This window comes from Bos javanicus, chromosome 23 (assembly GCF_032452875.1).
Source record: "Bos javanicus breed banteng chromosome 23, ARS-OSU_banteng_1.0, whole genome shotgun sequence".
Taxonomy (NCBI): Eukaryota; Metazoa; Chordata; class Mammalia; order Artiodactyla; family Bovidae; genus Bos; species Bos javanicus.
The window spans coordinates 38,377,694-38,521,872 of NC_083890.1; the positions used below are offsets into that span (position 1 = coordinate 38,377,694).

Genomic DNA, 144,179 nt, shown 5'->3' on the forward strand with positions numbered 1-144,179 from the left:
GAAAGCATTTTGTTCACTTATGAAAAAATCTAAAGGATGTTAATAGATTAGGCTAGTGGCGTAGTCTATGAGGTCGCACAGAGTCGGACACGACTGAAGAGACTTAGCAGCAGCAGCAGTGGCGCTAGTGGTAAAGAAACCACCTGCCAATGCAGGAGATTCTTCTAAGAGATGCGGGTTCAATCCCCGGGTTGTGAAGAGCCTCTGGAGGAGGAAATGGCAACCCACTCCAGTATTCTTGCCTGGAGAATCCTATGGACAGAGGAGCCTGGCAGGCTACAGTCCATGGGGTCACAAACGGACACAACTGAGTGACTAACACCTTCACTTTCTTAATAAATTAATCTAGTAATTATGTCTTCTTTAGACTATTCTGCTTTTCTTTATGGGGATAAAAGTACTCATAATAAGCAAACAAAAAAGCAAACACATATAGAACACACACATGCATAGAACACACACAAGTACGAACACATGTGCAAAAGACCTCCCCTTCCCCTTTTTTTACTTTGAACACTTGTGTTATAGTGATTTTCATCAGGCAGTGCTGAGATGGTAAAATTCCAGATCATTCAAGCAACCACATTTGGATGGTTGAAACCTTCTTTCAAGGAGACGCAGGATTGAGAGTACGTGAAGCCGGATGATGGGAACAAGCATCCATTTTTTGCAGGAAGTGCCGATCCATGTAGCTCCTTGTTTGTCATGACATACACTGCATTAAACGTGTGGAACCAACTTTTACGGAAACCCCATCTCTCTCCGCAGTGCCCCTTCCCAGTATGCAGCAAATTTAAATCCTCATATTTTTAAAGTTGGGGGGAGGGGGCAGTGGTGAACAGCAGTCATTCTCATTTGATGGTTTGAAAAAAGAAAAGATGTTGGTACCACTCACTGACTGGCTAATGAATAATCAGATTTCACAGCGAGAGGGCTGGGGTGGTAATTTGGTTGCACGCCATGCCGCAAACCCATGGAATAGTGCTTCATTAATGTGAAGACCTGTATAATCAAACAATTAGCAGTCTCTCTGCAATGAAAGCAGCTTTTCATCAGCATATATACTTTGTCGGAAGATGAGTCCCAAGTCAGTGAATCTGACAGCAACTAGTCTTAACACTAACTCCACAATAGTATCGTGGAAGGTAACGTGCGTTTTTCACCCTTAACCTTTACTTAAGGATCTGACAGCAACATGGGTTTCAAATAGCACTGAATGGTAGCAAACGTGTAGGAAATGTGACATTAGGAGAACATCTTTTATCTTTATTCATATAATCTCCTATTTTATAGCTTCCATGTTTTTCCTCAGGTTACACTTTTTAGGGTTAAGAAGCTTGGGAGGGTCCTTTGAATTATCATTGGGAAAGAGAAAGCTTTTTTTTTTTTAAAAAAAAGGACTCCTGCTTCTTTCATTTTGCTTATTTACATCAATGATTTGTGTCATCTTCATTTTAATATGGCTGATTAGCCCCTTTGGAGACTTTCTCTTGGTAACCATGGAGAAAGGATGCTGTTTTGTGGTGAAATCTCTCTCTTCTGCTGTGTTGACTAATTCACATCAAATGAATGCCCACTAGGAGGGTTCACAGAACCAGGAGGCAGAGACCTTGGGTTCCTGATGCCCTATGGTTTCGAGTCTATTTCTACCTCCTAAACAAGCCCTGAATATATTGGGTCGCTTTCAACATATTGCTTAGTGGCAAGGAGATGAGAAGTGCTAACTCAATAATTTTTTTTAAAGGTAAAATAAAAATTATCAATAAATTTCAGTAAATTGGTGATAGTTTCATGATACGTTTGGCTATTCTGAATCAGGAACAGGGAATTTTTTCTGCAAAAGGCCAAATAGTAAATATTTAGACTTCACAGTTTAAGGAAAAAAAATCAGAATTATTGTATAAGAAAGAAACCCTCAGAATTATTAACTAAATAATAACTACTTAGGCTTTGTAGGCTAAGAAAAAAAATCAAATAAAAACCAGGATTATCTGAATTATTATAGTTTTCAAATAAAACAACTATGTGTGTGTTAATCACTCAGTCATGTCTGACTCTTTGTGACCCCATGGACTATGGGCTCCTCTGCCTCCAACAGCCCTCCAGGCTCCTCTGCCTATGGAATTTTCTAGGCAAGAATACTGGAGAGGATTGCCATTTCCTACTCTAGGGGATCTTCCCAACCCAGGGATAGAACCTGGGTCTCTTGGGTCTCCTGCATTGGCAGGAGGGTTCTTTATCACTGCGCCACCTGGAAAGCTCCATATAACAACTACCTGAAAGCTATTCTTAGTTTATGAAACTTACAAACATTACTGTGGGCCAAATCTGGCCAGCAATCCAAATGTTTGGTCTAAATCACAGGCTTGAAAAAATATCTGTTTCTGTCATTAGCAAATCAATAGCTTCTGCATATCTTAATTTCCTGCCATACATTATTGAGTTTTTATTGAGGATAATGAAAAGTTTACAAATATTGTGTATTTGGGTGATACAAATGTTTAGCAATAATCAGCAAAAATGGGTGGAAAGATGAGAGTCTATTGAGAGGTAAACTTGAATAAACCTGGAATACTTTCTAAGCACCTTTTCATTGACTGAGATTGGTAGTGGATCAAGACACACAGGGCCCTTGAGTCTTTTGTTTCTAGGGATGAACTCCAGTTCAAATGATGGAGGGTGGCACTGCCCAGGTCAAGGTTTGGGGTCTGATCTCTGGATAGGTGTGATAGTTTCACGCAAAGGAGAAGAACTGTTGTATGGCCACAATCTGCATCTTTACTCAAGTCAACTCTCTAAAAGCTGGATGGACTATCTATGAAAACACGGTTGAACTAACAACAGTTAGCACCAACCCTGGAAAGAGCATGCTCTTTCTGACTGAAATCTTAATCAGATTCTACACTTGATTATTAAGACAATTATTTGTGAACATAATTACTAGCAAGATGGAGCAACAGTTCTCCAAGTGGGAGTTATCTACTCGATCGAAGGTAGATTATCTAGTAGAATGTTAGATTTCAAAGAGTGCTGGCTAAAGCTTTCTTTTGTTTGTTTGTAAGTTACTGTATATTTTATTTTTTAAATTAATTTATTTTAATTGGAGGCTAATTACTTTACAATATTGTAGTGGTTTTTGCCATACACTGACATGAATCAGCCATGGGTGTACATGTGTTTCCCATCCTGAACCCCCTCCCACCTCCTTCCCTATCCCATCCCTCAGGATCATCCCAGTGCACCAGCCCTGAGTAGCCTGTCTCATGCATCAAACCTGGACTGGCAATCTGTTTCATATATGATAATAAACATATTTCAATGCTATTCTCTCAAATCATCCCACCCTTGCCTCTGTGTCTCTTTATACAGCCTTAGATAAAGATTTCTAGAGACATGCCCATTGGAGGCTGTTTTCACCCTGTTCTCATCCACGTTTTAAAATTTAAAACTTGTATGAGGACAAGAAGGTATTCTTATCAAGTCTGTAGATGATGAAAAGCCTGGTGAGCTCACAAATTCAATGGATAGTAGGGAGAATCAACTAAGCCACTACAATTTACTAACTCTACATTTACTGTGAGTTAAATCCAACACAATACAATTTAGCTGCAGTAAACGTACAATTTGTTATTTGAATTAGAATAACAACAACTGTTATTGAAAAGCAGAGACATTATTTTGCCAACAAAGGTCCATCTAGTCAAGGCTATGGTTTTTCCAGTGGTCATGTATGGATGTGAGAGTTGGACTGTGAAGAAAGCTGAGTGCCGAAGAATTGATGCTTTTGAACTGTGGTGTTGGAGACGACTCTTGAGAGTCCCTTTGACTGCAAGGAGATCCAACCAGTCCATTCTGAAGGAGATCAGCCCTGAGATTTCTTTGGAAGAAATGATGCTAAAGCTGAAACTCCAAAACTTTGGCCACCTCATGTGAAGAGTTGACTCATTGGAAAAGACTCTGATGCTGGGAGGGATTGGGGGCAGGAGGAGAAGGGGACGACAGAGGATGAGATGGCTGGATGGCATCACCGACTCGATGGACATGAGTCTGAGTGAACTCCGGGAGTTGGTGATGGACAGGGAGGCCTGGCATGCTGCGATTCATGGGGTCGCAAAGAGTCGGACACGACTGACCGACTGAACTGAACAACAACTGTAACAACAACAAAAATAACTAATTATGCAAGTCCTGGGTGAGAGAGTCCTTAGGAAAAGCAAAAATGAAAACTTGATTTCAGTTTTCAGTAGTTTCAGTGGGCTCACAGGGTAATTAACATTATCTGTGACCACATTCAAAATTCAGTTATCTAAACAAGTTTGCTTATAGTATTAAATTTTACTCTATTCCATTCAGAGCATATTAAGACCATGAATACAACAAAAAGTAAATAAAAGTATATTTGATTAAGAATTACTGCAAAGTTGAGTAGTTATGAAAAGTTAACTCATGTTATACTCTGTGAATGAAGGACTGTCAAAGAAATTGTCTCTTCTATCAGATTCCCCTTGGACATCAAGGAGATCAAACCAGTCAATCCTAAAGGAAATCAACCCTGAATATTAACTGGAAGGACTGATGCTGAAGCTGAAGCTCCCAATACTTTGCCTACCTGATGCAAAGAGCTGACTCACTAGAAAAGACCATGATGCTGGTAAAAATTGAGGGTAGGAGGAGAAGAAGGCGACAGAGGATGATATGGTTGGATGGCATCACTGACTCAATGGACATGAGTTTGAGCAAACTCCTGGAGATAATGAAGGAACCTGGCATGCTGCAGTCCATGGGGCTGCAAAGAGTCAGACACAACTGAGTGACTGAACAATATCAGATTCCTGGACTCTACCATGTGCCCGCTGAATTGGAATTCCCAAGAGTGGTGCCAGGGAATCTGTAGTTCTAAAAATCTTTCCAGATAATTCTGATGAGAAATCCAATTAGGGCAGCCAAATCATCAGGAAAAAAAAAAAAACAAAAACAAAACACTATCAAACTAAGTGAAATAATTACTTAACAACTTAGATTTGACTCAGTAAGTTTCAGTAACTTTTTCACTTTTCTTTCATTTGTTTTTGAAAACTCAACACTAGACTATAGCTTGTCTATTTGGGGACCAAGAAGTTAAGAGTTTAGAATTCTTTCTCTATGTGGCTAATTAACTCTGCTTGTTGATAGGCTCAGACTACACCCCTAATTCTAGCTATTTGAATAGATAAGTATACAGGAATTACTGGAAAAACAAGCTGGAATCAAGATTGCTGGGAGAAATATCAAGAACCTCAGATATGCAGATGACACCACCCTTATGGCAGAATGCAAAGAAGAACTAAAGAGCCTTTTGATGAAAGTGAAAGAGGAGAGTGAAAAAGTTGGCTTAAAGCTCAACATTCATAAAACTAAGATCATGACATCTGGTCCCATCACTTCATGGCAAATAGATGGGGAAACAATGGAAATAGTGAAAGACTTTATTTTGGGGGGCTCCAAAATCACTGCAAAAGGTGACTGCAGCCATGAAATTGAAAGACTCTTGCTCCTTGGAAGAAAAGTTATGACCAACCTAGACAGCATATTAAAAAGAGAGACATTACTTTGCCAGAAAAGGTCCATCTAGTCAAACTATGGTTTTTCCAATAGTCATGTATGGATGTGAGATTCTGACTATAAAGAAAGCTGAGTGCCAAAGAATTGATGCTTTTGAACTGTGGTGTTGGAGAAGACTCTTGAGAGTCCCTTGAACTGCAAGGAGATCCAACTAGTCCATCCTAAAGGAGACCAGTCCTGGGTGTTCATTGGAAGGACTGATGTTGAAGCTCAAACTCCAATACTCTGGCCACTCGATGAGAAGAACTGACTCATTTGAAAAGACCCTGATGCTGGGCAAGATTGAAGGCAGGAGGAGAAGGGGATGACAGAGGATGAGATGGTTGGATGGTATCACCGACTCAATGGACATGAGTTTGAGTATACTCTGGGAGTTGGTGATGGACAGGGAGGCCTGGCGTGCTGTGATTCATGGGATTGCAAAGAGTCGGACACGACTGAGCAACTGAACTGAACTGGATAAATCAATATAAACCTGTCGCTTTCTCTTGGCAGAACACTTCAAAGATGTTTTTTCCACAGATAGTTAATCAGAGTTAATACAGAAAGAGGAATATATAGAGAATCACAGTGCTGTAGGACTTCACCATTTTGTGTTGTTATGTATATGTACAACCATATTCCATATATAATATCTAAACTTATTAAGTTAATTCTTCAATGGACTTCCCCTTCGTAAACAGCCACCTAAACTCAAAGTCCAAGACTTCTTTCTTTTGCTTGCTGCTCACATCTAAATATTTACAATGTCTGATAATTCTATCTCCAAAATGTATTTTTAATCCATTTTTACCCTTATGTTGTTATTGTCTTGCTAAAAATCTAATAAACTATTACACTAGCCTTCAACTTCCCAATTCTCTCTCTTTCTTTCTCAAGGATGCGTAATTCATCGTCTTAAAGCATGACTCTGATCCTGCTGCTGTACCAAAAACGTACAGGGTAAAGTCTGAGCACCTAAGCATGCTATGAATTACGCCCTCAGGTCAGGTTCCAAATTTGTATTCAGTATTTCATTAAAAAATAATTTACTGAGTGCCTATTGTTTGCCAGCCATTGGGGTCACAAAGTTGAAGAAGCAATTTTACATCTCATAACACTAATTCCATGTTTTTGCTCTAATTCCTTTGCTCTCTTACCTCACTCTTTGACTATCAAATACCTTCCAACCATAATCTCTCCAGTCCCTAATGAACTCTTTCCCAGTCTCAAAGTTGAGAAATGACCTACTTTTTGAACCTTCACAGTGCATTGTTATTATTACAATTATACATTATGTCAATGTCATTATACATTGACAATTATTACTTTTTAGTAGTTTGGATATTTAAACATATTATTTTTGTTGAGTACAATCATCATTAAGTGTAGAGACTAGACCTTGTTTATCTCTGCTGCCCAATAGCTAAGACAAGCTCAGTACATATTTGTTGAAAAAGCAAAGGCAACAAAGGAAAAATAAGCAAGTGGGACTACATCAAAGTGAAAAGCTTTTGGATAGCAAAAGAGATGATCAACAAAATGAAAAGTCAACCTATGGTGTGGGAGAAAAAGCTTATATCTGAGAAGGGGTTAATATTCAAACTAAGGATGTCATATAATTCAATAGCTAAATAACAAGTAATCCAATTAAAAAATGGGTAAAGGATCTGAACAGATATTTTTTCAAAGAAGACATCCAAATGGGCAAGAGGCACATGAAAAAGTTGCTCAGTATCACTAGTCACCAGGGAAATGCAAACCAAAATCTCATTCCTTGTAGAATGGCTGTTATAAAGGAGACAAATGATAAAAAGTACTGGAGAAGATGTGGAGAAAAAGAAACCCTTGTACACTGCTGGTGAGAATGTAAATTGATTCAGCCACTATGGAAAACAGTATGAATATTCCTGAAAAAATTAAAAACAAAACTACCAGCCATCTTACTTCTGAAGGAAAATGAAATTAGTATCTTGAAGCAATATCTGCACCATCATGTTCACTGAAGCATTATTTACAGTAGCCAAGACGTGGACACAGCTTAAGTGTCCACTGACAAATAAATGCATAAAGAAGATGTGATGTATCTGTATGTGTATACAATGGAGTATTATAATACACAATTAAGTATTATCCAACCATTACAAAGGAAGGAAACCTTGCCATTTGCAATATCAAGGGTAAAACTTGAGTGTATTATGTGAAGTGAAATAAGTCAGACAGAGAATAACAAATACTGTATGATCTCACTTATATGTAAAATCTAAAACAACCGAACTCATAGAAACAGAGAAATAGAGACTAGATTGGTGGTTGCCAGGGGTAGGAGGTGGGTGGTGGAGAATGAGAGAAATGGGTAAAAGTGGTCAAAAGCTACCAACTTCCAGCTATCCGATGGATAAGTTACGGAGATATCACGTACAGTATGGTGACATTATTAACAATATTGTAGTGTATATGTAAATCTTGCTAAGAGATGAGGTCTTGAGTATTCTCACCACACACACACAAAACAATAACTATGTGAGGTAATGGATGGGTTAATTAGCCTATTGTGTAATCAGTTCACAATATATCCATGTATCAAATCATCACACTGTACACCTTAAACCTACACAATGTTATATGTCAATTAAATCTCAATGAATAAAAGAAATAAAATAAAAAATAACTTACTTGATACAAAAAGAGGCCTCTGTTGAAATAATAGATGCTTCAGCTGGATTTTGACAAGAGTTTTTGATTTATGATATGTGGTAACCACAAGAGAAAAAATAAAACAAGTAAACTCTTGTTTAAATAGATGTGTACCAGAGTTCTCTTTATGAAAATCAGCCTTCTTACCAAGAACACATCATAGACGGGGTGTCACTCTCCTGTTCTGCCCTTCCTGAGCACCACTAACTCCTTAAATTGGTCAGTTTCTGGAAGGACTTGATGTTGACCCCTTAGTAGGCTTCTGCTTCCACACCCTAGAGTCAGTAGAGGGTGGGTGTGGGAGAGTCTGAGCTCCATTTAGCAAATGGGGTCCTTTATTTTCCACCCAGCATATGGCTATTTGAATGTGTCAGACTTTACTACCATTCAAGAACATGGAAAAGATTACACTGGAATAAGGGAAACAGTGTAAAACACACTGAACGCTCCTGTTCTAAAAGGTCCTTTAGACGCCTTTCTCCTCAGGCTCTATCTAGTCTCCTGACAAGTTATTAGTCTTGTGTTTCCATTTTTCCTAACCCAATTCCTGACCATCCCTCATCCAAAATGGTGAGCTGGCTTTTTATTTCTATCTCTTTCAATGTTAGCTTTTTCCTTCCCTGTAAAAACGTAGTGAAAGAAAGACAATTTGCTCTCTCAGAGGTATCTTTGACAGTCAGTCATAGACACTTTCCTTCCCAAATACAAGGAAATCAAACATAGAAATCGGATTCTGGAAAATCCTAAAGCATTACAGGGTTTGGGGCTGGTCTTTTTGATCACACGGTTTTCAAACACGGTTATACACTGGGTGTATAACCCAGTGGACTACGCTGGTGGTTCAGTTGGTAAAGAATCAGTCTGAAATACAGGAAATTGGGTTTGATCCCTGGGTTGGGGAGATTCCGTGGAGAAGGAAATGGCAACCCACTTCAGTATTCCTGCCTGGAGAATTTCATGGACAGAGGAATCGCAAAGACTACAGTCCATGTGATTGCAAAGACTCAGACACAACTTAGCGACTAAACCACCACCATAACCATATAACCCAGAAGTGGGATGAGCAGTCATTCAGTTCTTCATCTTAGTTCTTCAAATTGGAATAGAATGAAATAGAAAATACCAGCATATTCCTGCCTATAGGAAGGGTAAGTATTGTGTTAAGGTTCACCTGTTTCTGTTGTGTGTGTCCTGAGCTGCAACATGAAAAGTGTCTCAGATTTTTAAAGACACTTCTTTGACCGCCTGAGGCTCAGCTTCCTCATCTTTTGGCTAATGAGGAGAAGGGAAGGTGGAGAGGACTATGGGAACACTCTTGCATCTCTCTGAATCTTTCTAGGTCAGTTTCTTACTGGGATTTTTACCTCTTACTGGTTTCTTACTGGGCTCACACTAGGACCCTGATTTTGGACACAGATACGTCGTTGCTGATCACTTCTAGCTTATAGTTTGAAGGCGAAAACCATGTAGCTTTAAAAGCCACTAAATAACTTTCCAGGTTCTTGCAGAACTTTAAGAAAGCACTGACCATTGTTATTTGGGTGTGGGGGTTGGGGCTGAGCTCTGGCGTAGACACACAAGCAGGACTCCTGGAAATGTGTGGGTCTTCCTAAATAGAGGCTTGTTTAAGAACTGCCTTTATTAGCAAAACAGGCCACTGACAGACACACTGATGAAACATAAAGGCCGACACGTCTCCCTTCTTTTTCTCCATTGGAACTTCTCATCTACTCTCCTCTCCCAGCCCCAACTCTAGCCTGGGGACAGGCAAGCTGATGCTAGAGATTCCAGGCCACTTACTGGATTAAATCCAGGCATGGTGAAGCCAGGGACAGACACTTTTCTGATTGATATCTTTCTCCCTCCCAGTTTCTTGCTCAAATATAGCCCTGCTCTCAGAGCCTCGTCACTGACGTGCAAGTGCTAAGTCACTTCAGTTGTATCCGACTCTTTGCGACCCCATGGACTGGAGCCCGCCAGGCTCTGCTGTCCGTGGGATTCTCCAGGCAAGAATACTGGAGTGGGTTGCCATGCCCTCCTCCAGGGGATCTTCCCAACCCAGGGATTGAACCTGCATATTTTACATCTCCTGCATTGGCAGGTGGGTTCTTTACCACTATCGCCCCCTGGGAAGCCTCGTCATTGATGGCGATGGACTTTATTCTCTAGGCAGCAGGCCTGAGAAATGCCCTCCCCCGCAGGGGCAGTGTTTCAAAGGTTCTGAGAGAGAAGCCGCCAGAATTTCCCAGTTGTTTCACCCCTAGCAGGTCCCTCTTCTCCTGTCATTTCCTCAACACCCTGGCAAGAAACAGGGTATGTTTTCTCTTCCCCGAGTGTTCCCAGACACTGGGAAAAAATCAGGAAGGGAAGAGTGAGGGCAGCTGTCCACGTCTCCTGCCCACTCAGGCCTCTTGCCCTGCCCTGCTCACTGTGCCCAGCCCTGCCTCAAGCAATAGGAAAGTGAAAATGCAGCCCAAGTTGAAAGAGACCATTTCTGTGTCACAGGGATGTGCTACTGGGCTGAAAATTAAGAGATTCTAATACCAGGACCCACTCCTTTTAGCGTACCGTGTTTCAGTAAAAAGGATATTTTAGGGCTCACAAGTAATGACTGGTTGGCCCTTTAAAGACCAATTTCAAATAGGAAGTAGAATAAAGATGGGGCAGTGAGACTCACTGTTTTTGAAGTGCCACCATAGAAGAGTCAGTCCTTCAAATTAGCAAAAGCTCTGTCATCTTGCTGGGCTTCCCTGGTGGCACAGATGGTAAAGAATCTGGCTGCAATGCGGGAAAGCTGGGTTCAATCCCTGGATCGGGAGATCCCCTGGAGGAGGGCATGGCAACCCACTCCAGTATTCTTGCCTGGAGAATCCCCATGGGCAGAGGAGCCTGGTGGGTCACAGTCCAAAGGGTCTCACAGAATCGGACACGACTCAGAGACTAAGCACACACACTTGTCATCTCACCAAACAACCACAGTGTGTGAAGACGCCTTGGCATTTCCAACAGACACACCAGCCATCCCTCACATGGAGGCTGACCCAGCATCAACACAGAGAAGCAGAGAACAGAAGTGGATCACAAGAAAAAAAGGAGAAGGTGACGCAAACTTCACTCTTGAGATTCAACAAGAAAATCAGTCTTGACTTATTTCTAGAATTAACTGTCAGGGCAATAATAATTAAACTTCTTTTTTTCATTTGTAAAAAATATAATTCCAGAAATAATTGAGAGAAAAATGTAAATATTGGGAAATCTAAGCATTTAATAGCTATCTGCCAAGCTTAGAGTATACCGAACCCCTCTAAACTGTGTGATTTGATGTCGACATGCTCATGAATATAATGCTATAATGTGTGAATATAAGAAAACAATGGGTTTTGATGGTTAAGCTTATCACCAGAGGGAAATGCATTATAATTGGTTTATAGTTAATAAATATTGAAAACTAGAATAAAGTTAAAGCCAGTCTTTTATCATAAAACCCAGCATTTTTCTTCCCCCTCCTCTAACCCTAGTAGAAATATATTCTTTTTCTTTCTTTTTTTGCATTTTATAACCCAAAGAAATACTCTTTTTTTTTTTTTTACAGAAAACTTAGGGTTACAAATCATTGCCATGAGCTAACCCACATCTGAATCTAGAAAATGCACTTGGCATTATCCTTTTCTGTTCACATATATTTGAAGTAAATTACATCAAATTGTATTTGAAATACCAAACTGGCATTAATGGGAGATTTTTTTGCTCCAGGCACCATTTTAAAATAGATGAGCATAAAAATGCAGTCTGCATCATTAAGTTTATATGAAACTAGTGAGAATAAAAATCACCATGTAAGTTCTAATAAGATGTGTTTTTCATTCCAGTTTAATAACCCAAGACTATATTCATCTTCCTGTATAATAAATACACCGAGAGGAATGTATTCTTTTGTGGGCTTAACATGTTAAGGTTCCGTTTTTTTTTCCCCCCAAGAAGATAGAGTTTTCTGGGAAGCTGGGTGAAGAAAATTCTTTAATATGGCAGTGCGGAGTATTATTATCATAAATAATTAATGTGCACAGCAGAAGAAAGCCGAGCTTCATTAATAATTCTTATTTTTAGTTGGCATAAGCTAGAGGTGCTGTGTCTTCTTTCATCCTATCTATGTCAATTTCCTTGATTTTAATTTCATAGATGTTAAAAATTTTAAAGATATGGTGCCTTATGCAGTGGGTTTTTTGTTTTTGACTAAATAACATCCTACCGCTAATTCTTACCTGCCCAGATATTTTTAGAAACAGGCAAAAGGAAGGAGGAAAAAAAAAGAGTTGTGATGAGGCAAGGTGCAGTGGGCATCAATGTCAGTGCCTTTCATCTTCCATTTCCCTCTGGGGCCAGTTAAGATGATCCTTTGATTAGAACCTCAGGAAATATTAAGAAGCCCTGCCATGAATTTCAGTTCATCAAACCTGCCTGTTTATTTTTCAGATTCAAGGCTCATCTACATTCTATAGGCCGAAAACAAAGGTTCTCCCTAACACAACCTTGCATTTGTGATCAACTAAATCACTTGTCAAAACCTCCAAATCTCTGATAACAGGCATTTGTAATTTATTAATTCAGCATCTGAGCAGGAAAGCAGCTAAGCATTTCTGATGAGCACAATGGGAGGAAATAAAGAGCCTGCAACAGAGGGCAGTGTGTTTGTACTTTACGAGGAAGAACAAGGAGCATGCACACAACATTCCAACTTAGGTGGATGGATAGCTAACCCGAACAGCCGTGAGATAACTACTGATTGTCACTTCACAGGGGCTAAAGCCAGGAAGGAGGAGTAATTGACAAACCTTGGGGGGAAAAGAATTCTGACATAAGAACCCAAATCCGGGGTTCATGCACCTATGTTGGCCTCCTTGCTCAATACCTGGGCTGAGATTCTTATTTGCACCTGAGCTCTTTACCTAGCTGACCTTCACCTCACAGGTATCAAGTAGTTTTCCATACAGTTCAGCTCAGGTGAGGACGGAAATCCAAGAAGCACTTATAATGGGATATAAGATCCTCCTGCACCGTCTCTTGTATCCGGATGATTCAAGTGCTCAGTTTAATACCATTTGCCTGAGTATGTATTGTCAGTCCTAGAATTCACTGCCATTGTCACATGCTTTCTGCAGATCCCCAAGCCACACCTGGCACCTGGGCTCATCCTTAGAGCTGCACCACAGATGCAAAAAGGACCTGGGGTTAGGCAAAGTCCTCTACTTGCTTCTGAGGTGGATTTTACCTGGATCAGTAGGAGGCAGTTTACTTGCAAGTGTGGGTCCATCTTTAATCTGGGCTCAAGGTCCGTGGAGCCTTGACTGCCCCACAGCAGGAACTGAGTCTGGGCTGATAGTACACAGCCTGACATTCTAAGACCAGCCTCTGCTGTTAGATGGCAGACTAGCTATTTTATACCTAACTGTCTTTGACCTCACAGACTCTGAGCCTTGCCAGTGGTCTTCTAGTCTTTGCAGACATTCCTGCAGACACAGGTCCTAGGCTGGACATGCTCTGCCCTCTTTCCACCCCACACTGTCCACCTTGTCCATTTTGCTGTCACTCTCTTCCTACTTCTCTGGTGGGCCTGCTGCTTGGAAGTTGATTTCTGGTCAAGCCAGGTTCCTGAGCTAGGCTACACTTTTGCTGAGGGCAAGAGACAGCTCCTGTGTTTTTCAGCACTTGGAACATAGTTGGCCTTCAATAATAACATGTTTTTATGAATAAATAAGAGATTTAAGAGTTCACTGTGGAAGATGAACAACCCCTTCAGGCTACAAGGTCTCCTGCTACTATTCCTGTCTCACCAACCTGGTGTTCCGTTCAGTTCAGTTCAGTCACTCAGTCGTGTCTGACTCTTTGCAACCCCATGAATCGCAGCACGCCAGGCCTCCCTGTCCATCACCAACTCCCGGAGTTCACTCAAATTCACATCCATCGAGTCGGTGATGCCATCCAGCCATCTCATCCTCTGTCGTCCCCTTCTCCTCCTGCCCCCAATCCCTCCCAGCATCAGAGTCTTCCAATGAGTCAACTCTTCACATGAGGTGGCCAAACTACTGGAGTTTCAGCTTTAGCATCATTCCTTCCAAAGAATACCCAGGACTACTGCCTAAATCCTCGAGTTACTTTTGTTACTGTTGTTCAGTCACTCAGTGTCCAACTTTTTGCGACCAAATCCATGTACTGCAGCATGCCAGGCTTTCCTGTCCTTTGCTACCTCCTGGCGTCTGCTCAAACTCATGCCCATTGAATTGGTGATGCCCTCCAACCACCTCATCCTCTGTCATCCCCTTCTCCTCCTGCCTTCAATCTTTCCCAGAATCAGGGTCTTAACAGAATCCAACTGGGTTCTGCGTTGTCTTGGCTGGGCCTGATGGCCTCAGTCCCCTCCACGGGACCTGTCTACCCGCTTAGGCAAGGCCTGTGGCTGGAGCACCTGTTTCATGCAGTTTGCTGCGCAGGTGCCCCTGGCAGGCCATGCAGAATGCATTGTCAAGGTCACGCTCTGAGATCAGTGTGTCTCTTTAGAGCGCCCCATCCTTCTTGTTCAGCGACATAGTGAGGTTACCTTACTCTCCCTGGGTGATATCTTAAAGAATTTCCACGGCAAAGACTCCAGTGAGACAAACACACCTGTGTTTTAATTGTGTGTTTGCTTCAAGAACAGCAAGGGAGAGAAGTTTTTGTTTAACACTCCCAGGGTCAATAATTGGCAAAGGAGAAAAATGATATAAGCTGAAAGTGGCTGGCAGTGTATCCACACTGAAAAACAAATAAGAATGGCAGCCGGGTCCTGCCCTTCTCTGCCTTTCTCTGACCCAACCATAATCTTTGCATTGCAGGGTATTTAATTACTCATAGTAAACTTGCGGTTGGAAGTCAAGGGGTTGATCTGGCAAAGAATGTATCACATATCAAAACTGTGACCTCAGACACATTGGAGGCATGAAGAAAAGATATATTCCTCAATACAAAAGTCAAAACAGGGTGACAGAATGCTAGGGAATGCTACTGCAAATGGAGAAGTCTTCCTTCACTTAGTAAAACTTTTTTCTGGCTTGATTGGAGAATGGCACAGGCTACTCAATGAAATATTTATTTAATAGAGAGCTTTTGTCTAGTGATTAAGAGGATGGACTGAAGATCTTAAGAGCCAAGGCTCAAATCTTGACCGTGCCTTTTGCTAGCTGTGTGATCCTGGGCAATTTATTAAACCTCTCTGTGCCTCCATTGTCTGATCTGTAAAATGGGGATAAGGCATGTGATGAGGATTTTAAAAAAATAACATACATAAAAATCTTAAATGAGTCCATGACATGAATCAATAACTAGAGTGATAACTGACTTAATAACTATTAGGTATTAGTATTATTATTATCTAAATCATGATTCTCAGGGAATTACAAATATAACATAATTTCCATTTAACATGATTTAATGTTTCTTGGAAAATGTGCGCAGAGCCTTGCAACACTTTGGTGGTAACATGGGAATTCTGTTAGAATCAACATTGGTTTATGCTGGACCTCACTGCATGATGGGAATCAGGACTCTAAGTCCCTCCAGCATTCAGCACAACATGAATCTGTACCTGAATGTCAATTTACTAATTTAAAACGAGTATAATTTACCACCAAATTGAATGACTGATTTGCTTGGCTCAATCAATGTATTTCCTTTCTTTATCAAGAAGCCAAATTAAGATTCTGTTGCTGTCCCTGGTGGCTCAGTGGTAAAGAATCTGCCTGCCAATGCAGGAGACACGGGTTCGGTCCTTGGTCTGGGAGGATACACCTGTGGCAGAACAACTAAACCCGTGTACCACAACTATTGAGCCTGATTCCTTAAACCCCTGCACCCTAGAGCCCGGGCTCCACAAGAGAAGCTTCCACAGTGAGAAGTCCGAGCATCGCAACTAGAGAGTAACCCCTGATCTCTGCAGCTAGAGAAAAGCTAGCACAGCAACGAAGACCCAGCACAGCCAAAAATATAAATAAATAAATGTTAAGTAAAAAAAAAGAAGATTCTCTGGCTGGTTTATGGAACACAGGGAGTTGAGAGATCTCCAGGTCATTTCCATGGCGTGGTGGTGAATTGCTGAATTACCTGCATCCAATTACCTGCTTGGCCCACATCACAGTACTTTCAGCATTCCAACGAGCTTTATCTTTGCACTGAAAACAAGCAGTTGAAAATTTCTTACACCCTCCACTCTACATTCCTAGATTCTGTTTAGGGCCATGCCTCTCAGATCTGTTTGCCATGGCAATTCCTTATCACGAGTGTCTCAAATAGGTTATCATTTCAAGTGTATACTGACTAAATTTTCACTTCCTAATCACATCAAAAGGGGCTTCTTAATTCCAGTATTAGAAATACCCCAGAATCACACCCTGAAGTCCTACAATAAAGAGGATTTTCTTCCCTTCGATGAGTGACACTTTCTAATGTTCCCTGCCCCCAAGGACCACTTTGGTTTCCATCTGACTTTTTGACTTATGGCCCACTGTTCTCTATCATCCGTGTAAGTAACAACTATCATTTTGCTAGCAAACTCAGAAGCACCATTTACTGATAATTTTGGTCAATAAAATGTCAGATGTACTATATTTACTATGTCTTTTAAACTAGTAGCCAATAAAATAAAATCCAGACCAGAAAATGGCTTACTAAAGAAAGAGATCTGTGAAAGTAACAAGGGGCAATGCTTCATTCTTAAGGTAACTTGGGCCTGTTTATTATTCCATTTACATTGATTTCAGCAAAAGAAAATCATAAGAACTGTGCCCCTCCCTGCTTTTTTAAAAAGTATCTTGCTCCAGAAGATTTTTTTCCAAAAATAATATAGTCAAACTTGGGATTTTTAACAGTATTTGTGCCATAAAGCGTTTCACTTTTGATTAAAACATGTAACACTTGAGCAATGATTGAAAGTCACAAAAATATTAACTATAATGAACTCAATTAAATAGAGACAGACATGCATCCCCACTGGTTGTCAAAAGTTCTTAAAGACAGTTTTCAAAGACAGGGTCCTACAGACTTTATCCATCTGTCTTCACTAAAGAACAGCTTACAAGTTATGGAAGGAAGTGGTCCTATAAACACTATTTGGAATTATTGAGCTCTTGATTACTTGTAGATCTCAGTGGGATATCAGAACAGCCATGGGCTCAGACGGGAATGTCAAGAACATTTTTTTAAGATTTGGATTAATAGGTGACTGGAATGAACATAAAAGCACACTTATTAAGGAGGAAATGTGTTTCACTCTTCTCTTTGGATCCTGTAATGGGATTGTTCTAGTCTTCTCAAGTCTTGCTTGGTCTTTCCTCATCATAGTGAAAGAAACAGAAGTAAATTGTATTCCTTATGTCAGCCCCTCTGTCTCTAGTTCCTAAATTCCTGGTCTCCATTTCCGAAGATGCCTATTTTAAACTAAATACTTAGCAGGGCTCTAAGAAATAAAAATCTAGGTTCTTGCTTAATTGTCGCTGATGAATTAGAAAAAGCATTATGACTCCTAAGGGCATTTATAAGAGGTTTGATGACACTATGCATGTTATCTTCCTGCTATATCCTTAAACCCAGACCATACAATTCCAGGGGGAAAAAAGGGAGGGAGCTTAGATATTAAACTTACCCCTACTTCATTTTGCATAGAAGTGAAGGCCCAGACAAGTGAGAAGAGATTTTGTATTCTATGCTTACTTTTTCTTTAGGGAAAAAACTGTCTCGATTTAATGATGTGGAAATCTGACTTTGCAAAATAAAATATAAAGAGATTGGCTTTAGAACCTACTGAAAAGCAACCCTCGTGAGTTATCTTTCAGAATCTCCTTTGTGGTTATAGATAGGTCTCCAGTATCTAGGAGCACTCATAAATATTTGACGAGTGATTAAGTAAATGAAAGAATGTGTTCTATATCAGTATTACAAATAAGTTCATGGGTTATGTTGATACATAGTTCATGAAAATGTGTGAACTAGTGTTAAATTTTGGAAGAAAAAGGCAACAATTATAACTGTGTACAAACGTATTTTTTAATGTTACTGAAGCCCCCAAAAGAATGCAAAGTCATGTATGATTTAAGGTTTTCTGAAATTTTTTTTTTTTAATATTTTTTTTAAATTTATTTATTGGGCTTCCCAGGTGGTGCTAGTGGTAAAGAACCCACCTGCCAATGCAGGTATTTGGCTCTGCCAGATCTTAGCTATAGCATGCAGGATCTTCAATCTTGGTTGGTTCATGTAGCATATGAACTCTTAGTTGGGACACATGGGATCTAGTTCCCTGACCAGGAATAGAACCTGGGCCCCTACATTGGGAACTCAGAGTCTTAGCCACTGGGCCACCAGAGAAGTCCCCTAAAATGTTATTTAAATCTATGTTAAAATGATTTTGGTTTCAGGATTAAGTTCTTCCTTGGCTTAACTGCATGATCGTTTTCTGTGGGTTTTTTTTGTTTTTTTTTTTTTGCATTTTGCTTTAGAGGTGTGTGGTGAGGAAAAATAAACTAACTGGGACAAACTTTACTCCATGTTGCTTTAGAGGAGTGTAGGAGGAATTCCTATGTGGAACACAGGTTCCTATGTTCATCTCATATCCATCTTCACCGTCAAAGAAATACTCAGTCTGTCTTCCTAGCTGTTTCTCTGCCCTGTGAGACTCCCAGGAATGGTTCCTACACAAGGCATGTCACACACCATTTCCCCTGAGTCAGCTCAGAGCTGGAAGGAAGTAGTGTGTGAATAAGAGTGCCATCTGCGGTAAACGCAGCTAACACCTCTATCAGCCCAGATCACTTCCTGGGTGCCACCCGCGGGGGCCATGTCCGTGCTTTCTTCTTATCCCAGGCTCTGTTTATATCACCTGTTCAAAGACACTGCCAGAGCCAGCTCTCCTCCCCATTCAGATGCTAATCCAGCACGAAAAAGAAAATGAGCCTTACTTAAAATGAACCACAGCTAAGGAGGCTTGTTAAACAAAGCAAAAGGCACTTTGAAAAAATAGTAATTGGTAGAGAGGAAAGAAATGTTCAGTTTCTATTTTATTTTTTTTCTGCTTGGCAGAGGACTGTCTATGTAATAAGGACGAAATGGATTTTAGAGGGTAAGGACCCAACAATGCTTGAGAGGCTGGCTAGGGGAACAGCCTCTAAGGCAGAGCCATTCAACTGCCTTCAGTCACTTCCTATTTTTAATATTAAAGGAATATGGAGAGAAACAGGACAGAACATAGCGTTCTGGGAAACCAGTAATCAAATGGCCTAAAGCTAATGTTTACTTTTTGGAATGTTTTACGAAGGCAATACTTGGAGATGTAGAAAAGAGAGAGAGCACCTAATAATAGCCTTTCAGTGGCGGAAATAGAAAAGCAGCACAGACATGATAATTGAATTTGGTTTAGATGGTCAAAATCTGTGTGATCCTACAGCTGTATTTTCTAAACCATCCGCTTGACTTTTAATACATGTTCTACGTTTTGTTTCCTTTGCCCATTGCTGCATTTGAAAATTGCTAATTACCTTAAAGCCTGTTCAATTTTCCTTTGCTACTCTGTTTTCTCTTTCTGTCTTACAAATGGAGATGCTTTGCCTTCATGAATCCTCAGTCCTCAGTTCTCTCACCTAGACCTCAAAGCAGGTCAACAGGGGATTTGGGTCAAAGCAGAGCCTGAAATTATTTTTGTGGGAAAAAATATGAGAGAAAAATCAGTAAGTCCAGCTCTAACCCCCAGAAGCATGGCTTGACACCTACTTGCATGTTGCCTTACATAATTCAACTTGGTGCACACAACAGGCAAAGGAATGGGAGAGTTGTTGTTGCACTTACTTCAAGATAAGGTATCATTTGAGTTATGAAAAGTTGTAACTTCCAGAGTAGTAATATAATTCTGCTTATACATTTTGAGTCCTTATTCTGTTTTGTATAAACATTTATGTCCACAAGCCCATTTTGAAATCTTCCAAGAGAAGAATCTCTCTGTCTTCCAGTATATGTGTATTTGACCTTGGGTTGTCATTAAGAGCAGTGCCATGTCCGTGCTATAAATTAATATCACTCTCTAATGTTTGTATTACGAGTTCTGGACATCCGGGAGTGCTTAGGATGACTCTGGAATTTGAACAGTAGTCCCAGATATGTGGGCTTGCCTTGACTTGCAGTATTAAGAAAATAAAAGATCTATTATAGTTGGGCTCAGAAAAATGACTAGACTGTTTGTCTTCTTTACTCTTTGTTTCTTGTTAGCCCAGATTAACAACCTTTGATATTTGAATGAAATGTTCATAAAGTATTTCCAAATATCTTCTTCCATTTGAATGAATCCCAATGAATCAGAGCACTATCTTCACAGACTCCTGAAGCTCAGGTGGGAGAACTGAGCTGCTCAAGGTAAAATTACTAAGAAGAGGTAGAGCTGGGGCAAAGTGCCATGTGTTCATTGATACTTATTGAGCACCTATTATGTGCCAGGTATGATGTTAGGCGCTGAAAACACAACCCAATTCTGGCCCTCAGGGAGTTTGTCATCCAGTGGAGATGACAGATACACACTAAAACTAAACAATTATTTAGTTGCAGTTGTGACATATACTATGAAGGAAAAGTATAGTGAACAATAAGGGTATAGAACAGGAGACCTGTAATAGTTAATTGCAAAAACAGGATATCCTCTACCTAGCCTAAGAAGAAAAGAATTTTTAGACAATAGAAGTTTCAGAAACTTCAGAAGAGACAAGTAAACAAGCTAGGATAGAACCATCAGGAGTTAGAGCAGCCAGAAGAACCACCCAAACTCCTCTAGATGGCTCTAGTAGAAATCTCACTGCTGCCTCCTTTTGTTACTCATCACAAGGTTCCTATGATGTTCAGTTCAGTTCAGTTGCTTAGTCATGTCCAACTCTTTGCTACCCCATGAATCAAAGCACACCAGGCCGCCCTGTCCATCACCAACCCCCAGAGTTCACTCCAACTCATGTCCATCGAGTCGGTGATGCCATCCAGCCATCTCATCCTCTGTCATCCCATTTTCCTCCTGTCCCCAATCCCTCCCAGCATCAGAGTCTTTTCCAATGAGTCAACTCTTCACATAAGGTGGCCAAAGTACTGGAGCTTCAGCTTCAAACATCATTCCCTCCAAAGAACACCCAGGGCTGATCTCCTTCAGAATGGACTGGTTGGATCTCCTTGCAGTCCAAGGGACTCTCAGGAGTCTTCTCCAACACCACACTTCAAAAGCATCAATTCTTTGGCACTCAGCTTTCTTCACAGTCCAACTCTCACATCCACACATGACCACAGGAAAAACCATAGCCTTGACTAGACGGACCTTTGTTGGCAAAGTAATGTCTCTGCTTTTGAATATGCTATCTAGGTTGGTCATAACTTTCCTTCCAAGGAGTAAGCGTCTTTTAATTTCATGGTTGCAGTTGCCATCTGCAGTGATTTTGGAGCCCAAAAAGTAAAGTCTGACACTGTTTCCAGTGTTTCCCCATCTATTTCCCATGAAGTGATGGGACCGGATGCCATGATCTTTGTTTTCTGAATGTTGAGCTTTAAGCCAACTTTTCACTCTCCTCTTTCACTTTCATCAAGAGGCTTTTTAGTTCCTCTTCACTTTCTGCCATAAGGGTGGTGTCATCTGCATATCTGAGGTTACTGATATTTCTCCCGGCAATCTTGATTCCAGCTTGTGCTTCTTCCAGCCCAGCGTTTCTCATGATGTATTCTGCATATAAGTTAAATAAGCAGGGTGACAATATACAGCCTTGACATACTCCTTTTCCTATTTGGAACCAGTCTGTTGTTCCATGTCCAGTTCTAACTGTTGCTGCCTGACCTGCATATAGGTTTATCAAGAGGCAGATCAGGTGGTCTGGTATTCCCATCTCTTGAAGAATTTTCCACAGTTGATTGTGATCCACACAGTCAAAGGCTTTGGCATAGTCAATAAAGCAGAAATAGATGTTTTTCTGGAACTTTCTTGCTTTTTCCATGATCCAGCAAAACTCAAACCCTGACCGGAACTTTAACCACAAAAGGACCCAGTGTCTCTGCAGTTGTGCTTGCCAGAAGAGCTAAGAAGCCCAGTGCCCTTCATCTGCCCTTTCCTAGGCCCCTGCCAGCACTGCTTTTCATGGCTCATTTCTTCTGCCAAGTCTGTTGTGGATGCCTCTACTTGGCAGAACACAGATCGTGTCCAGATCTTGTTGCAAGAGCTTAGAAAGTATAGTTTTATTTTTTTAGCTTTCTAATATTTGTAACATTTTTTAACATTACCATGATTCCACAACCAGGAAAAGAAACTACAAAAAGAGAAAATTACAGGTCAATATATCTGATGAATATAGATGCAAAAATTCTCAACAAAATATTTGTAACCGAATTCAACAATATATAAAAAGGATCATAAAGCATGACCAAGTGGGACTTACTCCAGGGAAGCAAGGATGGTTCAATATTCATGAATCAATTAATGTGATATACCACATTAACAAAAGGAAGGATAAAAATCACATTATTATCTCAATAGATACAGAAAAAGCATTTGACAAAATTCAACCTGTTGATTATAAAAACTCTCATCAAAGTTGGTAAAGAGGGAACATATCTCAACATAATAAAAGCCATTTATGACAAACACTCAGCTAACATCTTACTCCTTAACTTGTTTCTAATTTTAGAGGAAAGACTTTCAACTTTTTACCATTGAGTATCACAGCTGAGATGTTAAACTGTCAGATGTGGAAATCAGTCCCTAGATTTCCCTCAGCATGCAGCTCTCTAAGATAGTTGGTTGAACTAAATTTTAGAATAACTCACTTTCTCTGAAGAGAGTCTAGCAATGAGATTATTGATACCATAAGATTACAAAACCTATGAGGAAGAGTGGAAAGACCAATAGAATAAGACTCTGAGGACCTGGGTCACACTCATGGTTAGAATACACTAACAGTTTCCCACTAATTTTAGGGAGCAATTCAAATTACTTAATCTGTTCCCAATGTCCGTTTTGACCCCTGTCTACTCCCCTGATACACTGGCTACACTGGGCTTCTTTTAGTAACTTTAATGCATAAAGTTCTATCCTGCACTGGGACCTTCCGACAGGCTATCTCCAGCACGTGAAATGTTTTTTCCTCCAGTCCTTTCTCCCTTCACCTACCTATCTCAAATTTCCCTACATCCTTCCCATGTGAGCTGTACTCAAGTCTTGGCAAAGACAACCATAACCTCCAGACTAGATCAGGGTTTTAAAGCAGTATGGTGGATTGACTGCCTAACAACTCCCCAAACCCCACTAGAGGTCTTTCCTATCTACACATTTATAATCTTATTCACCTTTTAAAGAATCATGGTATATGTTAATACTGGGAGAAATTCTACAACAAAACAGCAGCAAGCATGAACTTTAGTAGTTCTCAAACCTGATGAAATTGGAATTCTGTAATTAATAGAACATGTAATGATTAACATCTAATGGACATATTTTAATAAATGCTGATCTGCAGTAGGGGAACTAATTTTACCACAAAATCACAAAATCTTAGTGAGAGGAGCCTCAGGAGGTCATCCTGTCTTTTTAACAGAATTACAACCTAGCCATTGTTAGCAAAGGAGAATATATCCTATTTCCAAGCATGATCCTTTTCTATTTTTACAGTTCATTTTTTTAGGGAGGAGACATTTCATAAGGCTTCCCAGGCTAGTCATAAAGAACCTGCCTTCCAATGCAGGAGACTTAAGAACCACGGGTTCGGGATTTCCCTGGTGGTCCAGTGGCTAAGGCTCCATGCTCCCAAAGCAGGGGGCCAGGTGTTCGATCCCTGGTCAGGGAAGTAGATCCCACATGCTGCAACTAAGACCTAACACAGTCAAAGAAATAAATTAAAAAAAAAAAAAAAGAACCATGGGTTCCATCCCTGGGTTGGGAAGACTCCCTGGAGGAGGGAATGTTAATCCATTCCAGTATTCTTGCTTGGAGAATCCCATGGACAGAGGAGCCTGGCAGGCTACAATCCATGGAGTCTCAAAGAGTTGGACACGACTGAAGCAACTTAGCAAGCACGTATGCATACATTCCATATTTAACAACATTCTTCATCACAATATTGTCTGTCAGAGTAAATGTAAATGCTTCTTCCTCTGATGAATACCCTTTTCTCTTTCTCCTTGTCTCCCTACCCTCAACCCATGGAGTTTAGAAACAACTCACCGTGCACTGTTGTAACAAACAGCTCCTTTTGGGGAACTGTAGACCTCTCTTGGAATGGCTTACAGGGGTTCCCTCTCCTCTGGCAACTACTCCTAAAATATAGGAGTTGACGCCCATGCGCCATATCTATATTCTGTCCCTGTTCTTGCTCCTGGCCTCACAATCAGTCAGGACTGCTGGTAGACCCAAGAGACTTTTCTCTCCCTGGGGCCAGAGAGATATGCCTTAGAACAGAGGACTTGAGTCATCTTGATATCAAAGGGAGAGAAGGCTATGGGCTTTGTCCTTCCCCAAATTGTTTCACATGGTTTGATAACTTCAGCTTTCTTTTGCATTCAGTAAGTTACCCCAGCCCTTCAAGTAAGGTCCCTTTCAGTTTCTGTTAGTCAGATTTGTTACTTGCATCCCAGAGAACTTGAGCCCAATAAGATGTCTTATCTGCCTGCTAGCATTGTACCGTGGCAAAGTGTAGCAAATATTAATCAAATTCCCCAGATTTCTGGAGAAAAGTACTACGGATTTGAGGATCCATTCCAATTTGCCAGGAGATTAAGCACAAAATTGGATTCATGCTCGGCCCTTCCCACCCGCTCACTTTAAGTTACTTATTCCTTCACCCACTTTCCTCTGGCTCCTAAGGGGCTTGTGGAGGTTTTAGTTTAACTCCACCTGGGAAGAGATTTTATTTTCACTTAGCTCTCTTCTATAAGTAGAATAGTCTTATCTAGTTTTGTGGTTTTTTTTCTTATAATACTTCTTTTCTAACTTTTTAGCCATTTCCAGCTTCTCTGAAATTCTCCTCCAGGCACTTCACATCACACTAAACACTTTAGGAAGTGACTTAGTCATGTAGAGATGTGACGAAGTTCTCTAGTACGGAGTCCAAGAAAGATCTTAATTTTATCTCAACATCTGGATAGGCGCATTTAACTAAACTATGCATTTTGGAATGCTTCCAAAGCACCTGAGGGTAGTTGTAGTACCTTCGAGGTTTGCAGTAATGCAAAGATTTATATGCAGCATTTACCCCATGCTGGTTCAGAGTGTTATTCTTTTTCATCATTTGATTTATATACCTGCTCAAAGTTTTTTTCAGTTGTAGGTGAGATCTTTGTGTCAGCCTCTGAACAGAAGCCGCCCAGAAGACACATTTCATTTTCCACAGCCCTGCAGTATCCAGCACAAAGCCAGGCACAGAACTAGGTGCTAAGAAACTATCTCCAAAACAGTCATTGTATTTGCAAAGTCTAAAACATAGCAGCCAAGTACCACTACCCAAGGGTCTTGATGCATTCTATTATCAAGCATCTTGCTGCTGCTATGCTGCCGCTAAGTCACTTCAGTTGTGTCCGACTCTGTGTGACCCCATAGACGGCAGCCCACCAGGCTCCCCTGTCCCTGGGATTCTCCAGGCAAGAACACTGGAGTGGGCTGCCATTTCCTTCTCCAATGCATGAAAGTGAAAAGTGAAAGTGAAGTCACTCAGTTGTGTCTGACCCTCAGCGACCCCATGGACTGCAGCCTTCCAGGCTCCTACATCCATGGGATTTTCCAGGCAAGAGTACTGGAGTGGGTTGCCATTGCCTTCTCCGTATCAAGCATCTTGGTATTTCACAATTCTCAAAAGAAAAACACACACATTCACACACTTAACTAAACTTCTTTAGATATGACCAAAGCTTTATAAGGAGATATTTTAATAAATCTAAATAATGTTGATGCAAGTTTTTCTAACTCCCATTGTAAACCTCAGATGTGTCTTTCTGTCCTGGAATGCATCTTCTTCCTTCAGCCACTCCCAAAGCCAGGTGAAGTGGATTCATGTTTTTGGCAATGTTAGCAGATTCTGGCCTTGTGGCAGATTCCTCCTCATGCCTCTTTATCAGGTTCTCACCTTTGATCCTCCACCAGAAAAAATAGAGAAAGTGTCATAATCCAGTTAAGGAGTTCGTATTTGGGAACTTTGTGCGAAATGACCAGCAGCATTTGTTTTACATTTAAAATTTAAGTCCTTACGTTGGAAGAAATTGTATGAACACATCAAGACAAATGGTCAAGGAAATTTGGGGAAATAGTCACCCTTTCATATGAATGAGCTCAATCACAGCATGGCTTGGATGGCAGGCTTGAGCAGGTGTCATCCATACCACTCACATGCTGTCCACGTGCCAACCTGGATGCTGAGGTGGGACACTTGCAGCCTTAGCTTGCAACCCTCTGTGCAAGGCTGGTAGTGCCCTGTGCCCTAGATGGACCTTGTTCTCTGGTTGGTCTTCCTGGCTTGACCCTGAGCCCGTGGTAGACAGACAGGGCTGTGAATTATTTGTATGACTAGCGTCTAGCCTAGGTAGGCATTTAATAATCATGAGCTGAATGTTGGCCTTTTCAGGTATACTTGGCTAACTCCATCATTTAGCTTTATGTATTATTTGGAATTGGATTACTGCCTGTGCCACTCAGTAAAAAGAAAACATCCTCACATGCCATGTGCGCCCCAGAATAACTGCTCTTTTTATCCTTAGGGGCCACTAGGGACTAAGCTGCAGAAGGAGAGAGAGGATTGGACGATGAGTAACAAGCATCCCAGCTGGTGGCTCATACCTGAAAGCTGCTTGTTCATGGTCCATCAGGCTCTGGCCTTGAACCGGTGACATCTCTTTGACATTAAGGATGGAGCTGGAAAAAATGGAAAAAGGAAATTCACCAAAGTTTCCTATGGAAGGGATGTAATGAAAACAGACCTGAACTCCCAATTTAACCATTTTTAGGACAGCTGTTATATATTAGGTGCTTGCTGTGTACCAAAGGGTTAATCACATTATAAACACTGTCTCATTATAAACCTCTGCAGTTAGTATTATCTTTCTGTTACAGATAAACTGAGGTTAAGGAAGAGGAAGAAATTTTTCCAAGATGACCCAGTATTATATATCTGTCTCAGAGCTAGGACACAGATGTAAGAAGAACTCCAACACACATAGTTTAGCTCCTGATCCATATACCTTTTATGACAAAGGAAGATCACTTGAAAGCTATGTGATGTTAGCCAGACATTTTAACTCCTCTGAGACTTGGTTTACTGGAATGAAATTTAGAAACGGCAATGTGTGTCTCACAGGATTATTATGAGGTTTAAGTGAGATGACAATACATGAAGGTAGAAACATAATCTTGGCACATAGAAGGCATTAAATACAATATATATTTTTGGATAGCAAGGAGATCAAACCAGTCAATTTTAAAGGAAGTCAATACTCATTAAAAGGACTGATGCTGAAGCTGAAGCTGCAATACTTTGGCCACCTGATGCAAAGAGCCAACTCATTGGAAAAGACCCTGATGCTGGGAATGATTGAGGGCAGGGAGAGAAGTGGGTGACAGAGGATGAGATGGTTGGATGGCATCACCGACTCAATGGACATGAGTTTGAATAAACTCTGGGAGATAACAAAGGACAGGGAAACCTGCCTGGCTGTAGTCCATGGGGTTGCAAAGAGTGGGACACTTGCAACTAAACAGTGACAACAAATACTTTTTCTCTTCTTTAGGGTTGAACACACTTAGACACTCAGAAAACTGACTGAGTGATAAATACATTGGCACAGAGACAGAGGTGGTGTGATGATTTTGGTCCCTGTGGAGCTGGCATGGCCATGGAGATGGCCCTTCCTAACACTTGGGACAAGGGACTGGGGTGTGCACACAGACAGGTCAGAGGGCCTATGGCCTTCTCAGGAGTGATTTCATGAGGTACCATGACTATATAGCCATCACTCCACACCTGCATCTCCCACTCACAAATCTGCCATTAGGGTAGAATGGATACGTGAAAGTGAAAGCATTGGTCCCTCAATTGTGTCTAACTCTTTGCGGCCCCATGGTCTGTAGTCCAAGGCCACCAGGGTTCTCTGTCCATAGAATTCTCCAGGCAGGAATACTGTAGTAGGTAGCCATTCCCTTATCCAGGGCATCTTCCCAACACGGTGATCGAACCCAGGTCTCCTGCATTGTGGGCAGATTCTTTACTGTCTGAGCTACTTGTATGTGTAACTAAATTCATGCTTGTGCACATGTAAGTGTGTGTGTGTGAAACAGTTTTCCATCATTATTGCCAAGATTCCCTCATTGAGAATATTTGATAGATTCAATGCCACTGACTCATTATTACCTTTTGCTAAACATTAATTCTGTAAAGTTTTCAAAAATCGATTTAAGTTCACACAGAGGAAAATCCTGATTTCATTTTCACCTTCAGCTAGGGACTATGAATAAGTAGACAGGACAAGTTAACCCACTGTTTGCTCACTGCTGTACTGTTATCACCTACAACTCATTTGTGAAACATTTCCAGTTTTCCCCTGGTTCAGTTCAGTTCAGCTGTTTAGTCATGTCTGACTCTTTGCAACCCCATAGATTGCAGCATGCCAGGCCTCCTGTCTATCACCTACTCCCAGAGCTTGCTCAAACTCATGTCCATCGAGTCTGTGATGCCATCCAACCATCTCATCCTCTGTCATCCCCTTCTCCTCCTGCCTTCAATCTTGCCCAGCATCAGGGTCTTTACCAAGGATTCAGTTCTTCTCATCAGGTGGCCAAAGCATTGGAGTTTCAGCTTCAATGTAAGTCCTTCCAATGAATATTCAGGACTGATTTCCTTTGGATGGACTTGTTGGATCTCCTTGCAGTCCAAGGGACTCTCAGGAGTCTTCTCCAACACCATAGTTCAAAAGCATCAATTTTTCGGTGCTCAGCTTTCTTTATAGTCCAACTCTCACATCCATACATAACTACTGGAAAAACCATAGCCTTGACTAGATGGACCTTTGTTGGCAAAGTAATGTCTCTGTTTTTTAATATTCTGTCTTGGTTGGTCACAGCTTTTCTTCCAAGGAGCAAGTGTCTTAATTTCATGGCTGCAGTTACCACCTGCAGTTGTTTTGGAACCCAAGAAAATAAAGTCTGTCATTGTTTCCATTGTTTCCCCATCTATTTGCCATGAAGTGATGGGACCAGATGTAATGATTTTCGTTTTCTGAATGTTGAGTCTTAAGCCAACAATTTTTCACTCTCCTCTTTCACTTTCATCAAGAGGCTCTTCAGTTCCTCTTCACTTTCTGCCATAAGGGTAATGTTATCTGCATATCTGAGGTTATTGCCATCTCTCCCAGAAATCTTGACTGGCAATCTTCCCTGGCAGAATAAGGGATTCTTATTTCTTCTGCTCCCAAGGCACTCTGTATCTGTCTCTCTTCTAGCATCAATTCTTAGTTCTGTTACTGATAATACTGTGATGCTCTTATGTTGATTTCTCCCACCTACCATCATCTCTAGAGGGCAAGGAGTCTCTTTGTTCCATTCTCTAGGGCAATACCTACAATTACTTACAGAAATTGTTGGTTGAATGACTAAATGGAAAAAAGATAGTTGAAAGGAGTCAATGAAATTCAATTGAAAATGTAAAGGATAGGGAATATGATCTAAGAAAACATGGAATGAGACAAGCCAAGTGGATACATCGATTGATGTTCTTTGCTCACAGAATCTGATGAAAAGAACATGTATCCTAAAGAATTCCTCTTTACTTTGTACATAAAACACCAAATTATAGGCCAGTCACAAAAGCAGTTGTGGTTTTATAATTCAGACTCACCCTAATAAGAGAAAACCGAGTAGAGGGAAATTAAACTTTGAGCCTCTCTCTAGTTATCAGGGAAGAAAAAGGCTGAAATGTTGGTAAATACAGAGGATCTGGGAAGAGTTGCAAGTAAGTTACACAAAGGGGTCAACTTCTATTCAGAATTTTCTGAGCAATGATTAGACAAACAACTGTAATGTTTAAAACTGTGTGAGGTATACAGGACCTAGTACTATATCCATTTATCTCCTTCCTTTTCCCAGATTCTACAACCCAATAGTAGTGCTAGTTTCTGGAGAGGCCAATACCTGTAGTGAATGTGAGCTGACTCAAGTCTCTGGAGTCTTGGAAACTTCTTTGGTTTATTCACACTGACTCAGTAGCCCTGGCTTAAAGGTGAATCCTTAGACCCCAGGTAGGACCCTCTAGAACCAAAGGAAGACAAATGGTAGACCAGATGTCCAGACATCATTGCACACAGAGTATGGGATTGAATGAATTTTCTTGTGGACTCTTATAAAAACAGACAGATTCTGAAAGGCAGCTCAAAGCTGAGCAGATCCTAATTTGTCCACGTATCTTTGAGATGTGACTCTTCCTCAGCTTTCTGGCAGTTTGCCTGGTGCTCTAAGGGAAACTCAGTTGGCCAGAGTTCACCTGGGTTTATCAGTCCCCCAGGGGAATCTGTTTTCTCTGTGTGCTTCTTTTGTCATTCTGCGGGAACTGGGTCAGCTTTTCAAGAGTGGAAATGTCAGAGGAATAAAGAGACTCCCTTGAAAAGATCTTTTCCATCGCAGAAAGGAAACATCTCAGCATACCCCTTAAATAACAACATACAGCGTGACAGCCTTGCTTCCGACCCAAAGAAAGAAAAGAGGCCGAGAAAACACTGGGTAACATTTACACACACACCCCTTCACTTGGGAGACAGCTGGGCTGGGGCTGTGTCATCCCAAACACTGAATTAAAGGAACGGAAACATCAACTCTGTGGAATCTTTTGGATGGCAAACTAGGCTAGCAAGCAGACAAAGGAAGGCTTTCAGCAAAAGCCCCGATTTTTTTTATATTGTAGCACACTTGGACCGTAAGGCTGCTGCCCCGAGAAGCATGAATCTGTGCCTCCTGGGGAGAAGCCCCATCCAGGCCGCTGTCTCCCGCAGACCCCAGCACAAACAGAAGGTCCCTGTGGAGGGCAGTGAGCTGTGGCTGCACTGGTCCATTCAGTGGTTCTAGAAAGATGCCCCCACTGGTGAAATAGATTTTACCATATTCACTGGGCTGTTAGGAAGATAAATATTGCAACAGTCTGGCTGAAAGATTCCTAGGAAGCATTGATCATGAGGTTACCTGCATTGTGGTAGCGGGCTTTAAAAAGACTTAAGCCCAATTCACCAGCATATATATGCTGAATTCCTTCCAAATTACAAAATCATTCACAATGTCCCCAAGTTTATCAGCACTCTCGGCCAAATATATCATCACCCAACAATCCAAACTCCCATAACTCGCAGAATTTATTATTAGGAAGCGTCTATGGCCAAATCACCCTGAACACACCCGATCTCGTCTGATTATTGGTAAGAAACAAAGGGAGGGCATGCTGGTGGTGTTGCTCTTAGGGTCTCAGCCAGTGTTTGTTTTTTTTCTCTTATGAACCCTGATATGATATGTAATACAGTATCAGCAAGTTCTCGAAAAGCCCCTGTGTGTCAGGATTTCTCCAAAGCTTTGACAGCAGGGGCTGTTTTCAAAAATATCCATGTCTATCCCCCGTGTCCAGTGTAAACACAGTGGAGATAGACACCAAGATTTCATAGACAGAGCAAATAAGAGAAAACAAAGGTGTCTTAATGCCAACTGAATTATCTGGAATAACAAGGAATTATAGGAGGTCATACCAAGTCCTGGCCATACCTGCGAGGCAGATCTGGGAAGTCTGTGACAGACCTGTGCCTCCTGGGCTCTGGTATCCTCATTTCAGTACCACCTTTCAAGACAGCCTATTATTGCCCATCCTTAACCCAAGTCTTATTAATGATGCATGATGTGCTACTGCCTCAAAAGCTGACCATCTGAGCAACTAGTATTTCTCAAACCTAGATTCATGTACGAATTAGCTGAGGAGCTTTTTAAAAGCAACGATTCTGAGCTACAGATTCCTGATGGGATAGGATCCACACTTCTCAGGTCTGGATGTTTGGGAACATTTCCTGAGCAAGTATGCATTAGCATCGTATCAGATCCCTGGACAACATGACGGGTGGGACAAGAAAGAGGGCAGAGGTGGTGGTAGAGGTGATGACGGCGATTCTTCAAAAAGAATTCCATGTGATTCGGATATGCAATTCTTCTCCTGCAGTCCCCCCTGCACTTGAGAACTGCTGGCATTTTGTTTGAGTTAAAAATGTCTTAGAAAAAAAAAATGCCTTAGACTAATCCTGACTCTGCCACTCATGAGCCCCGGTGGCCTTGAGTACATTACTTTAGTGGCCTGTATGTCCCTGTTCATAAAATAAGAGCAGTTGTCACCTCGGTGTTAGCCAACTGTCACTGAGCCTCATACACAAGTGCCTGGGCCCCATCCACCCAGTCTGATATGTCATCTCATGTGGGGCCCTGGCTTTGGATATTTAAAGCTCCCCAGGTGATGCTGCTATAGGCACAGCTCTGAAGGTGACTGCTTACCTGGAGCCCTCCACCGATGATTAGCGGGCCTCCATGTGACATGTCTGCAAGGCTATTTTAAAGACTACGTGAAGAAGCAGTCACGAAGTCAATACTTGAGTCAACATTTGAGAAGCAGTATCTACAGGAGTCAAAGGAGTCACTTTACTGGATGAGGGACTGTATGGGGCTTTCTGATCCACTTTTAACATATTAAAGATCCATGAGTAGTGTAGCTTTCCCCAGGCATTTCTCATAGGATAACTAAGTCATATTCTGATTCTAAATCTGTTTCTTCTCAGAGAGCAGGTATAACCAATAAACTTTGTTAAGTGTGCATATGTGTGTGTGATTTTCTTACTATAAAATAAACTGGTGCCCAGAGACTAGAGTTCTGTTAGTGTCTTAGTGTTCTGTGCAGCCACGGTTTCCTGTTAGGACGCTAGAGGAGAATTTCTGAATTCTTAGTATGAGCTCTAAGGACTTTAACCACCTCACTTATCCTCATAACAATTCTGTATGGTATATACCAATAATATTTCCACTTTACAGATGAGAAAACTGAGAAGCAGCATGTTTAAGTAACTTTACTGAAGTTGTTTAACATTTGTAAATTCTGGAGGCAGGATTTGCCCCCAGGCATTTTGGGTCCTGAACATTTATTACCAGGAGGAACAGAAATGAAGATTACTTCCCATAAAATCGGTAGTTCAATGTTTGTCATGGAGAACTGGTAACAAATCCACAATTTGTCTGTATATTGCTTACTCTTAGCTCTTCTCAGTAGTTGAAAATCATGAGGCTTTTAACAGCCAGTGCTGGTTGTCCTTGATTTTGTGAAGAGTGGAACGAGATGTACCAGCTGTGGTGGGGAACCTTTTGTGCCTGTGTATTTGCAAATTTATCATCGCTTTCGTCTTTCTGTATGAAACCTGAACCAGACTGTGAAACAGCTGATCCGCTCTCTGCAGCCTCCTTCACAAATCACACCTGTTTGGGGGCTGCTGGGTCCCGCCTTGGACTCCATCCATCCCAAGCGGCTGCTTGGCGACCCAGCCTTCCTGAAATCTGAGTCTTCTTGTTGCATTTTCTGTACTTCCGCTGCTGGAAAACCAAGACAAGCAGGTTCACACACCTCTGTTCACTGATGGAAGTTGTGCTGTTACATTATAGAGTTCAAGGAGCAAAGTGACGATACACACACAGCCCTTGTTTTAGGAGGTTCTGCTCCACCCTTTGCACTGCGGACCCAAACACAACCAGCGGCAGCACTAAGTGCACAACAATGCCTTTTGCTTCTCCTCTTCTTTCTCTTCTTTTTGTAATGACACCATTCCCCGTAAGTCCCACTGAGTTAAAAGCACCACACTGTGCATATTATCATTTGAAAACTGCATTTTCTTGTTCTTTATTGTACCAGTCATAAAATGTGACGGCGGGTTCTCACTCACACTGAAAGTAATTTTACAACATGTTCAGTTGAGCCGGGGTAAGCTGGTTAGTGGACGATGTGGAGCATGGGGTCACTCTGTGAAAGGGGGAAGCTAAATAAATGCTAAAGAGAAAAAGTCAAGAGTCAGGTACACGCCTAAGTGTAAATCTTGATGAACTGTATATTAATTTCTCTCTTGAGTTTAAGCATCATTCAGTCTAGAGAACAGCTGGAGAATAAATTCACTTCCTATTACCCCCAAATTTGCCACTTTTCCTCCTGAATATGTATCTGCCTCCTAATCAATATCCTCAAATGTAGACTGAGAGTTTACCAGGTTGGATAATGCTTTGTAGAGATTCCACTGGAGAAGAAAAAAATGTATGAACATATAATTAGGGCAGATATTCCTCATAGTATTAAAGCTTTTTGCATATTCTTTATAAATGTACATTACATATTTCATGTATACTTATGGCATACCATTCCCTTCTCCAGGGGATCTCCAGGGGACTGTAGCCCACCACATTGCTCTGTCCATGGAACTTTCCAGGTAAGAATACTGGAGTCAGTTGCCATGCCCTCCTCTGGGGGATCTTCCCAACTCAGGCATTGAACTAAGGTCTTCTGCATTGCAGGCAGATTCTTTACCATCTGAGCCACCAGGGAAGCCTATAGAAGCAACAGAGGACAAGATTACACTTTTCCAATTTATATTTTATCTTAGGGCTTTTGCATTGGAAATTTCTACTCATTGGAATGTTATTTTCTCTATGGAAGCTCAGAGCATAGAATCCTCCTTTTGCTACTTAGATCACAGATTAAATGTTATCTCCTCAAAGAGGTCTTCCCTACCACTCATTTAAAGTACCCATGAGCACTCCTTATCACATTAATTATCCACAATTCACTATTGCACATCTTGAATGATCATTTTCTTGTTTAACAGTTGATTGTTGTCTCTACCTTCTAAATGTAAACTCCATAAGCGTCAAGACCTTATATGTCTTATTTACTCCTGTAACCCAGTTCCTTAAAGAATGAGTGCCCGGTGCACACTAAGAACTCATTAAATATTTGCTGAAAAGGAAAGGAGGAAGGAAGGAAGGAGCTGAGAGTTAAGCTTAGATATTAGTGCTGACTTGCACAATCAGGGCAAACTAAGAGATGTGACTTGACTTATATCTTAAAATATGTCAGAGGTGTGGTTTCATGGCTGGTAGGAGGAGGAGAAGATTTTCTAATCAGAACCTCTGAACACTGAGCAGTCAGTTGTGCTAGAGACAGCATATTCACTGGGTGTTACCCCAAGTTCAGAAGAGATGTTACAGGCAGTGATCTGGGGAAATGGCAAGGTAGAGGGACTTTGGAGAAAGAAAACTCAGGACTTGTGTGAAACTGTAGGGACCAGTCTGAGATGAGGAGGCAGGTGGATTAGAAAGCAATCTGAAACAAATTGGAGGAAAGACTCAGTGGGTGACTGCTGAATCCCAAGAGGATTGGAGGTGTCTCCCAATTATTTGTCTAAAACTATATTACAAAGCTGATTGACAGATGGATAGAAATTCATAGAGGCCTCAACTACAGATTTGGTGGAAAATGAGCTCTCACCTCCCCAAATAAGAGGAAACTGCATTTTTGTTAAAATACTGGGATGGCTATTTCTGTCTTTCTTCTGTGGAGGGTAGCAAGTGCCAGGGAAGGTGTGGCATGGATGAGGCTGAAAGGTAAAAAGGTGGTAGGAAGCTGGAGAATTGGAAATCGGGGCTATGCTAAAAAGCTATTCTCAGGAAAATAAAATCTCTATGATAGAATCATTCTCTTCTCTTTAGCTCCCTGGCTTTCAGCGTATGTTTCTAGAGAAAACAAGCCCTTGATCATTTGAAAACTGACTAAAAGAATGGGAAAAGCCTTGAGAGTTTAGACCCACAGCTCTTGTCAGACTGCTCAAATGTACTGATCTGCAGTGTACACAGAACCCGAGGTTGCTTTCAAAACCTTGTTAGGCTCCTGTAGGAACCAGGGGTGGCAGTAGGGACTTATCATTACAATTAAAACATACATGCTCACAGAAAGGTGGGTTTTTAAGAAGTGGTCCTCCATCCTGCTGATTCTCATCTTCAAACAAGACTTAGCTATTAACTTCTTATCCCTGCAATAGATCCCCATCTCTTAATCCCGTTGATCCTCAATACTCTCCTGGAACCTGGTCGTCTCTGTTGGATTCTGAATTGACCTCTACATTGGTTCCTCTGTCCCAACTACTTTCTAGTTTACCTGGAACATTAGTTTCCCCCAGCCCAGCATTCAGCTACTAGCAGCTCAGAGATGTCCCACAGAATCACCCCACATGGACCCTGACTTGGTTCTTCATCCCAGCTCGGCAGTCAAGATAGTCATCCAACTTACAAAGTCAAGCTCCAATTCACAAAGGAGTTGACAATCTTACAAATATCTTCCTCAAACCAGTTATTCAAGCTTTCACCATTTTTAGAGTCTACTCTTGTTTCCATTGTTGCACTCCCCCGGATACACAGGGGCCTCTCTTGTTAACAATAGCAAATATCAGCATTGTGTCTTGAACCAGTATAGTCCTCTCTTTATTCCTGCCATGCAAACTCAGGAAGAAAAAGAGGAAAAAACCTTTCAAAAAATCCATTATCATTGTAGCAGTTTCTTTTCCTTTTTGCTCTAACTTTGAAGTTGCTGCTACCTCACCTGGATTAGAATGAATTTATTTACACTAGCAATGCTATAGCCTCCAAATTAGGCAATGGTAAATGTCATTTGTGACACAAAACATTAATTTCATCTTCTTCTGAAGCTATCTGGCCTGCTAACCACTGTACGGGGTGCCATTGGCATTGGCTCTGGGTGTGGGGACGGGAAACCATGCTGCCTCCCACACTAGGGCCTTGGCAGGTTGCATGGTGGTGTACACAAGGAAACTGAACCGCGTCTGCATGGCTCACTGCTTATCAGGAGCACACACTGGCTGCCATGCTGTAGGGCAGCAAAGGAAAACAAAACAACAATAAAGGGAGGCCTTTGTCATGGATTAAAAGGGTTTAGAAACATCTGAGCCATGCAGTTTTCGAACACCGACACTGCCAATGACTTCATGACAGGATGTTAGAAAATGTGCTAACTGGGTTAGATAGAGTTGGTGGGGCCGCCAACACCCGTGCTTTGTAAATGGCTTCTTATCTGTGTGAGTGTGGATGCACAATTCAGAGTGAGAGGAATAAGGTTAATGACAGTTACATACTGCTGCTTGTGATTGCAGCTAAGGTTGTCCCTAAAGACTGTCATGACTGGACAAATTCTTTTTTCACGTTGGTTAGTTTCATGTACATTCTCAACTTGTTTCATTAGAAAATTCATCACTGGCACAAATAGAAGGGTCCAGTCTTTATTCAGAAGTAGAATCATTGGTTACCTTATTAAGCATGCTTGAAGGCTCAGATCTCCTCCCACACCTTCAATTCTATACCTAGCGATTCATTCCTTTGTGTTAACTGATGTCCCACCTTCAAACTTCTCTCTTTAAAAATATAATTATGTGGTCGTCTTCTTCGATTTTGTTACTCGATTTGCCTCTACATGTCTTTGGCTGGGTTTATTTTGAAACAGTCAGAGATGTCAATGCATGTCTCTCAATAATTGATAAAATAAAAAAATAGTAAAGATATTAAAAATTTGAACAATACTTTGAACAGATTTGATCTACTTGACATTTATAGAAAATTTTCAAAAAAAGTAGAATAAACATTCTTTTCAATCACACATGGAACATTTACCATAATGGACTATATTCTAGGCCACAAGATAAGTCTCAGTAAATATAAAAGAATTCAAGTCAAACTATGTGTATTTTCTAATCACAATGGAATTAAATCAGAAATCATTAAACAGATCTCTAGAAAATCCCCAAATATTTGGAAATCAAGTAACATATCTCTAAATAATCTAATGGGTCAAAGGAAAAATTACAGGGAAAAGTAGTTATCATTTTGAACCATATAAAGCAAATATACAACTTATCAAAATTTGTGAGATGTCACTAAAGGAGTAATTAGGGGGAGATTTATAACACTAAATGCCTGTATTAGACAATGAAGAAAGATCTTCAAATGAATGATCTCAGTTTCTATCTTTAAAAAATAGAAAGAGAAGAGCACAGGAAACCCAATGTAGAAAAAAGGAAATAATAAAGATCAAAGCAGAAACAAAGAAATAGAAAAATACAGAAAAAACTAATTAACCCACAAACTAGATATTTGAATGAATTTTTAAAATTGAGAAAGTTCTAGCCAGATATATTGGGGGAAAAAAAGAATAATGAGACAAATCATCAATAACAGGAATTGAGAGAGTTGACATCTATACAGAATCTACAAATATTAAAAGGATAATAAGGAAATAAACTACTTTATGCCAATACATTTAACAGTTTTCTTTTAAGACACAAACTACCAAAGCTCATTCAAGAAAAAGAAAAGGTAACTTGACTAGCCCTATATGTATTAAATACATAGAATTTGTAGTTAAAAACCAACTTTCAAAGAAATTACCATCACTGTGACTTCACTGGTGAATTTACCAAACATTTAAGGAAGAAATATCACCAATTTCACAGAAGTATCATAGAAAGTTGAGGAGAAAGGACTACTTTTCAGCTTATTCTGTGAAGCCAGCATTACCTGGTATCAAAATCAGATAGACATACAAGGGGGAAATTGGTCACTGTAAATTGGTGCAGCCACTATAGAAACAGTATAGAGTTTTCTCAAAAAATTAAAAACAGAACTACCATATGATCGAGCAATCCCACTCCTGGTATTTTTTCAAAGAAAACAAAAACATTAATTTGAAAAGATATATGTACCCCTGTGTTCATTGTAGCATCATTTACAATTGCCAAGATATGGAAGCAACCTAAGCGCCCATCAAAAAAAATGAAAGGATAAGGAAGGTGTACAATGGAATATTACTCAGCCATAGACGAGTATGAAATATTGCCATCTATAACAATACTGATGGACCAAGAGGGTACTATGCTGAGTGAAATAAGACAAAGACAAATACTGTATGATTTCACCTATATGTGGAATCTAAAATACAAAACAAATGAAAAAAACATAACAAAGCCAACAGTCATAGAGAGAACAAAGAGATGGTTGCTGGGATGGAGGTGGTGGGGGGAATGAGTAAAATAGGTGAGGGAGATTCAGAGGTACAGCCATCTAGTTACAACATAAATGAGTCATGGGGATGATATGTACAGTGTGGGGAATATTGTCTATAATAATGTAATATCTCTGCATGGGTCACAAAGGTGGTCAAAAGATATAAACTTCCAGTTGCAAGATAAGTAAGTACTAGGGACATAACATATAACATGATTAATACAGTTAACATTACTGTATGTTACTTCTGAAAGTTAAGAGAGCGATTCCTAAGAGTTGTCATCACAAGGAAAAATATTTTTTTCTTTTGTTTCTTTTTTTCATTTGTTATTTCTTTATCGGAGTATAATTCAATGCATTAGTTTTTGCTGTACAACAACGTGAGCCGGCTAAATGTATACATATATCCCTTCCTGCTTGGACCACCCTCCCAGCCACCCCTATGCCACCCATCTAGGTCATCGCAGAGCTCTGAGCTGAGCTCCCTGAGCTACATAGCAGCTTCCCACAGCTGTCTATTTCACACATGGCAGTGTATATATTCAGTGCTACTCTCCCATTTCATCCCTTCCTCCTCCCTGTCCACCCCATGTCCATCTGTCCACTCTCTACATCTGCAACTCTATTCCCACCCTACAAATAGGTTCATCTGTACTATTTTTCTAGATTCCATATATATGAGTGAATATTTGATATTTGTTTTTCTCTTTCTGACTTACTTCACTCTATATGACAGACAAACTCTAGCTTCATCCACACCACCTCAGATGACTCAATTTTGTTCCTTTTCATGACTCAGTAATATTCCATTGTATACAGGTCCCACATCTTCTTTATCCATTCATCTGTTTTTTGTTTCTATATGAGATGATAGATGTTTACTAAACTTATTGTGGAAATCATCTCATGATATATGTAAGTCACATCATTATGCTATGTGCCTTAAACTTGCTGTACCATAATTACCTCTTAATAGAACCAGAAGAATGTAAATAAATAAAAATTCTTTACAAGTATTAGATAATGATTGACATGAAGAACCAAAATGATCCAACATGAAGATATTCAGCTATCCTGTAGCAGAAAAATAAAACAAATAAATAACAAATATAGTATGCCCCAAATGTTTTGAAATTATTTTTGTTCATGAGGACCATTTGTATGTTACATTTAAGACAGATGTCTGGAATGACAGGCATGAAATGTTGGTCAGCTATTTCTGGGTATTTGAAGTCATTTGTTAATTTCTTTACTATACTTCTTATACTTCAGTGTTGCTTGACTTTAAAAAAAGAAGCACTCATAATCTTTTAAAACTATGATAGTTTTTTAATTTAAAAATTTCTAAAAGAAACTAGAGTTAGTGAAAATTTTTAAATAAAAATTTTAAAAATAAAATATTTGAAACATTTTAGATTATAAATGATTTATGTAATTTATACATTGTATATTTGAATTCAAATTAGTAAAAATAGTTTCTCTCTTTATTTCTAGGATATTCATCATGAGATATTATAGAGGTTTATTTTCATTTTCTATAGTTTAAACTTACACCAATTTCACCCAAAGCTTTCTTTCTGTCGTTATATACATTGTATCTGTTCATTGTCAGGCCAGTTTTTTTTTGTTTGTTTTTCAAGATTTTTTTGACCTGACCATTTTAAAAAGTCTTATTGAATTTGTTACAATATTGTTCCTGTCTTTCTGGTTTTGGGTTTTTGGCCATGAGGCATGTGGGATCTTCGCTCCCCAACCAAGGATCAAACCTGCACCCCCTGCATTGGAAGGTGAAATCCCAACCACGCGACCACCAGCTTAGTCTCAGTTGATTGTAAATACATCCCTGTGTCTACAAAGACATTTAGTCAGCAATCATTTCAGTGAGGAAGAGCAACATTGGCAAGACAATCAAATAGGACAGTAATACAGTCCAGTTGCAAATGGACCTCTGAGAAAGACAGCTGACAATGGGTTGCTGGAATTTGTGCATAATCCAGACTGAGAGCACAGCGCTACACTGACAATTGTGACATTAAACATCAGAAGTTAGACACGCAGACCAAAGATCAATCATTCTATTCCTCCCTGGGACAGGACCAAAGCCCAAAATATTTATCTAAGTAGTGAAGACCAGCTAAATACATGGCAGAAGACCCGCAGCAATCGATGTGTGGTTATCATGTGGCAACTACATGCTGCTCCCCTTAGTAGGGCTCTTCTTCTTGGCGCTTCGTAAACATTTGGGATCTTAGTTAAACATCTTAGGCCCACAGAAACTAAACAAGAAAGGCTAGGAACACCCGGCTTAGAAGCTTTCAAATGTAGATTGGTATATATATTTAGTATGGCAGTTTCAAATACAATGGGAAAATGAGTAGAACAGCAAATCACTCAGTCAGTTGGATTTGCTTCAAGAGTTTATATTAACTAGACAAAGGCAGAATGAAAAGCCTGGCGGGGGGAGTTGTCACCATCACATGTCCAGCATTAGTAACCTATCAGTGGAGTGCGAAAACCGCTAGTTGACTCATTCCCAAGTATCTCTAGCTATCCATATGTATATGCATGTCTATCTCTACATACCTCTATATCTATACATAAACACTAATGTCAATTTAGTAGAATAAGAATATTTTTCTCAGTGGTTGGTTAGTAACTTGTGAACAAAACAAATGATTAACTGAATATTTCACTGTTCAACCAGCAGGTGAAGATTCAAGAGAGAGGTAGAAAAACAGAAAGATATACATATAGACAGTCAGAATTATCTACTTATCAAGCAGTCCAAGATGTCTTGATAAATCTAGCAGTCCCATTCAGCTTTGGATAAAAAATAATTGCAGAAAGGAAAGTGTCGGGTTGAACCAATCCTATGATTGTCCAGTGTGGCCAGGGAAAGTAAAGCCAGACTACAGAACCCACAAACATGAGGCTCCTAGAGGAAGGTGTCACGGACCAGAATGGCTGTGAAAGAGTTCTGATTCTCTTGCAATCTGGCTTCTTCTGGTCATGCTCAGGTCCTTGTCCACATACTAGTGAAAGCATCGTGGTCACACCTTAATGAAGAATCCTAAAAATCTGCATGAAAATTTGAGATCAAATTGACAGCTTGCTTCTCAATCTTGAAAGACAATATAGCTAAAAATGCAATAAACTATCAGTTAATGTCTAGAACCAAGATATCAATGTAAGTATTGAGCATGGGATTTGAAAAAAAAGAATTCCCTGTGAAAGATGCCTTGTCCTAGGGTCACAGCAGGGACTCAGAAGGAAACCGGTGTGGGCGAAGAGAAAGAACACTAAGTCACCTGTGGTCCCTCACTCATGACTTACCACCCATGTCAGCAGGGAGATGGCATTTTCCAATAATGACAATTTAGCCAGTGTTTTACACTTGATCTTAGCCAAAAGGCCAAGAAGCGATTCACCAGTGTTCTAATATGAGCTCTAGTAATATTCAGGGGACTGTATTCATCACTGAAGCTACTTTTGGATTACAGTGAACTATAAAAACATTCTGTTTTCTTTTCCTACATAGCCAGACTTATAGGTAAGCAGACTACAAAGCATAATGTTAGGCTGGGAACAGTCTTCTCATTTCTGAATGATGCCTGAGAGTCTACCATTAGAGCACTATCTCTTTCTCTCTCTTTTTTTAATAAGGTTTTGGTCTCTATTGAAATTAGGATATCTCTTTAAATATTGTATTTCTAAGAAGTGAACCTGATGATATGTTCTAGCACTTAAAGCTCATTTGCTCCCCAATCGTCACAACGTCTAAAAATCTTATACAAGGGATGTGAGGCTCTTTCTGATCAGAGACCATGACTTGAGTCTGTGTCTTTTCTTACCAGACCTTTCCTTTGGTCTAATACCGTATTCGCCAGTCATTTTGCACTACAAGAATTTTCCTAAATGGACCACACTGTGCCTGCCCTCTCGTTTGCTCACTTGCTGGTCCCTCTGCCGGGAGCTCCCTCTTTCCTCTTTGCCTAAAATCTCCTGCCTCAGTAGCTGTCTTGTGCTCTTTTCTCAGTGATCCTTTCCCTGACTACTTTAGGGAGATTCCAGAACTCCTTTCTCTACTTCTGTCCTTTGTGTATCACCTTCATGATTTTTTCATACCATATACCACATATGCTATTACATTTATTATTTTTCCCAAGAAACAATATTAAAATAAATTTCATTTAAAAAATCATGTTGTCACATTTACCAATTAAAAAAAATTAAAACAAAATATAAGCTATACTAAATGGATCTTTAAAAATATGTAACAAGCTACTCCTGGAAAGTATGAACTTGTTTCTATTAGTCAACAATAAGGGATATTGGGCTCCATATGTCGCTACGGTGAAGATGAGATGAGTAAGGTAATTCTAGACTTCAGTTTTATGTTAAGCACATCCCAGCTCCCTTGTGTATAACAACAACAACAAAAAGAAAATATTTAATTGATGTAAATGGTACATGTTGTTAGTTGCAAACAACAGAATTCACTGTGGCTACTCTAAGTAGGCAAGGAATTTATGAAAGGGTTTTCAGTAACTCACAGATGGCTCATTAGGGCCAGAAAGCCCAGACTTTAGGGCTATACAGTTGTGAATAAATACCCAACCACACTGAGGCATCTTTTGTAAAAAAAGACCATTGCTGCTGAGCAAACATGACTTTTAGTACTGGGCACTGATGCTTCAGAAGCAACAACATTCCTTGCCCCTGAGTTGTACAAAAAATTAATACTTCTACCCAGCCACTTCTTCATGATTCTTACTCCTGAACCCAGGTCTCTCATAGATGTTCTAATTGGCTGAAGTCAGGTCAATCATTTTACCCTCACCACAAAGCATTCTGGGAATGTGAAGTCTACAGAGTTTCCACCTATGTAGAAAATTAACAAAATGTGAAAAGACCTCGAAAGTGCTGACAGCCAAAAATGACAAATGTTTGCAGCACTAATCAAATGTCTCCAGCTGAGTTTTGCTTCAAGGAGCTATTGAAACACTATTGTTTGTATTGAATACAAGGTGATCTCCAGCATCTCTTCTTTTGGAAGATATCAGATTATCTGCTAAGATCTATGATGTAGTAGGAAAACTGTTGCTTATCTAATGTTCTCTGCCATTAGACTGAGTTGGGAAAATACTCATGAAGGTTTTTCATCTAATCCATTAAGACTTTATTAACAAAGTTAAACACATTTTCAACAAATATATCAGATAAGCATATAACCAGGAGGTTTAGACCATGGAAATTGCCCAACTCACCCCCTAGAGTGTATATCCCTCAGCTCCAGATTAGAATTACTGTGTTTTCTTTGACCTATACTTGGAATACTGAAGTGAGCTTGTTTTGTAAGGATGGACAAAAGATGCTAACTTGAAAAGCCATTTTTAGTCATGCATGCCATCCCCAGATTGAAGGTTTCATCCAGAAACACTTGAAGTTTTTACTGTGACTCAGTAAAGTGAATGAGAAATGTTCTTGGCACTGAGCATCGATATGAGATCATATGTTTTTTACAGACACTGCTCATCTCCTTGCCTAACTGAAAAAAAAAAATTTCAACAGGTCAGTAGGTTGCCCTAAATTGATGAACAATTTTAACAGTGTTAAAATTGTTAAGCATTCTTAAATCTTCATGAAAGTCTCAGGTGACAAGGGCTTCTCCGTTCATTCCTCAGGGGTACATCTAAAATGCCTGAAACAAATCCTCATTTTGAACCAACCTATCATGAGTCATGTTTCTCATCTATGTCATTTTTTCTTATGCTTTTATTTTGTCCATACAATTTTTCACTAAGCTATCAATATCCCCCAGTTTCAATTTCTCCTAAAGTTATCACCTTTTATAACCATAATATAGTTGTTAAAACTATGGATTCCCTGGTGGCTCAGACAGTAAAGAATCTGCTGCAACGCAGGAGACCCAGGAATTAAACCTGGAAAGATCCCCTGGAAAAGGGAATGGCTTGCTACCCACTCCAGTATTCTTGCCTGGGAAATCCCATGGACAGAGGACCCCAGCAGGCTACAGACCATGGGGTTGCAAAGAGTCATACATGACTGAGTGACTAACACTTCCTTTCAAAAAAACTAAACTAGCTTTATGCCAAATTGTAGGAGGAAATCACTACTTGCCTTCTGGGTTACTGACTGAAAGAAATGTTTCCAAAGTCTACATCCAAACTAGTCTCAACAGGCAAAACTAATACATGGTGTTAGAGATCAAGATAGTGGTTAGCCTTTAGGGGGCCATTGACTTGAACTGGATACCAGGGGTCTTCTGTGCTGAAATGGTTTATTTCTGGATCTGGGTACTAGCTACATAGGTGTGTTTATTTTATGAAAATTCATCAAGCTGTGCATTAATGATTTGTGTTCTTTATTCTACACCATGTTTATTAAAAAGTTTACTTTTAGTGGTATATCCAAACAATGGAATATTACTCAGCACTAATTGGGCTTCCCAGGTGGTTCAGTGATAAAAAGAACCTACCTGCCAATGCAGGAGATGCAAGAGACACAGGTCTGAGCCCTGGGTCAGGAAGATTCCTTGGAGAAAGGCATGGCAACCCACTCCAGTATTCTTGCTTGGGAAATTCCATGGACAGAGGAGTCTGGCAGACTATAATCCATGAGACTGCAAAGAGTTGGATATGACTGAGCACACAAAAAGAAGCTATCAAACCAGGAAAAGACATGGAGGAAACATAAATACATATTATAAAGTGAAAGAGGCCAAATAGAAAAGGCTAAGTATTGTATGATTCTACCTATATGGCATACTAGGCAAAAAAAAAAAAAAATTGTGGAGAAGACATAAGAAGGACAGTTGTTACCAGAAGTTTGGAGGTAGGCAGGGATGACTAGGTGGACACAGAGGGTTTTTAAACAGTGAAACTATTCTGTATGTGAATATGTGTCATTGTGCATTGAACTGATATACTCTAGCTCACCAAGAGTGAACCCTCAGGCCAAGTAGGGACTTTGAGTGATAATGATGTATCAGTGTAGGTTCATCTATTAATATAAGTACCATTGTGGTGGGAGATGCTGATATGGGGAAGTTCCATGTGTGATGAGGCCGGGAAATTTCTGTATTTCCTACTCAGGTTTGCTATGAACCTAAAAATGCTCCAAATATAAAATCTAGTGACTTCCTTGGTAGTGCTGTGGTCAAGACTCTGCCTTCCAATTCAGAGGCACAGGTTTGATCCTTGGTCAGGAAACTAAGATCCCGCATACCACATGGCACAACCAAAAGAAAAACTATATCTATAAAGTCTATTTAAAAAAAATCATACACATATATACCAAATTTCCTTTTGAACAAAGAGCCCTTCTTTTTTATCTTTAATCTCTCAGACACTTAGGCCATGCAGTACAAAGTTGTGTGAAGAGTGATGAGGAAAGGAAACTAGCAAGGGGATCTTAAAGCCAATTCCTTCCTCTTTATGGAAGGCTGGCCTATTACAAGTGAATAAACATCTTTTAAAATAAAAATCATTTTACCATTGAATTATTTATTAAAACTCATTTTTCAGAGCAGCAAACAGAAGACTGGGGTAAATCAACACGTCTCTGTGTAAACTGGTTACAGAATCCCTAGACTTTTGCTTGTTTTATAATTATTTAGTGTAATTTTAAAATATCTGGAAGAGAAATTAGATAGGAAAGTCACCAGCTATGTGCATAAGCAGATAGATAATAGTAATAGAGCATGATGTGCTATTACAAGACAGGTGTTGTAAGAGTTCCTGGGGACCCTGAACTAAGCCAGGAGAGAGGTCTTGAGAGGCCTCTTGGGGGTGATGGCACCTGCCATGGACGTTTGCACAAGAGTAATTGTAGACTGTTCTCTCAAAACACCAGAACAGAGTCTCTGGTGACACTGTATGCACACAGTGGAGCAGAAAGCAGACCAGAGAGTACCTCTCTGTCCCCTGTGTGCAATTCTCATTGGTTCAAGAAAGATAAAGAAAAGTTGGAGATGTTTTGGAGAAGAGTAATTCAAATAACAAAAGGGATTAACTTCCACGTGGGGACATTGTGTATTTCAATGTATGAATCAATCTCATGAATACATCTCTTGATATCTGGCCAACTACTTTCTTCCATCCCCAACCCAGTCACCAACTGCTGCTGCTGTTTCAATTACTGATGGATAAAAACCAGCAAGCTGCAATTTTGTTTATGCAACGCTCTGAAGAAGACATCCTAGAAAGATGCTTTAGTAGCAAGACTGCTATTGATCTATGCAGTGAAGAGAGGCTAAAACCTGAATGTTCAGGTTTTAGAATTTATGTCTAAATAAATATACCTTGGGCTTCCCTGGTAGCTCAGCAGTAAAGTATCTGCCTACAATGCAGGAGACCTGGGTTTAAGCCCTGGGTCAGGACTATCCCCTGGAGTGCACGGCAACCCACTTCAGTATTCTTGCCTGGAGAATTTCATGGACAGAGAAGCCTGGTGAGCTACAGTCCCTGGGCTCACAAACAGTGGGAAAGGAGTGAAGCAACTGGGTATGCACAAATACACCTTATGTCTTATGATACTGTAATAGAGTAAAAGGAAATTCAGACTGTTCTTCATCTGAAGCATTTCAAACAAATGAGGAGAGGATTTGGTTAAACTTTATAAAAATCACGAAAAACAGAACTGGCCTGTCTTTTCATGTTACATACCTCCAGGGGAACCCTGCATGATCTGTACAGTGTTCAGTACCCCGTGGGGCTCTGCAGTGTGGTGTCCCTGGAGGTGCCATACATTTGTGTGGCAAATTTCAGAATCTGAGAACTATGGGGCAACCACTGAAGCTGGGAAAATGTACATGCAAGAGAAACTAAATAATAAGAAAATCCTAAATCTTAATTTCTCAAAAAATTGTGCATGCTGAAAATATAAATAGCACAAAATAAATAATACAGTATTGGATTACAATCCAAAAAAATAAAATGAATATCCACGAGTCTATAATGATAACAACAAATGATGGAGTAGATAAATAAATAGGGGAAAAGAGACAAATCTTCCTCACAGAAGAATTCCAAATACTATGTAATACTTTCCCTCCAGAAAAGGGAGCTTAATTCTCCTTCCTCTGAAGTGTGGCATGGATTTGGTTACTTATGGCCAAAGAATTGAACATGGGGAGTGAAAAAGAGAAACTTTACGGTGAAGAAACATGGCAGACACAACATTTAAGTGATTGAGGTCGGCATCAGCATGATAAGCCATGTCAACATCATGTACCCCTAATGTCATGGGAAGAAATGGGCACATTAGCCTTTGGTTTTTCTATCCAAAAGCTCACATCCCTAGTCTAACCATGAGAGAAATATCCAACAAACTCACACTGAAGGTCATTCTACAAAATACCTGACCAGTAGTCTTCAAAACTGCCCAAATTATGGAAAACAAGGCAGGTCTCAGAAATTCACAGACCAGGGGAGTCTAAGATGACATGACAACTCAATGCAATGGGGTCCTGGGACAGAAGAAAGGCACTAATAGAAAAACTGGTGAAATCCAAGTGAAGTCTAGAATTTAGATAATAGTCTTGTGTGTGTGAGATGAGTGCAATTGAGTGGTAGTTTGAGCATTCTTTGGCATTGCCTTTCTTTGGGATTGGAATGAAAACTGACCTTTTCCAGTCCTGTGGCCACTGGTGAGTTTTCCAAATTTGCTGACATATTGAGTGCAGCACTTTCACAGCATCATCTTTTAGGATTTGAAATAGCTCAACTGGAATTCCATTGCCTCCACTAGCTTTGTTTGTAGTGATGCTTCCTAAGGCCCACCTGGCTTCATATTCCAGCATGTCCGGCTCTAGGTGAGTGCGAGTGATCACACCTTCATGATTCTCTGGGTCATGAAGATCTTTTTTGTACAGTTCTTCTGTGTATTCTTGCCACCTCTTCTTAATATCTTCTGCTTCTGTTAGGTCCGTATGATTTCTGTCCTTTATTGAGCCCATCTTTACATGAAATGTTCCCTTGGTATCTCTAATTTTCTTGAAGAGATCTCTAGTCTTTCCCATTCTGTTGTTTTCCTCTATTTCTTTGCATTAATCACTGAGGAAGGTATCTCTCCTTGCTATTCTTTAGAACTCTGCATTCAAATGGGTATATTTTTCCTTTTCTCCTTTGCTTTTCACTTCTCTTCTTTTCACAGCTATTTGTAAGGCCTCCTCAGACAGCCATTTTGCTTTTTTGCATTTCTTTTTCTTGGGGATGGTCTTGATCCCTGTCTCCTGTACTATGTCACAAACCTCCATCCATAGTTCATCAGGCACTCTGTCTATCAGATCTAGTCCCTTAAATCTATTTCTCACTTCCACTGTATAGTCATAAGGGATTTGATTTAGGTCATGCCTGAATGGTCTAGTGGTTTTCCCCACTTTCTTCAATTTAAGTCTGAATTTGGCAATAAGGAGTTCATGATCTGAGCCACAGTCAGCTCCCGGTCTTGTTTTTGCTGACTGTATAGAGCTTCTCCATCTTTGGCTGCAAAGGATACAACCAATCTGGTTTCGGTGTTGACCATCTAGTGATGTCCACGTGTAGAGTCTTCTCCTGTGTTGTTGGAAGAAGGTGTTTGCTATGACCAGTTCTTAGCAGAACTCTGTTAGCCTTTGCCCTGCTTCATTCTGTACTCCAAGGCCAAATTTACCTGTTACTCCAGGTGTTTATTGACTTCCTACTTTTGCATTCCAGTCCCCTATAATGAAAAGGACATCTTTTTTGGGTGTTAGTTCTAGCAGGTCTTGTAGGTCTTCATAGAATCATTCAACTTCAGCTTCTTCAGCATTACTGATCGGGGCATAGACTTGGATTACTGTGATATTGAATGATTTGCCTTGGAAATGAACAGAGATCATTCTGTCACTTTCGAGACTGCATCCAAGTACTGCATTTCGGGCTCTTTTATTGACTGTGATGGCTACTCCACTTCTTCTAAGGGATTCCTGCCCACAGTAGTAGATATAAGGGTCATCTGAGTTAAATTTACCCATTCCAGTCCATCTTAGTTCACTTATTCCTAGAATGTCGACGTTCACTCTTGCCATCTCCTGTTTGACCACTTCCAATTTGCCTTGATTCATGGGCCTAACATTCCAGGTTCCTATGCAATATTGCTCTTTACAGCATCGAATCTTGCTTCTACCACCAGTCCCATCCACAACTGGGTGTTGTTTTTGCTTTGGCTCCATCCCTTCATTCTTTCTGAAGTTATTTCTCCACTGATCTCCAGTAGCACATTGGGCACCTACTGACCTGGGGAGTTCATCTCTTAATGAACTAGTAAAGTAATGCTCAAAATTCTCCAAGCCAGGCTTCAGCAATATGTGAACCATGAACTTCCAGATGTTTAAGCTGGTTTTAGAAAAGGCAGCAGAGGAACCAGAGATCAAATTGCCAACATCTGCTGGATCATCAAAAAAGCAAGAGAGTTCCAGAAAAACATCTATTTCTGTTTTATTGACTATACCAAAACCTTTGATTGTGTGGATCACAATAAACTATGGAAAATTCTTCAAGAGATGGGAATACCAGACCACCTGACCTGCCTCTTGAGAAATCTGTATACAGGTCAGGAAGCAACAGTTAGAACTTGATATGGAACAACAGACTGGTTCCAAATAGGAAAAGGTCACCCTGCTTATTTAACGTATATGCAGAGTACATCATTAGAAACGTTGGGCTGGATGAAGCACAAGCTGGAATCAAGATTGCTGGGAGAAATATCAATAACCTCAGATATGCAGATGACACCACCCTTATGGCAGAAAGTGAAGAAGAACTAAAGAGCCTCTTGATGAAAGTGAAAGAAGAAAGTGAAAAAGTTGGCTTAAAGCTCAACATTCAGAAAACTAAGATCATGGCATCTGGTCTCATCACTTCATGACAAATAGATGGGAAAACAGTGGAAACAGTGGCTGACTTTATTTTTCTGGGCTCCAAAATCACTGCTGATGGTGATTGTAGTCATGAAATTAAAAGACATTAGCTCCTTGGAAGGAAAGTTATGACCAATCTAGACAGCATATTCAAAAGCAGAGACATTACTTTGCCAACAAAGGTCCATCTAGTCAAGGCTATGGTTTTTCCAGTGGTCATGTATGGATGTGAGAGTTGGACTGTGAAGAAAGCTGAGTGCCGAAGAATTGATGCTTTTGAACTGTGGTGCTGGAGACGACTCTTGAGAGTCCCTTGGACTGCAAGGAGATCCAACCAGTCCATCCTAAAGGAGATCAGTCCTGGGTGTTCATTGGAGGGATTGATGTTGAAGCTGAAACTCCAATACTTTGGCCACCTGATGAGAAGAGCTGACTCATTTGAAAAGACCCTGATGCTGGGAAAGATTAAGGGCAGGAGGAGAAGGGGATGACAGAGGATGAGATGGTTGGATGGCATCACTGACACAATGGACATGGGTTTGGGAGGACTCCGGGAGTTGGTGATGGACTGGGAGGCCTGGCGTACTGTGGTTCATGGGGTCGCAAAGAGTTGGACACGACTGAGCGACTGAACTGAACTTGTGTGCGTGCTGTGTGCTTAGTCACTCAGTTGTGTCTGACTCTTGTGACCGCATAGACTGTAGTCTGCCACGCTCCTCTGTCCGTGGGATTCTCCAGGCAAAAATACTGGAGTGGGTTGCCCTTTCCTTCTCCAGGGGATCTTCCTGACCCAGGAATCGAACCTGGGTGTCCTGCATTGAAGGCTGTTCTGATCTATGAGGGAAGCCCCAATAGTCTTGTGGCAATGTTAATTTATTAGTTTTAACAAATATACTTCAGGTAAGACATAAAAATTTATATATAATTCCTGAATGAGTTATACAGGAAAACTCTGTGCTCTCTTTATAACTTTTCCATAAATCTAAAATTATTCCACAATAAAATGTGTATTTAAAAATATATAAACAGATTCTAGCAGTATTTGTTAGGTTAAATGATAGATTCATGATGTGACATTACAGGAAGCTAGAGATATATGATATAAATCTTTTATCCTTGGGGTATTTGTCAGAGTGAAATCAACCTCTTCCATCACTTATCAACTATAAAATCTTCAAAATTCATATTCTCTTTCCCTAACTTCATTTCCTACATCTTTAAAAACTGGGACACCATAATCTACTTTACAGGATTTTTAAGTGAATCAAATGAGATAAGGTGTATAACATGCACAGTGCTTGGCACATAGTAGGCACTGAATAAATAATGTTTTCCTTATTTTTTTGTAATACCTATCCCTAACGTTCACTATTCGGCAAGGTCTTAGCTGATAGCTCAAATGGTAAAGAATCCGCTTGCGACGCAGGAGACCTGGGGTCAATCCCTGGTTCAGGAAGGTCCCCTAGAGAAGGGAATGGCCACCCATTCCAGTATTCTTGCCTGGAGAATTCCATGAACAGAGAAGCCTGGCGGGCTACAGTCCATGGGACTGCAAAGAGTAAGACACCACTGAGGGACCAACGCATACACATCAGGCAGGGTACTATTTTTCATATCATGAAACTAACCCCAAATAACAACTTTTACAGGAGAATATTTTAACCCTAGGAAGAAAGATCAAAACAAATAAATTCAGTCCTTGAAGGAACTATTTTAGTAAGACAGACTGAAAGTGAAAGTGAAGTCACTCAGTCATGTCCGACTCTTTGTGACCCCGTGGACTGTAGCCTACCAGGCTCCTCCATCCATGGAATTTTCCAGGCAGGAGTACTGGAGTGGGTTGCCATTTCCTTCTCCAGGGGATCTTCCCAACCAAGGGATTGAACCCGGGTCTCCCTCATTGCTGGCAGACACTTTACCATCTGAGCCACCTGGGAAGCCCAAGACAGACTGAATATACAGAAAAACTTCATTTTAAAAATATGCTGAAAAGAAAACCTCTTGAACAAGTGGAAATGATATAAAACCAACTGAGTAAATGTCAAGGACATGAGGTGAAAGGTAGAATAAGTCAAAGAAGACTTCCTGGAGGAGGTGAGACAGGGAAAGAGAAGAAAGGAATGTGTTTCAGGTTTGGGGAGGATTACATTGGAGGAGGAGAAGGGGGTGACAGAGGATGAGATGGTTGGATAGCATCAGTGACTCAATGGATATGAGTTTGAGCAAACTCCGGGAGATAGCGAAGGACAGGGAAGCCTGGCATGCTGCAGTCTATGGGGTCACAAAAAGTCGGACACTACTTAGCAACTGAACAGCAACAACACTTCGGAGGATGGAAAGTTGTTTCTGAAGCAAGAGAACATAGAGGCTTGGGCCCCTAACACATAGACAATATTGTGAAAAGTTCAGTGTGATCTCAGTTTTCTCCTTCTTTCCTTTAAGGACTCTTCCTAATCCCTCCTGGTTTGGCTTTTCTCTCTTCCCTTAGCTAGAAGATCCCTCATGCCACCTCCCAGCTATTGAGGACCATGCCCTGTGGGATGTTACCTAGCCTTGTTCATGGACTTCCCTGACCTCTGGCCATTTGTCACAAATTATCAGCCAGGTATCTCTTGACTTCTAGACTTTAAAGCTAACCTTCATTGTGAATGCCTGAGAATGGATTACTATGCTTTCCTTCCCAGAGAGCGTTTATTTTTCAAGTTTCTTTACTTCAAAGAATTACTGTGATATAGCCAAAAAAAAAAAAAGAAACAATTTTATGCAGGGACCAACTGTATAGGTATGTAGCTTGGCTGAAGCTTGGATCAGAGAGTAGAAAAGCAATATAGTTAATGATAAGAGAGGCCAGAGTGAAGAGAGAAGGGGTAGGAAGGTACTGGAAACATTAAAAGTCAGATAGTGTAGTGCATCCAGAAGAGGCTTTCTCAACCTCAGCACAATGGACAGACTCTCTTCTACAGGGGCACAGGATGGGACATTAAAAGGGGGTGGAAGCATGCCACAGTGACCTTCCGTAGGTTTTTCTCTTGCAAGGTATCACCTCTTGTTTTCTTTTATTTCCATCCATATGTGGGCTTTCCAGGTGGCATAGTGGTGAAGAATCCACCTGCCAAAGCAGGAGATGCAAAAAACATGGGCTTGATACTTGGGTTGGGACGATTCCCTGGAATAGGAAATGGTAACTCACTCCAGTATTCTTGCCTCGAAAATTCCATGAACAGAGGAGCCTGGCAGGCTATAGTCCGTGGAGTAACGAAGAATCAGACATGATTGAGCAACTGAGCACACAACATATGCAAGAAACCTGTCTTTGAGGTGGAGTATGAAAAAGTAGCATGACGTTTTAAGATGCGGGGGAGAATTTTCAATTAAAACTCTCATTCATAGCAGACAGTAACTATGATGACACACTTCCCCTCCCTCCGTCTCCTAAAGACCTCTGTCCATATTTTTATTCCCTTTTTCTTCCCATTCCCTGTTCTTTTATATATTGTCACAGTATTTATTCAAGAGATAATTATTGTGTGTTTATTATGTGCAGAGCCTGTCAGACCAAGAACTGCCAGTGCCGAGAGACTCCTTGCTGCCCTCGGGCCAGCAGATGGTACAAGCAAACCTGGGCAATAGCAACAGGAGAGGGAGGGGTGGGTCCAGGAGAGGCAGGTAGGATGCGCAGAGGAGGCCGGCAACTGGAGACGGGCAGAAGTCCCAGCTTCAGTCCTCCAGCCTGAACTGGGGTCAGGAATCTAGTCTCCTATGAAAAATGGACCTGACAGGAAACTCTCCTGAAAGACCCGGGGTCCTAGGTGACTTATCCATACAGACACTGAGAAGAATAATGCAGAGCCCAGTGATAGGAGCCAGTCCCCAACTGGCCAAGACCCCAGCTCCTCAATAAGGGCAGGGACACTCTGATCAGAGGTAAACACCTCTGCTGCTTCTGCTACTGCTCACTAGGTATAAAGTTCAGACTGACCGATACTAAGCTAGTGCAGCTTCTGGCCTCTGCTCCCAGCATTCCAGTGGTCCAGGAGCAGGGCTGGCCCCAAGCCTTCTGGGGAGGCCAGCATCCAAGTATATCCTCATCCTAAATGTAGAAGAGGGAAGCAGTATTGAACAAAATAGGAAAGAGAAAGGAGAATGCTGATGCCTTGTGATGCTTAGAACTCTGCTTTCTCAATCATCTGTATCCTTAATAAGAGAGCTTGGGTTAGTGTGTGTGTGTGTGTGTGTGTGTGTGTGTGTGTGTGTGTGTGTGTCTTAATAAGAGAGCTTGGGTTAGTGTGTGTGTGTGTGTGTGTGTGTGTGTGTGTGTGTCTCTCTGAAATAAGAACAAGTGATTTCTTCTCTGGTACCACAAAAAGTCTCATAATATATCCATTCTCTGAAATAAGTGTGCTTGACCTGATTTCCATGGCTGGGTTTGGGGAAATCTGTGACTCTGAAACTGTAAGCTCTAGTAAATTCTTTCTTCTTAAAAGAGAGGTCCTCAGCTTTCTTCAGCTTTCCAATGAATCTGTGACCCATGTAGCTCAAAAATAGCTGTGCTGTGAGAGGATCTTGGGAGACTGATATGTGACAGAGAAAGACCTCTCTATTCATTTCACCCCTTCTTTTCCTCATTTCCTCCCCTTTTGAAAGCCCCTTTACAGCGAGTATTCTCTCGAAAATCCTTTAGAACACAGGAGTATATCAGTAATATAGGGTCTGATTCCATCCAAACAACTTTGAACACTAGCATACCATACCAATGACTTTCATTTACATTACCTTAATTCTCACAACTACCCTAAGGATTAGAAGTTTTCCCTCTGTTTTTGCTGACAAAGAATCTGAGGCTCAGAGAGGTAAAGTGACTTGTCTAAAGACACACAGCAAGTAAATATTGTGCTGAGACACAAAACCTTTCCTCTGATCCTGGGAACAGCAAGTCATGTTTCCAACTATCCCATAATCCTGCCAGGCTGTAGCATGAAGACAAAGATCACCGTGATCAGAGATTTACCAGGGTCTGTTATACTCCAATGACAATTCTTCATAACCACATAAGTCTCTGCATCATCCTATGCAGATACATTTAACTAATACAGAAACTGAGGTCAAGAAGAGACAGTGTCAGCAAAGTCAAAAGTGCAGGGGACTAGATTTATTGATCATTGTTTCTCCTGAGTCCTTCAAACAAATAACAACAATGGAGAACAGTCACTGAAAGCTAAAATTCAGTGTACAAAAACCTGTGTTAATAATCTCAGAGTTGGACTGTCTTGAATCTCTTGGGGCTTGTAGGGTTCCAAACAGGCAGGTCTACCCAGCCAAGAATTAGGGCCGTTAATCAGATTACTCAAAGTGAAAAAAAAAACACTATTGCCTCTATTACCTGGAGACTTCAGGCATCTTGTTTTTCTTAAGAGGTTTCTTTGGTCTGACTTATCTTGATAATCCCCTGCCTCCCAGCTTTGTTTTGCTTGATACCACTCTGATCATAAAGGAGTTGGTATTTTTGCAGCAAAATAATTTTTTATGGAAAGAGTGCTATGAAAAATCATTTTCAGCAGGGAAGGGTGTCTGTTAAATAGGCTTCTCAAACACACACACACACACAATTAGGGATTCTTTTGCTATGTGGAAAGAATACCTTTATTTTATCTATAACCTTCTAAAGCTCCCTTCACCTCACGTAGAAATGATTCATAATATAAACGTAGATCATGTTTATGATCAGTTCATTTTGCCCTTGTTCAGTGATTTCCTTCCCTCTCCGCACCCCCTCCCCCGCCCTCCTTCATTTCTTCTTGCCGTTCAGGGCTTCTAAAAGCCCCAACAAACATCTGAAGAGCTGCGGTACCCACAGCAAGTCCTCGTTCTGTTATGAGCTCGCAAGACACACAATGCCAGCCCCGCTCAGTCATCTCCTTGTCAAGTCTGCCTCTCCACCTTCCCATCCTCATTCCAGGAGCCTATTAAATTAATGAGATAGAAGTCCGCGCTACAGCGGTCGCCGTGTTATTGGTGTAGAGCGCCGGTGCTGTTACAGTGTGCCTGTTTTCTCTCCTGGGACGTTTAATTTCCGCTTCTCAAATGAGCTGCGAAGCTGTGAGGCCTGGCAGTGTTCGTCCCCGGCACTCCGTGATGCAGATAATGAGGATACTGATAGGTGCCTAGGAGACTGTGATGGCTCCGAGCGCAACCATGGTCTGATAATGCTTTACGCCAGCAGTGTCACAGCGGAGCCACTATCATCCCGCAAGGAATGGTTCATCTTTATGTGTAATACAGCAGCTGTCACCTAAATGGCTAATGGGGAAGCAAAGTAGAACCAGAGTGCTAGTCATCTTTGTCACTTAATAATTTTAAAGTATCAGACTTCGCTCCCGCAAGTTCCAGTAAAAGCGTGCTTGCCGGTTTTATGCTGTTTGTGGTGGCTTTAAACATGGATGGAGAAATCCGTGGTGCTCTTCTGTGCAAATCTAATTTAGTATCGTTTGAATAGCCGAGTAATTAAAATGTATTATATGTATAAGACGCTGCGATGGTGGAGTGCCTGCATTTAAGAGGAAGATTTATTGGGCTTGCAGCCTCCACTGTGAACCTCCTACAACCACATTAGCTAACATCTGTTGGAAAATGTCGACACCAGGGCAGAAGACATGCACGCGGAATGTATGCTTTCCTGAGTTGGAACAGCAAACCGGAAACACGGCTTGCAATTGCAATTTAAATTAATTAGTCATGGGACCTGTGTCTGCATGGGCACACGCAGGCATGCGTGAGGGTATATGGGTGTGTGAAGGGTCATGAGTGTGTACAGCCAGGTACATACAAACACGCATCCTTTCTAATTAACATCCAACCCCTGCAGAGTCGGAAGTGAAGTTTGATTGGATTTAAGGAGCAGGGTAATAAGAATGGGACAGTTAATACAAACGATGTCGGTGTTGACACTGCCCCATTAGTATTTCCTGGCAGATTATTTTGTTTGCTTTGCCTAAGTGCACAAGATTATAGGGGATGATTTAGTAGGCTAGGGCACTGGATTCTGAAGGCAAGCCAAGCTAATTTCAATCACACCTACAACCAGACTGTTAATCTTTGGGGAGTTACTGCACCTGTGCTGGCAGAGGTTAAGAGGCGAGAGATTCTAGAAGGCACAGATAGAGCAGTTGTCCAGGGGAAGGGAGAGCAGTAGAACGGCCTCATAATTCTCTTAGGGGATAAACTGACAGACATTTCAAAATCTGAAAAAATATGCTCCTAGATAAGTGTGAGATATACTTTCCAAACAAACACAAAATTTGTTCCAAGGAAATACCGGTCAGGAGACAGTCAAGAGTGCTTGCTAACTGATGGGAGGGAGTCACATGCGTGTGAAATGTGTTTAGGCAGCACTACATATTGCTTTCCTCTCTTTGCATCACTAATGGTTTGGACGTATTGTCAAGTGTGTGTCCTGCTAGGAGAAAAATAACCAAGTGGGCTGGGGGAACTGAGGTTCCGAATGATATTAAACATTTTCACTTCATCTCTGCCCTCCTAACCATTTTGCTATTCTGTTTGTAAACCTCTGGTCAAAGCTACTGAGAAACTTCAATACTGTGATCAGCCTTCCTCTAAAGACTGAGCTTCTCCTGCTGCACTCACTCACCGGAGGTCCTTAGGTGATCATGCACTGAGGTGGGGCGGGGGGGGTGGTGGTGGAGGGGGGTCCACAGGTATAAATGTTCAGCTCAGGTCCGTAAAGTCTCCACCTTGTTTACAGCACATCTCAGAGGATGCAGTCATAGCTGACTGTTTTGAATAAATATGTAGATTTTAAACAAGGTTTTTAAAAGCACTCTCAGGTTTGTGAAGCCTGAGCCAAAAACAGGTATTGACACAAGTGTTGGAAACGTTTACTAACACCCGCAGTCAGGCTCCTCGGTCCTGTGTCTCTTGGCAAGTAAGAAAAGAAACATAGATATAACAGAGTCATCAAAAAAAAAATTAGACTGGTAATGCAAAAACAGAAAAAGTTTGCTTTTGCCTAATGGAATAATAACACAATGTTCAACATATATTAAAATTGGTAAAAATTTCTTCAGTATTCATGAGAAAATTGTTAATCACCATGAGCTCTTTGGGAAAAGAGCTTATGGATGTGATTAATAAACTCTACACAAAGTCCATTCAAATTTAGCCTTCCTTAAAGCCCACTTTGGAGAAAGAAATGGCAACCCACTCTAGTATTCTTACCTGGAAAACCCCATGGACGGAGGAGCCTGGCGGGCTACAGTCTGTAGGGTTGCAAAAAGTCGGACACGACTGAAGCGATTTAACACACACACACACACACACACAGTCCACTTAATATAAAATGTTATATTTTAGGTCAGATCTTCATGTCATTGCCATTTCAATGGGAAGCACTGTATCTGTGCTTTGAAAATCACAGAAAAGATGATTTTTCTCGAGGTAGGAGTTTGAAAGTCAGTATTATCAGCATTTTTAAAAAAGAAAGTGAACATATGAAATGTCTTACTTTTCTCATTTATTCAAAGCAAAGGTTGGGCTCCACAAAGAGCGCAGAGGTAATGATTGTGCATCTGTTGCTGTAATACAGCGAACTGGGAAGAACTAACTACGTGCAATTCAATAAAGTATATTTAGCATATTTTCATTGCACCAAATATCAGCTGATCCACCTCTTATTAGTATAAATGGCATAGATTAGTGTCAGGCATTTTCAACAGTGAAGAAATTACAGGAGTCTGCAAGGCTCATTAGGCTCTGCCTGCATGTTAACGAGGGGCCAGGCCTTATTAATAAGAAGAGGAAAAAATAAAGCTAAGCTGAGAGGAAAAAAAGGAACAAAATTCTCCTTTAAAAATTCGCCAGCATTTAAAAAGTAACTGGACTGCACTGGACGATTCTTCTCCTTCCTGATTTTCTAGACATTTGTGAAGATCTATACTGCCCTGTATTTATTTTTTGCCACATGTAAAAAACATTATTCTGTCTCAGTCAATGTCAAATACATAACAGAAACCATGTTATTTTAAACAAGTGAGATGGCTGTCAACTTATGCTTTCAATTAGCCATTCTGGAGTCAGGTTCAGGTCATGTGTTTACAGCTCCACTTTCTCCCACCGCAATCATTTAAAGAAGATAGGGAAATAACCTGCCTCAGCCTTCAGCAATAAGAGCATCTCCGTCTCCTCCCAGCTTCCACACCTCATTGTTTGAATATCTCAGTGGCAATATTAGAAGAGCAATCTTCCTAGGAAAGGAAGGTAAAGAAGAACCTTTGGGGTCACATCCAATGAGGATTGTCTCTATTAACCCAAAGGTCAGTGTGATGAATTCTGATTGGAGAAAAACAACTCCTTAATTGGCATTATACTTAAAGTTTGAGAAATTATCAATAAAGGCTAACACCAGAGTACAGGGAAGATAAGAACTATAACAAAACAGAAAAACTAAGGGTCTTGGCTAGAGGCCATGTTGATTGGGAATTGCGTCCAAAGGCAAAGAAGTGCAAGCAAAGGAAAACCCTCCAGGTTCAGTACATGCTACAAGATGCTTTTGAAAAAGGGAGAAAGAAAAAAGTTAGGTACTTGTCAGTCTTTAAAATCATACACATTCACAAGCATTCATGTACACACACTTACATGGAGCAATTTTATTGCACAGCTTTTTAAAAGCAATACCAGAATAAATATAAATGATCAATTTTTACCGCAAAAATTAAAACTGCTTACACACTGCAGTTCTGTGGAGCCTTTCATCCAAGCATATGTCAATGTTTCTTTTAGGCTACATTCTTATAAAAAGATATGGGATTCCTAGGTGGCACCAGTGGTAAAGAACCCACCTCCCAACGTGGGTTACATAAGAGCCATGGGTTCAATCCCTGAGTAGGGAAGATCCCCTGGAGGGGGCATGGCAACCCACTCCAGTACTCTTGCCTGGAGAATCCCCATGGACAGAGGAGCCTGGCAGGCCATAGTCCATGGGGTCGCTGAGAGTCGGACATGACTGAAGTGACTTAGCATGCATGCATGTTATAAAAGATAAGCTTTACATTAAAGGAAAAAAAACTGTGCTAAAGTAATAGTCTATTATTGAACAGTCAGCAGTAATTAATTTAGAGTTTCAGGATGTTTCGAATCATTCTTCATTATGTTTATAATATTATCCCCAAAGCTGAAAAAATCACATTTCTTTCCTATCCATTTCCCTTCATTCTGGTTCACCTTATTGATTTCTCCCACTGTGTTCAAACTGAAAGTGAAATGACCATGACTCCTGAGGCGTGTCTGAACCAGCATCATCACTGCTGTCCTTACCGTTCCAAAGCACTGCCGTCTTTTGTGGGTGATGGTTGTAAGGTGAGATGGCTAGATCTCAGCACCATCTGTAACTGTGACATGTCTGCATCCTATGTACCAACAGAAATGAGTGGATTCTGGAAGGTAGAGAGCTAAGTATTCAAAACCCTCCAACTACCACTGCCTCAAGTTGCTTGGATGATTGAGGCAGTGGTAACTGGCATCTTAACCTACATTAATTTTTTTTAAAGCTTCTTTTCTCTACTTCACATAACCTGTTTTCACAGACCAACAATTGGTTGCAAATTATTGCAGATATGCAATAATACATTTAGAAGTATTTCCTCCTGGTAAAATTGTGTGTATATACAAAATTATACCTTCACATATTTGAATATATGCTTATATCAACACTGTAGTTTTTAGGTACTGGATAAGGCATTTTCTGAGATAGTTAAAGCAAGTTTCTAGAAGGCAAATTTTTTAAAAATTAAGAATTACGTGAATGTGTCCATTTTAACCATATCATCAAGGCAACTTCTGTGAAATAATTCCCCAAAAGTTCCTCACAGAGTCAACTGACGGAAGCAATTTTCTCTATTTTCTTTTTAATCTTTAGTATGGAGACATAGAAATATTTTCTGATCGTCATCTTTCAAAGCAGGTTTTCCCCAATAGAACTGGAATCCAGTTCAAGGAAACACTGAGAAGCTCAAACCTCCCCAATCCCTGTCATGAGAGATGGTGTGTATTACTTGATTTTCTAAAGTGACAAGACATACATTAAAAAAAATATATTTCTCTTATTGTTACATTTCAGGCACGTTTACTGTTAGCTGCTTGGCTTCATTATGTATCATAGTCTGAATCTACAAATCAAGTATAATTAGACTTAGCGAACTGATTGGATTTCTAATTAAGCTACATTGGAAACAATGCACAATCAGTAAATACTCTGACTAGGTACATTTTAAAGAGCAACTCTTGGGCTTTTTGCTGATGACTAGACACCAGTGTCATTAAATTTGTTGGTGGCAAGCAAATTTTAAAGCTAAAATAGAGGCAATTAGTAAAGATCTTGAAATATTTAATCACGTTTGTCCAATTAGTGTGCAATTAGGCAGTGGTGTGGCGTGGGACAGGCATTCTGCTTCCGTGCTTGGTGCAGAAGGATCCCTTTGAAATTTTGCTGTTTAGTTTATTGATATATAAAAAGGAAGTTATGGTTGTAATTTCCAATTTAAAAAAAATACTGTGCAGATGGTCTGACTATATATTTAACAATGTTAAACAAATCCAAACAAGGGAAGCATGTTACCTGAAATTACACAGCTGTGATCTGTGAATAAGCTCTGGATCATGGTAGATTACAGCTGTGCTTATCTCGATCCTTGAAACCGCCAGGCATTTCTGGAGAAATTGGGAACCTGATAAGCTCGCCCAACAGGTCTTAGAATGGTTGGTAGTTCCTTACTTGACCAGAGGCACCCTTCTTGGTGGTTAGCTTAGCTTCTAGCTCAGGACCTCTGAGTTAAATCTGATGAAGGAGAGATGGGAAGAGATCCTATAAGAAGTTGACTTGGGATGTATCAGTAAGCTGGACAGCAATGTTATAATACCTGGTGTTCCCATTGCAAACCAACAACTCCTGTCTACTCAGCAATACCTTTAGGAAGGGGCCATGTTAGTGGGAGGTTTGGTATGCCCACTGCAAAAGAAAAGAAGAAATGTCCCTTGTTTTAAACACTTAATTTGCATTGCTGTGTGATGTGCTTAGTCACTCAGTTGTATCCAACTCTTTGCAACCCCATGGACTGCAGCCTGCCAGGCTCCTCTGTCCACGGGGATTCTCCAAGCAAGAATACTGAAGTGGGTTGCCATGCCCTCCTCCAGGGTATCTTCCCAACTCAGGGTTTGAACCCAGGTCTCCCACATTTCAGGTGGATTCTTTATCGACTGAGCCATCAGGGAAACATAATTTGCATTGCTCTACCACAAAACTTTTTAGTTTTGCAGGAAAGCATAGGGCATTTTCCTGACATCCTTATTTGGATAATCTCTGAAAGGCAATAACCATTTCTCTTTTAAGAGAAGGTTATGAAAAGGTCACAAGGCCATTTGTGTCTCAGGCGGCCAATCAAGGAGGGTTAACTGACCTCAAAGATACCTGAAAAGTGTCATTCCATGAAGCTGTCAGATAAGACAATGAGATGACGGTAAGAGAAAGCAAGGAACATAAACGGTGGGAAGGGGTCATTGGGGGTAGGAAGAAGAGGGGATTCGAGGGAGTAGAAGGATGTACTAAGGGCTCCCCAACCTCCAGGATCTAATGTCTGATGATCTGAGGTGGAGCTGATGCAATAATAATAGAAATAAAGTGCACAGTAAGTGTAACGCACTTGAATCATCCCAAAACCATCTCCCTCACCCTGCTGTTCATGGAAAAATTGTCTTCCACGAACCTGGTCCCTGGTGCCAAAAAGGTTGTGGACTGCTGATGTACTAAGAACTCATTATATACCCAGGTATCCTGTGGACTTTGCTTGAGACAAAGGAATGTCTTCCATTTTCTTCTGGGATATTGACTTCATGCTCGGTCAGATGTAACCGAGGAAATGAAAAAATGTTCATAGATAAATAAGCTTGTCTGTCTAAAGCCTGGTAACATAGTAGGGTAAAATATGTTGAATCTCAGGAATCTAAGGATTTCTGGATGTAGATCCAGTTCTCCCCGCTAGGTGCACCAACATTTCATGTTACCCTATGTAAGGATACTCTGTTTGGATAACTTGGAAGCCAGTGAGAGGAAAACCCCCTAGGTACCTACAAATGTAAAGGGAAGGGGTTCAAAAGAAAAGCAAAATAAAAACTGTCCTTGAAAAAAAAATAACGAGTGAATTTATGTGGAGGCTGGGATTAGAGTACACAGAATACATGACCTTATAATAGGTTTACTGGGAATATAGTTTAGGAAGCCTTTATCATATTTATTTACATATCTACCTTCTTTCTCTCATTCTGAAGGCATTTTTTTTCTTTTTAACTTTCTGAAAGCAGGTTACAATTATCATAAGTCAAAGCCAGACATTTGGAAAGCTTTGAATATAATTAAATTTTATACTGAGATTTAATTACATTCTTAATTAAATTCTATATTTAGAATTTTCATAAATGTATAGTTCTAAATATAGTCAATTCTAAATTAAAAAATTTAGAACATCAGTGAATATATTAGCGATGTATTACATGTCTATTGCATTGGCCATAAAGTTTGTTTGGGTTTTTCCGTAGAATGCTATGAAAAACCCAAAAGAACCTTTTGGCCAGCCCAGTATCTTGGTCTTCCATGAGCAGGAGAGGGATTCTAGACGCAAGACGTCTGCTGCTGTGCCTGGTCGAAGTCAAGTCTTGAGGGATAATGTACACTCTGCCACCTAAGATGGTGAGGTAGGGAAGATTATGTTGATTTTTACAAAGATGTGGCAGAATGGTACTTGAGTGAGTTGGATAAGGCAAGTGATTTTGGGCTTTGCATTGTCCTTCTTTGCTTTGTGGTCTTTCTGCACTATTCCTTGTGCCCTCCCCTCAGGGTCTCCATGTTTCTCGCTGTGCTTTTTCCATGCCCCATTCTTACAACCTGCCCTTGGAAAGCTTTCTGGATAGGACTGACCACTTTTAGCAAATAAAAATATTGGATGCCCTGGTAAATTTGAATTTCAGATAAGCCGTGAATAATTTTTTTTTAGCATGAATATACCCATATATTACATGGAATATACTTATTCTAAAAATTATCTGCTTATCTGAAACTCAAATTTAGCCAGGAGTCTTGTATTCAAGAGCTGTCATAGCTCAGTCAGTAAAGAATCTGCCTGCAGTGCAGGAGACCCGGGTTCAATCCCTGAGTTGGAAAAATCCCCTGGAGAAGGAAATGGCAACTCACTCTTGGAGTGGAAAATCCATGCCTGGAAAATCCATGTATGGAAGAGCGTGGTGGGCTACAGTCCATGGGGTCACAAGAATTGGACACCACTTAGCGACTAAACTACTTTGTATTCAATCTGGACCACATTCACACTAAGATATAAGTAATTTAAAAAAGCATCATCTTTCACCCAATGACAAGTCTTTTTTTGGTGTCAATCAGGAACTTAAGTGATAAATGAATAGCCTAATATTGAAATTTTAAGCATCCATTAAGGTTCTGATTTTCAATTTTGGTTGCATATTGTAGTCACCTGGGGAGTTTTTAAAAACTCAGGCTAAAACCCTAAATAATTAAATCAAAATCTCCAAGGATGAAACCCAGGCATCAGTATTGTTTAAGGTTCCCTAGTGACTCCAAGGTACAGCCAAGTTTATAAACTATTGAACTAAGAAAGGTATTCTAAACTAAGACTGCACATGAGAACCACTAGGGAATTAAAAGGAAAAAAAGTGCTTATGCTTGGACTCCAACTCCAGAGGTTCTGACTTACCTGGTCTTGGTGGGGGTCTGGCATCCATAGTTTTTAAATAATCACTGAGTCAGAAAATATTCAAAAGGGTCTTTTGACGAGCAATGGGTCATCCTAGCACTTTAGAAATCACACCAGAGTCCTTCCATGCCCATATAAAAAGCTATACGAGATATTTGGTTTCTGGGGGAAAAGATCCCATAGAGATTCAAATTTATCTGCTACCCAATGTAAATCAGGGTCCTTTTTATTTTTTAGCCATGCCCCACATCATGTGAGATCTTAGTTCCCAGACCAGGGACTGAACCCATACTCTCTACACTGAAAGTATGGAATCTTAACCACTGGACCACCAGGAGGTCCCAATCAAGGTCATATGTTTGGGGAACACTTAGGATGCCCCTGACAGTTGCCTTGGGAAAAAAATCAGATGTGACTGTACAGTATTGAAGGCAATTAAAAAAAAAAAAAAAGAATAACATAAACTATATCCTGCTGGGCCAGATGGGTTGATGAAGGAGTTGCCATGGAATAAATGACTATCAGGACATCTAGATGATCAAAGCTAGGATGAGGCTGGACACACACCAAAAAAAAAAAAAACCACACACAACAATTTAGAGTCAGATGGGAATGAAAGTATTAAGAAGCTTTCATTGAACGCACGTGAAGGTTAGCTTGGTGGGAGATATTTTTGTTTCATTGTTTTTTTATTTGTGCAGGAAATGGCAACCCACTCCAGTACTCTTGCCTGGAAAATTCCATGGATGGAGGAGCCTGGTAGGCTACAGTCCATAGGGTCACACAGAGTCGGACACGAGTGAGAGACTTCACTTCACTTCTTCATTTTTGCCACAAACCAAAACAAACCCTAAGAATTTGATGTGTGTGAGTGACAAGCAGCAACTAGGAGTGACTAGTGACAGAATTGGCTGAACTCATACTAGCATACGCTGTTGAGCAAACTGACTCTAGACAGTTGATAGACATCGGCTCCGCATCATTCATGACCCAATGTGCCCTTACAGCAAAACGTATTTGTCCATCTGTCATAGACAGTGTGGTTCAGAAAACGGAAATTCCTTCGAGGCACTGGCCCTGACAAGAGAGTGAAAAGTGAAAGTGTTAGCTGCTCAGTTGTGTCCGACTGTTTGCAACCCCATGGACTGTAGCCTGCCAGGCTCTTCTGTCCATGGAATTCTCCAGGCCAAGAATACTGGAGTGGGTTGCCATTCCCCTCTCCAAGGGATCTTCCTGACCCAGGGGTCAAACCCAGGTCTCCCTTATTGCAGGCAGATTCTTTCTCATCTGAGCCACCTGGGAAGCCCTGACGAGAAAGAAGCTAAGCTAACAACAGTTTGGGTTGAGGTCAGATGCGCGGGGAAACCCAGACCATGTACCAAAGTCCCCTAAGAAGAAGAGTGTGAGCAGATCTGATAGACAATAGGAGAGGCTTACCCCGAAGTGAGGGGCTGCCCTGGTGGCACAGTGGCAAAGGACCTACCTGCCAATGCAGAAGATGCAAGACAGGCAGGTTCGATCCCAGGGTCGGGAAGATCCTCTGGAGTCGGAAATGGCAACCCACTCTAAATATTCTTGACTGGGAAATCTCATGGACAGAGGAGCCTACTGGGCTGCAGGCAATAGGGTCCCAAAGAATTGAACATGACTGATGAGCACACCAATGTGAGTGCAAGTGTATGTGTATGTTGAGGATGATTCCAGGTGGAGAGCCAGCAGGAGGTGAAGAGCAGGCCAAACAAGAAAAAACTGGAAATGTACGCTAAAATTCCAGAGGAAGTTGCTGGGCAGCTTTCTGCTGAATCGGAGCCTCCTTCCAGTCCCAGTGAGCCTCCTCTGAGAGCACGGTCCTACTGCCAGATCCAGACGTGGGTCTAGAGGGGCACCAGGCTGGCTGGCAACACTGGCCTTGGACGGAGTCTCTTTGAATAATATAAGTTGCCTTGTTCAGGTGGCCTGAGTGGTAAAGCACCTTCTTGCCAATGAAGGAGACATAAGAGACATGGGTTCGATCCCTGGGTTGGGAAGATCCCCTAGAGAAGGGAATGGCTACCCACTCCAGTATTTTTGCCTTGAGAATTCCATGGACAGAGGAGCCTGACAGGCCACGAGTCCATGGGGTCGCAAAGAATCAGACCCAACTGAAGCGACTTAGCACACACCCAGCACACACGCAGAAGCAGTAGCCCTCAGGCCCATGTTCTGTGCCGTGGGACCCCCACTGTCTCACAGCTAACTGGGACAGGTGTGGGTGTCCCACTGAAGAGCAGAAAACTCTCAGGTTGGACAGTGCCTATACCTCTGTTCAGAAAAAATTTCAAACCCAGATTTTCCCTCTTGGAAATACAAACAAAGACACTGTAACACATATGTTCAAATGGTGGGAAGGGGGACTACTTGGCATAGAGTTGGGGCAGGAGAGGCCACGGTGGGCCGTGTTTAAGGGGACTGGAAACCTTCATGAAGCAAAGGCAGCCAATAATAGGAAAGAGATAGCGAGAGATCTGGCAGTGAGATGCGGAGAAATGACGAGACACGTGGACAGAAAGAGAAGATACTGCCTTTGAAAGGAAGAGGAGCTGATGGCTGGAGCCTCATGGATTTCTAAAGAGTTTTGCAGTTCATGGTCCAGTTCCAATCTGTGGGCATCCTCCCAACAGCACTGTCCCCTTTCCTCTTATTCTGAATGGGTCTCTGTTGCCCTACCCACAAGTACCTAACTAAAACAGAAGGGCATAACACAGTTTGTAGTCTTCAGTGGAAAAAAGAGCTACTAGCTAACAGGCACGTGGGAACCGCCCCTTGTCAACACCCTTAAGGAGTCACCAGTGGACAGGACAGGTGTTCTCTACTTCAGACCCTTCCCCTCCCTGCCCCCTCCCCCACACCCCCCAAATCCTCCTGGCTTGGGAATGTTCCACCAGCTTCCTCCAAGCTTCCAACTAGAAGTGGCTATAAGTTGTAATCTCACAACAATATTTTAAGCCATTGCTCATTTCAGCCCCAGTCCCGAGTAGAACACCTATCTTGATGGTCTTAGTAGCTGCAGAGCTGTCACTCAGGTTGACAGGAAAAAAGAATCTGTGCCCTTGGACTTACCCTGTCTGTGCCTCATGTTTCTTATTTGTAAAATGGGGATTGTAACCGTAATTATGAGAAATTAAATGAACTAGCACATGCAAAGGATTTAGGAGAGCATCCAGGAAATATTAAACACTATGTCCAACACCGACTCGATGGACATGGATGTGAGTGGACTCCGGGAGTTGGTGATGGGCAGGGAGGCCTGGCATGCTGCGAGCGGTTCATGGGGTTGCAAAGAGTCGGACACGACTGAGCGACTGAACTGAACACAAGCAATGGTGTTCTCCATTCCCTTATGCTCTCGGGGGACTTCCATTCTTGCCATAAACTCTCCTTGTTGTTTAGCAGCGCAGTGGTGTCTGACTCATTGGGACCCCATGGACCCTAGCCCGTCAGGCGTCTCTGTCCACCGGATACCCCAGGCAAGAATACTGGAGTGGGTTGCCATGCCCTCCTCCAGGGGATCTTCCAGACACAGGGATCAAACCCTCGACTCCTGCATCTCCTGCATCGGTTTCTTCACCACTGTGCCCCCGCCTCGCCCCGCCTTAACCTGGATGTCCATCAGAGGTGAAGCGGTCCCTTTATAGTTGGCCTGATTGTCACAAGCAAAGCCCTTGAACAATCCCCTCAGGGAATAAAAACAGAATCCGGATAATAAAGTCTAACCTGCTTTTCTCTTTTCCTTTGTCCTTCCGGTTTCACTTGCTGACAGGGAGCCGAGTGCAGAGGCCCGGCAGCGGGCGCCTCAGACCAGCGTTCCTGGTGTAAAATGGCTGCTGCGCACACCTCCCCTCAGTGCGCAGTGCGCAGACTCGCTGCCCGGAGACCAAAGTCCCAGGTGAGGGCGGCGGGCCGCGTGCAGAGACTGCGGGGCCGCGTGCAGAGACTGCGGGGCCGCGTGCAGAGACTGCGGGGCCGCGTGCAGAGACTGCGGCGCCGCAGCTCGGCCCTTGACCGGTGGGGCGCTCTAGATCAGTGGTCCCTGATGTTTTTGGTATCAGGGACTGGTTTTGTGAGAGACAACTTTTCTACGAACTCTGGGTAGGGGGTGGGGTTTCAGGTTGATTCAAACGTATTGCATTTATTGTGCACTTTGTTTCTAATGCTATTACATCAGCTCACTCCTTCTCTCGATCATGAGCTCATACCGCTCCATTCTTTCATTAAAGAATGACACTTTGCTTCTAAACCAACTCGGTCTCCTATTGGCTCCAGCAGCACCAGGCAGAAGGAGCCTTGTTGGAGACCGACTCCAGAGGGTGGGCAGCATAAAGTCTTTGACCGACCCCTGCCTTATGCCGCCTACTTCCTCATTCCCTTGCTGAACTTGTTTTGTGTGGTGTCTCAGCTCTGGAAAGCACTTTAATATGCGAATGGAGACGATATCCCACCTTTGTTAAGCAACCCATTTGAAATTCCAATGAAGGGAAGTTCAGGCTACTCTGAACAGGATTACTTTAGGCGTGGTTATTTGAAATAATCATAGACTTTCACCCCCGTTTTACCTGGTGGGAGGCTAGAAAGCATGGGCACTGTGTCAGCATCCCAGCTCAGATGGAGTCAATGTTGGTCGATGTCTCCTCTGGTTATTATCCAGGCTGCAAAAAAAAAGAGCGAAAAGAAGAGTCATTAAGCATAGCAAAATGACTAACCATGACTCAACAACATCAACAGAATCACAATGACCATTTACTATTGACACCCACCAAAAATAAGGCATTATGCTGACGGATATATACAAATGATCTCCCTTAGCCCTTCAACAAGTCTGTGAACAAGTCAGTGTTTCAACTTTATTTTTATTGATGGGAAAACTAAGCCCTCAAGAGGTTAAATGGCCTTTCCAACAAAATACTTTAGGAGCTTCCCTGGTTGCTCAGCAGCACAGAACCTGACTGCGATGCAAGAGCCACAGGAGGCGCGGGTTCGATCCCTGGGTCAGGAAGATACTCAAAAGAAGGGCACAGCAACCGACTCCAATATTCTTGCCTGGAGAAGTCCATGGACAGAAGAGCTTGGCAGGCTATAGTCCATGGGGTTGCAAAGAGTCGGATACAACTTAAGCGACTTAGCATGCAAGCACCTAGCAAGGGACAAAGCTGGGGTATGAGTCTCCATCTGTGCTGTTCTTGGCCTCCTTACTGCGCAGGACATGAGCACCTAAGTGATTATCACTTGGTGCTGGTGCAGAATTTCTGCCTTGCATGTATTCATGTCCTATTCTGGGTGCCTTAAAATCCACAAAAAAGAGGGAAACAGACTTTAGAAATAAACAGAAGTATGTTGAGCACCTCTGCACTTTTTAAAAAATTTTAATGTTCTTGTTTTTAAGGACAGTGATACATAATTGAGCAGATTTTCCTTTTCGGACAGACTGATTTTAAGCTAAAACATTATGTATATTTTGGGGAAATCCAAAAAGTTCAGAGCAAAGATTTAAAAACAAAGCAGGTCATTGCTCAGAAATACACTTAGACAGGTTTCCTGTGAATTTTCTTTGGCTTTAAGAATTCTCTGTGAATTTCCAGAGGCCCCTTCAAGTAAATGATGGCTCTCTGGAGGGTCATGAAAACAGTCAGGGAATCTTTGTCCCTCCTCCCCAAGCCCCTCCACCCTCAGTTGGTACTCTTGTTTTTGCTACACATTTTTGAAAGGGAGGGGGTGATCACAAGCAGCTTTAGATTTTATTCATGCAAGAGTGTAGTTAGGAAGTAGGCAGCTTCCTTCTAAGAGTGATGGCTTGATGTTGCTCTGTGGTTAGTCCCCATGCTTCCTTAGTGAGCATTTCCCAGGAGACTGAATATAGTACCTACGAGCATTGTCGTTTTTGCTGGTCCAAAACTTTTTGGTGGGGAGATTCTTGTGCATCAAACTCAATCTCTCCTACAGCCTACAGTTGCCTGCCAATCTGTGCAGCTGGTGCAGGACTCAGTTACTTTGAAAGAGGAGGAAAGATGGCTTTTTTCCTTCACTCTCCCCCCAGCCTCCACCTCCTCCTGGTAATACTTCTCCCCCTCCCCCCCTCCCCATATTGTACAAAACCATGTGGATTTGCTGAACAGGTCTGTAAAATTAATTATACCGTGAGTGCTTGGTAACCAATGAATTGTAAATTGTACATTATTAAAACAGCATCAGAGCTCTGACTGATCTATTATTCTTTGGGGAATGAACAAAGATAAGAGCTCTATGTGCTTTAGAGGTCTTTCTTGCCACCATCCAGCAGGCACAGAGAGGAAATATCAAGTAGTCTTTTTTTGGTTTGGTTTTGTTTTTCTGCAAGCCGAATTAAATAGAAAGAGTATCTTTTTTCCCCCCGTTATTAAATTGTTATATGTGCCCTCACAAATCTGTCTGTAGCATCTAATAAGGTAGTGGGCACTCAATAATACTATTCCCCCGTGATTGTGGTAATATGTATCCATATATACTCGTACACAAATGCAATGCCTTGTCAACCTACTGTGAACAGGAGATATACGATATGACATGGCATCGTAATGAAATAAATTGTGTTGATGTAGTGCCTCTCTGCAACAGCTCGAGAAGGATTCAGAGTAAACAGCAGGAGACATAAAAAACATCGGCTGAGTGTGTGCCAGGGGCCTCGTGGCTTCAGTTGAAAAGGAAGAATCTGGAAGAAAAGGTTTTTCTTGTCTCTTTCTTCTAGACACAACAGGATGACCCCTGGGAGTTGTTTGTGAACCTCTCTTTTTACTGAACTATCTCCCTGGTGCAGAATTTCTCAGTATCTTTCTTCGTGCTACAATGATTCCTTCCAGGCACATCACACAGTTCTCCATGGAAACTTTCTCTTTCCACAGCTGACCAAGCCTGCCGGCCCTGGGAATAGAAGAGTCAGGCACGTAGCATTTGGGCTCACAGGCAGGGGTTTGGACTAAGAGAACCAATGCAGGTAGAAGGTAAAGCTCACATCATTCCGCCACCCACCCCCCAACCCCTGCCAAGTAGGTAAATGTTTCTCAACCCACCATTTCAGGCACAATAGGATACTTCAGAACTAGGCTGCAGAGGAACAGATAGGCAATTTGTAGGGCCCAGTGCCAAGATAAAATGCAGGCCCCATGCTCAAAAAGTCTGAAAAATTTCAAGACAATGACAGCAAAGCATTCAACTAAGCGTGGGCTCTTCCAAGGGCAGGACTGTAAACAACCCCACAGGCTACACACCCAGGAAGCCAGCCCTGGTGCAGAGAGACATTTGCACGATGGCTCGTGAGGGCTTCTGAATGTTCGCTGCACTTTAATCTTCTCGGGGCCTGATTGGGCCATCAGACAAATTCAGGATTTCTTTCAGCTGGGGGAAGACAGTACCATCCATTCTTTTCCCCACCTGGAGCTACAGTGGGATTACTTTTCCATCTCCGTGGTCTGAGGGCAGCCGTTCTCAATAAGAGACTGCCATGGGGGTCGGGTGGAGCTCAAAGAAGCATGAGAGAGACACACAGAGAGATTACCATAAAAGAGTAGACAGAAATCAACTTTCTGATAGACCGGTATCCTTAGCCATGGTTTCTCATGGTTTTTCTGAGCACTACGTTGTTGCCATCTTCTCATTCTCCAAAGAACTCCCGTGACATTGAGGGAAAGATGACAATTGTTTCTTCTGTTTTACTTTCAGTCAGCATCTTCTTACCTATTGCTTCCTGTTTTAGTTTGGTACAAGGAGACAGGAGAGATGACCAGCAGACATGGGGACAGAGTGGTGAGAGGCTAACAGGGAGGATTGGGGGAAGAAACCATTATACAGATGGTCTGTGGGAATGATGCAACCACAGCCAAGAGGAGCTGGTAGACAGGCAGGAGGGGGATGGGGCGAAGGTGGTATTTAATGAGTTGTACCCAGCCCAGCAGGTCTAACTTCCTGCAAGACCTTCTGTTCTGTTTGTGACTCTGTCCCCTCTGAGGCTTCCCTGTAGCTCAGATGGTAAAGAATCCACCTGCAATGCAGAAGACCCAGGTTCGATCTCCAGGTCGGCAAGGGAGAAGGGAATGGAAACCCACTCCAGTATTCTTGCCTGGAGAATCCCATGGACAGAGGAGCCTGATGCGCTACAGTCCATGGGGTCACAAAGAGTCAGACAAAACTGAGCTACTAACACTACTTACTACTACTGTCTCCTCTGTGAGGATTTGAACCTGATTATTGTCCTAGAAGGGCACATGTGTTCAATGGACGGGCATTGGGAATGTATTCAGGCACACACCTTCCTTTCAATATCCTTAGAGCCAGAAACATATGTGAGCACTTTAGGGGAATAAATAGATCAGCCCTGAGGGGCACTGGTCCAGGTGACAAATTGGGTTAAGATAAGAAAAGAAAACAAAACGGAACAATAGCCTGTCTTATAATTCATCTGCTGCTTTGTTGTAGAAAATGGTTTTTGCTGTCACCACAGAAGAAAACCGGCAGAGTGGTTAAAGTACCATTATAACACCACTGGAATAGCCCTTGCTGGTCATCAGAAAACTAAGCTAGAAGCTTCAACCTGCCCATCCACCCACCCCGACCCACACAGGCAGAAGAGGCTCCTGCAGGAAATGGGCTCTGTTTGTGATTGCAGTGTGCCCTAAGACTCAAAAGAGGGCAGCAGATAGCTGACACTGCCTGTCGGACCAGGAAAGCCTGTAACCTGAGGAATGTCAATAGGAAAATCTGCAGGTTTATCAAAACTCACATCCTGCAAGGGTTAGCTGAGCCAGAACTGTGTGCTTCTAGAACTGCGTGTTTAATATCTGTCAAAGCAGATATTTGATTCATGGGATCTAATGAGCTTTGGTGATATGGAGGGCAAATGGCCTCTTGCCCACCATGGCAGCCTCATGCCACGTGATTTAGGGATTGAAAACCTGTGATGCCGATGTCAGCAAAATCACGGCTGAGACACAGGAGCAATGGCCATGCAGGGTGGTGTGGAGAGACTGCCTGAATGCTTTGGCAGCCTTGTAAGAGAGTTGGCTGATATTCTGAAATAAGCAGGACCCTCCCCACAAAGAGGGTGCAGTCTCTCCCGACCTGGTAAATTGCACAGAGACTGAGAATCACAGGATGTGGGAGCAAAGGATTCTCTTACTCTCTTTGAGATTTTCCAGTGCTTGCAGAAGAAAGCTTGTGATGGGAAGAACATGCCCCAGCTCCTGGGAGATTGGGGTTTCAGGGAGGCTGGGGGCAGGTAGGGTGAAGGAGGAAAAACACTGCTGGAGGGGAAGAGGCGTGAAGCACTCGGGCAGAAAGCAAAGCAGAGTCCTCAACCCAGTCTTGCAGAGTTTAGGATTTCATCCCAGGGTTCATCTCTGTGATCCTGTTTCCTAAAAAGACTAATAATCAGGTGTTGATTCCTAATACAGCCTCCCAGAAAAGTTCTTTTGTGTCATTTGGCAGGGAAAAACCGTGAACAGCAAGGAATTGTATTTTTAAAGTCAACCCTGAAATGATATTGCAAAGCTCATAATGATCTTTTAAAAATATCTGACCTGGTTTTAAGTAATTATTTTCACTCTAGTTCCTTTTGTATAAAAAGCGTTTTAAAATCATGTTGAGTTACCTGGAAAACCTCAAATACTTAAAGAATCTAGAAGATGTTGCCTTTTAAAAGTTGAACTCCATTGATTTTGAGCATATTTTTGATTTTTAAAAAGAACTGAAGTTAATTTTTTTTTTTACTTCTTCAACAAGTTCGATTCCACTGAAGAATTTCCCTTGTGCACTTAGTTGCTCTTTCCAACCGTATGAACTGTAGTCCACCAGGCTCCTCTGTTCGTGGGGATTCTCCAGGCAAGAATACTGGAATGTGTCGCCATGCCCTCCTTCAGGGGATCTTCCCAACCCAGGGATTGAACCCAAGTCTCCCACATTGCAGGCAGATTCTTTACCATCCGAGCCCCCACGGAAGCCCAAGAATACTGGAGTGGTTAGCCTATCCCTTCTCCAGGGGAACTTCCCAACCTAGGAATCTGCAGATTATCTTTTTATTTTATTTTTGTTTCTGTAACCTAGAATTAACAGCTGCTATATTGTCTAGGTCCACAACTGATGTTAGACAAAGGGTTTCTGAGAAACATGCCCTGAAATTTTGGACTGATTTAATATTAAACAATTACCACGGAGCTGAGGAAATCAGTCCCTTTATAGATGTTGGCAAATAGAGGATTCTCTTCATATGTATCGTATTAAAAACCAGACTTGGCAAGAGCTAACTGGTCTACAGTGATAGTGTATTTCTCTGTATTCCCCAAAATATTGAGGCAGGAGATTAAGGAGATTATTTTTTACTAGTGTTTCACATGTCATGAAATTAAAGCTGAAAATTGATAAACAAATTAACAGGGTCTCTATTATTCCATAGGACCATGAAGGACGTCTGGAGCTTTCTTTAAGTGTCCTGGTAGTCTATTTGTGGGCTACCCAGGTGACGCTACTGGTGAAGAACCTGCCTGTCAGTGCAAGAGACTCAGGTTCTATCCCTGGGTTGGGAAGATCCCCTGGAGGAGGGCACAGCAATCCACTCCAATATTCTTGCCTGGAGAATCCCACGGACAGAGGAGCCTGGTGGGCTATGACCCATAGGGTAACAAAGAGTTGGACACAACTGAAGCAACTTAGCATGTACCCATGGAATCCACTTGTAGAATAATAGAATCCAGAGTAATCCTAAGATCTTTCATCTCAAAATAATTCTAGGCAAAACGATACATTTCTCTTTTCCAGAGCAGTCGTCACCAGAATTTAAAAAAAAAAAATTTGTTCTCCTGAACATAGCTCTCTCAGGAATAACCCCAGTCAATCCTCAAATTATAAGTGAAGAAAAAAAGCAAGAAAGAAAAAGAAAAGAGAAATGGCTGTATTTACACAATTTTTATGAGGGGAAAATGATCCACAAGAAAAAAGAAATATACATGCAACAAATAAGAACCTGATAAGATAAATAACCATAAAGCCATTGAACTTAATAAAGTTAAGGAGACTGCAGGTTGGAAGTCCTGAATTTTGCTGGCAGCTCTGCCCCTCCATTAAGTCATCTTACAAAAGGCTCATTTTTACATTTTAGAGTCTCAGTTTTCTTCTCGGTAAAGTAAGGACATTTGAATTTATTTCAAAATTCTTTTATGATTCAGTGAAGTATGGCAACTGACCTTGATTTCTTTACCTTATTGAATGAATCTCGGCTTTAGTTTATGATAAAGCATAGCTACCAGAAATTATGTTAGACATGCATTGTAAAAGGTACACTTTTCTAAGCCATAAGAGATACACAATTTTTAATGGTGTTTTTAATCTTCGTTTCTCTCTTAAATACCACCTGGACTCTTGTGTACCACTCCAGTGGTATGTGTTTGGTTTTCAAAATTGTGTCACTACCAGGAGAGTATTTTTGGGTGCCAGATTATTCAGCCCTGAATCTGGGAGTTTAGGTAGGGAGTTGCTCACTCTGGCCCATCCTTAGCATCTGCCTCAGTCCAGTAGCCCTTAGCTATCTACTAATATCAGAAAATAGATCACAAAGCAAACAAGCCTTCTGCCTGACCATGTTAACAGCAAGATCAACAGCTATTAGGCCACCGTTTTAATTTCCTGAAAGCCTTCATCTATTTTTCTCTGCTTTCTCACCACGGCAGTTCTTTCTTGCTCTTCAGACTCCCACCTTTCCTCAAATCCTTTTTTGTCCATCAACATTTAGGTCATTTATATCTTTTGTATGTAGGTACCTCCGGGTTATTCTGGAGAAAAAGAAATGGCACAGAAAATAGTTTGTGCGTTTAGAAGGTTTGAAATCTCGATCTCCCAGAAAGGTTGATGCGTTGTTGAAATCCTTGCCCTGCATCCTGAGGACCCAGCTGCACACACATCCCTTGCTCCTCCATGCTTGTTAATCCTATTTTCATGTGGGAGGAGGGCAAGCACATTCTTCGGTCTTATATGAATAGAGGTGGGAATGATTAGAAGAAAGGAACTAGCTTGTATTGAATAGTTCATGTGGCTGGCACTAAGTTAGGGGTTTTGCACACATGATCCTCATAAAGAGTCATAAAGACTCTTATTGATAACTTTTGTAATCCCTTTATAAAAAAAAAAGTTTTAATATGGCTCAGAGAGGTTAAGTACCTTGCCCAGTGCCACACAGTAAGTGGCAGAGTTCACAACTTAATTCCACAGACTTCCTAATGCTTCCTTTTTTAAAAGTTCTTATTCACAGCTTTAGAAGAATGGAAGCCATTGTCTCCACTGCTTTTTATAATTCATAAAAATCATATAATTTTAGCAAGAAGAAATCTATTATGTGAAATGAAGGTACAATTATATCGTATCCCAATTTTACATGCATATGGTATTTTAACATTTGCTAGCCATGAATTAGGACATTTCGAAGTCTAACACAACAGATTGGAGCAGGACCAGTTAGACAGTATTTTTTTTACATCATGTTAAAGTTAGTCTCTTAGAATGATATATAATGTACCGGGAGAAATGAAACATTTTTTCCTAAATCTGTTTATCCAGAAGAATCTCTTTACCATTAAAGAAATACAGCTCATTGTTGCCTGTGCAGGCGCACCTTCTCCAAACATTTTTTAGGTCAATATATACACGTGGTGAGAGAACCTAAATTTTGAAATGATGTATAAGAGGGTAGAAATTGATCTCTTTCTTTTGTATCTTTCCTTAGAAAATTTAAGATTCAGTGGGATGGGTAAAACAAAGTGTATTGATATTGTATTAATCTCTGCTTTTTACTTTATCTGGAAAGTGAGAGTGTTAGTTGCTCAGTCATGTCTGACTCTTTTGGACCCTGTGGACTGTAGCCCACCAGGCTCCTCTGTCCATGGAATTCTCTAGACAAGAATACTGGAGTGGGTTGCCATTCCCTTCCCCAGGGGATCTTCCCGACCCAGGGATCAAACCCGGGTCTCCCGCATTGCAGGAAGATTCTTTATCATCTAAGCCACCATGGAAGGAAAAATTGGAAAGTGCTATAAAAAGAAGGAGAAACCTACCACGTGTGGCATAGCAACAACAGCCTAAACCTATGTGGCATTTTATGGCTTACAGTTCTGTTTCTTGAAATGGGGTTCCTGGGAGACTTGCCTTAGATTCTTGGGGGAACACTGCCATGCAGATTCCTGGTTCCGACACTATACCTGATGAGTCAGTCTCGGTGGAGGGGAGGCACGGAGGGGTGGAACTCAGGAATCTAAAATTGAAAACTCTTTCCAGATGTATTTTTTTTTTGGCTCTGTCAGGTCTTAGTGGTGGCTTGTGGAATCTTCACACTTGCACTCAGGCTTCTCTCAGGTATAGTGTGTGGCATGCAGGCTTAGTTGCCCTGCCAGCATGTGGGAATCTTAGTTCCCTGTCCAGGGATGGAACCCACATCCTCAGCATTGGAAAGTGGATTCTTCACCAATGGACCACCAGGGAAAGTCCCTCAGATGATTTTTTTATATATACCAAAATTATAACCATTGTCTTATAAAATTTTCACATGTTACTTTCTTTGTATCTTTCAAGAAACCTCTATGCAATAATAGGTAATTATCATTTTACAGATGAGGCTATTGGAACATGGAAAAGTTACTTGTCTGAGGGGACACAGCTAATTAGTTGCAGAACTCTGAGTAGCATCCACCTCTTTTGCCTTGACCACAGAGTCCGTGACCCCTCCCACACCACGCTGCATATGTTGAGTGGATGCAGGGGATAAAATGTTGGAGGATAACACAGGCATGGGCTTCCCCGGTGGCTCAGTGGTAAAGTGTAGGAGAGCCAGGTTTCATCCCTGGGTTGGGAAGATCCCCTGGAGAAGGAAATGGCAACCCACTCCAGTATTTCTCCCTGGAGAATTCCATGAACAGAGGAGCCTGGCAGCTACAGTCCATGGGGTCACAAAGAGTTCGATATGACTTAGCGATTGAACGACAACAACCTAGGGTTCAAGTTTCATGCTTTCTGTGCTGGATCTAAAAATTCATCACCAAACCAAAAGTCACATAGGTTTCTTCCTATGTTTCCTTCTGGAAGCTTTCTAGTTTTCCATGTTACATTTAGGTCTATGACCCATTATGAGTTATTCTTTGTGAAAGGTGTAAGCTCTGAAACTAAGTTCATTTTTTTTTGGCACGTGGACATCCAGTTGTCCCAGCATCACTCATGGAAAAGACTATCCCTGCCTCAGAGAATTGCCTTTGCTCCTTTGTCAAAGAGCTTTGATTCTTGCTATAAAAGTACTTTACCTCTGTTCTCCTTTTTAAAGGGCAGCCAGAATACAACAATTGAAAGATCTCTGGAGAAGGGAATGGCTACCCACTCCAGTATTCTTGCCTGGAGAATTCCCTGGACCGAGGAGCCTGGCAGGCCACAGTCCATAGGGTCTCAAGAGTTAAGAGTCGCTAAGATACAACTTAGCGACTAAACCACCAACCATAAAATAAATAAAAGGCAACCAGATCAGTCCTGCATTTAATGATTACTTGCTTAGGATTTGGACTCCATCTTTTTAGGAAACAACATGGGAGCAATTCGTAGATGAGAATATGAACTGAAAGAACCCCCCTGAGAGTATACTGGGACAGAATGCATCCATACTGAAGTTAGTGGTCCTGGATTAGAGATGGAAAAAAACAAGTTCTAGATCTGACTCCACCATTCACCTCTGGGTCTTATTCTGTCTCCTTCACTGGAAAATGGGAGGAGTGTTGTAAGACATATGCTGCCTCTGCTGCTGCACTAAGTCGCTTCAGTCATGTCCGACTCTGTGCGACCCCATAGATGGCAGCCCACCAGGCTCCCCCATCCCTGGGATTCTACAGGCAAGAATACTGGAGTGAGTTGTCATTTCCTTCTCCAGTGCATGAAAGTGAAAAGTGAAAGTGAAGTCGCTCAGTTGTGTCTGACTCTTCTCGACCCCATGGACTGCAGCCCACCAGGCTCCTCCGTCTATGGGATTTTCCAGGCAAGAGTACTGGAGTGGTTTGCCACTGCCTTCTCCGTATAAGACATATGGCAGGTTACTAGTTATCCAATTCTGCTTCTAGGGCCCTGGATCATAGTAGAGTTAATGAAGCTTCCATCTGGAAAAGGGATTCTTATTCGGGCAGCAAGTGTGTTCTTTCAGAACTGACTCATGAGGACTCACTGCATTTCTTGTGGCTGATGTACCCCACGTCCTGGAAAACAGAATAGCCTATGACACACTTAGAAACCCCATTGCACCATCTTCCTGCTTACACCCCAGACCCATCACATCCCACACCTGTATGTGGTCATCGCCCCATGTTTTCACATCTGGCACTGAGGTGTCTTTGTTTATTTATCCCAACTTGGGTCAGAAATGTCTCTTGTTTCTTGGAGATCCAAGATCTGTTCAGCTTCTCCTCTCTTCAGCCCTTCCTTCTGATTCTCTCTGCCCAAGGCTGACCACACACTCCCTCACTCTCGAGAGCACACAGCTTATCTATTTTCCACATTTAAGTCAGCCAAAGGCTTTCAAAGATAATGAAAATCTCTCAACTGCACTGTTGAGTTGTAAGGAATTTGCTAGATTTGCTGGCACGGAGAGTTACAGGAATGTTCTTCTAGTACTTTGTGGTCTGGAATCCCTAGAGGGGTCAGGAAGCTACAGGAAACACAGACATGTGAAAATAATTATACTATAGCATGGGGCATGTTGGCTCTTTGGGGGATGAAGGGGAGAGGCATCTTATAATTCTTGCAGAAGAGGTGACGGTTGGGTATTACAGGATGGTGAGGAGGTCAGCAACAGCCTAGACTGGGAGTGTGGATGATGGGATCCAGGCCGGGGTAACACCACTTGCAGCGAAAGGAAAGCACAAAAAAGCTCACCATTTTGGATGCAGCTAGTTCAGCCCTACCCACGGATGCACAAGTGGACTTAGTTGGCTTGGCTGGCAGGGCAGGTCCCCCCTCCCACTCCCACTCTCCATGTTGCATGTATGTCCTTCTTGAGCCTGCTCTTTTGTTAACTCTCAGGAAATCAATCATACTCTGTCAAGACGAGAGAGAGAAGCCTGCTCTACTGGCTAGTATCCACGAGATGAGAACTTTGGTGCAGCTGAAGCATGCAAAAGTATTAATTGCTCAGTCATGTCTGATACACTTTGCGACTCCATGGACTGTAGTCCATCAGGCTCCTCTGTCCATGGAATTCTCCAGGCAAGAATATTAGAGTGGGTAGCCATCCCCTTCTCCAGGAGATCTCCCCAACCCAGGGATCCAACCCAGGTCTCCTGCATTGCAGGCGGATTCTTTACCATCTGAACCACCAGGGAAGCCCGCAGCTGAAGCATAGACCATGCTTAAAGGCAGCCAGAAGTAAAGGAGAGAAAGGACTGATGGAAATGCCAAGTTGAAAGATCCTTCCATCCAGGTCACAGGGGCAGGAAGAGGACCTTGCTTAGCCCTGGGTTCTGTTTCTATCTTATGGTGCAGCTCCAAGGAGGAAGCCAAGCATCCTGTGTGACTGTGGGGATTTGAAGGAAGCATGAGGATTGCTATGCTCATCCTGCAATAGTAGCGACTTTTAGGAACAGAACTGGCTGGCTCCCTGATCTTGGACTTCCCAGCCTCCAGACCAGGGAGAAATAGACGTTTGTTGTTTAAGCCATCCAGTCAATGGTAGTGTCGTACGGCAGCCCAAATTGACCAAGGCAATAGGAAATCCAGAAAGAAGGACAAGTTTGCAGAAACCTTAAATGCTGTTTCAACTCTACTGCACTTCAGTGGCAGAGAGGACCAGAAGGCAGTTAGATATGCTGGTCTCAAGTTCAACTGTGACTCAGTGTAGATGAAGCAGCAAAGGAGTAACTGAGAGCATTGGGAAGACAGATCCTCTGTTAATGGGCGTCCCTGGCAGCTCAGATGGTAAAGAATCTGCTTGCAATGCAGGAGGCCAGGGTTGGAAGGATCCCCTGGAGAAGGGCACGGCAACCCACTCCAGTATTCTTGCCTGGAGAATCCCATGGACAGAAGAGCCTGACTATACTCTGTAGTTTTGCACAGAATTGGACACAACTGAGCGACTAAAACTTTAATTCAGTGCAGCGAATACTATAGCAGGCCCTGGTAAAGCACTGTAGGACAAGCAAAGAAGAATCACATATAGCCTAATGTTTTAAGGAGCCTGTGTGTGTGTCCTCAGTTGGGTCTGACTCTTTGCCATCCCATGGACTGTAGTTCCTCTGTCCATGGAATTCTTCTAGGCCAGAATACTGGAGCAAGTTTGCATTTCCTACTTCAGGGGATCTTCCTGACCCAGGGATCCAACCAGCGTCTCTCGTGTCTTCTGCATTGGCAGGCAGATTCTCTACCTCTGAGCCACCAAGGAGCTTTAAGGAGCCTACTTTGTTTTAATTATGGCCTCGAACTCAGGTTTAACATGTGCAAAAGTATTTCGAAGATTTATTGCTGAAGTAAGGTGTAAAATTATGTCTACAAATTTAGGTCTCTTTCTCTGGCTTTCTCTGAGGTTTTCTATATAAGTTAGTCCCCCTTTTTTTCTTTCTTTTTTTCTTCAGATTTCTTATGGGATTAAGCCAAATTCTAGGAGATGATAAACATGAGAATTAATTTACTTGCTCTTTATTTTCTATCATTCTTTATGCTTCAACATGACATGACTAACTCACAGCAGTCCAAACAATGAAGGGTACATCTTTATGGAAATCACCAGTCTTAGGAATTAAAGTCGAGAGAGAATGGAGGAAGGTTAAAACAATTTACTTATTTTTTAGTAAACAATTTACTTATTTTTTATTTTTCTTTTTCAAACCTATTTTTCTGTATGTTGGTTAACTATTTTTAAATAAACACACACACATACACACACAGTTACAGTCTCTCCGTTGACTGCAAGAGTTTATGAAATGGGCAGTAGATGTTTTTAAAAATGCTTAAAATATTTAAGAAAATATTTAAGGAACATTCTAAAATACATGCATTTGCACGAAGAACAACTGTGGGACTGCAGTACCTTCTTTTGGAAGTTAAACATTGGAATAAAAGATGAAGTTTTAGAATTTGAATTTAATATGCATGCTAAAAGTGCTAATACGCACTTTTTATCATCATGAATTGAGAAAGTCATTTAAAGCAAATAATGGTATCCTGTTTCAACAGGAATTTGCATATTTTGCCAATACCTTGATAATATTTTAGGAAATCTCTTTCTAAAGTATGAGATTTCCTATTGGAAAAACATTCAGATTCAGTGAATTCATATGGAAAATTTGTCTTCGGTCTCTTTATTTAAATATTTTAAGTTCCTTTTCAATCAAATTTAGCCAGTGGAATACAGGTAACATATTTTGTTCTTCTTCCCCGAGAAACTGATGTGTTTACTCTTTTAAGGACTCAAAGGGGCTTTTCAAATTAACTTCAATTTTTATGGCCCCTTTTTCATATCCCTTGTGTGAATTTATTGTGGAGACTTATGAATGACGGAATCAATTTCAGCAGCTGACTACTGAATTGCTTTGCTTGGGTGAGTATAAAAAAACTTTGGCAATGTGTTCAGACCCGAGTTTAGTGCCTAAGCAAAACTTTTTATAACAGCCAGGATATAAATCATCATGAAGGAGGCACTTGAACACAGAAACACACTTTTAAAAAATTCATCAAAAATTTGAAAAGCACTTTCAATTGTTTATACGACTGCAGTTCATCTCTCTGGAACAAATGAGTTCCCTTTTGTAAGAGTTTTATCTTTTCAAGTATCTATTGTATCATTGCTCAAGGTAGAACTCGAAGTAAAATTACAATTTTAAAACCTTTTGGGCAATGGTTCTAATTAATATAATTAATATTTTAGCAAAATGTCATGGGTTGTAATTGAAAGAAACCATCTGGGTCTGAAGAGTACCTACTGAGGGCAACCCTATTAAGATTAATTCTGAGGTGAGTAAATTAATTTCCTGGACTTGCAAAGCAGCAAGGGGAAGCTTTTCCCTCTTCAGAAACCTGGAGGGGTTGGTCCTTGGCCCAGTAGAGACCCAAGGGCTATCTGGGCTGATTAACATATATATAATTAAAGTACATCAGCTAGAAAGACAGGGCCAGTTTTATTTGGTTCTGCACTACTGTGAAATAATTTTTGTCAACATGACTGTGTGTGTGTGTGTGTGAGAGAGAGAGAGAGAGATCTAGTTTCCCTGAGTATCATTCTGTTGCCTTTTTGGAATTCTTGCTCCCTCTCCTAGCAGATACCAAAGAGTAGACAAGATTTCTCTAGCATTCAAACTAGATTTCCTTTTCATTCATATCACCATTTTCAAGCCACATTTTTCATCACCTGGTAAGGAACACTGTAAATAATTGAGGTGATCCATCAAGAGACCCATTCTTGATAATGAAAAATTGCATAACTCAGTAGAAGTCAATTAAAAACCACAAACTTCAGAACCCTTTGCTCAGTGAAGATTTATTATTATAGAAGGCATTTAATACAATAGATTATGGGGTGAAAATTTTTAAAAGTTCTAAAAATTCAGTTAAAGCTTGACAATAGACTTAAGATTTATACAATGTCAAAGTATATTAGTTCTTTGAAATGAAAGTTTTTTCTCCTTCAACATGAAATGTCTTGAGATGTTCAGGATTTTAAAACCACAATGAGAAACAACATCTCACCATGAGATTTTTTTTTTTCCCCTTTGCAGGTGTAAACGATTCTTTGGTTGTGCCTATACATTAAAGGCAGACAAACTAAATGAGAGAAGTCAGAATATTTTTCTGTGAAACCAATTATCTGAATCATTAAACTACATAGATAAATGACAAATGTTTTTGTTATTTGGTTACTTGGTTAGGACACAGCCAACATTTAATAGAATGTATTATCTTATACAACTGCATATTAATTTAGTGAACAGTGACTTTGCTTCTTTAGAGACATTCAGTGCTGTGTGAGTGGCTGAGGGGAAAATGTCAAGTCTCTCAAATGTAACATCCATAATACTTTTTTCCCTTTTAGTGGTTCTTCATGCCCCAAATATGAAATTAATTAAGGAGCAAGACTTATCTTCAAAAATCAAGAATATTCATTTTGAGATGTACAATCTCCCAGCATAAGTTTAAGCTCTGCTTAAAAACTTAGGTAGGATATGGTAGTTAGGCCTGACAAATGCCTAACTCCAACCAACAGAGCACATGTGACTTGCTTCCTACTGAAATTAAGCTGCCAAATAAAAAGGAGGGATTGTCCCCTTTCTTAATAACAAAGAATGCAATCGTTAGAATTCTTCAGACTTGGAATTCCAGCAGTGTTCTTGTGTTTTCCTCGATGTGTGACAAGAATGAATAATATAAAAAATAAAAATAAACCTCATCTAAACAAGTGGTCCTTTGACTTTGTAAGTCACAACATCAAATACATCAAATTCTAAAAATACCTAAGACCAGTGAAATGTCAAAGCTGAGGGGGTAACATGATGGAGATAGGGGACAGATTTTTAAAAATCTTTACATTTTTTGGAATCTATCAGCATTAACTTTGTTCATTTCTGTTGAGATATTGCCATTTCAACCGACTACTAGAGGCCATATTTCATATTCATATAAATATTTGACTTTGACCTCATAAAAAGTCCCTTGGGTTTGTAATACTTTTATTCTTGTATAAGCTGAAACAAATCCTTTCCTTTTAAAAATCAAACAGACCACGTTACACACACAGTTGACTAACTATTTACAAAGCACCCAATTAAATCCTACTTAATTCTCTCTCACTCTAAAAATTCCATCTAACTGGTGTGTAGAGCACTGATCACATTAAATGTATAATGTTCACAAGCCCTGACAGTCCTATCTAACCCAGAATATACTACCTTCCTTCAAGAGAAAAGAAAGTCTTAAAAATAAGTGTTAAGGTTTTGAAGAAATGAGACCAGAAATCACGGTACAAGACAGATAAATCTACTTTAATATTCACATGTAAAAGTTACACATCACAAGAGATTGGACAGTAGTTTAGCAGTTAACTAACATAGCTATAGTGAAAATCATTTTTATAAAAAAATAATCTAGATGCGGTCATCAGAATTTTTGGTCTACTTAAGTTAATGTTTGAAGATCGACTTTTATCCCTGCTTGAAGGATTTGCCATTATGCCTTAAAATTTTTTTTTTCTCCCACTGTTGCCTATTAATATTCTTTGGAGGAAGGAAAGCAGAAAGTGTTCATTGCCAAGAGTTTGTCCTTTGGTAGCAAGCAGAGAACATTTTTCATTTCTATGATTTAAATAATCTGTACAGACATGAAACTCAGTGACATTAAGCTTTAGTGTAAAATGAAGAATGATAAGCATTTTTCCACTTTGATAAAACAGTAGATTTCATAAACTCATCAGGATCCAAGCATTTCCCCATCCTGTAAGCAAAATCATTCCGAATCCATCTTGACCTCCGTTAAAAAAGGAAAAACAAACACTTACTCTTTATATATTACACTATCAAACCCTGTACTTAAAAACTGATAAAGCGCATTTTCCACATGTAGGCTTCAAATACAAAGATTTCGATCTAGGTTAAAGAAAACACATTTGAATGGACTCAGAACAAGTTTATTTTGTGATTAAACATCTCATGCAGTCATGCAGGATCACTAGCTATAACTGTTACTTCCGAGTCTACAGGACACCAGGCAAAACAAAAACAAATTAAGAGCCAGACCAAACAGAAAAGACATTCAAGATTATCAAGAGCTCTTCAACTGAGCTGAAAAATAATTTTCCAAAAGAAATATTCCCACAGATTAAAAAAAAACACACACATAATATTTACAAAAAATATTTAATTAAAAATATCTTATAATTACAGTAGTCTATTAAAGCATATACTTTCTCACACTTATAGAGCATCTCTATATATACATGGTATGAAATGTCACTCAGTTATCTATACAATATGTAACATTCTTGCAGGGAACACAAAGTTCCCTGCCCCCGTATAAACATCTATTTTAAACAATAGATGTCAAAAAAAAAAAAAAAAATATCTACAATGCTCTGGTATATTAGTAAAGCTTCAAAACAAAAATTGAGCTCCTTGGTCACAAAGTCGGTTTCTAACAGTCGGATTTACTCTTGATTCTTCTATTTATCAGTCCTGTCACACTTAAGCTTAAAAGTTTAACTGCACCTCCAAAAAACACAAAAATGTACAATTCACAGCGGTTATAAATGGGACAAAAGAGAATACGTATGTAGAATGTTTATGAACGTGCAAAAAAATTTTAACAAAGATGAAAAGTTTTATTTTTCTTCCCTCTCTCTTGGAATGACGAATGAAACGTTTCTAAGATTTTCTGATCTTTTTGTTATTTTTCCTTCCTCCGGTTGGCTTTTTCTCTAACTTCTGCTCTCTCCCCCTCCCTCTCTAGGGCTCCTGGCTCGGGCTCAGGCGGCCGCACACCTGTGGAAGAGCAATGAATAGAGGGGGTGTGTGAACCTTCCCGCTGCAGACTAACTGGCGCCACCGACCAAACTCAAGACATGCTTGATCAACAACCCAAAACAAACCACCGGGTCAGACTACACCCGCAGTCCGCCGCCCGGCCCGGCGCCGTGCAAGCAGTCGCGAGCCCCCGGGAAGCCCGCGCAGGGCACCCACTCCGGGGACCCTGCCTGCGTCCTCTTTCGTGGGTGTCAGACTGCACGGGGCGGGGGGGGGGGGGGTGCGGCGCATTGGGCCCCACGCCCACGAGGGTACCCTCACTTCGGCGAGGAGACCGGCCGATCACTGGGGGCGGCGGGGACACGAGCTGATCCGTCCCCCAGTTCTCGAAGCTAAGTACGGGTTCACTTACTAACTGGGTGGCAGAGAGAGGTGAATCTTCCTTGGGAATCTGCCCTCAGAAATGCTGGGGCGGGGGGTGGGGGGACGGCAAAGAACACCACTGTGCCTGACACCGGAAGGCCCTGGGGACGGGGTGTCTCTGGTGACCGGCCACCCGAGAAGGGAAACGCGCGCTCACCTGGGACGCGCGGCTCAGCGGCAGAGAATGCTGTCGCCCTGCTTGTTCACCGCGCCGGCCTGGAACAGCAACCGACACCGAGGGAAAGGTTAGCGGGCGCCCCCACCGCGCTCCTCCCGGTCTTCCTCATCGGTTCCCGGAACCCAGGCTGGCCCGCCGACGCATGCCCCGACCCCAGCCTGCAGCCCCAGGGGGAGACTCCCCTTCCCCGGGGGGGACATGGACTTGACAGCCCAGGAGGCGCCCAGCCCTGGTCCCCGCCCCGCGCGCCCACCCGGCCGGCCCCCAAGCACGCTGCACCCAGCCCGCCGCCTGAGGCGGCGGCGGCCCCCGGAAAGAGCGGCAGGACGAACTGTCACTCTCCGCCGCCCCTGCCCCGGGGAAAGGGACCGCCCGCGTGCCTCCACCCGGCCGTCGCCTTCCCCGCGGACCCCCGCCGCATCCGCCCCGGGGCCTCTCACCGGGTCGGTGTTGAGCGCGGTGAGAGGGGTCCGCGGCGGCGCGGCCGGGCAGGTCCCGGCCGGGAGGTGCGGCGGCGCGGGCGGCGGCGGCTGCCTCAGCAGAGCCGGGTGCGTCTCCAGCGCCAGCTGCAGATCCAGGATGTAGTCGATAACGTGCTGCAGGAGCTCTACTTTGCTGACTTTCTTGTTGGGCGGGATGGTGGGCACCAGCCTCCGCAGGCGGCTGTAGCAGTCGTTCATATCGCACTGCAGGCACAGCGCCGGCTCGTCGGCCGCCGCCTCGGCCGCCTTGCAGCGCGCGGCCGCCGCCGCCGCGGCCGCGGCCGCCGAGCCGCCCAGGCTGTGGCCGTGCTCGGCCAGGCAGCGCAGCGCCAGCTCGCCACCGCCGCCGCCGCCGCAGCCCGACGGCGCCTTGCGGCCCGAGGGGCGCACCGGGCTCACCGCCTTCATCGCGCGCGCCCTGCGCCCTGAGCGAGCGGACCCGCTTGGGCGAGCGAGCGAGACAGGCAAGCTCCGACCCCCTCCCCTCGTCCGCGGCCGGCTCCTCTCCCCTCCGCGCCCCGCGCGCCCGCTCTGCGCTCGGGGCACCGGAAAGCTATGGGCGATCGCGCGCCCAACAATTGACCGGAGAATCGCTCTGGGCGACAGCGGGCGACACTCGGCCGGGACCAAAAGGCAAGGAAAAAAAAAAAAAAATCAAAGGCGCCGGAAAGAAAGCAGCCCACCGGGCGCCCGAGTCACTCCCTTCGGACCTCCGACTACAGCCGGCCCGCCGCTGCGGCCGCACTCCCCCGGGCCCGAGGGGTCCCCCGCTCCTATCTCAGACTCACAACCGCACCTCCTCTCCGCTCCGGCCCGGCCCGCCGCGCAGCTGTATTTATAAGCCGCGCGCTCCGGGGGCGGGGCCAGAGCGCCGGCCGGGTCGCCGCGCGAGCGAAAGCGGAGTCCGGGCTGGGCTCCGGGGGGCGGGTGCGCGGAGGGAGGTGGCGAGGGCGGGGGCTCCGGGCGATGCCGGGGGGCGGGAGCCGGGCAACCCGAGTGGAGGGGTGGGCGGGGGGCCGGGAGTGCCCAGCCAATCAGGCGGACGGTGCCACCTCAGGGAATGACGCTCGGGCCAATGGGAAGGGCACTCCATTCCGTCAACGCCGTGGGTGGGGGCTCTGAGAACCGAGAGCTGGGTGGGAGTCGGGCCAGGGTGGTGTGTGCCCTAGGGAGGCGAAAAGAGAGGGAGAAGTTAATTGCGAAGAGCTGCGGGAATGTGCGGCTGGAATTCACTCTCCCCCCCGGCTTAGGCGGTGGAGGGAGCGCCCGGGCCCTGCTCGAGGCTCTCCTGCCACTGCTAACAGCCTGGCGCCCGAGGACCGTCCACCACCCATCCCTCCATCCCTGGATTTCAGCGCCTTAAGAAGGACGCTGTTCTAGAAGGCACGTTCGTTCTCCTGTTTCCCCACTCCCGTTTCTTTCTTCAGCTTTTCCCAACTGCCGAAACCATAATGATGGAATGGAATGCGTAGCCTTTCCGTGCCTGTTTTTAAAACGTTAAAGCTTGAGGGGTGGGGGGTGGCGGGTGGGGAGGGGGAAATGGAAAAGAAGGCCGAATGCACATTTTTGGTGAAGGGACGTATAAATAAAACCGAGACGTCGTAGGGTTTTTCTTTTACCCATCTAGATGCAAAAGTGGGCTCAAGAAATGCAATTGCCTTGAACATTAAATTAGAGCACGTAAATATTAAAAATGCATGGGCACGGGGTATTTAAAATTCCACCATGACATATAATATTAATCCGTTTTATGTAAAATTCATACCTGTAACATAATGTAGGCCATTAATGCACTGCTTCACGTATGAGTCATCGTACCCCGCTTCAAATAAGATACTGAGACTGTCCAGTCTCCTCCTTTTGCAACGAAGTATTGAAATTCACACTTCGGTCCCAGTAGTCCTGCTTGGGCCCCATCCTGCAGAAAAGTCTGCTAATTAAAGACGTTCCTGTGTTAGATTTCTAATGGGAAAGCTGTCCTTCAGTGGCTCAAAACAAAACTGCACAGTGAACTTTTATAGGGCCTTGTGTGTACTCTGCAAGAAAAACTTGAGCCCTTCAGATAAGAAATGAGCGTGAAAACCCTGTCAATAGGGACATGAATTCTGTATGCCTTTAGCTTGCAAACCTCCCACCTTTAGACAAGCTAGGAGATGAATTAGCTCTAGAATTTTCTTAATTTATGTACCTTATATAAATAAGCACCTTCATTTTTATAGATAATTGAAAGAAAGGGACATGGACCTCATTTCTTCCTGTCTACCCTCTGTAAGGAAACCCTCCCTTCCTTCCCAGAACTGAAATACCTGAATCGGGCGGGAATTTTGTTTAGCCACGTGGGTACTTTATGACTATGGCTTTGCTGTTTCTCCAGAGTACATTCCTTTTTCCTGATGAAGTGAGGAGTGACTGTTTAATGCTGGTTTCACAGGGAGAGGCAATAGCCCTCCTTGCCCCTAAATCCTTATATGTTAAGATCTCTGATGTTTGTTTGGAAGTGAGTAACATTCTCATTTATTGATTCTTAATGTGCACAGCTAGATGGTCAGCATGCAATTATCAAATGCTACTGCTGGTAAGTCGCTTCCGTCGTGTCCGACTCTGTGCGACCCCATAGACGGCAGCCCACCAGGCTCCCCCGTCCCTGGGATTCTCCAGGCAAGAACACTGGAGTGGGTTGCCGTTTCCTTCTCCAATGCATGAAAGTGAAAAGTGAAAGTGAAGTCGCTCAGTCGTGTCTGACTCTTAGCAACCCCATGGACTGCAGCCTACCAGGCTCCTCCGTCCTTGGGATTTTCCAGGCAAGAGTACTGGAGTGGGGTGCCATTGCCTTCTCCGAGAAAAGCAGAATTAGAAAACCCAAAAGAAGATTCGCTTCTAAATACAGGCATAGTTTTATAAATGCTTGAAAGTGTTAGCCATTCAGTGGTGCCTGACTCTTTTTGACGCCAGGGACTGTAGCCCTCCAGACTCCTGTCCATGGGATTTCCCAGGCAAGAATACTGGAGTGGGTTGCCATGCTCTCCTCCAGGGGATCTTCCCAACCTGGAGATTGAACCCGGGGTCTCTTGCATTGCAGGCAGATTCTTTACCATCCGAACCATCAGGAAAGTATAACTGATTAAATTGATATAAATAAACACAGAGTGAATATTGCCATTTTAGATAGAAAGCTGGGCAAGGGAACCCTTCTGGGTGCAAGTGATTCCCTTGGAGCCAATCACATCAGCAGATAATAATAATAAAAGGATCTACCTACAGATGTTTTGTTCCACTGAATTTTTTCTCTCTTTCTGAGAGTTTAAAAACTGCTCCTGAATTAAGAACCTATGATTTTTCTGTTTGAAAAAATTTGTGTGCTGATATGCCCAGGGTACCCTCACACTTCACAACTTTTCATATTCTAGGTTGATCAGAATTAAAATTTAAGTTTCAAATAGGTAACACTAAGGGACAATCATATCCATCTTTTTGAACCTGGTGAAATCTCCTGAAAGCCATGCCCTGGGTGTGGCAGGTGCCAAATACCGAAGTTTCAGGTTTTGTTGGGGTTGGTCTGTGTGTGACTGTCTTAAAGTCAGAGAGGGTGAGTGACTGTTGGACTCTAACGGGTAAGTTAAAGGAATGTACTCTGGCCACAGGATCAAGAACTCTCAGGAAAAATGTGATCTCCAGCTCTTAGCGCAGAGGGGGCAGAAATAGTCATTGTATTCTTCTTTGTGAAGGTGGAAAGGCAGCAAGACAGTAAAAAAAAAAAAAAAAAAAAGTCAATCACAGTTCTACCTAAAACATTATACTGTTGAAAGGAGGGAGATATGCATCCTGAGCCTTTTGACCCAGGAAACTAGAAAGTACTAGGAGCTACGCAGTATCTGTTTTCGATTTTTAGACACAATCACTTATGTGACGTCAAAGCTAAAGTCTCCAAAGACTCCGGACACCGCTAGTTCAAAACAGAGTTTACTCAGCAATTGCCAGCTTCTGTAGCAACCTCACGAGCTATATTATTTCTGCCGGAAGTTCAGTTTCCCATGACTCTTCCCTTTCACTTCAAACTGCTGCCCTTGCGCTTGTAAAAAGTAAGGCAGACAAGCCAAAAGCCCTTTGCTGTGAAAATGCTGGAGACTCCTAAAACATACCGCAATGGAAACCAGGGGTGAAATATTCAGAGGAGAGTTGCTGGGGAGTCCTGGTGACCAGAGTGATGTGTACACCCCTTCCTCCAGACAAAGGGGTCTGCAGCCCTTTCTGGGGTTGCTGTCTAGATGCTAATCAGACCCTTGCTGAACTGCAACACCCAGGCTCTCAGAACTCACAATTGCCCTGTGTTTACATGAAGCATGGGTATCCAAGCATATTGTGCTATTCAGCCCCAATGCCTTTTTAGGACTTGATATTTCTTTCTCCATGGCCTGCAGTGAAACAGTGGGTGGGCTCAGGCACACAGATAAACATGAGCGTTCCCATGCTTTGGTCCCTCTCTGGATGTAAGTGGTCACTGAATGAGGCCCATGCATTCTTTCTGGGCATAGGAAACCATGCTGTACTTTGCTGCAGGAATGTCCCTTGCTGCAAAAGAGAAAATCGGGCAATGAGGCAGTTCAAATCAAGGCTGCTTTATCTGGCACTAAGCTTTATAAAGTTACTTGTGCTACCCTTGGACTGCTGATACTGGTCCCGGAAACACTGATAACCGCTGGGTTTACCTGGCCTTGGAAAAGGCTTATAGGAAGAGGACTTTGTATACTGAACATAGTTGGGCAGTCGTGGCCATCAACAATGCCCACTTCGGGAAATTTTCAGGGTAGTCTGTTGAAATAAGTTGTGGGTGATTTTTTTTTTTTAAATCCCCCCTCAGATAAATTAAGGACAGAAAATGAGAAGACACAAATGTCATTTGTTTTTACTGTAGGAGACATCAAGAACGTGGCCTCAAAATCAGACAGCCTGGACTCCAGTACTTTGGCTCCTTGATTTACTAGTCTTATATCGTTAAGCCAGATTCTTAAATTCTTGTATCTTTTTTTATATGAGATGAAGCTAAAACTGTATCTACTTTATAAGGTATTTATTATATATATATATATGTGAATTTATATAAAGTTTTTAGAACACTGGCACATGATGTGTACAATGTTCAAATTTATTATTTTTGATAAATAGTTCCTCCCAGTTTGTGGCTTATCTTTTCGTTCACTTAATCTTTTGAGAACAGAAGGGTTTAATATTGATGATGTTCAGTTTATCAATTTCTTCTTTTAGGGATCGTCCTTTTGGTATTGTGCCTATTTAAGGAATCTTTGCATAACTCAAGGTAACAGGTTTTCTCCTATGTTTTCTTCTAGAAGCTTGATAATTTTTAGGTAGGGTTGGTTTCACAGGCCTGCAACCTGTTCAGTAACACAGGGTCCCGCATTTAGAAGGGCCCCATGCTTGGGCTAATGTTCTGCCATTGCTGTTTTGAAATTCTCAGTAATTTCTGAACGGGGGCCCTGTGTTTTCATTTTGCTTTGGGCCCATTCAGGGCTGGTTTTATGTTTTATCTTTAGGTCTGTGATCTGTTTTCAGGTTCCTTCTATATGTTGCTTAAGATATGGATTGAACTTAATATTTTTGCCTCTGCATATCCAGTTGTTCTAGCATGCTTCATTGAAAAGGCTATCCTGTTTCCATTGGATTGCCTTTGCACCTTTGTCGAAAGTTGGTTGCATGTATGATGGGTTTATTTCTGGCCTCTGAATCCTGATCTACTGGTCTATTTGTCTGTTTTTACACTGTGACCACACTATCTTGATTATACAGCTTTATAAGTCTTGTAATCGGGTCGTGCCGATCGGCTGATCCGTCAGCTTTGCTCTTCTTTTTCAGAGTTATTTGGCTATTCTGGAGTTGTTGCGTTTCCATGTGAAAGTTAAGAATCTGTGAATTTTTTCAAGAGAGGACTTGTATCCAAAATATATAAAGAACGTGTACCCAGATTATATAAAGAACTCTCAAAACTCATGAATAAGAAAACAAACAACCCAGTTAAAAAATTGACACAAGGCTCTGTAAGACCAGTGAGTGAGTGAAGTCGCTCAGTCGTGTCTGACTCTTCGCGACCCCATGGACTGTAGCATATCAGGCTCCTCTGTCCATGGGATTTTCCAGGCAAGGGTACCCACTAAGTAAAATAGACAAATGATAAATGAGCACACGAGAAGATGCTCAGAGTCACTGATCATTTGGGCTGTGCTTCAAAAGTATAAGGAGATACTGCTACACTCTTGTCATACTGCTAAAATTAAAAAGATTGAACATGCTGAATATGGGTGAGGTTGTGGAACAACTGTAACTCTCTGTACTGCTGATGGGAAAATGTAGAAGGAGGAAAATCACTTTGGAAAACAATTTAGTAAGTTCTTAGAAAGTGAAATATACACATGCCATTTGACTCAGCCATCCCCCTGCTAGGCACCTATCCAAGATAGATAAAATTGTATATCCAGGGGCCATGAAGGGGCATGAGAGTGATGGATATGTTTATTATCTTAGTGGTGGTAATAGTTTCACAGATGTGTATTGAAACTAAGTTGTACAACATATCTGTATCTATTGAATGCCAGTTATGTCTCCATAGAGCTGTTTAAAAGTATTAATTTTAAAAATTAACTTTCAAATCTCAGAAGAGTTCCTTCTATGAATCCACCAGGGTTTGTTTTCTAACTTCTACATGTGGGCATTTTATGGTCTCTCTCTGTCTTTCCTTTAAACTCTGTATCAAATTGCTCTCAGGCAGGGGTCATAGCATTAACTGAATGCTGGTGAGACACTGTCCAAAGCAGTCATGAGACATATATTGCTTTAATGTATCAGCTGTCATGGTAATGCATTAACATATTCAGTCACTTACTGGAAGTGGGCTCTGCTAAACCCACATTCACTCCTCGATGGTTCATGACCTGTTCTGTTGTGACGTGGGTTTTTGAGGCTCTGAGGAGGAGACTCAGCCTGATTATTTGAAATACTTTTCTCTTTTGCAAAAACTAAAGCTATGTTCTGGTCTCTCATCTCTGTTTCACCTCAGTTGTGACCTCTTCGGTCTCAATGATCCCAGATTAGCTGCTGTCTTGGGGCAAATGCACACTGGGTGGAGAAGATAAGATGCTTCATAACTCTGCTTTCAGGATGGCCTAGCATTTTTTCCTCTTCACTGTTTCCTTCGCAAGAAAATACACAATGTAACAGGATTAGATGCATTCACTTCCAGAGCAGGGAGCACGAATTCCCAGCAGGCACAGTGTTTTTGCTCTTAAAATCCTGTGGCTCCATCAGTAGCCTCAGCTTCTCCACTGGCCAAGAGGAGGGATGGAGTAAGGATTCGCTGCTTTGAAAGCCCCAGGAGAAAAGTACACTTGTGCATAACAGACACCGATGTCCATCAGTGTCTATGCCATCATTGAAATGGGCTTGTAACGGATAAAATGATTAGGGAGAGGCCAGAGAGAACAGGTTCTCGCTTTAGCTCATCATTATCATTTATAGAGAAATTTGAAACATTATTTGTTTGTTTATTTACTATTTAAAAATTTTGTCCCAATAAATATTGATATATGTCCCTCTGCCGCATTCTTTCTTGGAGCAGGTAATAATGCAAGACTTTGCTAATAGTCTGTTCTGTTCATGGCATAAATCATGGCTAGACCTCACTGATGGAGGGATTTTAGTATTTCTTTTTTTATTATTTTAAAATATTTATTTTTATTTATTTATTTGACTGTGCTGGGTCTTCGTTGCATCATGCAGGATCTTTAGTTGTGGTATGCCAACTCTTAGTTGGAGCATGTGGGATCTGGTTTCCTGACCAGGGATCGAACCAGGGGCTTCCTCCATTATAAGTACTGAGTCTTAGACACTGGACCACCAGGGAAGCCCCCTCCCTTTCTTTTAAAGTGAACACAAAATAATCCCAGAATACTACAGAAAAAGCTCAATTAAATGTATTTTAACTACGTAGAGGAGAGGCACCAAGTAAACAGTAGTTGGCTTCACATCTTGGAACTGAATGGTGAGTAGGAATTCAAAACAGCAAATCTGCCTTTGCTGAGAAAAATAGCTTTCCCATCTTTTTATATCTAGGTCATGGTTCCTAAGAACAGATACAATGTTCAAGAAACAGTTGCATTATTTTGCCCCTGAGGAGGAATTTTGGAGACATTTTTGTAGAACTCACACAGTTGTCATTGGTTGTTGGATGGTTCATGATGTCCGTGAGCTGTGTACCTGCGGTGGAAAATAAGTGTGTGGAAAGGAGACAAACAGCATGAAAGCTCACGTGTATGTAGAATAATGAAAGTAGCACACTTTTCTACTAGCAAAACATATGCAACAAAGCGCTAAAGGAATTAAAGACGCAGAATTAAAGGAAAAGAGACTGAGTTAACTTCGAACTTTATCCACATTGGTAACTGTATATAAAAATAGTTCAGTTTGAAAAAACCACCCCTTGGGGAGGGAATACAGGTAAACAATTTTCTCTTAAGTAGAATTAAATGATATTATAATCTTTCATAAAATATTTTTTCTTAAAAGACAGCTGTTTGACCGGATAATCTAAAAATTTGTTAAGGTCTTAGATAATTCTCTGGTGGCTCAGACGGTAAAGAATCTGCCTGCAAGGCAGGAGACCTGGGTTTGATCCCTCGATTGGGAAGATCCCCTGGAGAAGGGAACGGTGACCCACTCCAGTATTCTTGCCTGGAGAATTCTGTGGACAGAGAAGCCTGGAGAGCTACAGTCCACGGGCCTACAAAGAGTTGGACACGACTGAGCAACTAACATTTGTACTTGTGTATGGTAGATAATACTTGGTCTGATGCAACCAGATCTACCATTTTAAAAACATCTTGTTCTTTAGGTCATCATCAAAGTATGATTCTCTTTGTTTACATTATGTTCTAAAAATGAATAAAACACATTATTGGGAAAAAGAAGACAATCACTGTGACAGTGTTGTAAAAAATGGTACATATATTGTCATTGAAGCTTCTAGGCATAAGATTGGAGTTATATGAGATCAAAGAAACTTATTGAAAATATTTTAACATGGGTCATCCACCCATTGGTCTGACTTAATCAGGAATCTACAGCCTGTACTACATAAAGTGATTTTTGCCCTCTGGCAGGTAGTTAAATGGGCAATGTTCAGCACCTTCCAATACTGTCCATCAATAACCTTCCCAGAGCTGCCAACTCCAATCTCTGGTGAACCGAGTTGAAAGAATGGTAGTGCTTTCTTTTTATCCATCTTCTAGAAGCATCCTCATATACCAAAGGGATATATACTTAAACCTCTATAGTATAGATTAAATCAAACCCAACTCTTCAGCCTTACTTTTAAGACTCTCTGTTAACTAATCTTTCTCCAAAACTGTTTCAGTTCAGTTCAATTCGAGTCAAACCTGCACACACATATCTTGTATAGCTATTATATGACAGCACTGTGTTCAAGAAAAATAAGCCCCTCCTGGAGCTTTCTGTTTACAAAATGGTTTAAACAAGTTAAAAAGCAATCAATGCAATACAAGTGCATTCTGTGCCATAGTACAGGCATGGATGGGATGCAGTGGAAGCAAAAACCAACACCTAAGTCCAAAAGGAAACATCAGAGAGGAAGAGTTATTCCAGTTGGGTCCTGAAGATGACTTCATCAATGGAAGAAGACTTTTCAGGTAGTGGGAAGAGAAAGTGCAGAGGCTTGGAGGAGTGAAGCTTTAAGGGTATCCCTCCTTCTCTCTGCTTCAGTCCAAACCCTAAACTTTCATTTCCCTACAGTCACCAAGTACTGATTCTTCTTCATCTCATAATTTTCATCCCATCTAAACAATGTTTCACTCCTCTTTCTTCCAATCCAGAGACACCAACTCTTTCAAAAACCATTGTGGGACTTAGTTCAATGTGGTTTCTTCATCTGGGAAGCCATCTATCGTGCATTCCCTCACTATAATTTTTTAGAGTAGCTTTATTCATTTTCCATTTTATAATAAATGTGTATACAAATTGGAAAGAAATTCCAAACACAAAGATGAAAAATAAAGGTCATGCACAAACCACTGTTAATATATTATTGTGTATATTTCCCATGAATACAAATATTATTTCTTGACAGAGATTTTAGTGTGCAATGCATACTTCCAAGAAATCTAATTTTTCACTTCATATAATATGGGTATAGTTCCAGATCAATAATTACTTGGCTTTCTCAAAATTTTTATGGTTGCCTAGTATTCTATTATATGGACATGCCATGACTTATATAGATAATTTATTTTTTCCATTGTTTTGCTATGTCCTCTTATCAATAAGAGGGGCTTTCCCATGTGGTACAGCAGTAAAGAATCTGCTTGCCAATGTAGGAGACACAAGAGATGTGGTTCGGGTTTGATCCCGGGTCGGGAAGATCTTCTGGAGGAGGAAATGGCAACCCACTCCAGTATTCTTGCTTGGAGAATTCCATGGACATAGGAGCACGGTGGGCTATGGTCCGTGAGGTCACAAAGAGTCAGACGTGACTGTGAGACTAAGAATACAGACATAAATATTTTATTGTTTGTAGTTTTTCCTGTGTTCTCTTATCACATCATCAATATTACATGACAGTTTGCATTTGCTGTCATGCTACTATGTAATTCTCCTTAAGCTGTGCCAGGATTGTGTATTTTATTTATTTATTTTTTACCGCACCACACAATTTGTGGGATCTTAGTTCCTAAGTAGGGATCGAACCCAGGGCCCTGGTAGCAAGAGCCCTGCATCCTCACTCCTGGACTGCCAGGGAATTTCCAGAATTGTTTGTTTGCATTTTCAACTGTCAAAAACATCTTATAGGCAAGGCCAGTTCTTCCTTATCTTTTGCTACTTATCATAGGCAGTAAAGAGAATTATCCATATACTAAGAATTCATCAGGCTGTTCAGGGGGGTCGACAGAATCTACTAGGATGACACCCAGTGCAGAGCGGGTCAGAGGTGACTGGCAGATTTTGCACAGACTTAGAGTGTGGCTGACTTATTGAAATGAGAGCGGGGAAGGGCTGGGGCAGAGTAGTGGTGGATCCACCAGATCAGCTGACATCCCAGGAAGGTTCTTGTCTACTTAGCAAAAAGCCTTAGGTAGGCTGATAAAACTTTAAAGTATGCATTTGCTAGAGACTTCTCAAGGGAGGGATGTAGTAGGAAAGAGACGTCAGAGGGCTAGAAATACCTCTCATTTCTTCTTTTCAACTCTTTATTTTCTTGATCAAGCATCTCCTACAATCAGAATTTACATGCAGTTGCAAACAAATTTGACAATGAAGTTTATGTCCCTGATATACACCAACAAATCACTATATTCACCCACGTTAACCCAAACCTTTTTATTCCTCCATGTCTACACTACCAGCCTTCAGTAGTAACCACCATAATGTACTCTAATGGCAAAAGGTAAACCACCTGTTCTATTGATAAAAATTTAAATCAGGAATAAGTAAACAGAAAAGGCCCTTTTTTTTTTTTTTTCCTGAAAAGGTTTATTGTGCACAGAGGGGAAGTGTTCAGTCCTTCGTGGCTGCCGCTCTCCTCACGATGGCCAGGACGTGCTCAGCTCCTCTCTCTTCCTCTTGGTGTGGATGTGTCTCCACCCTTTTCTTGATGACCTTGAGGGCCTGCTCCTCCTTGGAGACCGTGAGCAGCTCCATGGCCCGCCACTCATAAGAGGCGAAGCCGCACACCGCCTGGATTGTGTCCTTCAGGAACTTGGTGTGTGTTTGGTGACGTACCCATGACGGTGGCTGTGCCTCAACTTGCTCATGTTCTTAGTTGCCTGGTGGCCCTGAGGAGATCCACAGCCACGGGGGAGCGGCAGAGCCCTGGCTGCTGCTGTTCAACTGAAAAGGTATTTTTAAAATGAAGTTCTTTTTGGACACTTAGGTGCTGATTCACTTTATTAAACAACCAAACAGAGAACTATGTCAATTAAGTGGGTACAAGGTTTCATTTGACTCCAGGAGTTTAGAAAGGGTGGTATAATAATGTTACCAATAAAACTTACCTATTTTGGCAAAATTCATCTTGGAATACAAATGTCCTTAGTATGAAAATGATTTTTCATTTTCTCAGTTGGAATATGATCAGTGTTTTAACCTGCTGATCATGAGACAGTGCTTCTGTAATTCAGGAGGTCTGAAGTCCATCATTTCATTTCTGAAGGGACAGGAAATAACAATAGGAGAGCATTCTTCCCTCACCCTGCCATAGCACTTTTGTTGAGCCATCGGGCTCCTGGGGCATCTTTTCATATCTGTCCTGCTGAAATGAAAAAGAGTGGTTAGTGTTTTATCGAAACTGTGGTTCTAAGATCTTTATTTGCTTAGTCCCTCAGTTGTGTCTGACTCTTTTCGACCCCATGAACTGTAGCCTGCTAGACACTTCTGTCCCTGGGGATTCTCCAGGCAGGAATACTGGAATGGATTGCCATGCCTTCCTCAAGATCTTTATGGCAGGTGTTATAAGGGACTTTCTCCTTCCTTCAGACTTGGAGTAACCAAAAAAACACACAAAACATTGTCTGCCTTATGCCTTGACAAAATTTAGAATTGTTTCAAAAAATGGGAAGACGTAGTAGTCAGAGTTCTATCTCTGTTCTAGTTACTGTATTTCTAGAGGGTACCAGGTTTTAGGAGTGAGCAGACAGGAGCAGCCAGGGTGATACCCAGCTTCAAAGACCATTTCTCAATAGTCCATCAACTTGCTAGTGGGATGGTCCATGGCATAGGAGGGAAATTGGCTGAAGATCTCCATGTTAGTTCTTGTTCCCTTGTCATAAGTAAAAATCAGGTGTCTAGAACATTATGGCTTCTCCTCTTGGCCGGTTAATTTTTATGATTCTACCATGGTAGTAATACATGCTGAATAAAGGCTGTCTTGTAACCAGCAGAAGAATTTGGATTAGTAATTGGGAAGTCTCTGGGTACTAAAATAACAAATATCTCTGAACCAGTGTTTCAGAGATAACAGAGAAAATACAAGGGTTTGGGGTCAGGAATCCAGGTCTGACATCTAGGAAGGTAAATACAAGGAGGGAAAAAATGTGAGAGAAGGTACTTTGAACCAATTATTATTTTAATGACAGTTGCTGGAGCATGATATAAATATTTACTGGATAAAGACATAGGATTTCCCCTGTATTCACATATTTAAAGCAGAATATGAGGATCGGGGTGGGAGGTTGGACTGGAAATTATCTAGATCCTTTTCAAATGTAATTTCTATGATTTGATGGCATCCTTACATCACTCTGAACACTATTCCCACTTAATTTGCAATCTCCAATTAGCTTTGCAATTATAGTTTTAGTAAAATGCTTCACTGGTCTTCACTTCTAAATGCCTAATGCTACTTTACTAAAGAAAACAAAGAGATAAACAGACACCTTGGTGATAAAGGTACTTGGCCTGTGTCAATAGTACTAATATTTCATCTTGCAAGAGATTCAGCACTTATTTTATTTTATTTTATTTTTTTCAGCACTTATTTTAAAGCATCCTGTTTGCTGTGTGCATATGCGTTGAACATTACCATCTAGCTCAAGAATCTCATCTACAACTCAGAAGATATTTATAGTCATGTAGCGGTTGTGTTTTTGAAATACAAAGTATGGCTTTATGTTATCAATTTTGATTTCTGTAAGTCATCCAAGAAAACTAGTCTCATTACTCCATAGTCCTATCGCCAAGATGAATTCTGGCTATCTTCCATGTTGTTATTGACTTCTTTTCTAGGAAGTAGAGTTTATATAGTTCTAAAAAGGGCTTCACTTTTCACTTTCATTTATTGGAGAAGGAAATGGCAACCCGCTCCAGTGTTCTTGCCTGGAGAATCCCAGGGACAGGGGAGCCTGGTGGGCTGCGGTCTATGGGGTCGCACAGAGTCGGACACGACTGAGGCGACTTAGCAGCAGCAGCAAAAAGGATTTACCGCATATACAACAGTGCATCGTCAAATTTAATCTTCTAATGAAAGCAGGGAAATAGCCAGTTCCCTTCTAACTACGTTACTTAGAGCTTACAGTTTAGGGACACACGGGAGTTTAGGAAGGTACCTAAATCCTGACAAGGTTTGAATCGATGTATTATCATTCATCCATTATCTAGCAATTTGTACTTGGCCCTTCTATTTCCCCTAGAGATTTTAACCTTTATAATAGTAGTAGTATAGTTACATATTTTAATTATGAGCTAAAGAATTATACTCTGCAAATATGGGTTACTTTAAGGCTGTGGTAAGATAAATCTCTTTTACTGTCTTAAAAATCAACAGCAAAGTGATGGCATTGATGAGATGGTAGGGATCAAAAGTAGACTAGCACATGTTCCCAAATGGTGGTGTGCATAACCCAATCTCCTCTGTACTTGCCTAAAACACAGATATCTGGGGACCACCCCTAGTTTTTCTGCTTCCCAAAATTCAAAAGCAGTGACTCAAGGACCACATTTTGAAAAATACTAATGTCATCAACAGTAAATGTAATAATAAATTTAAAAAACAATGTACTTATGAGATTTTATCAAGCCTATAGGTAAAGGTAGGCAATTCCAGACATAGTTTTTTGAGAGTTATTTGTGTAGACATCCCAGGGGTTCACACACTATGAATGGGAATGAACTCGGGAGGGAATAAAGTGGAGATGCCTGTTGGTGGTGATGATATGACCGTTTGTTGAACTATGACTATCTTCTGGGCACTATGAAATGGTTTCACGTATAGATGTCCACGTGCTAAGTTGCTTCAGCCATGTCTGACTCTGGGCAACCTTATGGACAGGTAACCCCACAGGCTCCATTGTCCATGGGATTCTCCAGGCAAGAATACTGGAGTGGGTTGCCATTTCCTTCTCCAGGGGATCTTCCCAACCCAGGGATTGAACCCAAGTCTCTTGTCCCATGAGTTGGCAGGCAAGTTCTTTACCACTAGCACTACATATAGATAAGTCATTTAATTTTCATGATTCTCAGAGGTAGCACCCCAAAATGAAGGACTGAGTGAAATTATTTAGCAGTTACAGTCAACAGAATAAATGTAGATTAAGAAAATCAAAAGAGTAAAACTTCAATCAGAAGCAGATAGATTAATAATCTATGTCTATATATCAATAAGTAGGGGGTTTCCCAAGTGACTTTGGTAAAGAATTTGCCTGCCAATGCAGGAGATACAAGAGATACAGTTCTATCCCTGCCTCGGGAAGATTCCCTGGAGTGGGATATGGCAACCCACTCCGGTATTCTTGCTTGGAAAATTCCATGGCCAAAGGAGCTTGGTAGGCTATACAGTCCACGGAGTTGCAAAGAGTCAGATATGACAGCGTGCATACACACAATCTATAAGTGAGTATACATACTCACTTTCAGAAGCCTAATCACTAATCGTTCATACGCATGCTCTATTTTTAAGCTTAGAATTAAGCCAGGGATGATTAAGGGAAGAAACTGTCAAAAAATAAATACAAAAAGAATCAGAGCAGGGTAAACTGGTTCTCCAAATATAGACTCTTAGGAGTGAGAGGAGGAGTGGCGTTTGCCCAGCCAAGTTTCACTTTGGAGGAGAACTCCCAATACAGTGTAACCACCAGGGCAGCTTTGGCAGGGCTGTTTATCATAGCCAGCAAAGGGGAGGGTGGAGCCCTTTTTCTGACAATGAAAACTCTTCACAGAGTTCGGTGAGAACAACATGAGCTCACTCCCTAAAGATCTCAAAATTCAACAGAATTATAAGTCATGAAAAATATGTTCTTAGCTGTAGTACTTTGAAGTTACATATAATGTATCCTTTCATGAAGCCGAACGGTGTAACTTCTGTGATTACTAAATTATCTGAAGATAAATCAAAGGGTACAGTTTCAGTTATGCAAGATGAATAAATGCTAGAGATTTACAGATAGAATACAGCATAGTGTTTATAGTTAATACTGTATTGTATGCTCTAATAGCACACACAAGAATAACAGCAACAGAAGAGGATGAAGAAGAAAGAAAGCAGGAGAAAACTTTTGAAGGCGATGAATATGTTTATGGCATAGATTGTAGTAATGGGTTCATGGACATAGCCTCATCATCGAACTCATTAAGTTGTAGACATCAAATATTTACAGAAAAAAAGATCAGCTGATTTGGGGGTAAACATGATTTATAATCTGCAAGATATTCTGAAAAACTCATGGATTTCAACCTTGGAGACATGATCAGACCTGCAGCCTAATCTGACCGCAGTCCTAACTATACTACTGACTGCCTGAGATTCATGTAATCTTTTCCCCTTCAGCTTCCCCATCGACCAGTGCAGGGAGAGGCTAGAACCGCATAGTCTACAGGGTTCTGTCCAACTCCATTAGTCTATACTTTAGTTCATTTGTTTTCAAAAAGACTTTTGCAAGACCACATGATTTACCTTCTTCAAGAATAATAGCAATGGCCTCAAGCTATTTTAAGTAAGCATCCATAGGATATTGAGAGACATGATGGGGAGCCTATGGCTGCTGTGTTGACACCATTCTACAGAATACATGGTCAGAGGTAGGCAGAAGGCTACTGCGATGATCCATGTTTTGACCAGCTGATTTAGCAAAAGTGGTGAGAAGCATTGGATATATTTTGGATTTACGGCCTGTGGGTTGTTAGAGAAAAGAGGAGTCAAATTTTTCTATAGTTTTTGGTCTTAAACAACTGAAAGGCCAGAGTTGGCGTTTACTGATAGAGAATCAATGTGAGGGGCGGGGATAGGGGAATGACAGCCCATATTAAACTGAAATGCCTACTAAGGATCCAAATTGGACCCAAATTGGATATCTGAATCTAGAGTTCAGGGGAGATGTTTGTGCTCGAGAAGTAAATTTGGGAGTGATCATCCCCACGTGAATGGTATTGTCTCCACAAGACTGGATAATGCAGTCTAGGGAGAGAGGGTAGCTAAAAAAGGGAGTCCAAGGATCAAGTTCTATATCACACCAATGTTCAGAAGCTGGGAAGATGAGGAAGAAGCAGAAAAGAATGTGAGAAGAGAGAGCAGTGAAAATGGAAAGATAGTTTCAAAGAGCAGGGAGTGCCCTGTATATTGTATTGTGTGTTAGTCGCTCAGTCATGTTCTGACTCTTTGAGATCCCATAGAATGTGTAGCCCGCCAGGCTCCTCTGTCCATGGAATTGTCCAGGCAAGGATACTGGAGTGGGTAGCCAGTCCCTTCTCCAAGGGATCTTCCAGACCCAGGGATTGAACCTGGGTCTCCTGCATTGCAGACAGATTCTTTACTGTCTGAGCCACCATAGAAGCGCTAGGGAGTGCCTTAGGTCAAATGCTCTTACAAATACAGGCAGTAAGAAACCTCATCTACCAGGGAAAAATCCAGTATCAGTGGGACCTACTTTATCTATCTCATCTTCCAGCTACTGCTTTGTACCTTGGGACAGCAAGCATAGGAAAGAAGGAAGACTTTTTAATTAGATGTATTCAAATAGGTGACAGATACAGATATTCAATACAGATAGGAAACTATCCATCTACCTAAAAAAATATTATCACCTGCTTCTAAATTCAGTCTGCTAGGGTGCCATGTAGTAATTTCTTCAAAGTAGAAATTTTATCTTTCTGTGTTTTCAGTAACCTGATGATGCAGTTGATGCCAGCTATCCAAATAGCCTACTTTCCAACTGGAAGAATGCACTGTAAAAGGATTAAAAAAAAAAAAAAGCATTTTTTCCCTTCTTTTTTGTACTCATCATGTGAATGTATTGCTGGACTTCCCTTATAAATAGGACACATGAAATGAATGCATGAACTCTAACATAATGTCTTGATTCAGTTCAGTTCAATCAGTCAGTTGTGTCCAACTCTTTGCGGCCCCACGGACTACAGCATGCCAGGCTTCCCTGTCCATCAACAACTCCTGGAGCTTACGCAAACTCATGTTCATTGAGTCAGTGATGCCATCCAACCATTTCATCCTCTGTCGTCCCCTTCTCCTCCTGCCTTCAATCTTTCCCAGCATCAGTGTCTTTTCCAATGAGTCAGTTCTTTGCATCAGGTGGCCAAAGTATTGGAGCTTCAGCTTCAGGATCAGTCCTTCCAATCAGTCTTGTGATTAAGGGACACATTCTACGCTCAGTTTCTCACAGCGCTTTGCCCATAGCTCTCTCAGCAGTCCCTCTAGCCAGCACCTTTGATGCTAAGATCTGTCATTTACAGCACCTCTTAGCTGCTCCCGTCCTTTCAGCTCTGACTACTCCAGATCAGGTGTTTGCCAGGTGGTCTGTGAGGTCACCTATATTTTTTTCACTTCTTCAACTGTGGGCAGAAAGCAACTCTGACAGCTAACCAGAAACTCTGGGTATGAGTCTAATCTCACTTGTCCAGTTGCTTTGTAGGAATCAAAGAAAATTCTTCCTGCTTACATCATTCCCCCAGCCCCTCGGCTTTGTTGTTGTTGTGTAATTGCTAAGTCGTGTCCGACTCTTTGTGACCCGATGGACAGCAGCCCACCAGGCTTCTATGTCCATGGCATTTTCCAGACAAGAATACTGTAGCTGGTTGCCAGGGGATCTCCAGGGGATCTTCCCGATCCAGGTATCGAACCCATATCTTTTGCTTGGCAGGCAGAGTCTTTACCACTGAGTCACCTTTGAAGTCCCTGTTTTATTTGATCCCTTTTGCCTGTGGATTTCAGAATAACATTTATGAGGATGCTATTTTCTCATATGCTCAGAGAGAATGCTCTTCTTAGTGGTTTTGGGGTCCTTTTCCTGCCTGTGGTCTTGGAGAAGAGTGACTCAACCACATCATTATTAAACTTACATTTTCTACAGTGTAAGTCAATGGATGCTTAAAGATTCTGGTTTTCAATTATGCTGATCCTGTTTGTATATGTGCACACCTTAAGAGTAACCCAGTAAAACATGCTGCCTGCTATGTTAAGCTGCGCCTTGCTTACCTGACATTACCTGAAGCATATGCTTGTCATAACATAATTTAGCATTTTATTCTGTTTCCACAATCACCTTAAATGCCACCAGTGAACAGTACGTTCACTGGTGTTTTCTTTCCCTCTTATTTATTGCAATGAAGTATTAATTTATACCAATAAAAACAAAATTATTTTCTGTATTTACTTCCTAAATGTTCCACAACAGATGTGAATTATTGTACAAAGAATAAAAAGAAGAAATACACCAGCAAAGAATTTCTACTGTAATTTTTTTTTTTTTTTTTGCTGTTCTTTATTTAGTGTTATTATTAAGGAGTATGGCTTACTTCCCAGTGACTTTTCTAGCTTAATGAGGGATCCTGGGAATATCAGTTCTGGGTGAAGACAATAAGCATAAAAAACAAGATACATATGCCTTTCCCTTAGAATACAAATATAAAGCCCAATCAGTCTGGAAGGCAAAAAGCAGCACAAAAGGATACTTATAAAGGAGGCCATAAATACCCTGAATTTGGGGGTGCCTAAGTCATTCCAGGGGATAGTACTACATCACGTGTCAGTCTTTAAGTGAATTTGATTTCTCTGTAGGTAATAGAGATTCTCAGGTGGTTTAGATGGTAAAGAATCTGCCTGCAATGCGGGAGACCTGGGATCGATCTCTAGGTTGGGAATATCCCCTAGACAGGGGAATAGCAGCTCATCCAGTATGGTGATATATATGTTGTGAATATAATCCTTACCATTCTAACTTTAAAAAAGTAACCTTTTCACTTGGAATAATTTTGGATGTACAGAACAGTTGCAGAACTAGAACAAAGAGTTCCTAGGTACCTTTTCCTCAGTTTCCCCAGATGTTAACATCTTACATGATTATGATACATTTGTGATGATTAAGAACTTAACCTTGCTATACAGCTATTAACTAAATTACAGACAATTCGAATTTAACCCAGTTTTTTTTTCAACTACTATGCTTTTTGAGGATCCAATCCAGGATACTACATTGCATCTCCAACTTTGGGGGAAAATTAGGACTGAGAGTTAGAACTATAAAGACCTCAGACAAAATGGATAGCTACTGAGGTTTGGAATCAGGAAGAGTTAATAGAAATAACAGATGGGAAAAACCTTAGCTTCAAAGATGTACTATCATTGTTTTACTTCAAGCAATTTATATATCTAATGCTACTGTCAGGTCTTCTGGTATTCTCCTTTATTGTCAAGATTTAATAAGGGCTCTTTTAAGTCATAATATTGAAAACCCTATTCACTGTGCTATACTCCTGGACTTAAGTGAAGGGCAGTATCTCAGAGATTTAGCAGCAGCATCTAGATGAAAGTGAAGTCGCTCAGTCGTGTCCGTCTGACTCTTTGTGACGCCGTGGACTGCAGCCCACCAGGCCCCTCTGTCCATGGGATTTTCCAGGCTAGAATACTGGAGTGGGTTGCCATTTCCTTCTCCAGGGGATCTTCCTGACCCAGGGATCGAACCCAGGTCTCCTGCATTGCTTTAACCTCTGAGTCACCAGGAAGTGTATGTAATGTTCAGAGATACAGTTATCTTCATATGCTGTTACTATCTTCTGTGTCTTATCTCCTTCCAGTTTATCCCTTATCCCTAGACCCGTAGCTATAGTAAACATCACCATGTTTCTTTAGTTTGCTCATTCACCCAAAACAAGTATTGAGAACCACTTTGTGCTAAGTACTGTGCTGAGCTCTGTGGACCCATTAGTCTTTCGAGTAAACCCAGACAGGATAGCCACGCTTTACTGTACAGTGGGTATTCCTAGAGTGCTTGTGCATGCCTGCTTAGTCATTCAGTGGTGTCTGACTCTTTGTGACCCCATGAACTATAGCCTGCCAGGCTCCTGTGTCCATGGGATTTTCCAGGCAAGGATACTGGAGTGGGATGCCACTGCCTCCCCAGGGGATCTTCCCAACCCAGGGATCAACTCTCATCCCCTGCAGGCAGATTCTGTACCACTGAGCCACCTGGGAAACTCCTTCTCCTCTTCACCAACGCCTAAATCATCCACATAAGAGTAGGTTGAAATTCTACTTCCCCCGAGAAACCTTTTTTCCTACTCCTCAGACATACCTAGTCACTCCCTCCCGTAGCTCTTTGCTCTTAATTCGTTTATAGTATTTATCACCAAGTGTTGTATGAATTGTTTGCTGTGTCTGTCTTCCTACTACAGCGGGCTTCTCTAGGTCAGGGCCTGTGTCTTACTCATCTTGTAGTCTTTAGCATTTAGGACAGTGCCTGGCACAGACTGTCTGCTCAAATATTTGATGAGTGAGAGACAGAATGAATATTTGCTGGTCATGGATAGAATGCACAAGACAGTCGATCTTTCCCTCCCAACTGAACATTCACTAATCCCCAAATTAACTTTCACAAAATTCCATGCAGATCATTTAATTAGTTCAATTGAGGAAATAAGGAAATAAGACTCAAAGAAGAAATTGTGAGTCTTTAAGCAATTGATACAGATTAGAATTGCATGGTTACAATTAGATAATCAAAATTTGTGAGTTAGCAAGGAAAAGAGAGAAATGTTTATGGATGGAAACTCATTGCAGAATATTTTATAAAAATGATGTGTGATTTACCTCAACTGTCTTATGTGGCTAGAAATTTCTTTAGTTTGAAAGTTATTAATGCGGGTACATCAATTCCCTTGTAACACAATTGGTAAAGAATCTGCCTGCAATGCAGGAGACTTGGGTTTGATTCCTGGGTTGGGAAGATCCCCTGGAGAAGGAAATGGCAACCCACTCCAGTATTCCTGCCTAGAGAATCCCCATGGAGAGAGGAGCCTGGCAGACTACAGTCCATGGGGTCGCAAGAGTTGGGCACGACTTAGCAACTAAACCACCACCACCAGTGCAGGTAAGCAAAGTCTCTGTTGCTGCTGGGTGGTAACTGATATTCTGGGAAAAGAACTTGAGTTAGCCTATTGAAATCCATGATATCTAACTTATAAATAGTCCCTTAAACCTGGGGCAGGGGTCACAAAATGCCAAATGGGGCCAGGTCAGTAGCAGAAAGGAACAAAGGCAACCGTGCAATAAACTAGGATATGGGAAGACTTGTGAACTAGGATCGTGCCTGACCCATCTCAAAGTGACAGCAGTTACTCTAATTCAAGGGACAGCTGACGTGCAGGAACGTAGGGTCAGTTTGCTGTAATTTCTGTTTTTTTTTTTTTTCTTTTTTACAAGAAGCCAACTATCTAAACTTTTAAAAATAGAAACTGTATTTTTATACTAACAGTAAGTTTTAAAATGATCGATATGGTATAAGTGAATTCTCTTCCACTGATGGCAGGATAAGTTGTTTTGAATCAACCTTTCCACTGAGAGCAGCTAGAGAAGCTAGACTAAATATTTAAAAAAAAAAAAAAAGAAGTATAAAATCAGTGCAAAACCAGCAAGACTGTGAAGAATTGTGAAGTTAAGATCGAGAAGATGATGGAAGTCCATAGAGATGAACCTGATATTTGGGTCCACTTTTCTCCTTAAAGTGATTGCTGATTTTGAAAGCTGGGGCTAAGAGGATGAGAACTGAGAGCTTTGGATGGACTCACGAGGTAGTGCTTGCCAAGGAGTAGAGATCTTGGTCAACATCTCAAGCAGTCAGTTTGGACTTAAAAGGGCTATAGCCAAGAATAATAGTGAACTGGAAACAGACCAATTCTCACAGGAATTAAAAAAACCCAACTCCAGATGAGCTCCATTTGATTAGATTAAGGAGTTTAGGGGTTATTAGTGCCCCTAACCGGAGAGGGCAATGGCACCCTACTCCAGTACTCTTGCCTGGAAAATCCCATGGACGGAAGAGCCTGTTAGGCTGCAATCCTTGGGGTCGCTGAGGGTCGGACACGACTGAGCGACTTCACTTTCACTTTTCACTTTCATGCATTGGAGAAGAAAATGGCAACCCACTCCAGTGTTCTTGCCTGGAGAATCCCAGGGACGGGGGAGCCTGGTAGGCTGCCGTCTCCAGGGTCGCACAGAGTCGGACACGACTGAAGCGACTTAGCAGCAGCAGCAGCAGTGCCCCTAACCTAGATGCCTGCCTAAAGCATATGAACCTTCTCTCTGGCAACATACATACATATATACATCATTCATATAGCATCATACAAAATCTCTTGACAATTATAATATACAGTGTCTGGTGATCAATAATAATCAGCTAAAGAAAGAGACAGGTTATGACCAAAATCCAGAAGAAAAATGGACAAGACAAACAGACCCACATGGGATCCAGACACTGGAGTTTTCAGACACAACCACCATTCGTATTTTAAGGAATTGAAAGACAAGATGAAAAGTGTCTACAGAGAACTAGAAACAATAGTAATGAACCCAAAGAAATTTTTTTTTACAGAATTGAAAATTTATTGACTCTGTAAGCCATAAAAAACATAACCAGGATATTAGATTTTTGAGCACTGCCCTAAACACTGTGAGTGCAGACATAGCATAAATGGCACCAGTGCGGAAGATAAAACAAATTCCTTTCTTTAAGAATATTGCCAATTGAAGATTGTCCTGGTTTACAGGATAGCATACAGCATTTGGCAGAAGTAATGAAATGTTTCTTTATGGGCCACAAAGGATAGTAAAGATTATAGTCATCGAACAAAGCTGAGGGAATTGATGAGGTTCTGTTAGCTTTCATCAATGACTTGGACCTCCCAGAGCTCTTACATATAGGAATTAACCTAAACAAGCCTCCAACCTAAAAATCATACCTGAAAAGTTTTGATATGGAAATGCTGAGAGATGGCATACTGGGTTCCATAGTCTACAGGATCAAGGAAATCTATGTTTGATACCCGAATCTTCTTCTTACTGTGAGTGACCCTGGGCCAGTTACTAAACTCTCTGAATGTCCCATTTCTAAAATATGGATAAGAGTTGATTTGTTGATCTTGTGAAGAAAATTAGAAAATGCGTGTGAATTTCTCAAGCACCATAGAACCGTAGAGTTATTGGCACAGAGGTGTCTTTCCCCCCGTCTTCTCTCTTCTCTAACCCACCTAGAGCCCCTTCCACCCTGTTTCCTCCCCCATGTGCATCTCTGCATTCTCTCATTTTCTTCATTCCTCTTTTTATTTTGGGAGAGAAACAGAATCAGCTTCATATCATTAATTATCATCATCTAGAATTAATATATTTTCCTGAATATATGTTAATATCTATCTGAAAGTGAGTCCATTTTAAAACATCAGTGATTTAAATTTATTCTGGAAGTGCCAAAAAATGACCTTTTTACTTTTCTCACAATATGTCCAGAATAAAATATCAGTAGGAGTTGCCTGTTCAAACAAAATCTATTAGGTTTTTTTTTTTACTTCCTTGCCAAGGAGAAAGGGTTACAGCTTTATATTGGTGTGTGAGATAGCCTCCCTCGTGATAAGCAAGACAGCTTAGCGGGGTCCTGAGTCATCAGCAAGACCCCCAACTGCTTCAGTCAATGCACAGAATGCTGGCAGAGGAAAAGCTTTTGAATAGATAATGATCTAAAACCTTAATTTTTGAGGCCATCTTTTCTTTCTTCCACACTCTCTTCTTTTAAGTGTACATTTCTATTAAAACATACCATATTGATACTGACAAATATCATGAGATATGCAAATTTTTGAGAAAAGTCTCCATTACAAATTATATTGAAATATACATTATGGATAAAATGCTTTTTGATGTGTCATTTTCCAAGAGGTCTTCACTAAACTAAAAAACAGAGAACAATTTTAAGTCAAAAACACATTATATAAGTACATTCTATTTTCAATCTATGTACTTCAAATATTAGTGCTTAAGAGAATTGTAACACGTTTGCTTCCTTTTATATGAAAAAAAAACTGAAACTTTGCTCTTTATTAAAGCTATTTAGATGTTTTGTATCTGATCTCTATGTATTTTCTACCTTAATTTTAACATCTCACTATGATAAGGATGGTTTTCCTCCAAGTTAACATCAGAAAAATGACAATATTCTTAAAGAATGGAATTTATTTTCTGCATTAAGATACAATTACTAGTTAGTCATACAAAACTCTAAGAGTCAGGGCAAACACTGTTGAACTGGATAGTCCTACAAATTTTTTTTTTTATCAGCTTAAGTAAACAAAATACATTTTGCAGTTTTAATTATCACACACAAAAAAACATTCTCTTCACTACCTCTTGCTACTCTCTTACTGGAAAAAAATATTAATTTAATAATTATGCATTGATAGCTTATTAAAACCAGGGTTGGGGATGTCAATCAGCATAATCTGACCAGTGTCCACAATCAAGGCACTCATGGGTCCAGGTGCCCAGGGTGTGCCCAGTTTCCTAAAGGTTTTTGAAGGAGACATTCTCACAGGTTAGTTTGTTTGTGTCTTTCTTTCTCTCCTCCCCTCCTCATCCCCTTCCTTCTTTTTAAAAAATAAATGTTAGCTTTTAGAACAGTTTTAGATTTACAGATGGAGAAGGAAATGGCAACCCACTCCGGTGTTCTTGCCTGGAGAATCCCATGGACAGAGGAGCCTGGGAGGTTGCAGTCCATGGGGTCGTACAGAGTCGGACACGACTGAAGCGACTTGGCAGCAGATTTACAAAGTCATTAGAAAGATAGACTGGAGATTGCATATACTCCACACTAGCTTCCCCTATTATTAACATCTAACCTTGATATCATGTATAAATGTAATTCACAAATCAGTCCTGGTACATTGTGATTAATTAAAGTTTACACTTTATCACATTTCTTTGGTGGTGGTGGTTTAGTCACTAAGTTGTGTCCGACTCTTAGGACCCCATGGACTGTAGCCTCCCAGGCTCCTCTGTCCATGGGATTCTCCAGGCAAGAACACTGGGGTGGGGTGCCATTACCTTCTCCAGGGGCTCTTCCCGACCCAGGAATCGAACCCAGGTCTCCTGCATTGCAGGAGGATTTTTTTACCGACTGAGCTACAAGGGAAGCCTTTATTACACTTCTTTAGTTTCCATTTAAGTCTTTTTCTGTGCCAGGATCTGATCCAGAACACCACTTTATACTGAGTTGTCATGTCTCCTTAAGATTCCTCTTGACTGATTTCTTAGACACTCCTTGTTTTCAGTGATTGTCAATGATTGTTTTTTGGGTGTTTTTCTTTATTGAAATATAATTGACTTAGAATATTATTGGTTTCAGGTGTACAGCATAGTGACTCGATACTCTTACACATTCCAAAATGATCACCATGACAAGTGATCTTTGTTTTTAGGAATAGTCTGTGTTTGCCTAAAAAAATAAAAAGACTTGATCATAGGCTGAGGATCACATCTTGTGATTATTTTTCTAGTTGAGGCAGAGTGCCCCCTCAACTAGACAGTCCTTTGGTGAGGGCCGTGCAGGGTTTATTCAGCACTGCTCCTGAGTACATCATCACTGCCCATCATCAGGGGCTCTTCTCTAAGCCCACCCACGAGGCACCTCCAGGCAGCAGCTGCATTTCAAATCACTTTCCTGGCTCTGGGCAATGATGTTTGGCCTCTCTGGACCATTTTCGGTCTACCTCAGCCTCTCCAGAATTCCTATTTCTTTACGCCAAAAGTCCTAATTGCTTTTTAAAACTAGCAACGAATTCCAAATTTTCATCAGCAGAAATCTTGTACCTCTTTACTCAAGGGCAGAGAGAACTCAGTCTTTAAAACCCACAATTGCCTGGTCTCTGCTTCCTGGAGAGGAGGGGAGTTATTTGCATTCATCTTTCTTTTAGAACCCCTAACAACTTCTAATGCAGAAAAGAAGACAAAACAGCTGAGTTTAAATTTCAGAACAGAATGAACATGCATAATTCTGCTAGACATAATCACAGTAGCAGAGTTAGCATTGTTAACAGAGGTGTCTACTAGATGCTGGAGGAGCAAACAGGAGGGAGAAATGAAATCTGTCGCTAAGTAAAAGGAATAAGGGTGAGCAAGACTATAAAGCTTCTCATCAGTAATATCTGAGCTGCTGCTGCTACTGCTGCTAAGTCGCTTCAGTCGTGTCCGACTCTGTGTGACCCCAGAGATGACAGCCCACCAGGCTCCCCCGTCCCTGGGATTCTCCAGGCAAGAACACTGGAGTGGGTTGCCATTTCCTTCTCCAAATGGAGAGAGCTGAGTCTTCATAATATGTGATGGGCAGTGCCAGCATTTAGAAGCCTAAACAAAGACACAAGGGCATGAACAAGGGCGGGTTTAAGGAACTGTGAGTACTTCTGAACTGGTACAAGTGGGAGTGGGAGGATATGAGATTGGAAAGGCAACCAGAAATCAATCAGATCGGAGAGTGCTTTTCTGCCCCTCGAAGGTCTAAGATTGCTGTTGAATGCTGTGACGTTAGGTTACCTTGCTGGCAGAGTAGTGTGGTTTAAGATTGAGATCAGAAAGGGTTAGGATAAGAAAGTCAAGAGTTAGGGCGCTCAAGGAAGAGATGTATAACCCCATATGGGACCATTTGGTAAAATGGTAAAACAGCACATCTAAATCTTGGCTTTTAGAGGTCTTAGCTTGCTGAGCCTGTGGACTGACTAAGAGTTGGCAGTGTAAGGCTTAAGACTAGGTTATATGAGAAACTGAAAACTTTGACTGTCTGGGACTGAGATGCTCTTTGGTCCAAGAGGAGTCCAGAGGCTATTTGCCCTCTAGTGGCAACCGTCAAGTATTTTCTACCTTGCTAGAAAAGGACTAGAATACACAGTACAGAACAATGCTCACTGTACTTCATGAAGCTGCTTGAATTACTACCTAGAGTCGAATAGCTAGCTTAATACACAAGCCTAATATGAATTAGTTGAAACAGAAAAAAAATTTTTTCATAATAAAAACCTATCATACATACCACTAGGTAATAACATTGTCATTGAAATTACTTATTGCAAAGTTTTAATATTATGTTTAATAGGCAGGAATGAAGATTTTTAAGTGCAGAGATTTAATTCTTTTAAATGTACAACCTAGGAAGATATTTGGAGGTATAGAGATAAGTGTCATTGCGTATCCAAGAATCTATGTTAGGTTCTCTGGTTGTTTACTTTTTTTTGGCTGTGCCACACAGCTTGTGGGATCTTAGTTCCCTGGCCAGGGATCCAACCCAGGGGCCCCAGCAGTGAGAGCTCTGAGTTCCAACCACTGGCCTTCCAAGGAATTCCTGATTGTTCACTTAGAGTCTACTACACTTGCCATCAAGGGAACTCTGGCCACCAGTTTAACTTTATAGAGTTTCCAGTTCATGTCTTTGTTTTTCTTCCTTTCTTTTCATATAAATGCTTTTTATCCTACTGCTGTGCTATGCTTAGTTGCTCAGTCATGACTGACTCTTTGCGACCCCATGAACTGTAGCCCACCAGGCTCCTCTATCCATGAGGATTCTCCAGACAAGAATACTGGAGTAGGTTGCCATGCCCTCCTCCAGGGGTTCTTCCCAACCCAGGGATCGAACCCAGGTCTCCCACATTGCAAGTGGATTCTTTACCATCTGAGCCACCAGAAAAGCCCTCTAGGAACATTGGCTTTTTGAAAGTTTTTAATCTTTAAAGTGTATAGCTTTTTGAGAAGTAACATTTTCTCCTGCCTTTGCTAAAGGCATTTCTCCAAAACATTTCCTTATTTATTTATGAGGGAAAGTCTTCAGAATAAGGTAACAGTACCACTGGCCTGGCACAGCCTTTGCACACAGCAGCACATTCATAATTGATGGAAGGGTCTATGCCACTGCTGCAGTTAGGGCAAACTCAAGGTCAGGTCTCCGGGAGAGCAAACCCTGTCATTACTTTTCTTAAGAAATGAACAAGAAGCATAAGTTTAAAACTATCTAAAAAGAGACATGCGTGTAGAGTGGGTAGGGGAAAGAGAAGGAGGTGTGGGAAAGAGGAGAAAAAGCAAACTGAAGGCAACCAGTCTAGAGGAGTATCTTGAGCTATGCCTTGCTAAGAAAGCAAGTTTTGTTTTCTTTCTGAGCTGTCTGTCCTATTAGGGTAGGTTAATGATTGGCCACTATGTTAGCCACTTTTTGCAGGCATTTAGGCCCGCAGCGAAACTGCAAGTCTTTGAGAAACAAGAGGATTAAATTGTGTTAGGAAATTCTGGTCAGATGAACATCAAACAGGCAGATAAGATTCTTCCTGGAATGCTTCTGCCCAGGTTTCTTTCCCTTGGAAGTGATATGATCTCATCAGAGAATTCTCCTCCCTCGATGACTAATGATGAAATGTAAAGCTATTGACACAGAATGATACTCACCTGTGCAGCTAAGGGAGTGGCTAGGGAAGTGAGTTACAAAAGATATGCACAGGGTAATGCCATTTTTGTAAAATATATGTATGCACATTTATTTATACACATGTTTTTATCCCTATGGGCTTCCCAGGTGGCACCAGTGGTAAAGAACCTGCCTGCCAGTGCTGGAGACTTAAGAGACACGAGTTCAATCCCTGGTTCGGGCATGACAACCCACTCCGGTATTCTTGCCTAGAAAATCCCCACAGACAGAGGAGCCTGGCAAGCTACTATCCATAGGGTTGCACAGAGTCAGACAGGACTGAAGTTACTTAGCACAGCATTTTTATACATAGTTTTTTTTTAATTTTTTATTTTGTATTGAGGTATAGCACATTAACAATGTTATGACCGTTTCAGATGAACAGCTAAGGGACTCAGCCACATAGACATGTATCCATTCTCCCCCAAACCCCCCTACCATCCAGGCTGCCACATAACACTGAGCAGAGGTCCATGTGCTACACAACAGTCCTTGTTGGTTATCCATCTTAAATATAGCGTGTGTACATGTCTGTCCCAAACTCCCTAACTATACTTCTTCCCCACCCCTGCAACCATAATTATGTTTTCTAAGTCTGTGAGTATCTTTCTGTTTTGTAAGTTCATCTGTATCAGTTCTTTTTTATTTTTTGTACATGAATTTGGTGAATATAAAACTATCTGGATATGCTCTGTTAGTAAGGATTAGCTTAGGTGGTGAGATTGTGGATAATCTGAGTCCCACCTCCCTTTTTAGTTATCTGTGTTTTCTGAAAAAAAATTTTTTAAAAAGGATATAAATGTTTTCTTGAAATAGAAAAGACAGTTACACTGTAGGTAGATAACTATTTGAAAATACTCATATTTATGTGTATATATATGACTGATCTGGGCTTAAAAAATTATTCAAACTCAGGAACTTGAAAAAATAAAGATGAATGCTAATCTTATTTTTGAATGGCATAGATATTTTGTGTGTTAAAGCAAAGAAACAAAAAGCAAATATTAATTTATTTTATCACATAATTTTTAAAGCCTCTGTAAGTTTTTAAGTGGTATAGTCCATGGAATTCTCTAGGCCAGAATACTGGAGTGGGTAGTCTTTTCCTTCTACCAGGGGTTCTTCCCAACCCAGGGATCGAACCCAGGTCTCCTGCATTGCAGGCGGATTCTTTACCAACTGAGCTATCAAGGGAGCCCTTTTAAATGGAAATACTGTTTGAATAAACATTAGGCACATGCCAAACTCAGGTAAAATATTTACAGTATACAGGACCAATTAAAAATGCACAGAACAACACCCGGAACAAGGTAAGGGGGGGGCCATAGTATTATTATTAGTTATATTAATAAATATAAGCCATTTCTTAAAAATCAGTAAGAAGATTAAAAACTTCAAAATTGGACAAATGAAATGAACAAACAACTCCCTATTATGCAGTGGCAAATGGAATCAAATTTTAACTATCTCAGTGTTATAGAAATGCATGTTAATATATATATACATATACAAATATACATATACAAACACAAATCATTCTTTACCTACCAAACGAACAAAGGTTTATAAAAAAAATTCACTCTAGTGCTGGCAAAGTTTCAGAGAAATGGGTACTCACTATGCAAGGGGGAATATGAATCAACACAAATTTTTCAGATGGTAATTTGTCAGTAAATATCAAAACCTTAAAAATATTTATGACTTTCAACTCAGCAATCCCATTCCCAGGAATTTAGCTTAAGGAAACAGTCAGGAATGTTAACATACACTCTTTAAAGACACTGTAATTTCAGATAGATGCAGGAGTTTATCCTGCAAATAAATTCAATGTGTATAAAATGTCACAGATATGGGGTTATTTATGCAGCTTTGTAATAAAAGACTGTAAGTAACCTAGGTCACCATCAATAGGAATAAGATAAAGAACTTGATGGTACTTCCAGACAATAGAATATTATGGAGGTATAACAAAATGAAAAAAAAATAATGTCTGATATAGGAAAAAACTTAGCAATATTTTTAAATTAAAGATACAAAACAATGTAAAAATGTGGAAAATAAGAATCTATTTCTATTTGCTTGTATATTGATAAAAATACTCTGGATGGGTACATAAGCAATCATTAATAACAATAGAGACTTCTGTGGGCGTGTGAGTGGGACACTGGGCAGATATGGGATGAAAATGAAGGGGAAAAATGCTCTTTCATTTGTTTTTTTGTTTTTTAATAATGATTTGATTTTTTAAATTTGATTTTTAAAAACTCTTTTTATTTAATTGGAGGAAAATTGCTTTATAATATTGTGCTGGCCTCTGCCATACATCAACATGAATCAGCCACAGGTATACATCCGTCCCCTCCCTCTCATTGCTCCCCGCCCCCACCCCACCTCTCTAGGTTCTCACCAAGCACGGGGTCGAGCTCCCTGTGTCACACAGCAAATCCCCACATGCTATCTATTTCACATGTGGCAATGTGATCCATACTGTTCTCCCAACTCTTCCACCCTCTCCTTCCCCCACTGTGTCCACAAGTCTGTGCTCTGTGTCTGCATCTCCACTGGTTTTTGAACACATAGATGCATTTGGTTCTGTTTTTTAACAGAATGAAGTAAAATTTTAAAAATACAGAATGCAGCTGTAAGAGAGTGGAAAAGTCAGGTACATTTTAAAGGTACAGACCGAATAAATATAATACCTCACATTAATTGTTCTTATCCTTTCCTCTTAAAAAAATTTTTTTAAATTCAATATATACTGGGTCTTAGTTTCGACATGCAAAAGAACTCTTAGTTGCAGCGTGTGGGATCTAGTTCCCTGACCAGGGATTGAACCCAGGCCCCCTGCATTGGCAGCACAGAAGCTTAGCCGCTGAACCACCAGGCAAGTTCCTCCTTTCCTCTTTGAAGACAGAAAAATTGCTTTTCTTCTCTTGGCATCCTCATATGTGAAAAAGTCCCTGCACATAGTCGGTACTCAATTACTTGGGGGGCAATGAATGAATGAATGAATCCATGCAGGTTTAAAAATTAAATTAGTCACCCAAGAGAAAGCCACAAGGACTTCTCACTTTCCGGATTATTTTTTCAGCAAAAACTAAATTATTTTTTGAGAGAAGACTGAAATAAAAGTTCCAAGTAGGTATTTTAAGTACTTACCTCTTTCATCAGTTGTAATCCTAGAGAGGCTGTTAATGTAGATTGTTAAAGCTAAGATAAAATCAAGTAAAATATCTGAAAGTCAACACATCGCCACACTCTGTACCATATAGTTTCATGGTCCAGGTTTATCACTTCCATTCAATAATGTGCCAAATCACTTTTTATTTTCTTGCCAATGAGAAATATCAGGATATGTTCACAACTAAGCCATGACAGTTAATGAGGGATAAACGACATTGAGCTCAGAGAATGTGCTATAAACCATCAAAATCCACCACAAAATACACCAAGTATTAAAAATGATGTAGTGCTCATATAATAGTTAGCACTAGGGGTAATGTTCAGGGGCAGAAATGAAGTCTATGAAATCGGCTAGTGACTGTATATTAGGATTAGTGATTCTCAACACTGGCTGCACATTATAATCACCTGGGGAGGTTTAAAAATTCTGATGCCAGAACTTCACTCCCAGAGAGTCTGATTAAATTCATGCAGGGTGTAACCCAGGCATTCCTTTTTTTTTTTTTTAAGGTTCCTGGGGTGATGCTGATGTGAAATCAGGTTTGGGAAATACTGCATTGGAATCTGAGAAGGATGAAGGTAATTCTCTTACAGGAAAAAAGATGACTTAATCAGGTGGTTCTGGCCATTATAACTTATATAAAAATCCAAAATTTTCAGATCAAATCTTTCCCTTTATTTCCTCATCTTCCAGGTCTTATCCAAAACTCCATGCTTGGACTTTAGGTTATTTCCTATAGGTCTGTCTCTCCTGTTTTCATTCTTCCTTCATATTTCCATCTTGCACAACCATAACAAATGGTTTTCCTTGTATCAAGAACTCTGCTATGTACTGGAGGAACCAGAGATCAAATACCAGAGGAACAGAGGAACCAGAGATCAAATGATCAAATTGCCAACATCTGTTGAATCATTGAAACAGCAAGAGAGTTCCAGAAAAACATCTACTTCTGTTTTATTGACTACGCCAAAAACTGTGACTGTATGGATCACAACAAACTGTGGAAAATTCTTCAAGATATAGGAATACCAGACTAGTTTACCTGCCTCCTGAGAAATCTGTATGCAGGTCAAGAAGCAACAATTAGAACTGGACATGGAACAATAGACTGGTTCCAAATTGGGAAAGGAGTACGTCAAGGCTGTATATTGTCACCCTGCCTATTTAACTTATATGCAGAGTACATCATGCGAAATGCCAGACTGGATGAAGCACAAGCTGGAAACAAGATTTCCGGGAGAAATATCAATAACCTCAGATACGCAGATGACACCAACCCTTATGGCAGAAAGCAAAGAACTAAAGAACCTCTTGATGAAAGTGAAAGAGGAGAGTGAAAAAGTTGGCTTAAAACTCAACCTTCAGAAAACTAAGATCATGGCATCTGGTCCCATCACTTTATGGCAAATAGATGGGGAAACAGTGGAAACAGTGAGGGACTTTATTTTTCTGGGCTCCAAAATCATTGCAGATGGTGACTGCAGCCATGAAATTAAAAGACGTTTGCTCCTTGGGAGAAAAGCTATGACCAACCTAGACAGCATATTAAAAAGCAGAGACCTTTGCCAATAAAGGTCCATCTAGTCAAAGCTATAGTTTTTCCAGTAGTCATGTATGGATGTGAAAGTTGGACTATAAAGAAAGCTGAGTGCCAAAGAATTGATGCTTTTGAACGGTGGTGTTGGAGAAGACTCTTGAGAGTCCCTTGGACTGCAAGGAGATCCAACCAGTCCATCCTAAAGGAGATCAGTCCTGAATATTCATTGGAAGGACTGATGCTGAAGCTGAAACTCCAATACTGTGGCCACCTGATGGGAAGAACGGACTCATTGGAAAAGACCCTGATGCTGGGAAAGATTGAAGGCAGGAGGAGAAGGGGATGACAGAGGATGAGATGGTTGGATGGCATCACCGACTTGATGGACATGAGTTTGAGCAAGCTCTGGGAGTTGGTGATGGACAGGGAAGCCTGGCATGCTGCAGTCCGGGGGGTCGCAGAGTCGGACACGACTGAGCGACTGAACTGAACTGAATTGCTATTACAGAAGGTACACAGTCTGTATTTTCAGCTTGGCTTTCACTGCAAGCTCTGTCATCATCTAATGGAATCATTTTTCTGCTCAGTTTCCTCATTTGCACCAAATTAGTCAGGGTTGATAACTTCTAAGAATCTTTTCAGCTCTACAATTGTAAATTCTCTATTTCATTACCCATCCCACCAGTAAATATCCATTTGGCACAGTAAAGAATCACCTGCCAACGCAGGAAACACAAGAGATGCATGTTGATCCTTGGGTTGGGAAGATCCCTTGGAGGAGGAAATGGCAACCCACTCCAGTATTCTTGCCTGGAAATCCCACGGACAGAGGAGCCTGGAGGGCTGCAGTCCATGGGGTCACAAAGAGTCAGACACACATACTCATAACTCATCTTTTGCACATACTCATCTTTTGTAGCTTTCCCAAATATTTCTAAATTAAGTCCATCAAAATCCTCTCTACTGCCCTACTTATTTCTTGCTCCTTTCCCTCCAATGTCATCATTATTTATGCTGTTTCTTCTCCTGAACTGTTTTCATTTCCCCTTAGCCTATCACATCCTCAGTCACCTGGCTCAAGTTCACCTCCTCCAGAGGCTTTTAGGAAATGGTACCACCTTACACCCATCATATTCTTACTCTAAGATATGATGAGTACTTTGTAGTGTAGACCTTCTTTACTCAAAGTTTGGTCCATGAGCCAGAAACTCTTGGACACCTGTTATACATGCAGAATCCCATCCTGCTCCTGAGTCTGCATGTCAACCAGATGCCAGGTGACTTCAATGCACATTGAACTTTGAGATGCACTGTTCTGCAACAGTTTAGTAGCTTCTTTAAAGCTTCAGTGATGGCTCAGTGTTAGTAAAGAATCCTCCTGCCAATGCAAGAGACTCTGGTTCAATCCCTGGGTGGGGAAGATCCTCTAGAGAAGGAAATGGCAACCCACTCCAGTATTCTTGCCTGGGAAATCCCATGGATAGAGGAGCCTGGCCACAGTTCATGGGGCCACAAAAGAGTTGGAAACAGCTTAGCGACTCAACAACAAAGCATCTTCTTTGCGTTTCTAGTTTATTTCTTACTTGGATATCTTTAGAGGTTTTCAGATCAGAGATCCTATCTCCTAATTAAAAAAAAAATTCAATCAAAACTTCTAGTACCCTGAACTAGAATAGCAGCACCCTGAACTATTTGTTGAATGAATGAATGCCCTTCCTGTTGACCAAATACAATTATGACAGTCAACTCAGAATTTAGTTTTAATGGTTGATAAATACTATGATGGGCTTACAGAACTTTAGCGATCTTGAGGAAACATCTCACCAAATCTACTTTTTTTTTACAGATGAAGAAACTGGAGGCCCAGAGAGGGGAATGACTGCAGCTGGGAGGGCTGGTATAACACCTTCTATAATGCTCAGATCATACTTTTTACTTTTCCAGTTTCAGCAGCACCAATCTTGACACCGCCAAAGTAACAAGTAATCACCTCAAACAAATGCTCAGCAATTCAGGGGGATTCATTTAACTCAAGCGTTTACTCAAAGATTATATGCTTTTGCGTTGTAGACTCTCCATCACAATTCAGAGTGCTTATCATGTGTCTGAGAGACTGGTAAAGGCCGAGGATACTGAAATAACCATGAAATAACTGAAATAACTTGGCTTTCTGAAGGTCACTGTCTAATGCAGAAAGTCAGGGCAGAGGAAAAACAAAACATGAAGACACTGAAAAACGGGAGCCCTTCACCTAGACCCTTACAGACAGTGTATAGTGCAGCACCACGGATTTATGGAAGAAAATGCAGTCGGCTCTAAGTCTGATACATTTCTTTCTTCCCCTTACAATCTTAAACTCTTCTGAGCCCTCTGATTCTGTGTGTGCGTGTGTGTACGTGTGTGATTCCAGCACAATGCAGAACACAGTGAGGCCGCAGTGAAACAAGTCAATACTTTCAAAGCCCACTTTATCTACAAGGACAAGTTTCATTTTCTTTTCCCTTTTTACATGAGTAAATGCTATAGTCACCATAGGTGGAAAAAAGGTCCCCTCTCATCGAACCGGGCCCAGCACCCGAGCCTTCCTGTAGAGCTCGCGCCAGTGGGGGAATCCGCAGAGAGCTAGCGGGCCGCGGCGCCCAGCCGCATCCCGGGCGCGAGGAGCCAGGAGCGCCCGCACAGCCTCGCCAGGAACGCCCGCACAGCCTCGCCAGGAACGCGCCGGCCGCCCTGGGACCGGCGGGGCGGGGCGGGGCCGGGCGCAGCGCCTCCCCGACCTGGGCCGCGCGGCTCCCGGCGCATTCCAGCACCCTCCTCCCGCGCGCCGCGCTCGCTCCCCCGACAGCTGATTCATTGGCTCGGCCGCCCAGACAGCCTGGCGCCGGCCGCGTGACGTCACCCATTCACCGAGCCCGCCTCCCCCCCTCCGCTGGCGCCGGCCGGGCGGTCGCCTTGACAACGCCGACGCCAGCCGGCACAATGACTTCCAGCTGGAGCATCCCAGGCAGCCCGCGCGCTCTCGCGCTATCGCTGAGCCTAGGAGCGCGGGGGTGGGTTTCTTTTCTTTTCTTTCTCTCTTTCTCTTTTTCTCCAGGCTCCTGCGGGTTCCCCCTGCCGGGAAATGCTCTCCCTCTAGTTTTCTAGGGCTCTAATCCCAGTCTCTCCTGAAGCGTGCTTGCGGCCTCCCTTCCTCCGTCGCGGTCTCCCTGGGCTCTGTGTTTTGCTGGGCAGCATCCCATGCTGGGCTCGGCAGACCTACTGGCGGTTGGGTTCAGCCCTTGGAAGCGCTCACACCTGCAGAGTCTAGGCTCCTGCCAAAAGGCGTAAGGCAAAAGGAGGAAAATTTATTGCCATAATAGCGAAAATTATAAACCTCGGCTGTCCTAGAGAAGAATGTTGGAGTAGGTGTTGATTACCTCCCACGATCGCAAAACAACGTTCTTTAAGAAAGAGTTTTGCGCTATCCCCTCTTAAAACGCGGCGGTTCTTATTTTGCTTTTAAAGCAGACTTCAAGACTTTTAGGAACTTGAAGTTAGGGACTGGACGCTTCCAAAACGATGAATCATCCCAGGAGAGAAAACATATCTGGGAAGTTGTAGTGGTGTAAATAAGAATGGAGAGTATTTGCAAGGAGAGGGAGGGAGGGAGAGAGAAAGAAGGAGAGATGGAAGAGATTGCTGGTTTTCCGAGTAAGGCAAATAGTTCAGTGTGCACCCCATTTCCACCCTCACCCCAGCCCACCCCCATCCAAAACTCTTTAAGCCCTGAAGGTGGGGGAGTTGGGGAGGTGAAGGGAGTGAAGAAGATTTAGCTATTGACCAGGGTTGGGTGGGAGGTAATACTTTATGCTTTATTTCACTTTTATTTTTTTGACAAACTTCTTGCTTCAGAACATCTGCATTTTTGGAAGTAAGTCCATAACAGAACTAAGCGAAACCCTCCCACGGATAGCATAAATTTGCATTGCCGAAGCTGCTGGTCTGCGGGATTCTGGAGCCGGGAGGAGGCAAATTCCCTTTCCAGCTCTTGCAAAAGTACCTCCAGTAAAAACAAGCACTTTGGCCCCTTTCTACTTTTCATTAGCCCAGATTTCAGCATATACTTCTTTGCTGTATTTGTTGTTTATATGTTTAGTTCTGTCTTCAAATGGATTTTAAACACTTCGAAGGCAGAGAAGGACTCTCCTAAACTTTACATCTACCGACTCAGTTGAATAGATGATGCACAGTGAGTATCTTTGGATGATGGTGCTAAGGAGTGATTACTAAGCACATTAGGCACAATTATTTGTAAAGAGACTACGACGTAGTAGTTGATGATCATTAATATAACTAATGTATTAGAATTCACGATCAAGATTGCAGTATTTACTTTTCACGTTTCCCAGGAAACTGCCGGTGGCAGTCATCAGTTTGTTAATTTTTTTTCTTTAAACCCACGAACTCATTTTGTTACCCATCAAAAATGAGGACTCAGTGAAACATTAATTTTCTAAAATTGCTGCATATTTAAGTGTGATTGTAATTACTCCTAAGCATTTTAAAATTATAACATCCATACCAAGTGTTTTAGAATCCAAAGAACAATCTATTGGGGTTGACATTTTTTGTATAAAAATTGGTCTATAACTTAACAGATCACTGATTATCCCAGCCACAGTATTTGGATTCATTTAAATGCCAGGTTTCAACATGGGGGGCACAATTTAAACTAGATCTGCATATTTATTTTTTCCCCTTCCTTTCTGTCTTCAACTAGACTTAATCACAGGTATTTCACTTACCTGCGTTAGCTGCCAGTGGTTCCAACCCTAGCCACACTTGAGTGTTACCCTAAGAACTTTTTAAAAAATATGCTTGGCTAGGTTCCTTCTCTAGAGATTTTTGTTTACTTGGTCTGGGGTATGGCCTGGGACATCTTTTTTTTAAAGTTAATTTCCCCTATTGATTCACAGAAAGTTACAAGTATAGTACAGCAAGGTTCCATATATCCTTTACTTTGTTTCCATCTTGGTTTACATTTACATAACTATAAAACAGTTGCAAGATCAGGAAACTGACATTGGTGTGAAGTGTTCCTGAAATTCCGTGTCATCTCATCATTTGCAGATTGTTGTAGCCACTAGCACAGTCAAGGCCTGGGACCATTCTAACACAACTAAGATCTTCCTGGTGTCATCCTTTGTAGTAACCCAGCCCCCACCATCGGAGAAGGCAATGGCACCCCACTCCAGTACTCTTGCCTGGAAAATCCCATGGACGGAAGAGCCTGTTAGGCTGCAATCCATGGGGTCGCTGAGGGTCGGACATGACTGAGCGACTTCACTTTCACTTTTCACTTTCATGCATTGGAGAAGGAAATGGCAACCCACTTCAGTGTTCTTGCCTGGAGAATCCCAGGGACGGGGGAGCCTGGTGGGATGCTGTCTATGGTGTCGCACAGAGTTGGACATGACTGAAGTGACTTAGCATAGCATAGCCCCCACCATTCCCGAGGGTTGACAGCTATTTGCCTATTCTTCATCTCTATTATTTTGCCCTGAGAAAGATTATATAAATTGATTCTTACAAGCTTGTGACCTGCGGAGATTGGCTTTTTTCACTCATCACAATGCTCTTCAGATCCATACAAGGTGTTGCATGTAACAGCAGTTTGTTCCTTTCTGTTACCGAGAGGGATTTCATCATATGGCTGTACCACCGTTTAATTATTCACCTATTGTAGGACATTGTGTTTGTTTCCTTTCTTGGGGGCTGTTCCAAAGAAAGCTGCTATGAACATTCACTTAAAGGTTCTTCTGTGGACATAAATTGTCATTTCTCTGGGATAAATGCCCAAGAGTGTGATTGCTGGCTCATATGGTAAAGTATATGTTTAGTTTTTTAAGAAACTGCCAAACTATTTTCCAGAAATGCTGTACTATTTTACTTTTCCAACACTCATGCACGAGAAAGCCAGTTTCTCCTATCCTTGCCAGCATTTTTTAACTGTTCCAATATGTGTCTAGTGATATCCCACTATGATATTATTAATTTGCAGTTTCCTAATGATTAGTAATGTTGAACATCTTTTAGTGTCTTTATTTGCCATCCACATATCCTCTTCAGTGAAATTTCTCTTCCTATTTTTTTGCCCATTTTTGTATTAGATTGCTTTGTTTCTTTTGAGTTTTGAGAATTGTTCATAAATGCTAGATACAGATCCTTTATCAGACATGGGATTTGCAACTAGTTTGTCCCAGTCTTTTTATACTTTTAAAAGGTTCTGTTGGAGAATAAAGCTTTTAATTTTGAGGAAGACCAATATTTTGATTTTTTTTTAAAGTATCATGCTTTTGGTGTTGTGTCTAAGAAATTTCCACCACATCCTGGATCTTGAAGATTTTCTATGTTTTCCTTTAAAAGTTTTATAATTTCACATTTTACATTTAAGTGTGTAATTCATTTTAAGTTCATTATTATATAAGGTGTCAAGTTTAGATCCAGATGCAAAACAAAAACCAATCACTGTCATGCTGTACACCTGAAACTAACACAGTTTTGTAAATCCACTCTTCTTCAATAAAAAAAGACTCAGACAAGTTAGAATTTTAGTAAATGCCAAAAATGCATCTCTAGCCTTGTGCCATAAGCTGTAGGGTACTGATGTTCACTGTTATCAGTTGCATGAATCATCTTGGCAATTGAGTGTAAAAATTCAATATATGTATTTTTGTGGGCTTCCCTGGTGGCTCAGTGGCGAAGAATTGGTCTGTCAATTCAGGAGATGTGAGTTCAATCCCTAGATTGAGAAGATCCCCTGCAGAAGGAAATGTCAACCCACTCCAGTGTTCTTGCCTGGGAAATTCCATGGACGGAGTTTGGCGGGCTACAGTCCATGGGGTCACAAAGAGTCAGACATGACTTAGTGACTGAACAGCAACATTTCCCTTGTTATGTTTTAAAGTTTTTGGTTCTGAAGAACATCTGTTCCTCTCTCTCTGCCTCATTCTGTCTCTGTTTTTTTCTTAAATCCAGGCAACAAGAAAGCATTCTATCTTTTCTGTAATTTAAATGGTTTTTAGCAGGTCTAATTTATTTCAAAAGATCTGAATACCGACTCCTGGCTAAACAGAACTCTGTAGTCCACTAATTACAGAGGTATTTGTGCCAAACCTTATTCCTTTATGTCTTCCTTGTTGGTATGCTTACATTCAGTCACTCCTTGTACAGCATCTCCTATAGTAAGACAGAGTATATCACAGCTAAAGTTAGTTTTTGTTTGTTTTTAGCCATACCACATGGCATGTGGGATCTTAGTTTCCTGACCAGGGATGGAACCCATGCCCTCTGCATTGGAACACAGAGCTTAACCACTGGACCACCAAGGAAGTCTTTTATAGCTGATGGTTAGTTTTATACTATAATGAGGAATCCCTGTCCGTTAGATATGAACTGGGGCTGCCAATTCCATTACTGACGACTTGCTAACATTAAACCAATGCTAAGAGTAAAGCAGAGTGATAGAAAGGATATCTAATTTATGGTACATGTTAATGAAAAAAGGATATACGTATATGTTCATATACATGTGTGTGTGTGTTTTCTTTTTCCCCTCCACTTTGCCCCATGCCCCCCTATCTACACACCTCTACGGAGTGTCCATTCCTTTGTTGCCGGCACTAGGTCACATTCTTGTCCCTTAGACTCAGTGGGAGACTTCCAGCCCTTTGTGTTTGGACTAAGTAGAATGTTACCCTATGACCATGTATTAAAAAAAAAAAAGAAAGAAATAACCTTACAATCATTTGAAACAAAGCCAATTATTACTTTTTAAAAGCTACCTGCTTTCAATTAAGCAGGAAATTATCTAAGGAACCACTTAATTTGCCTTGGTCTGTAGTCTCACAACTGCTTTATGCTGAGTGGAGCATGAAATTAAATATGTAACAACGATTCTAATGGTTATGTTTCAGAATCCAGCATTTTAGAATCTTAAGTATTCTGAGTGGTGACAGATACAAAATGTACAACTCAAAGAATAGGACTGGATTGAGTTTGAGAAAAAAATGCAGAATGTTATTAATGTCCTCTTGGTATTTTATATATTTGTATGTGTATATATATTTTAAACTGAGTTTAAAAAAAATCTTCTATTAATTTATACATGCAGGAAGGATAGCCATGCCTATATAGAAAAATCTCTTTGATTTACAACAAAATGCCACTTTTTTTTTTTTTCACATGGAGATTTTTACACTAGTTTTCTGGATCCAAATATAATGTAGATTATGCCAAGCTATATTAGAAGAAAAGGTCATAATAAATTTTCACCATTTTGTGCAGAAATGCTAATACTAAATCATTGTTCGAGATATCTGTCTTTGTTGAGAGCCAGAACTACAGACTATTTGCAGTGGAGAAACTGTTTATGTAGACATATAAGGACACTAGTTTATGCAAGAAATTTTAGAAGCTTTGCTAAGATGACACTTCAATCAGTACTTAACAATGTTGTAAATGCTAGATGGTTCTCAGAGCCTCTTATTTATTTAAAACATTTTTTACAACTTTAAAACTATTTTTATACTAGATAAATCTTTTCAAACACTAATCATTACGAGTAAACATTAAAAAAAAATCTCTGTGTAAATGTGGATAAAAGCATCCGTGTTCTTTTGTAGTTTGTATTCCAAACCAACCCTTTTCTCTCTCTCTTTCTCTCTTTTTAAACTGAGTCAGGAATTCTGGCAGTTTTACCAGGGAATTTTGACAAATAGAAAAATTTGACTAGATATCTTCCCCTGCTCTCCCTATACCCCGCCTTGCCCCATTCCCCCACCATATGTGATTCAGGAGAAGTTCGAGCTGAAATGGCTTGCAAGGTAACAAAGTTACTCTGAAACGCATTTATTTGATGCTAAAGATGCCTAGTCTCTATCATTGAATCTCTCCATACTTGATGATATTGTTAAAAACATTTTTCTGTTTTAGTAAACAATTTTCTATAAAAATTCTCTGAGAAGCAACAATTAGACCTCTAATTGTTGGCAGCCCCGGAGGAGGACGTGGCTACCCACGCCAATAGTCTTACCTGGAGAATCCTGTAGACAGAGGCGCCTGGTGGGCTACAATCCATAGGGTTGCAAAGAGTCGGACATGACTGAAGTGACTTAGCATGCACACTCACATATATCATTTTAGAACAAAAAGTTTCTCCTGCATTTGTCCTTCAGTTTTTTGTTTTAATCAGAGAGTGAGCATTAACCTGAATCCCAGAGTCCTTGTGCCAGAATCTGTGCAACCTGGAGAGAATGGCTGAACCTCTCTGATCCAGGTTCCTGTAAACTGCAGCATTGTTTATGTGTGCGATGGACATAATAACTGTCTATCCAAATAGTGAGGATTTCTTGGGATAAGGTAAGACAAACATCCCTTAAAGTGACTAACACACAGTAGGACTTCGTTATCAAGATTTAAGTGGCTCCAATTAAATGGTGGATCATCTCGGCTCTTTTTTTTTTTTCTTTCCTAGTTTATGTTCTGTTGTGGCAGGTCTTGTGACAAATGCTTCATGTCTGTTATTTCATTTAATTCTCCCAACAGCTTGACGAGCTCAGTCCTAATATTATTATCTCATTTTACAGCTGAGGAAGTCAGAACACAGATACTGATGATATGATCGTGTATGCCCATTTCAGACAGACAGAAACAGGTAGGGGTGACATCCGGAATTCAAGAGGCCTCTCTGCCTGAAACTCAGCCAGAAGTTTTCCCTGCTTGTCAGACCTATGTGCCTTATCGTTGCTGTTGTTTAGTTGCTAAATTGTGTCTGACTCTCTTGCGACCTCATAGACTGTAGCCCACCAGGCTCCTCTGTCCATGAGATTTCCCAGCTGAGAGTACTGGAGTAGGTTACCATTTCCTTCTCCAGAGGGTCTTTCCGACCTGGATATTGAACCCACATCTCCTGCATTGATGGGTGGATTCTTTACCACTGAGCCACCAGGGATGCTCTTCTACCTTATTATAATATCAGCCTGCAAAACAGTCTTCCACTTTGTGCATCTTTTGACATGAAATATTAGTGACCGAGTAAAGGATAGTGATGCTTCTAATGATGTTAGGATTGAAATGGACAGACTTCAGCACATGGAATTTATTCCCAGCAAGGCCAAGGCTTTGCTACAATAAAAGATATTATAGAACAGTCCAATTGCATTTATTAGACAAGCACTGAAATGCACATGTAAAGATATAAATAATGCCTTTCTGTACCTGGGGGTATGATTTATTTATGCACAAGGGGGTTTACTCTTCCAGTTAATGAGTGGGGTCTATGCACACAGTGTCCATTAGTGCTAACAAATGATGTGTGTGTGGTGTAATAGATCACTGTGCTGAGCACGTGGTGCTCCCTGCCAGGAAGTAGATCTATAGACTATAATTTGTACATGTGATATCACACCTATGAAACCAAGAAAATGAATTAATTACACTCACAAATGTTTGGTGGAATGACAATTTCAAGAGTTAACAAATTCTTTAAGAAATAGGAGAAAGCGCTTTACTAGGAAATAATTGGGTGATATTTTAAAAATCTCAACGTTCGGGAAAAGGCATTTAATCCAAAGGAGTGAATCTGAAGACAGGACCTAAACTAATATTTTAGTTCAGTTCAGTTCAGTCGCTCAGTTGTGTCCGACTCTTTGCGACCACATGAATTGCATAATATTTAGAACCCTGCAATTCACAAGTCAAAATTGGTCTTGATTTGGATTAGAGGTATCATTTGATCTTAAGGATGTAGAACTAGCCTTTACCTAGCTATGCAGTCACTCCTGAGAGCCTGATGTGGCTCCAGGAAATAGAGTTTCTTGTTATTTCTTTTCATGGAAAGTAGAATTAGAAAATGAAAATGTATTTGGTTTCAGGGACCAATAACCAATGCTCAGCTGGTAAAATGTACCAGGTTTTCAAAATAAATGACCCAAATCTTAGGGTTTCATCCGTCTTCACAACATGCCTTCTGACTGTGGGCCACAGGGAACCGCAAACTTTTCTTTCAAGCTATTCCTAGTGCCTGTGGCTGCCATGCCACAAAAAAAAAAAAAGGAAAAAAAGAGAGAGAACAGCAACACCAAGCTACGTTCTTGTGTGGTTTCTGTATGTTTTCTTTCTCTCTTTGCTTGTAATGTACACTCTCTTACTGATATACGATGAAGAGTGAGCAACAGGTGTGTATGCCAGTTGGACACCTGTATCAAAAAGTAAACTCAGCTTAAAGAGAAGGAAAGAAGAAAATACAACTACTTAAGCTTTGTATTTCTGGAAGACAATTACAAGTCTAGTCCTAACTTTATTTGGATTTACTCCCTGCCTGTGTTTGAATGCTAGACTTTTTATACTAAGCAAAGTCTAAGCATGCAGTGAATAAGCAAAAAAGTTCATGAAAGGGACTTCTCTTGGGAAGCCACAAAAACAGAACATTATTTTAGAAGATACTAGAATGATGATCAGGACATTATTTTTCTTATCTAATATTATATGGTTAGAGGAACACAGATTCAGCTCTCTGGTTTGCTACATTATGCTCTTATGACTCAGTTTCTTATTTGTCAAATGGGTATAGGAACATGTCTCTGCAATGAGCAGGAAAGTTACATAAGGTGGATGAGATATCATAATGTTTAAAAGACTACTATTTTTTAAGCAAAGTGTTATGAAACATCATTAATCAACATTGTTAAAATAATGGTACAAACCATATCAAGAATATCTTGACCATAAGGCCCTATGAGGAAATGTTCTAGAGCATTTAGCTAATTCTGTTGATACTATGTATAAAATAGATGGCTAATGAGAACTACTGTATAGAACAGGGAACTCTACTTAATGCACCATGGTGACCTGAATGTGAGGAAAGTCCAAAAGAGAATGGACTTATGGTGGTGCCGGTGGTAGAGAACCCACCTGCCAGGACAGGAGAGCTAAGAGACAACCAGTTCAATCCCTGGGTAGGGAAGGTCCCCTGGAGGAGGGCAAGGCAACCCACTCTAGTCTTCTTGCCTGGAGAATCCCACAGACAGAGGAGCCTGGCGGAGTACAGGCCATAGGGTCTCCAAGAGTTGGAGGTGACCAAAGCAACTTACCATGTACACATGCATAGGTTTGTGCGTGGCTGATTCATCTTGCTGTACAGTAGAAACTAACACAGCACTGTAGCTCAACTATACTCCAATAAAATTAATTTAAAAAGAAAAAATAAATCTCTAATTATATTGGCTATTAGGAACCTATGATAGTCAGTTTTCAAAGTATATCTTGAATGAGGAACTAATGAGTAAATGAGTGCCTATTTCACTTTTCACTTTGGGATTAAATAATTAAAGGCCATAGAAAAGGAATTGCAAATATACAGCATGTGTACCACTTATCCAGTCTGCTTTACTAATTTTATTGCTGAGAGTGAAGATAAACTCAGATTTTCTCAATAGAGGACCTCAAGTCATCCCTATTAGTCAACTGGAATTCATTTGCAAGAAAGTGTATTTGCAATCCTGAAATATTTAGTGTTAGTCACTCAGTAATATTTAGAGAGATTAATAATCAAAGGGGGCAGGGTTAATGACGGGTGTGACACTTATCTGGGGCCTTTTAACACTTGACAATCATGAGTATATTCAAACATACCATGAGTTTGAGCAAATTCTGGGAGATAATGAATGACAGGGAAGCCTGATGTGCTGCAGTCCGTGGGATTGCAAAGAGCTGGACACAACTGAGCCACTGAACAACAACAAGAAGGACATGGGTTTCCCTGGTGGCTCAGGAGTAAGGAATCCACCCGCCAATGAAGGAGATGCGGGTTCGATCCCTGGGTTTGGAAGATCCTCTGGAGAAGGAAATGGCAACCCGCTGCAGTATTCTTGCCTGGGGTATCCCATGGACAGAGGAGCCTGACTAGCTACAGTCCACGGGGTTGCAAAAAGTCAGATATGGCTTTGTGTCTAAACAGCAAGGGCAACAAGAATACCAGAACACAGAAGAGTTGGAGGATACATATATCCCCCAAAGAGATGCCACTTTTGTGATAGCATATGCCAATGTGGCATCTAGTGTGTGATAAGTAGAGAAAGTATATTGATATGAAGACAATTACACATAGAAAGTGAAGTCGTGCAGTCGTGTCCAACTCTTTGCTACCCCGTGGAGTATAGCCCACCAGGCTCCTCTGTCCATGGGATTTTCCAGGCAAAAATACTGGAGTGGGTTGCCATTTCCTTCTCCAGGGGATCTTCCCAACCCAGGATCAAACCCAAGTCTCCCGCATTGCAGGCAGATGCTTTAACCTCTGAGCCACCAGGGAAGCCCCATTACACATAGAAATTGTCTATAATTTACAAAGCAATTATTATTGCTACTGTTGACAATAGAAAGGGAGGAAATAAGGAAGAAAAAGAAATTTCTTACTTTTTTCTGGCAGTACCTGAGTTAAAAGCAAGGGTAGGTTAAAATGAAGCTCTCTTGGGATTTCCTTAGGGGTCCAGTGGTTAAGACTTCATCTTACAATGTAGCGGATTCAGACTTGATCCCTGGTTGGGAAGCTAAGATCCTACATGCTTCATGGCCAACATACCAAAACATAAAGCAGAAGCAATATTATAGCAAATTCAATAAAGACTTTAAGAATGGTCCACAAAAAGAAATCTTTTAAAACATAAATAAAATGAAGTTCTCTTGATTCCAGATTATTCAGTTAGTCTATAAAAAAAATCTAGGCTTATGTATAATTTGTGAAAGTGAAAGTTGCTCAGTCATGTCCGACTCTTTGTGACCCCATGGACTATCCAGTCCATGGAATTCACCAGGCCAGAATACTGGAGTGGGTAGCTTTTCCTTTCTCCAGGGGATCTTCCCAACCCAGGGATCAAACCCAGGTCTCCCGCATTGCAGGCCGATTCTTTACCAGCTGAGCCACAAGGGAAGCCATTTCAAAACCCAAAGTAAAGAAATGGAATACGTGTGGTACATACAAAGATGGATAAGATGGGGGTCCCTGTCCTTGAGGGGCCCAGTGTATAAGGAGGAGGTTGTGTTTGCTCAGTCCCTCAGTCGTGTCTGACTTTGTGGAAAGTAAACAAATAATCACGGTTTAATGTGGATGTCCAGGTACCTGGTGAATGAATCAACCACTGGACTATAGTGCTTGTCTCTCTTCCACTGATAGAGACTGAAAGTGAAAGTGAAGTCACTCAGTTGTGTCTGACCCTTTGCGACCTCGTGGACTGTAGCCCACCAGTCTCCTCTGTCCATGGGATTTTCCAGGCAAGAATACTGGAGTGGGTTGCTATTTCCTTCTCCAGGGGATCTTCCCAACCCAGGGATCGAACCCGGGTCTCCCGCATTGCAGGCAGACGCTTTACCCTCTGAGCCACAAGGAAACCTGATAGGGATTCAGTGCAGTTCAGTTCAGTTCAGTCGCTCAGTCGTGTCCGACTCTTTGCAACCCAAGGAATTGCAGCACGCCAGGCCTCCCTGTCCATCACCAACTCCCGGAGTTCACTCAGACTCACGTCCACTGAGTCAGTGATGCCATCCAGCCATCTCATCCTCTGTCACCCCCTTCTCATCCTCCTGCCCCCAATCCCTCCCAGCATCAGAGTCTTTTCCAATGAGTCAACTCTTCGCATGAGGTGGCCAAAGTACTGGAGTTTCAGCTTTAGCATCATTCCTTCCAAAGAAATCCCAGGGCTGATCTCCTTCAGAATGGACTGGTTGGATCTCCTTGCAGTCCAAGGGACTCTCAAGAGTCTTCTCCAACACCACAGTTCAAAAGCATCAATTCTTTGGCGCTCAGCTTTCTTCACAGTCCAACTCTCACATCCATACATGACCACTGGAAAAACCATAGCCTTGACTAGACAGACCTTTCTTGGCAAAGTAATGTCTCTGCTTTTCAATATGCTATCTAGGTTGGTCATAACTTTTCTTCCAAGGAGTAAGTGTCTTTTAATTTCATGGCTGCAGTCACCATCTGCAGTGATTTTGGAGCCCCAAAAAATAAAGTCTGACACTGTTTCCACTGTTTCCCCATCTATTTGCCATGAAGTGATGGGACCAGATCTTCATTTTCTGAATGTTGAGCTTTAAGCCAACTTTTTCACTCTCCTCTTTCACTTTCATCAAGAGGCTTTTGAGTTCCTCTTCACTTTCTGCCATAAGGGTGGTGTCATCTGTGTATCTGAGGTTATTGATATTTTTCCCAAAAATCTTGATTCTAGCTTGTACTTCTTCCAGCCCAGCATTTCTCATGATGTACTCTGCATATAAGTTAAATAAACAGGGTGACAATATACAGCCTTAACGTACTCCTTTTCCTATTTGGAACCAGTCTGTTGTTCCATGTCCAGTTCTAATTGTTGATAGGGATTGCTTCATGTTAAAAATATACATTTTAATGAAAAAATTATTGATATTCACGTGATGAAAAAATTGTACCAGCCATACTGCTTTATGGAAATGTATTTGTATTATGTGAGTAAAGTGAAGTCGCTCAGTCGTGTCCAACTCTTTGTGACCCTGTGGGCTGTGTCCATGGGATTTTCCAGGCAAGAGTACTGGAGTGGGTTGCCATTTCCTTCTCGAGGGGATCTTCCAGACCCAGGGATCAAACCCAGGTCTCCCGCATTGTAGGCAGATGCTTTACCATCTGAGCCACCAGGAAGATCTATATGTATTATGAATAAGAAATTACCTTTTGTAGAATTTATGCCTAAAATTAATTCACACCATGCATTGTCAGCAGTTCATTTAATCCTAAAAGTTTGAATGCTATAATGATGACTTAAAAAAAAACAGCACTGAGATTTTAGGCTTTTTTTTTTTCTTTAGAAAAAGGTTTATTTATTAATATTTTTAAAAACAGCAGTTAAGGGACAGATTCAACAAACATCTGAGACCCCTCTCTCTTCCATGACCTCCTGTGAAATGCTCATCCATTTGCTGCCGTTGTTCTTTGTTAAAAGATGCATTTATGGTTCTAAAGTTCCCTACAAATAGTGCTTTAGTTGCATCCCACATATCTGGAGAGTGTTCACTACTATTTAGGTCTGAGCCACCAGGGAAGCCTCTATTTATTTTTAGATTTCCATTTTGATTTCTTAGTTGGCTCAGAAATGATGTAGAGGTATAGGGTCAGAACAGTTTTGGTTTTTCTTTTTTTTTTTTTTTGGTTGGGAGATAGGCAACACATTCAAAGTTTCAAAATCCAAAAGGATTTTAGGCTTGTTTTAAAACCAAATGGAAGTTTCATTCACTTCCTCGACATGTAATTACTGAGTACTTGCTATGGCCCAGACATGGTTAGCTCTTTCAATAGATTCTTTTGCAATCTAGTAGAGGAAATAAAATCTGTACCTGGTACTATTACTACAGGGAAGAAAGTAGCTTGCCCCATAAAGGACTCACCAGTTGTTATAAAGTTGTTGGGTTTTTTTTTTCTTCCTCAATTCCTATGTTGAAAACCATTTAATGCCTAAGGGATAGTGTCAGGAGGTGGGGCCTTTGAGGATGATGAGGTTGAGAATGAGAATGAGGCCCCCTGAATAACTCCCTCATTCCCCCCACCCCCACCATGTGAGGATACAGCAAGAAGTCAGCAACTTGCAACTCAGAAAGTCTTCACTTGAACCCAACGGTGCAGGACCCTGATCTTAGACCTCCAGCTTCCAGAACCGTGAGAAATAAATTTCTGTTGTTACATATCGTTAGTCTGTAGTATTTTTTGCTATGGCAATCCAAATGCCTATGACACCAATAAAAACTACTGAAGTTAAAGGTAGAGAAGATTTCTTCTAGCCTTGTGAAACTAGAGTGTGGGTTAGAGATAGTTCATAATAATAGCACGTAGGTTAGGGCTTCAAGTAAAATATACAATCAGTCTACCTGTGTATACACACATATTTTTATAGAAGGGTAGTGTACACATCAAAAGCAGAGACATTACTCTGCCAACAAAGGTCCGTCTAGTCAAGGCTATGGTTCTTCCTGTGGTCATGTATGGATGTGAGAGTTGGACTGTGAAGAAGGCTGAGCGCCCAAGAATTGATGCTTTTGAACTGTGGTGTTGGAGAAGACTCTTGAGAGTCCCTTGGACTGCAAGGAGATCCAACCAGTCCATTCTGAAGGAGATCAGCCCTGGGATTTCTTTGGAAGGAATGATGCTAAAGCTGAAACTCCAGTACTTTGGCCACCTCATGCGAAGAGTTGACTCATTGGAAAAGACTCTGATGCTGGGAGGGATTGGGGGCAGGAGGATGAGAAGGGGGCGACAGAGGATGAGATGGCTGGATGGCATCACTGACTCGATGGACATGGGTCTGGGTGAACTCCGGGAGTTGGTGATGGACAGGGAGGCCTGGCGTGCTGCAATTCATGGGATAGCAAAGAGTCGGACACGACTGAGTGACTGAACTGAACTGAACTGAGTGTACAGATGGAGTGTAGTGTATGGCTTGAAATATTTTCACAAAAGGTATCCAGCCCTATAATCAGTGCTCAGGTCAAAAACTAGACCATTATCATCTGGTCTACAATACTTCTTGAGGCATTTTCTTTTTTTTTTTTTTTCATGTGGTGATTCATTGATTTCAGTACCATTTGTTGAAAACACTTTCCTTTCCCCATTGAATTTTCTTGGCATATTTGCCCAAATCGATTGACTCTGCAGATGTGAGTTTATTTCTGTGTCTCTTCTATTCTTAATGGTGCCCTTTGATATAAAGAAATTTTTAAATTTGACATATACAAATGTAAAAATAAGCCTACTTTTACAGTTAGTGCTAATTGTGTCCTACTTATGAAATGTTTGCCTACTCCAAGGTCATGAAGATATTCTCATGTATTTTCTTTTAAAAGCTTATTGTTTTACCTTTCATGTTTAGATCTACAGTCCCTCTGGGACAGATTTTTGCGTATATATGATATGAGGTGAGAATAAAGATTTACTTTTTTCCATGGTTATCCAGTTGACCCAGAACCATTTGTAGAAAATTCTGTCATTTCCCCAATGCATTGCAATGAGCGGCTCCTTTGTCTTAAATCAAATGACCTCATGTGTCTATTTCACTTTCTGCCTTCTATTCTGTTCTCTTGATATTTTAATGGTAATTTATACTATTTTAATGAATATAGCTTGATAATAAGTCTTGATATCTAAAGTACAAATTATCCAGCTTTTTGTTGTTGCTCAGAACTGTTGTAGTGATTTTTGCCTTCTTGCCAAAGTTAATTTGTCAATTTTTATATATATGTGTGTGTTACATAATGTACATTATATATATGGGCTTTCTGGGGACTTAAGTACAATTGGATCCATCTATCGCTAAATTTGGAGAGCATTATTAGCTTTTTAATATTGAGCCATTCAATTTATGGATGTGGTATAACTCTCCATTCATTTACATTTTATAACATAGCTCTCCTTGTGATTTTGTAGTTTTTCAATGCAGAGGTCTTATAAATTCTGTTTTTTAGGGTTTATACCTAGGTATTGGATTTTTAAAATATTTGTGATAATGTTTTCACGTGTCAACTTGACTAAAGTCCAGTAGACTAGTTCTTCCTATGCTAGACCAGTGATTCAATCAAATACCGATGCTGTGCCTGTATTTTTGTATAACTAGTCCCTATAATTGCTGGACCTTAAGTGAGGGAGATTACGTGGATAATCTGGATGGGCCTGACTGCATCAGTTGGAAGGACTTAAAATCAGGACTGAGGTTTCCCTTTCAGAGAGAAGAAATTGGGACCCAGGATGACAGGACTGGGTTGTGCCCATGGAGATTCATTCTATTCAGGATGCTTCCATTCAGGACGCTACCTGATGGCCTGGCCTTTGAATTTCTTACTGACTTAGCTGTCACAAACGTAAACCAATTTTCTGTAATAAATTATCTACCTATCTACAATCTTTCACTTACCTGTCTATTTAGTTATCTTCTATCTCTCACTAATTCTTCTCTGATTAAACACTAATTGAAACAGATTTTGGTGCTAGAAGTGATTCCAGAATAATAGGAGCTTAAGGATGAGTTCTCTGAATTGATGCAAGGCAGTTCATGGAGTGATACAGCAAAGGAATTACTCAGATTATCGCCATTGTATGCCCCTCATCAAGTACCACGACCTCAGAAAGATTAAAATATTGTAACCAATCTAAACAGCTGTGCTATGCTGCATCCCCATCAACTACTGGGATTTAATTATATATAAATTAAAGTTTTAATATTCATACCCTATGTGATGCTAAATGTCTAAGCATCTTTTAAATGATCTTTTAAATTTTTGTATCGTTGGAAAGAATACGTGGTTTGGGGATGTTGAATATGAGGAGAAATAGAGTGGGATGGTCCAGGATTTTCTGATAAGGTTTGGAATATTTTATTCTATTCAAATCCTGATCTACTCATTTCTCAGAGCCTTGATTTCATTCTTCTGATGTCAGAGAACATATTACTTTGCTCATATTCAAAAGCCAAAAATTAAAAAGCCAAAGGGAATACATTTTTTTAAAAGTTTGCCTGGGACTTCCCTGGTGGTCCGGTGGTTAAGATTCTGTGCTTCCAGTGCAGCGGGTATGGGTTCCATCCCTGATTGGGAAACTAAGATCCAGCATGTCAAGCAGCGCAGCCAAAAAATAAAAATAAAACCAAGTTGCTTGCTGTTTACAGCAGGCTAGTATTTTATGAGTCTTCTCTTCTTGGAAGTGAGAATGAGCCCTGGTGATCCTAATGGACTTGATTTCCTCGGTCAGCACAGGCAGACCGTACTTGCACGGAGATTTGCAGGCATCACAGCTGCTGCATTTTAATTTTTACACAGATTGAAAGAATATGTGAGCTGAATGCACCCTGGGCGAACCTGCAACCCTAATCTCCAAGGGAACGGGGAACTTAATGACGCCTCCGCCACCTCTGAGCAAACACATCCAGAGCAGACCTGGGAGGGATCAGGGCCAGACAAGCTGAGCACACAGCTTGGTCCCCTAGAGAAATGTTTTGTCTTTCTAATCCTAAAGTATGGGGTATAATGGAGTATAGAGGATCTGTTAGGAATAAAACAGCCAAATGAAAAAGGAGGGAGCAAAGAATGGCAAAACTTTGGGGTCTTCACGCCAACTGAAACTAAAGCATGTATGGAAATAAAGGGGAAAAAAAAGGTAACCCAAAGATGTAGCCCAGAGGGAGAGAGAGAGCACCACCCCTTCTGCTTTTCTATATGACAACGGAAACATTTCTGCTTCTTTTCTGTATGCTTCACACATAAACTTGAGGTATTGTCTTGGGAGAAACGTTTAATTAATTAAGATACAGTTTGGCTGACCTAGGACTTTGCAGAAGGCTGTGAGAGTATTTGCATTTTCATAGCTCCCACAAATCTCTCGAGATGGCGTTGTCATTCCCATTTTCCAGAC

General features: G+C 41.4%; 1 protein-coding gene, 1 long non-coding RNA gene and 1 pseudogene across 2 annotated transcripts; all 3 read right to left on the reverse strand.

Moving 5' to 3' along the window:
* Positions 1 to 60,054: 60,054 nt before the first annotated feature.
* LOC133235965 (uncharacterized) lies at positions 60,055 to 70,032 on the reverse strand. Its single transcript, XR_009732697.1, has 3 exons — positions 69,887 to 70,032; positions 62,974 to 63,192; positions 60,055 to 60,604 (listed from the first exon to the last, which is right to left on the reverse strand). It is a non-coding gene; the product is annotated as an uncharacterized LOC133235965 (long non-coding RNA).
* A 17,109-nt stretch (positions 70,033 to 87,141) lies between these two features.
* ID4 (inhibitor of DNA binding 4) lies at positions 87,142 to 90,560 on the reverse strand. The gene is made up of 3 exons (XM_061398751.1): positions 89,683 to 90,560; positions 89,222 to 89,280; positions 87,142 to 88,659 (listed from the first exon to the last, which is right to left on the reverse strand). Exons 1-2 carry the CDS (start codon positions 90,130 to 90,132, stop codon positions 89,236 to 89,238), a joined length of 495 nt encoding a protein of 164 aa, XP_061254735.1. The 5' UTR covers positions 90,133 to 90,560; the 3' UTR covers positions 87,142 to 88,659; positions 89,222 to 89,235.
* Positions 90,561 to 100,692: 10,132 nt separating this feature from the next.
* Positions 100,693 to 101,624, reverse strand: LOC133236635 (large ribosomal subunit protein eL36-like; annotated as a pseudogene).
* Positions 101,625 to 144,179: the final 42,555 nt, after the last annotated feature.

Bases quoted from the DNA above. Each gene is read 5' to 3' on its own strand.
- ID4 (XM_061398751.1), bottom strand. From the start codon at position 90,132: ATGAAGGCGGTGAGCCCGGTGCGCCCCTCGGGCCGCAAGGCGCCGTCG. The intron at 89,281-89,682 runs GTGAGAGGCCCC...TTGCTGTTCCAG, and splicing joins CCGCGCTCAACACCGACCCG to GCCGGCGCGGTGAACAAGCA.